The sequence below is a fragment of the Nyctereutes procyonoides genome, unplaced genomic scaffold, assembly GCF_905146905.1.
Source record: "Nyctereutes procyonoides isolate TBG_1078 unplaced genomic scaffold, NYPRO_anot_genome, whole genome shotgun sequence".
Lineage (NCBI taxonomy): Eukaryota > Metazoa > Chordata > Mammalia > Carnivora > Canidae > Nyctereutes > Nyctereutes procyonoides.
In genome coordinates this window covers 11,074,109-11,185,081 of record NW_026575044.1, presented here as the reverse complement: position 1 = coordinate 11,185,081, position 110,973 = coordinate 11,074,109, and the positions used below count along the sequence as shown (strand labels likewise).

The following is a 110,973-nucleotide window of genomic DNA, read 5'->3' as shown; positions in this document are numbered from 1 at the left end:
GTTGCTCTGAGCATCCTGTCCCCTAGCATCTGGGGTCCCCAGAATCTGTGCCTGCTCCCCCCACCCCCTCAAATCCTCCCTGGCTCCTCAGGCCCAGCTCAAGAACTGCATCCCCCGGGGGGTACCACATCCAGCAGGGTGAGACACACTGAGCCTGCTTGCTCTGCCTTCCACCTCTCTGTTCCAGGGGCCACCTGTTCCCCTCATACCACCCATGCGACACTGGGGGAGGCTGCCCATCACTCAATTCCCCCCATCACAGCCCGATCAATGGCTCGTCCCTCTCACTGAGCTAACCCGCAAAGCTTGAGGTCTTTCCTGAGCTTTATGGGATCTTTCCTTCTTGGTCCTGAGGCCAGAAGCCACCTCTGGCCAAGGTCCCTGCCTTGTAGAGACAGGAGGCCAGACAAGACACCAGCATGCAGAGGGACGCAGAGGAACAAAGCCCTCACTCCTGCCTCCCCTAGGCCTGTCATAGACTTGTCCCTCCCATCACAAGCCAGCAGGTACTCCCAGTGGCCCCTCCCTGCCTCCTGGGCTCCTTCCTTCCTGTCTGCAAACTGGTTCAAAGTCAGCTTCTCTTGCTAATAACAACAGAGTCCTAACACAGTATTTGCTTCGCAGTCTCCTCTTTCTGCTGGAGAGCCACAGCCACCTAGCACGCTGCCACAGCGTGCAGACACAGACACAGACTCGGGCTTTGCATACGGGACGCACACATTCCTCATCCCCCACATGCACGTGCCAGGCTGGGGCACACGTGCACTTGCTCTCCACCTGCAACCAGCAATGGAGTTGACACTTAGGCATTATAAGCTTTCGGCCCCAGCCCCAGTCTCCCACCTTCCCACTCCACCTGTCCCCTCCTATAATGGGGCACTTTATTTATTTATTTATTTATTTATTTATTTATTTATTTATTTATTTAAAAGGTTTTCTTTTTTGATGAGAGACCCAGAGAGAGAGAGAGAGAGAGAGAGAGAGAGAGAGGCAGAGACACAGGCAGAGGGAGAAGCAGGATCCATGCAGGGAGCCAAACGTGGGACTTGATCCTGGGACTCCAGGACCCTGGGCTGAAGGCAGGAGCTAAACTGCTGAGCCACCCAGGGATCTGGGGCACAGTATTTAAAGCAAAAATTATAGGGGCACCTGGCTGGCTCAGCTGGTGAAGCACATGGCTTTTGATCGCCATGAGTTCGAGCCCCACGTTGGGTGTAGAGACTACTCAAAAATAAATAAAACTTAAAGAATAAAGAAAAAATGTATACATGCACAGCCATGTTGAATGAAACTTTTTTCCATATAAAAAGTTTCAGAAAAGGTTAACATATGTGAACAAATGCTTTCTTTCCCATCAACCTGGCAGCAAACATGGGTAGTGCAGGTCCAGGTGGGTGCAGGACCAGGCAGGACACCTTGGGCATGCCGGGAGTTGCTATCTGGTTAAAGCATAAAAAACCAGCTTGGAAGTTCCAGGACCAAGACCAAACATCTCCTTGCTGAGGCCATGTGCAAACTGAAGCCAGGGGTTGGCGTTGAGAAGTCCTTGGGAATTCTGAGCAATCCCGGGCCCTCGGGGGTGTCCTGTAGCCCAGCCCTGCTGGACTGCCCATAAAGTAAGGCCCAAGCCTCTTCGCAGAGAAAACCGGGTTTCTGAGACACAAAACTCAGCCCCAGATAGTGGCAAGTCCTAGAATAATTTTATTCCCTCATGCCACCCTGGCCCTCTTTAGGCATGCTACTTTGTCCAGGAAAGGTGGAATTAGGAGCGGTCAATTGCTAATGAGGCACACCTGCCGCCTTCTACCTAAAATAGAAATTCTTTTCTGTAGAGAGTCCTCTCTGTACCTGCTATTGAAACAGGATTTGTTTCCATTGGCTTCCTGCCCGTCCGAAGCATTGGTTACTTAGCCATGCAAATAAGCATGCGCCAACAGGCCTATGGGCTCAAAGAACTGTAGCTCTGAGAGAAGCCAGCCAGACAGAAAGAGAGCAAACATTTGGAAGAAAAAGAACAGCCAAGCCTCAGGAAGGGTGGTGGAACTTTGGAGGCTTGACAGGGTTTCCAAAGTATCTTGCGATTTCAGTGAAATCGTTTCACCTACTAGCTTTGCTCTGGCTTCCTTATGGGACCCAAGAGGCATTGTTCAATGTAGCCACGTGGCAGCTCCGAGGCCTGGGACCCCAGGGCATTTGGGGGCAGGGCTGGAGGCCATACCTGAGCCGAACCTTGCCAAGATGGAAAACGCTGGGTGCTAGGCCTCACTGCGGCCTTGGCCTACAGGTCACCAGCCTGCAAAGATTTCCCAAGGCGTGGAGCTGAGGAACTCAGGGTGAGCCCCTGCAACCCGGAGTGTGCAGTCAGAGTCAATCTCAGATTCTCTCTCCAGCCCACAGGAGTCTGGCTTGACGCGTGGGGAAGGGGACACCCTCTCGCCCAAAACTCGCCTCCCTGGCTTGCTTTCCAGATTCACTTCTGGCCAATTATGCAGCTGGTGGCCTGCCTGGTTTTGCAGAATCCCATGCACTGGACTTGAGCTAGTAAATGTATCTTTTTTTTGCCATAGTAGCCATATATATTCATTAAAACACTTTGGAAGATAGAGAAAAGTAGTTGAAATAAAGTGTATTTGCTGACTGAAAATTACTTTCTCAGTGGATGTGGCTCTTCTGAGGAACTGTGAAGTCTCAAGGGCATGGCACCCAACCTTCTACCTTTTCTGTGAATTCGTCCACCATCTCCCAGGTAAGTGGTCAGAAATTTCCTTGTAATTCCTCCAGTGACTGGGACTCCACCTTACTCCTCCATGGGACGTGAAGACCTGTCAGAGTTGTGCTGGCTGAGCCATACCTGACTTTCCTGAGGATGTCTACTTGCGCCCCCGACCCCCGTCGTCAAGCTCTGCAGATGTCCCCAGAACCCAGGATAAGAGGAGGGTGCAGGACATCCTCTGTCTCTGCAGGACCACCAGCTCTGTCTTGCATCTACCTCCCCTTCTTTTCTGCACAGTGAACAACCTGTGGCCCCTCGGACCACTGTTCAGGTGACCTGGCTTCCAGACACACCTGATGGAGGAATCAGTTCTGATGGAGGAATCCCAGCTCACATGTTTTGGTTGTCAAGGGCTATACGTGTGTGTGTGTGTGTGTGTGTGTGTGTGTGTGTGTGTGGAGGGGTGTGGTGCGGAGGGCCAGGGCCCTAGCATGAGCAGCGGGATGGGGTAGAGCCAGGTTACCACAGCTGTGTCCTTGGATGGTCGCTGGCCGCCCTGCTGAGATCTAGACACAGGGATAGAGCACGTGGCACTGGGCACCCACCTCTGCCCCCTGTCATTGCAGCCCCCGCTCCGACCAGGCCCGGGGCCCCACACCCCCTGCACCCTGGACCGCTGCGGGCAGAGGGCAGGCAGCAGACCCTGTGTGAGGCCCCCTGAGCAGCCAGCAGGCCAGAGGCAGGGCAGGGAGTGAGTGGGGAGGAGCAGGACGGCACCCCAGCTGAAAGGCCCGCTCCTCCCTGGAGCACCCTGCTATAACAGGCGGGAAGATTTCTGGAAGCCAGATGACCAGACCATGCTCAGGATGAGTAGGGCCCCTCCACCCCGAGCTGGCTTGGCCGAAGCGTGGGAGGACAGGAAACGGGGGGGACACTAGAGTGGCCAGGACCCCATTCCTTCCACATGCGTGGATTTCTGGTTCTGAGAGCATGCCCGTGGAGAACGCTGTGAACAAGCAGAACACACTAAGGAAGGGGAAAAACAACAGCTCGCAGGTCTCCGAGGTTGCTCTGTCACTGAATGGGATCCTGTGAGTGCCACACCCCGCCTTAGGCTCCCGGGGACTTGCTCTGGAACTCTCCAGGTTACATGTCTGGCTGTCCCCGACGCCCCCATGGGGGTGTCCCCTCTAACTGGGTGGCAGGGGGAACTACGCTCCTTCTGCCACCCCTCCCTCCACCCCAGCCTCCAGCTGCTCAGACTAGGTGTCCTCAGGTGTCCCCCCGCCCCCACACAGCCACAGCTGCCGCAGAGGGGTGCCCACAAACCCTTCTCACACCTTTGCAGCCCACAGCCTGACCTCAGTGCTCCTCTGGCCCAGCCTCCTCGCTTGTGCTTCCTCTCCCCCAAGCCCCCAGACCCCAGGGGGATCCCGTCACATGCTACCTCCTTGTGCCATGGCAGGAGAACTGTTGAGGACAGCTGCACACCCCACCCCCACCTGGGTCCTACACGGAGCCCCCTCTGGCCACCTGCAGCTGCTGCAGACCTCACATCCTCTTGGTGCCTCAGTGGCTTCGCATGTGATTTCCCTCCACCCCCCAGCCCTTCTGGATAATTCTGGATAAACTGGCCTTGGGTGGCACCTCCTCTGCAAAGCCTCTGTGAAGTGGCTTTGTCCCTCTCCTGGGACAGGCACCCTGCCTGTGCCCCCGCAGACCCCCAGCACAACACTCTTCCCAGCGAGTGCACGAGCCTGCTCACCTGTCCGTCTCCATGTACGCCTGGGCTCTGATCCCGGCACTGGTCCTGCTAGCAGCGCACCTTGCTCACGTTTCCTAATTTGCACAACACAGGTAAAGACACACGGGTACACACGTCCACTGTTGTGACGCCCTTTAGGAGGTATGGTACGTGCGCTGCTCACCATCCCCCCTAGCTGTCAGAGCTTCCGACGTCATTGCTGTGGCCGCTGTGGCCCTGCAGGACAAAGGTGCAGCCAGGCTGGGGGAAGCCAGGAAACAGGGAAACTTTGCCCCAGGGCACTTTGGTGAGCAACCAGCGAGTGCCTGAGCTCCCGCCCCTCTTCCTTCTTCTGGAAGGCTGTCCTGCCCACGACCGTCCGGAAGGGGGCACTGTGCCCTGCAGCCTGCTGTGACCACCTCTGTGGGTGGCAGGCTCCACTTCACCCAGGCAGGTGTGCTCAGAAAGCATGACTTCCATTGAAGTAAAACAGGGCCACTGCTGATGGCAAGTTGTCCCAGTGTGATACCATTTGCCCATGATTTGCAGAAACTATTTTTAAAATAACCCAAATCCATGGCGCCGCATTGAAAACCACAGAACTTAGGGATGCTCTGACCCCACCGCCACCCCCCAAAACCGCTTTACTCATTCACAAGTTTGGGAGGTAGGGGATGGGAGGTGGAGCAGGGAGCAGACTGCCTGTTAGTTCGCTGCAGGGTGGGGGGCTGCCCAGTGCTCCCCCAGGCTCCCATGCTGGAGCCCCACCCCAGGGGCACCCGTGTTTGGAGCAGAGCCCGGGGGAGGGCGGAGCGGTGGGCCCTCCCTGAGCCAGACCCAGTGGAGCTCACCCTTGGCCACGTGAGGTCTATGGGAAGACAGGAAGGGGCTCTCTCCAGAAACCAACCAACCAGTCCTTGATCTTGGACGTCCAGCCTCTGGAGCCATGAGAAGATAAACTTCTTTTTATTGTTAGGATTGTATCAGACTGGTTTTCTTTCTGCTGGAAAAAAACCCAAACTGCAAGCGTTCACACACGACTGAGGTGTGAAATCTTTTTTCTCACTGAATTTTCTGCCCTGGCCTCACTCCTCAGGGCTGTCTGTGTTGGGTGCACTAAATGCCAGGGGCAGGCCACCGCCGTCGCTGTCGAGGGAGAGAGGGAGATGACCTGCACACTGTGTCCTGGCGTTTGAGAGAACACAATGCAGCCTCTGTGTTTCTGTGGAAGGCATGTGAGCCGGCCCCTGAACCGGCGGGTGAACTTGGTTCTGCCCAGGCTCCAGGGGGTGTGGGGGTGGGAGCAGGAATGACTCTGTGTGTCTGTGCGCTGGGGGTCTCTGGGGGAAGGCAGGCTGCGTGGGCTGTGCTTACGTGCAGGGTCATGGATTCTAGAGCAAACAGGGCCTCCCAGGAGCTCCTTGGAGGCTGCACCCCTCTGCCTAACTCTGGCAGGATTCCAGGTCCTGCCTGCTGGCCATGGGGGCTGGAGCCAAAGCCTGGGTCCTGCAGCTCAGCCTCACGCCTCGGAGAGGGCCATGCTTGAGGTCATCATCTCCAGGACCTCATCAGGTTTACAGTCACCACCACCAGGACTCCTGGCTTGACCACAGGCCACCCCCAAAATTCTGTGATGCAGCTCCGTGCCTGGAAAAACCCTGCCGCTTCGTCAGTAGTCAGTTGTGCGGGGTTATGGGAAAAGCTTGAGTCTCTTGGCTTATCAGCTATGTGACGTGAAATAAGTGACTCACCCTCTCTGTGCCTCTGCTTCCTCATGCCCAAAATGTGGTTAAGGAAGCTCCTCTCACAGCATTTTTGTAAAGGTTGTACTAAGGGTTGTGAGTCACCTAGTGTGGTACCAGGCTTGGAGTCATTTTTTGCCTGTGGCCGCTGTCAGTGTGAGACAAAGATTGGAGGACTGTCCCATAAAGGGACAGAGAGTGAGTATTTCAGGCCTTGTGGCCACGGAATAACTGGGACACCTATCAGTTCCAGCGTTATAGTGTGAAGGCAGCCGTAGACAGCACGTAAATACATGAGCATGGTTGTTTCCAATAGATTTATTTACAAAAATAGGTAGTTCTAAGGTGATGCCTTTCAGAAGGCTGGATTGTTCAGAGAGGGGAAGGGGGGCCCGTGGCCAGACGGCCTCCAATGGCAGAGACACCCTCGCAGCGAGGGGGGTGGTGCACCTTGCCATCCCGGGAAGGGTATTACAAACCAAAGATTCTTAAGCCGGGGCCCATCGACCACCTGGGGATTTCTCCAGAGGCTTTGGTGGGGGCAGGGGGTTGTCCAGGAGTCCCTGAATTTGTATATAAAACTGTGTATATGCTTATGGGCATTTTTCCGGGAAAAGTGTTTGTTGTTTCCTTTAAATTATCTAAAGCATCTGTGATTCCCCAAAAGGTGGGAAACCACTCTGTTAAGCCAAGTGAGTCTCCAGACTTCAGTGAGGACCCTCAGTGACCTTGGGGCCCCGGCTGATGTGAGAAGAGGAGCCAGGGTCGCCAGGCCTGCCACTGCTTAGAGACAGGCTTCCTACCAACTTCTGGTTCTCAGACTGGTTTGAGGAAGATTTCCTGCTGCTCCCCCATCTGGAGACAGCCCAGCACTCCCCCAGCCCACTGCCTACCTTCAGGAAGCTTCCTTCCTCTGTCTCTCTCTCCTCCCCAGACTTGGCCGTTTGATGGGACTCCACTTCCTGACCAACTGGGTAAGGGGGTGAGACCCTCAGTCAAAGAAATGCAAGGGACAGAATGGAGGACTGGCCAGAGGGTGGGGGCAGGATGGGCACTACCCTCTGGTGTTTACTGGAAAAGTCTGGTCCATCTCGGTGCACAGAGCACTCTAGATCGGAGCAGTCCAGCAATGGCCCACGTTGCCAACACAGTCAGGGCCCAGTCGGCTCCTGTTGCCGTCACCGCACTGACCCACATGGCAACTGAGGAGGCTAGCAGTGCCACCCGAGATGATGCCCTGTGAACGGGATGACCAGTGGGAGGCAGAGCAGGGCACGGGCATGTCCACTCCTATCCCTGACTCTCCTGGGACTGACCCGAGACTAGTTTGTGGGTCTCTTTGAAGACGTCCTGAGACGGAAGAGTGGCTCACACCTGCTGATGCTGCCCATTGGCTTGTCCCAGCCTTGCTCCACAGCCCCTCAGTGCCTGGCCCCTCAGGATAGTTCTCCCTGATAAATGCCAGGTTTACCTGGTTTCTAGGCAACCCAGGGCACGCCAGGCTGGTGCCAGAAGTGACCTGGAAAGCAATAGGTTTCCCTGGCCCCAGACCAGTCCTAGCACACCATAGGGAGGCAGAACCTTGGAGTGGGAGTTTGAACTTGGATTGCCTGCTGGTCTGAAGGCAGGGAGGCCCCATCTCTGGTGGGTGATCACCAAGCCCTGTGGGGCCACAGAGGACAGAGCTGTGAGTGGAAGGAGGATTGGCACTCATGCATTCCAGGTAGTATTTGCTGGTGCTCTGCCGGCTGGTCTCGGGCAATGACAAGGTCTAGAGTATAAAAGGAGGGACAGCTGCAGGGGGGTGCAGGTCCCAGGGGCCAGGGAGCCCACGCCAACTGTGAGTTGTCCTCCTGCTGAAGGAAGGGCATCCACACACCCAACAGCCTTAGTCACCAACGGTGCTCAGGGCGCTCACCAGCGCACACGGCTAGGCACCTGTCCCGGGCTTGGCGCTGCTAGACGCTGAACAAACACCATTCATCAGGGGCAAGACCTGGCCTTCGGGGTGACATCCCAATGGCGTGGACAGACTGGCTGCAAACCCCAAGAAGATGCAGGTAGGACCATCACTGTGGGAGACAGTGGCTGGGGCATCTTGCTTTTGCCCAGCATCCACACCTCTGCAAGGGGTAAGCGAGGTGAGAGCGAGCAGCCCCAGCAATCAGAAGTGGCGGACAAGGAGCACCGAGCCCTGTGCTTTCAGCCTGGGACCCAGGACGGGACAGGCTTTCTACCTGCAGATGCTCCCCAGGAAGGAGAAAGACAGAATCAGGTCTGCAACCAGGCAAAGTCTGAATCCGAATCTCTGCTGCCCGTTTAGTACCTGGTCACACGGTTTGGCCTGTTTCCCCATCTGCAACACGCAGACTACAGAGCCCTGTTCCTGGAGGTGATCAGGGCCCCAAGTGGGCCAGAGGAAGCCACCAGCCCTTCACCTTGCAGAGCTAGGCTACATGTGCAATGGCCTCCTGGTGACTCCCCTCCCTGGCTGATGGTGGGGGTGAGAGTGGGGGGGTGGGGGACAAGGACTTCTTTGTGGCTGTTCCACGCCCTGAATTACTGTATAAAGGTTGTGTGGACAAGGCTAGAAAGATTAAATTTGAAGACTGTCTTAAATCCTTTGCAGATAAAAATGTTACTCAATCTGGGCTCCCATTTCTGGGGGGTCCTCAGAGCCCCAGTGAAATCCTCTGGTTTCCAAAGAGTGCCACTGCCACCCACCCACCTCGAGGTGCTTCTCCGGGGTTTAGGGTCAAAAGGACTGCACAGCAGACAGCACTGCGGTCTCTTGGGCCTTTATTCGGGAAGGTACAGAGCAATGCGGTCTATTCAACAGGCACTGTATGGGGGAGGGGGGTCTGTAACAGTTGTTTTGTCCAGGTGTCTTGGCAAAAGGGGTACAGAGGGAAGGAGAACCCTCTGGGGAGTCGTCTCCTCCAGAAGAAAGGCCCTGGCAGGGGGCGAACACCCTGCCTCTTCCCAAACCAGCGGCCTGGGTTATATACACACAGAGGGTGGCCTAGATGCGGGGAAATCTCACAGCTAGATACAGCCCACAGGGGAAAGAGTCCATCTGGGGGGGGGGGCAGTGCTGTGTCCGGGCTCTTTCCACCAAGCAGGAAAGGGAGTTCAGAAAGAAGGCACAGCTTTCAAACAAACAGAATCCAGCCTCCCAGTCTTAGTGTTTTGTGCAATTAAAAAACCGGAAAAAAATAAATATAACTTAAAAACTTCTTACATGACACTAAAGGCAAGTCTGGGGATGAGCAGTAGAGAAACCTTCCTCGAATACGCTAAGCATGCTGAACACTGAGAATGCCCGTGGGGGGGGGAGGGTGGCGCTCACCTGGACACAGGTGCACGTGGCTTGTCCCGCCCTCCTGGCACCTGAGCGGCCAGGACCCAAGGCTAGGCTGGGAAGGGTTCAAGGAAACTCCACTCCAGATCCATCTAACCCTCTAGGACAAGGGGGAGGCAGGGTGGCAGGAAGTTGGAGAGAAGAGGTACGAGAGGAGAGCTGGCAAGTAAATACAAAACCCCAACCCCTAAGGAAGAGCATAATCCTAGAAGATGCCACTTCATACCACTTTCACAGCTAGAATGTGACCTAAAGCAACCTATTACCAGTGAGGGCCACCATGGACCTCCTCTAACAAACAAATCATTTGCATTTTAGCGCATTGTTGGCCAACAATTGGCGCCTGTTTAAAGTGCTTGGAAAATTTGTTCTCTTAAGTATATTGAGCTGGTCCCCTGCACTTTTTGTTCAGAGCATTAATTTGCTTCAGCAAACTTTCTTCATCAATAGAGGGAGGGTGGCTTTTGGCCAGCCCAGTGCGGTGGAATCACGAATCTCAATGTCTGAATGAGCAATGTCCCTTCCCCGCAGACCTCAGGTGTGCGGACCACCAGGCCCCTTCTGTGCCGTGGCGAGTGACTCCGGCCCCAGAGGTCCAGAGCTGGCTTTGGTGCTCCTGCCTTCACCGGGTCACATGCTGTCACGAGGCCTCTCGTGCTCAGCCGGCTGGTGGGGGGGGGGGTATGTGTGTCTTTTAGCAAACCCCACGCGGGAGCTCACCACGGTTTTGAACAAGAGCCAGTAAGCTTCAGAGCGATTTCCTTTTTTAAAATCTGTACTTACACATCCTCATGTGTCTTACCCTCCGCCCCCACCAACTGTCACTCACCCAGCAGGAAAGGGGAAATGCTGGCATGGCCTGGGGAAGTCACAGCCCCCCCCCCCCCCAGACCCTGGAGCGACAGGGGGGCAGCCCAGGAAGTCCTGCCTCTGGATTGGTCCCTCCAGGCTCACATATCCGGGTACACATGTCTCCACCATGTCCTGACACAGCTCCCTGCAGAGCAACTGGCCCCAGGGCCTGCTGACAGGTCAGAGCACAATTCTGGGCACTCCTGCGCCTCCAATGGCAAGGGGGGTGCACCTAGGAGCACATCGCCAAATGGACACAGAACTGAGGTCTTTGTTCTTCAAAAGTCATGCCAATTTTACATTCTTCTCAATAATTGGCTTGCTCAAAAATTAAAATACGGCTTAATTAGCTCCCCAGTAATCTTCAAGCAACCTAGAAGCACCAGGAGGAGATGCCTGGAGCACCCCCTCCCTGCCCCTGGCAGCCACCACCCATCCTGGGAGCTGCCCACACCACCTGTGGGAAATGTGGGTCTGAGCCTTTCAGGCCTTAGGAGTTACTTTTGTGGGGAATGAGGCCAGTAAACCAGAAACCTGGTTCTGACCTGCCCAGCACTGCCTGCAAGCCCTGCCCCCAATCTGCTGGGGATTTCAGCTCATGAAAGCCCAGCGACGCATGGGGGGAGGCGGTGGTGGTGAGGGGTTGAAGGGATATAAGGGGAGTGTGCTCTAAAGGTCCTGTTCTTTTTCCTCTGGGGGCTGGCGTGCCCTGGGCCACCCCACCCAGAGCCCCAGACCTTGCCATAGCAAGGTAGGGAGCTGGAGGCACAAGTGACTCTGAGGGTTGGGTGACATTCCTGGAAGCTCAGGTTTGCAGTGTCCTCTGAATGCAGAGGGCGATAATCAGATGGAAGAACACAGCTCCCGCCCCCGCCTAGGAATGCCTAGGTCAGAGAGCATAGCTGATCAACAGCAGCATTCTCCTGGCTCTTGGGGTCTGGCCCAAAGCTGGAGGGTTGGCACTACCAGCTGGGTGGGTCCCTGCTTGAGCAAATCACCACGCGTCTGTGGGCGACCCAGGCCACTAAGCAGCGAGTGCTTTACTCATGGCCCACATGCAGTTCCCAGTGGTTTTTGTGCCCCAACTACCAGAAGCCTGCAGCCAGGCACCTGCTGAAGCGGGGTTATTACAAGGCTCCTCACCTGGGCCCCCAGCCTCAGAGGATGGAACACACACAGGCTGAGCCTGGCAGTGGCACGAACTGCACCGGCCACCAGGGGGCAGCAGGCCCCCGTAGGACGCGAGGCCCAGGCTGGGGCCGGCTCTGGCCTTAGGGACCCACCCCACTGCACCTGAGCCTTCCTCCAGATCTAAACCCTACGGAGCCTCCCTGCAGGCGGTGGAGCCTGGGTCTGGGCATTCAGCTTCTGCTTGGCGATCCTACTTATAGAGAGCCGCTGAAGCCCCAGCTCCAAGAGCAAAGTCACCAGAAAAATCTCTCATCTCCTCTTGGAAACCTGAGTCTCCTCTCTACAATGTATCCTGTAGTGCAGATCGGGAGGGTCAGTTTTGGGGCTTGCACCCAGGTGGACATGAAGGTGAAATTGAGGAGAGAGGAAGCAGAAGGGGAGGAGGGAGGGTGCAGTGAGGCGGGCGTGGGGTAGGGGGGTGGGAGGGGGGCTCAGGCGAGCGGGGAGCCCTGGCACATTTCTGCCAGGATGTCGATGAGGTTGTTCAGGCCCGAGAGGTAGCCGTCCTCCCGGTTCCCCTCTTGCCAGGGTACGTTGTGCTGCAGGGTCTGGCCCTCGGGCAGGGGCGTGGTCTTCCCAAAGTCGATCATCCACACCTTGGCCTGCTCCTTCTGGTCATGGATGAAGAGGAGCGAGCTGCCGATGACCTGCAGGGGAGCCGGGAGCGGGAGCTGAGCAGGGCCTGCCACACTGCAGCCAGGGTGCACCTGGGACAGCTCCCCCTCCCGCCCCCACAGGGGGCAGAGGCCACCGGCTACCAGGACAGCCTCCACCTTCCGTGAGGACATATGGGATGACAGACCCCCACCCCGCAGCCCTGGCCTGCACACTCTCCACTACTGCAGGCCACGGCTAAACCTCGGGACCTCATCATGCCCTTCCTACCCATGGACTGTGTGGGTGGAAGGGAGGCGCTGAGGAGATTGCACACTCTGTACCCAAGGGCAGAGGAAAGGCTGCCCACATGGGCACATAGCCCCCCCGAAGGGGTGTCAGTGAGGCCCAGACCATCCCCATTCCAGCAGCACAACGCCAGCAAAACCTGCACAGACAGGCCTAGGACCCTTCTCTGGGGACCTGGGGCACTAATGAGCCCCCCCACCCACCCCCACATTCCAGACCAGGTCAGAGCAACTGCATGGAATAAAGTGCTTTCCCCAATACAAACACATCCCCTAAACCCTCCCCCAGGTCACTGTGTGGGGCTGGGGAAGATATGAGGTGTGGGGAGAGGGTGTGGGGTCCTGCCGGGGGCTCTGGGAAGGACAGGGAAGAGCCCGTGGAAATGCTGAGCCCAGAGGGGGCTTGCTTCTTCCCAGACGGAAAATGGCAGAAGCCTCAGCTAATCTGGCCTCTTTCTAGACCTGAAGCTTCCAAATGAGACTCCAGAGAGAGTGCAGCAAAAACAATTTTCCAGAAATCACAGCAAAGGTGCAGAAGAGAGGAGAGGAGTGGAAGATGGGGCTACCAGCGGGGGCAGTGGGGTCCTTTGGCCAGTGGGGTGGGTCCTGGGGCTCAGAGGCCCACAGCCCCTGTCCCCTGGAGCACGCAGGCAGGCTGCAGGGGGGAGGTGGGGAGGAAGGCTCCAGCAGGGAATCCAGAGGCCCTGGGAGGAGCAGAGGGCTTGGACACCTGGATCTCCATGAGGACGAGGGGAGGGAGGGGCAGCCCAAGAATGGCTAGGCCAGGAGCCGCCCCGTCTGCCCTCTGGGCACCCCAGTCCCTCCTCACGGGTAGTCCTACCCAGGCACCCTCCAAGAGCCACCACGTGGGACAGGTGCACCCTGACCACGGGGCCAGGCAGGGATAAGATCCAAGGACCAGCTGTGTCACTTGCACAAAGATGCCATGAGGCCAAGCTGGGACTGGCCCACCTCCTTCTGGGGCTTCTCCCTGTGCCCGGAGTCCTGGTATCTCCTGTCTCCTGTTTCTCTTGCTGTACCCACAGCCCTCTCTCTGGGCAGGGCTGAGGTGGAGGCTCCTTCCAAACATGACCCTGAGAGAGGTTGCTTTCTGGAAGGAGCCACAAGCCTTCAAGGAGCGTGGCTTCCCTGCTTTCACACACACCTGGGCATGGCAGCAACTGTTTCTGGGGGAGCAGCGTGCATGGGTATGTGAATGTGCATGCACGCTCTAGGGGCCGGGGGCTTTGGACTCTGACCTCAGGTCTTACAGACCCTCCAGGGGACCTGCTGACAACTTCCAAACCTCTCTTGGGTGTCTGGGTTCCCTGTCTGCTGCCTGCTGCCCCTGCAGACCAACAAGTGCAAAAGCAGGAGAAGGTGGAAAGTTCTAGCTCTGCTTCAAAAGTGGTGCCTGGGGATCCCTGGGTGGTGCAGCGGTTTGGCGCCTGCCTTTGGCCCAGGGCGCGATCCTGGAGACCCGGGATTGAATCCCACATCGGGCTCCCGGTGCATGGAGCCTGCTTCTCCCTCTTCCTGTGTCTCTGCCTCTCTCTCTCTGTGACTATCATAAATAAATAAAAATTAAAAAAAAAAAAGTGGTGCCTGAACACCGGCCAGCCCTTTCAGAAGATCTCGGGTGGTGATGGGTGGCTGCTTCAGCAGCTCTAGGAGCTCTGCCCTAAGACCCTGAGGCATGTGGGATAGAAGTCCTGCCACAGCCACCTGGAATGGGCAATGAGCCCCCCTCAGAAGCTGGGAGGGAGAGGGAGACGTGAGAGGATGGTGACCACAGCGCTCAGGCAGGATGGCCCTGCGTTCTCCGTCCAGGGAGCAGATGCATGATGATGAGGCTCCTGCAGGTAGCAAGGGGCTTGATCCCAGGTGGCCTGCCTCTGGCTGCATGGTCCTAAAAATTCCACTCCAGCTTCTAGAACAGCAGATCTATTAACGTGGGAGGCACACTCACAACTCAGGTGGGCAGGCCCGAGGGCCCTGGCTGACCACACAGAGCACAGCTCTCTACCCAGGAGGATGAAAGCCCAGTATCTACCTCGTGGCACTTGAAGAAAGGAGATACTTCGAGGGTGGCCCGGATGTCCTTCAGCCGGTCCCGGTAGGCGATCTGGGAACAGAAATGGCCAGAGTTTTGGACACCTGGGGGCTGGGTATCTTTTAAGCCCCACGTGGCCTGTTAGACTCGCTGGTGTCAGAGTGGAAGGGACTTTACACCCTGATTTCTTCCAGTCTCCCTCATCTAGAAGGGCCAGAGACTGAGGCCCAGGCGAGGTAGGCAGCCACGCTTTGTCAGTGTCAGGGAGTGCGGGGGCCTCCCGTGCTCCCTCGTGAGCGGGAGGTGTAGGAGGGACAGCCTCCATACAGCCCTGCAGCCCCCGTGAGCTTGCACACAAGGGCAAAGTTTATTCTGGAACGCCAGCAGAGTGGAGGCCGCATCCCAACAGCCTGGTTGCCATGGTGTCTTCCAGAATACAAACTTCCATGCCCCTGACCTTCCAAAGGACAGAGCAAGTGGGAGAGCCACAAATACCTCTAACAGCGGCCTCTCTGCAGAGCCCTCTGATGGGGATTGAGCTGTGCTGGCTCTGGGGGTGCCTGCCGTCCCCAGGGGCCACGGGGAAGCCCATCGCATGCAGGCTCCCACGGTACCCGGATGCCCTTCTGCAGCAGCGCTGCGGCCTGGGGCTTGGCCCCGCGAATAAGCCCTCCGCAGAGGTGTGGGGCTGTGCTCTGTGGCAGCCACTGCTGAGGAGCAGGTGACCCGGAAAAAAGAGGGTTTGGGCTGTGAAAGAGTTTGGGTGCATACCCCGTGACCAAAGCCTCCTTGCCAGGAGCTAAGGAGGGCCTCCCCTGCCTGAAAAGGAGGGAGGGAGATCCTTGGGTCTGGCCAGTGAGGAGTCTGCTCATAGGAAAGGCTGTCCTGGTCCACCCCCGTTCAGAAAGTGCCTGTCCCTAGTGTGCCTGGGTCCATCCCAGGGTGCCTTTCCCTCAGGGTGCAGAGGCTCAGCACACCCTACCTCCGTCTGGAGGGCCAAGGTCCCGACCCCAGAGGGCAGGGCCTCCATCCAGCCTGTCTACTATTGCAGCGACAAATGTGATACCACTTTGTCCCAAACCTGTGCCACTTGCACCTGGGGCTCAGGGAGAACCGGTCAGTTCTTGCTGGGGAAGACGGGGTGACCCCACCCCAGACACACTTCCCTCTTGTGGCTTCATAGGGCCTGGGGGAGGCTCAGGGCCTGGGGGAGCCCTGGCCGGCCCAGGAAGTGTTGGGGAGTGCGGGGGCCAGCAGGCTGCAGGAGGCCGACCCACATGCAAGGTCCAGCTCTGTCCTTTCCTAGCTAGCTGTGCCTTGACCTCTCAGCTCCTCACCTGTGACGTGAGGACAAGAATGTCCCCACCCCAGAGGGCCACCCTGCGGATGTGGTGAGCACACAAGCGCACAGCAGACAATCCCCATACAGGAGGGAACCAACCTTGGAGCCATGAGGTGGACGGCAGGCAGAGACCCGACCCCCTGAGGGCCCCCATCTACCCTCAAATGCTGCTGGCAACCGAGTCGCCCTCCTCTTCACCTGCCCAGCGGAAGCCTGGGGCTGGCATGTTCTGTGGTGGCCTGGCTCAGTCTAGGGCTGGCCAAGAGCCTCAGAGGGCACGGGAGTGGGGGGCCCTGACTCACCAGGATGTTGCGGTTCCCCTTAGTGAATTCTCTGAAGGCCTGGGTGACTTGTTCCCTCGTTTTGGTCTTCTTAAAGTCTCGGTTCACAGAGCCGTCTTCTTTCTGAGAAGGAGGACACCCACCCAGGGGGGTCAGCAGAGGGCCCATGGGCAGTCCAAGAACACAGAGCAGCTAGTCGGGCAGCAGTGCAGAGGGGACCAGTCCTGAGCCCCACAAGGGAGGGTGGTGGTGGCAGTGTCTCTGGCAGAGTGTGGACAGTCAGGGAAGGCCTGGGAGTGTGGACACCAGGGATGGAGGAGCGAGACAGATGGGTCTCAGATTCACCCAGGGCCTGGCCCTGGGAACCCGAGTGCCTAGGGGTCCCTGCTGTCCAGAGGTGCCCTCCCTCACCAGACAGAAGAGAGGGGCTCCCCACCCCAAAGTCAATGAGGATCCCTTTGTAATGTAATGAGATCTTTTATCGTGGGTTCCCTGGAAGCCCAGATATAATACTGCCTGCCCATCCCTGCTCCCTGGTCCACCCAGTGCCAGAGATTGCTCTGTCTTCTTAGCCTGGCACCATGTCTGTTCCAGGCTCTTCCAGGGAAGCACATGGAGCTTAGCTCTCCTGGGAGGAACTCTGTTCTTGGGGACAAAAGGTGAGTGAGGATGGCTCCATTAGGAGCCAAACCTGGGTCTGTGTGCTACCAGGCTGGAGGCTAGTTAATGCAATGTGGTTGCCTCTGAAAGATTAGGAGGGACGCTGGGACACCTGGGTGGTTCAGTGGTTGAACGTCTGCCTTTGGCTCAGGGCGTGATCCCAGGGTCCTGGGATCGAGTCCCACATCGGGCTCCCTGCATGGAGCCTGTTTCTCCCACTGCCTATGTCTCTGCCTCTCTCTGTGTGTGTCTCTCATGAATAAATAAATAAATCTTAAAAAAAAATTAGGCGAGACGCTGGGGCAGAGGGACAGCCAGGTGGCTGGCAAATCTTGGGGGAGTCTTCCCCACTGGAGCTCTTTGTGGGGCATCTCCTGGAGCAAGGGAGGTGAGAGGCAGGGGAGGGGAGGAGAGAGGCAGGCAAAGAGCTGGTGGAGACAGCTGGCTTCTCCCAGGGCTGGCCAGACAATGAATGAGGCAGGATGTCCAGCTTGTGAGGGAGAGTTTAGGGAACAGTGGATTGTTTCAAATAGGTAAGGTAAGGAAATGAGCATTATGCGGGGGCACACATAAAATCTGCAGCCAGTCCGAGGGCCAAATGCAAAAAAAGAAAGAGGACAAGAAAACAGCGAATCGCTTTCTCAGCTTGGAGCTGGCGGGAGCCTGGGTCCCCAGGGGACCATTTGCAGAGACGCCCAGCCTTCAGCCCGCTGGCTAGCTCCCAGCCGTCCTACCCTGACACTGATCCAGGCAGCGGGGCCCAAAGTGGGCCATGGACAGAAACCCAGCGAGGCTGCAGGGACTATGGCTCGCCCATCCACGGCCCTGCAGGTAGAGGTGGGCGCCTCTGTGCCCTCCTCAGCTGGGAGCCAGTGGCCCAGGCCTCCGCCAGCCTCACCTTGATGCCCTCGATCCTGAAGCCCAGAGTGGCGGTGGAGCTGATGGTCTCTCTCCATTGCATGTACCGGGGCTTGGTCACAGCGCGCTGGGCCTTCTCCTCCTCGGTTGGGGCATCAGGGTCTACCTCGATCATCTTCTGGTACATGTCCTTACGGAGGCTGGGCTTCTTGCGGGCTTTGGTGAGCTCCTCCTCCAAGTAGGTCCTGTGCAGGGAGGGGGTAAGGGGGACTGTTGACCGGACCACAGTTCCAGCCTTGCCCGAGGGGCTGCATTCAGCTTGGCCAGGGCATGCTCACTGGGAGGGATGGTCACGCACTCTGCTCAGGCTGGGGAGAGAACGGGCAGCCCTGCAGATGGGGTGTCCCTGCCAGCATCTCTGAGGGGGCCTGGCAGAGCTGAGGGGCTCTCTCTTCCAGGGCTCCCCACGGAAGCCAGCAGGGCAGGGTGCAAGGAGGCAGGGCAGCTCAGCAGCTCGTCCTGCTGGGGTGAGGTCGGGAGAGGGGCTGAGGGCAGAGTCTGCCCAGGGCCCCAGAGGACCCCGCTTGGCTCCCTGCAACCTTTCCATAAAGCAGGTATCCCCAAAGCCAGCACCTGAGCAATGGCAGAGCTAGTTCTGTCCCTCTGGCCCCACTCCCTCCCCAGTCCTCCGGGGTGGGAAGGCCTTAGATGCCACTGGCTGTCTCCAGAGGGGACATCTCCAGTACGAAGGCCAGGTTAGAAGGCGGCCCCTGAAGGGGCCACAGTGTGTGTGTGTGTGTGTGTGTGTGTGTGGGCCCAGGACTGGGAAGGGGTGCCCGGGGGCCCCAAGGCCACTGTCCTATTGTAGATGTGCCGGCTCAGCCTGCCTGGCGCAGCGGCTGCCTCCTCACACCTGAACCCCTGAGCCCCCGAAAGGCCCGAAGAAATGCAACCAATGCAGTGGCTCAGTGCCCTGCCCTCCTTACATGCTGGCTCAACTGGCAGGAGTCCCTTGGGAACCCCCCGGAGAGACAGGGGCAGCACAGGCCAAATCCCTGGCCCCGCAATGCCTCCCTCACCCCCCTCACCAAACTAAGGTGGGAAGCCACCCCTGTGCACACATCGGCTTCCTGCACGTCAGACACATCCCTGCTCCCCAATCAAACCCCCCCTCCCTGATCCTGGGCTCCACTGCTGCCCGTGACCCTCCTGAAACAAGATCACGGTACTAAGCTGCAGCCACAGTAGAGGGGTTTCCCTCCCACCTTTGCGGGTGGGAGCTGCCCACGGCGGACAGCTGTGGACTGCAGCCCAGCCCCTTCCTCCCCGCCATCCCAGGGCCTTGCTCCACCACTTTCCATCACACCTGCTCCAAGCTGCTGGTTTGGGACCCAGAACAGACTACAGGTCAACTCATGATGTCTTTGAAGAACAAGTTTCCAGAAACCACTGTATTAAATATAAAAGCCAAATCCTCCGATGTGAACGTGGGCCTGGTCATCTAGAACCTTTTGTCAGCCCTTGGCTGTACTTGTGCACACCCTCTTGCATGTGCACACACACCCCACCCCCACCTCCACCCCCACATTTGCACACCCACCACACATACCTCCACGCATGCACACACACCCACAAGCATGTGCACACACACCCACACATGCGCATACACACACCCATGCTCACACACACACATATGTGCATGCACATGCACACACCATTGTGCCTCCAAAGCCAGGTCAGTGACGACAGGAGCTTGAAGGCAGAGGCTGCAGGGCAGGACGCTTCTGCGTGGAGGCCCGTCATGCTGGTGTGTGTATGCCGTGTGGCTGGGAGCAGCTGGCCATCCTGAATGCTCCTGAGCAAACTATGGAGGCCTCTGGGGTGGGTGGGTGGTTCTACTTCTGCAAAGAGCATTTACTAGCTCCTTAAACAGGAAGCAGACCTCAGCTTCCAGTCCTTTCTGAGTGGGCTTTTCTCTAAAAAGCCCCCCGCCCCGGTCCATCTGCATTCCGTCTGGCAGAGGAAATGGTCAGCAGCCGGATGGTGGGGCCTGAGCTCCCTGACACCGGCCCCACCACCCCAGGAGGGAGGTGGCCCCTCTGTCTCACATGAGGGAGCAGGGCCTGCCATGGGGACCAGCCACTCACCATGAAGGAAAGGCAGCAGGCCCGTGGGGGGCCCACAGCTTACATGCCTATGCCTCAAAAGCTGCCGACAGTCCTGGTCTCCACCCACCGGCCCTGACTCCGATGTCAGGAAGACACTTCTGATTCTGCCTAGCAAGTCACATCTAAGAAAACCCGCCAGACCAACGTGAGCGTATGTCCGTGTGGATCCCCGTTCCCACGATGCTCCTGGTGCACTGACTGGTGCCTGTGTCCCCTCTTCCTCAGGCCTCCAAAATGGTTGAGGCTGGGTTTGCTGATCAGCCTGCCCATCAGTTCCTTTTGACTAGTCTCTACCCCTCATGCCCGGGGCTTGGTGTCGGTGGTGACTACCGGCTCCGGCCTCATCCCTCTGGCAAGCACAGGCCCCCACTGTGTATGGTCACGGGCTGCTGGTCTTAGGAGAGGCTGTGAGGCCAAGGATCCCGGATGGACACAGCTGGGAAAGCACTGCAGTCCCCGCAGGGACACAGGGTCACAGAGAGCCCCCTCAGGGCTTGGTCTGCAGGGCCTGGTACAGACATGGGCTGTGCTTCTCCCTGGCTGCGTGGACCCTGCTTGGACTGGACCATGACCCATGCCTTTGGGTGGCGGTGAGGGCGCAGCAGGGAGGAGAAGGCTTCTGGGGAGACCTACCATCCCCCTCCTGCCCCACTGCCTCCAGGCCCGGCCCACAATTGGGCCAATGCTGTCTTCCCTGGTCATCCTGGGTCTCTCCCAAGAGCACTGGGGTGCTGAGAGACAGAAGCTGCAGGACACAGGGGACAGGAGGCAGCTGTGGGTGGAGGGGGTGCCCATCCCTAGCAGCTTCCCAGAGAATAGACAGGTACACTGGACAACTGTCAGGACCTACCTGCCACACATTCATCCCCAAGGGTGTATTTTTTGGGGTCCTGGTTGGAGTGAATACTAATCAGAATATTTATGTGTCTTCCCTCAAGAGGGTTCATCCTGCTGTACCGTGGGAGGGCCTTCTGGGGACAGAAATAAGACTCTTGGGAAGAGCAGTGGCCGACTGGTAGCTGGAGGGACATTCTGCTTCCTCCCTGTGGGCTGGAGCAGTGAGGGCCTTGGATGGATGGAGGGAGGGAGATCAGGGACATGCATGAGCAAACAGTGGGATGTCTTCACCATCCCTTAGTCCCTGCCTGCAGGGCCTGACTTGATGACAGTCCTTGGAGAAGGGAGGAGGGAAAGGGAACTGGCTGTCTGGCCCTCCTCTCTCCTGTGCACACACAGACACATGGACACACACACACCCTTCTTTCTTGTTCTCCTCTTCTAAGAACTAAAACCGCTTCCACCATCCCAAGCAAACACAGGACCCCGGTTTGGAGCTGCTTCCCAGAACCCCCCCCCCCCACCCATGTCAATCTCCCCAGTGAGCCACTGGCCGGATGGAGGAGCCCAGCATCTGACTGCCCAGTCTGGGCACTTGCAGCCAAACGTCCCCCAGGTGAGCATGGCACCCTGACACCACGTGTCACTGCCCTACCTGCAAACAGAAGAGCCGCTCTGTGACTCCTGGGTCAGAATGTTCCACGTGCAAGAGGGATGAGAACACCATGCTGCTAAAATGGGGCCCACAGTGCTGGTGGCTGGGTCTGGGACCCTCTTGGCTCTGCACCACCCTTTCTCCTCCTAGCCACTCTTCCTGTCTCCTTCCCTCCTGAGGCCTCTCCTGGCTTATCTCCCTGGGCAGATGCCAGGGGTGGGGCCCGATTCCACACACAGGCCCTAGCACCCCCTTGTGGTCTGCCTTGGGGGGGTGCAGAGCACTCCACGCCCACCAAGATAGCAGGCTCCCAGGCTCCTGCTTCACAGCACTCGGATGGCAGGTGCAAGCCTTTGTCAGCAAACCAGCATATTCCACTAATTGGCTCCCCTCTTCCACGGGTGAGGGTACAGGGGTGCTGAGAAGAGCCACTAGCCCATTCTCTGTAGAGCCTCCACATTGCTACCCCAAGCAAGCCCACCTGCCCTTCCCAGGGAAGCTCAGCACCAAGCCGGGCCCCATTATCCAGCCCCATAGCCACTGGCTCTGGACAAGGGAGGAGGCTGTCAGGGGCAAAGCTAGGGTCCTGTCCCCTTCTGCTTATAATGTGATACGACTGGGGTGGGATGGGGTTCCAGTGGTCCCATCAGACCACTAGCCTGCTCTGGCGCACACCAGACTTCGGGGCAGGCTGGGAACGCCCAGCTTCCCCAGAGGCCCATCAGGTACCTCTGCGGGCAGGGCAGGGGCACGGCGGCGGCTGAAGCGTGCTCGGGGGGCCTGGCTCACCTGATGCCCATCTTGCAGTCCATCACACAGGGCGAGTCAAAGGCAGCCAGCAGGTCGTCCATCTGGTTGTAGCGCTCTCCGTCCTTCACCACGTCCCCATGGTAGGCGGGCACGAAGGGCTTCAGCACATCGGCCATCAGCCGGTCCAGGCAGCGCTGCTCGGACTCACAATGCTTCTTCAGGATCCGGCCGTTGGCCGCTGCCTTGAAACTCCCTGCAGAGCAGGTGGGGGGAGGCCCTTGGTCCCTGTCCCAGGCCCTCCCCATGGCCCCCTCGGCAGCACAGGGCTGAGGGTGCTCCCCAGCTCCCCGCCTGCGGAGCAAGCACTTTGGGAGGGTAGCGAGTCCCAGCGCCCGCCCACCCAGGCTGCACAGCTGGGCTGGGCCCCCAGCTTTCCCGAGAACCCCAGGCTCCTGGTCTGAAGATGCAAGGACACGGGCCCTCACTGCTGGAGGCTCAGCTCGGGTAGTGAGGCCCACGCACGCCTCTGTGTGCTACCATCAGGACCCCCACCCCACCCTCAGTCCTGTTGCTCAGGCAGTGAAGGGGTCCTGATAGGGCTGGGTTCAGTTCCAGGACAGGGAAAGTGGCTGAGAAGCGGGAGGTCCATGGCCCAGCCCACCCGTGCAGTGCTCCACCCGTGCATTGCTCCTTCCTAGCCACACTGTCAGGCAAGTCTTTATTCAGGAAGGGTGTTGCCCCAGTGCCTTGGGGATATAAAGGAAATGTCAGACCCTGTGCTGGTCTGCGGTCACAAAGGTCAAGTCCAGGGCAGCCACCGAAACCTCCCCACATGTAGACTAGCCAGTTCTCGGGCTCTGAGGACACACGTCCCTCCTCCCCTGTAGTTGACGGGCACCCCGGCCACCTGGACCTCAGACTCTATACACTGTCCTTTGCTTGTGGGGTGACCAGCCTGCATCTTCCACCACCTCTAAGCTCCTCTGGGGCAGATACCCTACTTCCATGGATGTCATGACCCCCAAGGCCATGGTGATGTGGGATACAGTGGGCGCTCAATGAAACACTCAACGTGGCCGCTTTATCCAGCATGACAAATGGTGGGCGAGCTGTGAGTGATGATTTCACATTTTTATTGAGCTTGGGGGGAAGAGAGGCGGAGGGGGAGAGAGAGATGGAAAGTCAGAGGGACAGAGGAAGGGGAAGACATGTGAGTGTTTGGGGAAGGGGCGGCATGGGCCCTGGGGAGGATAGCCTGAAGGCCACATGCAGCCAGCCTGGCTGAGACTGTAGACCACAAAGTCTAAGAGACAACCTGTTCTAGATGCTTCCATCTCTAGAGCATCCAGGGCCGGGTACCCCCTCCCTCATGCACTGGGTGCCTCCCCACAGAACTAATCATCAGGCAAGGAAGGCCAGAGGCCAGCAGCTACCTGCGTGTCCTGCCAGCTGGATCCAGGGGTACTTCTTCTTGAAGGACATGACAAAGGGAGACCAGTGCACCATGTTTTTTATTTTCCTCCATGATTTGCTCTAGAAACAAGCAAATTAAAAAAAAAACTCCATTAGAAAGGGAAACATAGTACTTTCTGGTTAGGGTGAAGAATTCAGAGCAAGGTGACTCGCTGCTGCCTGTGGCCCCAGGATGAGCAGGGCCATGCATCCCTGAGTTAACTTTAAGACAAAGTCAGAGACAATCGAGGGAAGACTGCGTGTCCCAAACACAGGAGCCCCAGAAAGGCATGGGAGCCCGCACTGGGCAGCACCCCGAGCTCCCAAGAAAGTGGGTCCCCAGCCTGGAAAACTACAGAGTGAACCCATGGGGGCTCCAGGGCTCTGTACTCGGAGAGGCAGAAGCTAGGAGCTCTGCGGCAGGGGGCAAGGAGGAGGGGTCCTGCCTTCCCTGGTGGGCACCCCCGAAGACACAGCTCCTTCCCTGCCCTACGGCCCCTGCAAAGGACACAGGCCACATCCCTACAGGGGCTGGTGGTGCCCAAGGTGGATTCAAGGTTAAATCAGCCACCAGGGTTTTCTCCCCCTTTGCTGAGACTCAGCTGCTCCTGTCAGCAGGCTTTCAAATTAAAATCTGTTTAAGGAGAAGAATTGCTCCCTACTGAACCTGGCAATCTCTCCTGGTGCCAGAAACCCTCACCCCACCATCAAGACCGAGTCTATTCTTACACGAGGCCATGTGACAGAAGGGCTGGGCCTCTACTGGCAAGGTTGTTTTTCTAGATCCTTCTGATGGAGATCACCAAAGAAGGCTAAGGAAGGCCAAGGCGTTACTTATCTGAGCACCCAGAAGACCCCATAAACGATGAGAAAAAAACTCATAACACAAGATGAGGTGGGCAGTGGCCTCCTAGATTCGTGAGGAAGACGTTAAGGTAGGCACAGAGGCAATGTGCACGGCCGGCCACCATGTGCCAGTCCCTTCCCTGCAGCAGAGCTCACAAAGGACAAGGGTATGACAGGTGCAGCATGGGAGCAGAAGAGCACATGTTCCCAGGCCAGGGTGGACCCCACCCCATCCACTTCCCATCAGGGAACACCAAAGCCCACACCTCCACCCTCATGTCCTTCTAGGGCCTCAGTTTCCTCCTCTGCCTAGTGAGTGGGGGGAGGGGGGAGGGTAATGACAGCTGGTCCCCCAGGTCCTGAGGATGGTTGAACCCTCCAGGGCAGTGTCACCGGCTGCAGTGTATCACCTCACATTGTATCTGTAGACTCGGGGGCAACAGAGTACCTGGAAAGGACTGGTCCCACCGCCAGGGAGGTATATGTGAAGATGGGGGAGTGCTGGGAAGGAAGGCCTTCGTGGAGGCTGTGCCCGACAGAGGCATTGTGGGGACAGACTGGGGGGAGCAGACCATGGCAGGCAGGGGCCCGTGGGACAGAGCCCCGGCCCAGGTCTGGAACCACTGGTCCAGTAGCAGCCGAGGGTGAGCAGGCCAGGCCAGCTCTGGACCCTGGGCCAGGAAGCCTGGAGCTGGGCAGCGTGGTGGTGCAGGGAGGCAGGTCAACCTGGGCCTGAGTCCTGACTCTCCATCCCCTGCTCACTGACTGCCATTGGACGGGCTTCTGACCTTCCCGGTGGCCCGACTGCCTTACCTGTAAGAGAGGGCAACACACAGGTTCCCCTAATTGCAGGTGGGAAAGCCACTCCCATGAGAATGGGGTATGTGTGGGAGAGTCTGAGCCAGAAGGGAGGGGGTGCTCGGGCGGGGACCCTCAGACAGTTCACACTGTGCTGTAAGTAAACAAACTGGCTACTCAGTTTCCCTTCCCAACATAAGGAAGCATGCCTTCAGCATGAAACAGGCCAAGGCCACGAGAGTCCTCTCCCACACTAAGGTGACCCCAGGTGGTAGAATGTTCCTATCCTGTGGGTTGGTACACTAGGGGCACCCAAGTGGTACCGAATGTGGCCACCAACGCCAACCCGAGAAAGCACCTCCAGGTCACAGCTGGCCCCAGAAAAGGAGGGTGCAGCGCTGTTGCTCGCCAGCCCCCAGGAGCAGATGCATCCTAGAATGTCCCCAGAGGTCTGTACACCTGTCGGGTCCCTGCTGGCCTCTCTGGGCTGCAGGTGCACACAGGTCAATCCGAGGAGCTGGGCTAGCCAACTGCGGCACGTTCAACTCTGACTCAGGACTTCCTCACACGCACACCTGGGGCTTGGCTCCTGTAACGCAGAAGCGGGGGTGTTCTTCCTGGGTCTGCTGAGCATCGCGGTGAGGGGGGGCGCTCCCAGCTCGCTGCAAGCTGGCAGCTCTAGCAGAGCCCTGGACATGCAGAGCCCTGTATGCCTGCCCACCAGCACTGGGCCAGGCACCCGCATTCACAGCTCACCACTCAGGGAGCTTTTGCTATATGACAGGTGTTGGACCAGGTGCCAGACAGATGCTAGACCAGGCATCTCACAGACTCATGTCTGATCTTCACAACAACCTGACAATAGACAGAAGCATTTTCTTTGTAAGCAGAAGAATCCTAGGCTCACCAAGTTGGGTTGCTTCCCCAAAGTCAATCCATTCTGTGCCCCTGCCAGCAGGGCCAGCTTACCCTGGGAACCTCAAACCAATTCAACAGTTGCTGTGCCAAACATCTGGGGAGGGCCCTGTTCTTCCAGCCCTGTGGACGCTGGACAAGGTACCAGCAGACAAGACTGAACAGGAAGGGCAACAAGGAGGTTTCTTCACGGCAGGTCCCCTAGGCATCCAGCCGCTCTGCTCTGGGGGAGTCTTCTGAGTGCTCATTTAGCATTAGAGTCCAGAGCCTTTGGGAGATGCTCTGTAGCTGGCCATCAAACCCCATGTATGTCCCACTTGGGAGGGGGGTGCTGGGCAGGTGCCACTTCCAGCTTAGCTACCAGATAACGCAAGCCTCTCCCATCAGTCAGATCTGACTGTGGCTGGAGTGGTGCACTTGGGATATATTGGGAGCGGTATGGGAGAAAGGAAAGAGCCACAAAACTGCCACCTGGCCAAGCAGGTCTGGCGCCAAAGGCCAGGCTTTCACCTTGATTCTGTGCTTCGGGGTAAGGCCAACCAAAGTGACATTGTCAGGGTAACAAACAGGTGCAGATTCGTGGACTTGAATGAGACCCAGCTACACAAATGCCTAGAGGACCACATCCCAGGGTTAAATAGTTTGGGTTTTGCTGTTTTCTATGTGAGTGTGGGGCCCCGCTCTCTGCTGACCTGCTGCATGCCTGACCTCACTCTCTGAAGGTGGGGTCTCATGCTGTACCCCAGCTACATGGGGGTGATTTAGAAGGAAAGGACCAGAAACCGACAGGACGCGGGAGGAGATCCTTTAAGATGGAGCAACCTGGAGATGCATTATGTATGGAAACTGCTCCAGGCAGCTCCATCCCCTTGCACCTGACTTGACCTGAGCTGAAACCATCAGAGAACGTGGAGAGATTTGTAGTGGGAGGAAAAAACCTGACAACAAACCCCTACCCTCTTCATGCAGGAGATGACAGGAGTCTCAGTGAATCTGGCCAACCCCAGATGAGCCTTCCCCAGTCACAGCCAGCCAGCCTGTCCCAGCAGCTCAGACTTCATCCACCCTACATAACCTGCCAGCAGGAGCCAGAGGCTCGGGGCACAGCATGTGTGACCTCACAGCAGATGAGCAGATGTGAGACCTACTCCCTGGAGACCAGCATCCACGTGGGGCAAACACCTTGCTTCAACACGTGGGACCTCAGAGCTCACAGGTTTCTATGCTGGGGAGCCTTCTGGGCCTACGGTTCTCCAGGCCACCTCTGGCCCCAGGCTCGGAGCTGCCCAGAGTGGAAACTACCCACTGGCCAGCAGGAGGCAGGGCCCAGGCTGAGCCCAAGGGAGGAAGCCTGGCTAGTGTCTGATCCTGTGTGTTTTTCTAAACCAGATTCCAAGCCTCCCTGTGATGCCCGTGGCTCCTGAGAAAACACCATCGTCCAGCTGTGCCCCTAGACATCCTACTCACACTGCAGGGAAATAGTCTCCAACAAACGGAAGGTCTAACTGGGATCACCTCGGAGTCTGGCCTTTGTCTCCCACAAAATCCACAAGGATAGAGCAGGAGGAGGAGGAGAAGGGGGAGGAGGAGGGAGGCAGGGATCCCGAGCTGGGCTGGGGGAGGAGGAGGAGCTTGCCCACCCACACAGGACCAGAGACATGACACACAGGATTCCTCCCCCAAAACTCAGTGGGATTGTCAATACGGGGACGGCAGAGCCTGAACTGAGCATGGGCTCCTTTGGGGGCACTGGGGACTCGGCAGCTGGCCCTGTCTCCTGAGGGGGAAAACTGCCCAACTGGTCAGCGGGAGCAGGTGACCCTGGGCCTGCAGGGCCGTCTGGATCCCGACCTGCTCGCCCTCCGCCGATGGGCATGGGCCCCTCATACCTCTCCCCACCCTCCCACAGACACCTGCCAGGGTGCTCATCTCTACCTTTGGGGACTCTTCCCAAGAATGCCTGCAGAACACTTAACTGACCCTATGCAGCTCTGACCCCCCTTTCCCTTGGAAGCCCATCGGGAACTGGTCTGAGCCCCGCCCTCCACCCTGAAGCAAGCTGAGGTTTCCAGGCAGCTACAGGCTTCTCAGGAGCCACGTTCCTCTCCCATGGGCCGCAGCAATGCCGGGGCTGTCTGGAGAAGCAGGCTCCTGAACATAGTTCTGCACAGCCCCTCGTTCGGCCCAGCACAGCTGGCCTTCCCTCCAGCCTCCCTTCCCACTGATGGTGCCAGGTGACCCCACATGGCTCTGCCTCCGGGGCCGGGACGGCAGGCTTCATGCAGGATTTCCTTTCTAGAAGGCATATGATGAAGCAGAGCATAGTCCAGGGTTTGGAGTTAGGATGGTGCTTTGCTTAGCCATCTCCAAGCTGCAGCACTGAGCAAGCCTTCAAACCCAGCACCCCCTGTCCCCTGCGGTGTTCTCATCTGTCAACCAGGTGCCAGGACATGGCATGTGTCCTGCCTGCCCCACAGGGCTCAGGGGAGAACCGAGGTGAGAATACCAATGCTTGTGCTCTGTATACTGTCCCGGGGCAACAGAACCTTAGGTGTTCATTTTGCTTTTATTTGTGTCTTTTTTTTTTTTAATTGAAATAGTTTTTGCCTCTAAGGCACAGCAGACTGGTGAGAATCCAGCTAGGAGCTTCCAGAACATCAAATCTCGCTAGGTGGCAAGAAGATGAGCTAATGGTGTGATTAACTGCTTGCAATGCTCCCCTCTGGGCGCTCCTGGGAGCCGGGAGCCCACGGGAGCAGTTCCCAAGGCCCCCCCACTCCACGGTGACCCAGGGACAGTTGGAGCCAGCCAGGCCCGGGTGCTGACAGCAGTTTCTGGTTCAGAAAATCAGTAAAATTGCCCAAAGCAGAAGAATCTTCCCAAATAACCCCACTAGGTGGAAGTGGGCCAGGCACCACCAGAGAACAGTATTTGCGGGGTGAACAGTGAGATGGCTGAGCACATTCCTCTTTATAATGAGTGGGGCTTTTCTTAACCTTTTCACATCTAACTTCTTCCCTCAATTTTCTGCTTGTCTTCCAGCACTTCCCTTTTTATTGAAATAGTTTGACCAGTTGGCTAACTTTTTCTTTTTTAAATTTATCTTATTATTTTTTTTAAAGATTTTATTTATTTATTCATGAGAGACACAGAGAGGCAGAGACACAGGCAGAGGGAGAAGCAGGCTCCTCAAAGGGAGCCCGATGTGGAACTCGAACCCAGGACCCAGGGATCAACCTGAGCCTAAGACAGATGCTCAACCACTGAGCCACCCAGTTGCCCCTAACTTTTCTTTTTAGATAATTATACAGAATCTGTTTGTTTTGTTTTGTTTTGTTTTTTAAGAGTAAAAGAGATGAGGAGAAATCTCTTAAGATGTCAGAAAAGGAGAATCTTTTCTGGACCCTGGGACTTTCCAAAACAATACTGCCAAGAGATTTGGCTTTGTGGCATACGTGTGTGCACATGTGTGTTAGTGAGAGCTAATGACCTGGCTTGTGGGAGAAAGAGGCCAAGATACTGCATGTTACATGTCTGATGTACTGTCAGGCATACCTGTAATTTCCCATGACCTCCTTCCTCCCCACACTGATAGAGCTATGTCTGCTCTGCAAGCAAGGACACATGTTCAGAGAGGGTAAGTAATGTGCTCCAGGTCACACAGCTTCCTGGTTTAATTTAATTCCGAGCATTTTGTTTTGTTTCAGCCAACAGGACAACCAGCCCCCACCCCCCCAATCTTCTCCACCTGTTCTGGGGCTATCAGCCACTCCCCCAAGAGTGGCTCTTCTGATGTGGGGGGGCCTCCTTGAAGGCCTGCTCTGCCCCCTTCAGAGTCTGTTCCCAGAGCCGCCTCCCTGACACACACTTAGTCAAGGCCGCATGTAACCAAGCGCTGAAAGTGGATGCGGGAGGCCCCTGCTCAGGGAAGGCCTGCCCCTGTCAGTGTCCTTTGTTCTGCTCTTGCAAAAGTCTGAGCGAAAGTCACTGAGTTGTCCATGTTTGGAAAAATGCTTTTTTCTTCCTTCTTTTGGTCTCTCTGAAACAGCAGTTAGGGTTTCCCTGGTGATCCCTCCCTCCTTCGCTGGGGGAAAGCCTGCGCTTCTCCCATGCCAAGGCCGGCCAACTTTGTTCATTGTATTCGGCCTGGCAAAGCCTCCTGAGCGGACAGCTGGGCAGCTGGGCATGCCTGGGCAGGTAGGGGTCCCTGGCCCAATGGCTCCCCTCCTGGAGCCCTGCTCAGGAACCTGGCTGGGGCCCAGAGTGAGACCTGCCCCTGCCAGCCTGAGCTGTGCACTTGGGGGCGGGCGGGGGAGGGCGAGGGCAAGGGGGAGGGAAGGCCTTTCAAAACCAGGACCCCGAGGATCGGAAAAATTAAGCCCAAGGACTTGGCAGGGCAGGTAGCTCCGGCTAAAAATAAAGAGTCTGGGCTTTAAGACTAACCGTCTTTCCCCTCTTTAACAAACAAGACAATTCTCTTAAAAACCAAATGCAAAAACACGTTTCAAAAAGGACCCAAGGAATGTTTTCTTTTATTTCTGTCTCCTCACATGATGCTCCCCAGGCTGGATGGGGGGGTTCCCGGCAGGGGGGCATAGACCACCGACCACAGAGGTCATGGCTGTGCACACCTTCTCCTACCTCCCCTTTGGAGCAGCCACTGATGGATGGGGTGGCTGACGTCCCCTGCACTGGACATGTGGCTGGGCTGGGGCAGGAGAGCAGGGGTGGGCAGCGCTCTCCAGCCCACCAGGCCTGGCTGCCTTGGCCACTACAGGCATGGGAGGCGGAAACTGGCCCAGGGCTCTCGGGGTGAGGGCTCCGTCCTCTCCACTCCCATGAGGGCTGCCATGCTCCAGCTCAGGGGTGTAGACCTGGTCAGGACCTACAGCTCCTGCCTGACAGTGGGTGCTCCCGATGCAAGCCCAGCCCCGCTGATCCTGTCTGAGGGAATCACTCTGGCCGGTCGATGCCTAGTGGCACATTCTGGCCAAAGCCAGGAAACCCCTGAACGGCTGCCCAGCTCTGCTTTCCTGGTGAGCTGCCTTCCCAGACCCAGACTGGTACCCAGGGGTCCTCAATCAGAGCTACTCCCCCTCTGCCATCACCCGGATCTCTGCCAGGGCGGCTGTCCTGGCCCAGCTGGCGAGTGCTCACTGCACCCTAGGGACACAGGCCAGTCCCAGATGCCTTTCCGCCCTCACTCCCACACACAGTCTCTCTCTCTCTCTCTCTCTCCCATCCTCTCCTATTCAGCCAGCCCCCTCCTTGCCCCACACCTGCTGCACACCTGCCGCACACCTGCTTCACCCCACGTCTCTGCTCATGCAGGTGCAGACGCTCCGCCTGCAGTGCCCTCCTTCCTCACCCCCACTGATCTGCACCCTACCTGTCCCTGCGGCCTATCCCACTGGAATCTCTGAGCTGGCCCTACTTCTCCACAGAGCTTCTTAGGTCACTCCAGCCACATGCCTGTTCTGGAACCCCCAGAAGTTCCAGAGTACATATGAGTGCCTCAGGATTCTGTGTACCATCCTGCGTCGGCCAGCAGAGGGTAAGCTTCTGGAGGACTGGGCGCTTGTCCTAGCACTTGTCCACACACAGTGGACGACAGCACCACCAGCTGTGTGAGCAATGAGGAACCTCACAGGCCCAGCACACAGCCAGGGCCCAGGCCTTGCCACATCCCACCTCCTACAAGACCAGATACACCTAAGCTGGCTCACACTTCTTTAGACTCACCTGCGGGGCCTGGATTTTTCTAGAGACAAGTGCAGGGAGCAGGAGGGGCATATGTGCAGGAACTTCTGCTCAGTCCGCCTGGGGTTCTCTGCACCCACCATGGCTCCAATAGGCAGCTGGCAGCCTGGCTGGCCCTGGGCACCAGGGGTCTCTTCACAGACATGCATGAGGGTTCAGAGGACCCCCTCTCCTTCACTCAGGTCATCAACTCAGCACGGAAAGGTCTTCTTAGTAGTGCATCCTCCAGACCTCCTGCCTCCCCAATTTCCAGCTTTTTAATTTTTTAAAAAAGATTTATTTCTTCACGAGAGACACACAGAGAGGTGAAGACACAAGCAGAGGGAGAAGCAGGCTCCCTGTGGGGTTCCCAGGGCCTGGGATCAAGTCCTGAGCTCAACCACTGAGCCACTCAGGTACCCCCAATTCCTAGCTTTACAGGAGCTGGCATCCAGGAGACCTGCAATCCTGCCAACTCAGCCTTTGTTTGGCAAGCCAGGAATGGAGGTATCCTTCACTCAAAATGGAAATGTTCCTAACACTCCCTACTAGGCGAGGCCCAGGAATGCTCCATCTCTGGTCTAGAAGGTCACTAACTTGGCTCCTCCTTCCTCCTCCCGCCTGGGCTTCATCCTCTTAAGAACTAAAAATAATAGAGAGCTAGAGGAAACAGGAGGGGTGGGGGAGGGAGGGGAGGGAGAGAGGAGGACACACAGAGGGAGGGAGGGTAAGACAGAGGGAAGCGCCCTGCATGGACAGAGGCCTAGTGTACCTCTCACACCAGGAGCCAGGGGGTCTCCAGGCTGCAAGACCAGGGGCCGGGAACCAACAATGGGAGGAAGCCGGGAGAGGCCTGGCCGGGAAGAGCCGTGGGGTGGGGAGGGCGGCCTCCAGCAGCTGACCTCCCAGCGGACAAAGCTCACAGGACAGAAGGGCTCAGCTTTTCCTCTGGGAAAGGGTACACAGGGCCCTGCCCAGCTAGGGGTGGCGGTGGTGGGGATGGGGGAGCCCACCCCTGGGACCCACACCAGGTCCCTCCCTCCCTTCCCCTGCCTCAGCTGGCCTGTCCCCAGGGAACTTATTTTCACTTTGGTAAAATGCAAAGAAACAAAGCCCAGTTACAGAGGGTGGAAATTTACCGAAGGTCCTCATTGGTCAGCAGACGCTGGCACGGAAGGGTGGGGCTACACAGCATCCCCCCCCACCCCCTGTCCCACTGGCCTGGGGTGCTGGAGGCCCGGACTCCTCCCTCCCAGCTCCCCAAGACCAAGGCCAAGGCCAAGGCCAAGCCCAGGTGGGTGGCGCGGTGGTGCAGACAGCACGTGGCTCCCACTAATGTACCAAGTAGCTGATCAGTAGTGAGTAGAAGGGCCAGATGAAGTGCTTGGTGAGCATGGTGTATGCAGGACACCAGCACCTCGACCTGCTACATGGGGACTCTTGTTCTCCAGGGTTATAGATGGGGATACAGCAAGCTTAGACAGTTTGCCCCAGGTTGGAGAGCCAGTATGGGGCCAAGGCGGGATTCAAACCCAGGCAGCTTGGCTCCAGGGTGTGAGCGCATCATCAGCCTGCTGGGCTGCTCTGTTGTCACTGGTGGCATGTGAGCCACAGCCGGAGAGTTCCAGGGTTAAATCCTGTTGCTTCCGGCCAGCTGGCAGTATTAGGCAAGTTAGCAGCCCCTCTGGGCTCCAGCTTCCAGCTTACCACCTGGCCTGCAGGACTGTTTTCAGGATTAAATTCTCTGCGTGCAGTACTGGTTGGCAGACACGAGCAACCAGGAGAGTGAGTGCCGCACACCTCCGTGGTCATGTCTCGTCCCTGAGCCCCAGAGGGGGTGCCTCGTCTGGGGATGAAACAGTGGCAGGGGCTCTGTCTATGCTGGCTCCGCAGACGTGTGGTGCACAGTCTGCTCATGTCCCCCTCTATCCCCCAGCACTGGCCTTCAGACCCTGCCACCCCGAGGGACATGCAGAGAGTGAAGGTCACAGCTGGCAGGAAGTGTGTCCCCACAGTGGTCCCATTCCTTCCACAGAATGAACCCTGGAGGAGCTAGGGGCTTGCCTTAATCATCTTTCTGGAGGTTCCAGAAGCCCCAGGAACTGCTTTATTAAGTCTGGTGCTCGAGACAGCAGGTGAGAGGAGGCCTGGCCCGTGAGCCACCAACCTGTGCCACCAGCAGCTCTTCTGCTGTCTGCAGACTGTCCCCCAGGGACCTATAGTTTGAAAGAAGTCCCTCTGCTCACTCCCAGAGGCTCCCCTGGCAGCAGGGCCAGGCTGCCTGTCTTTCTCCCACGCAGGAGTATGATATTGAGGCCACCAGGAAAATGTAAAGAAGGCATCTGCAAAATTTTGAGGAATCTAAAATATCGCTGCCCATCCCTGTAGCTCTCAGAAGCACAACACCACTACCAACACAGAACTGTCCTGGTTTAGTGGCTCTTTCACTCCTGAGTGTTTCTTTTTTTCTTTTTCTTTTCTTTTCTTTTTTTTTTTTTTAAGATTTTATTTATTTATTTGGGAGAGAGAACGTGCAAGAGAGTACAAGGCAGGGTCCCCGCCAGGCAGGGAGTCCAACTCGGGACTTGACCCTGAGATCATGACCTGAGCTGGAAGGCAGCTGCTTAACCAACTGAGCTGCCCAGGTGCCTCCAGAGAGGTCAACTTTTAGCAAGCTAGAGGTTGAAGAAGACTTCTGCTCTGTCCAGTGGTGTTCTCAGGCTTTCTGATTTACAACTCGTAATTTCAATCTCAGGGTATCTCCAAAGAAATACCCGGGAGGGGGTGCCTGGGTGGCTGAGTCAGTGAAGCACCTGCCTTGGGCTCAGGTCATGATCTCAGAGTCCTGGGATCATGCCAAGTCAGGCTCCTTGCTCAGTGGGGAGTCTGCTGCTCCCTCCACCTCTGCCCCTCCTCATGCTTGTGCTCTCTCTCGCTCCATTTCAAATAAATACATAAAATCTTTAAAGGCTGACCTCTCTGGGCCAAGAATGTTCATGGACACAATACAGCCTTCTAAGTAGCTTCTGAGAACCCAGAAAGTACTTGTAAGAGATTTTCTTAGGGGGTTACTCTGGGCTAACTCCAAAGCCAAATTTTTGGGAACTCCCACGTAAGGAATTTCTAACATGGGAACTTTTCAGGAGGAGCGTGAATGCCACACCAGAACTTACATGCAGTATCAAATATTGAACTATACTTAGGAAGTATTTCCAGGCAAGATGTGGTAGTGCAATTCATATTTCTGACAGATCACACTGATTTGCCTGTGGCTAAGTGGCGGCAAGCAAATGGATACAGACCTGCAGAGACAGTCAGAAACCCCGAGCTCATTTCCAAAGAAGCACCTGCAGCCCTGCCCAGGGGAGGCTGGTGCCTGGGGGAGGCTGGTGCCTGGGGGAGGGTAAGCCCAGGGGAGGCTGAAGCCCAGGGGAGGGTGATGCCCAGGGGAGGCTGGTGCGCCAGGGGAAGCTGGTGCCCAGTGGAGGCTGGTGCCCGGGAAGGCTGGTGCCTGGGGGAGGCTGATGCCCAGGAGAGGCTGATGCCCGGGGGAGGGTAAGCACAGGGGAGGCTGATGCCCAGGGGAAGCTGGTGCCCAGTGGAGGCTGGTGCCTGGGGAAGGCTGGTGCCTGGGGGAGGCTGGTGCCTGGGGGAGGCTGGTGCCCAGTGGAAGCTGGTACCCAGTGGAGACTGGTGCCTGAGGGAGCTGGTACTCAGGGGAGGCTGGCATATGGCTCTGGATTCTACCGTGCATCACCAGCTTTCCCTCTCCCAACCGGAGGCCGTCAGGACAGAGGCTGTCTCAGTTAAGCAGCCATGCATCTGTTCATGCGTCGACCACTGCAGGCACAGGAAACGGGTTGTCAAGAAAACACAGCAGTGAACCCCTAAGTACGAGCAAGACTCGTCAGCTCTCTGAGCACGGCTGTCCCCCGGGTCATCTTGATGTCTATGCTGGTACGTGTGATTTTCATAAACACACTGACTCATCGCCCTCCCCCGTGCATCGCTGTCAACCAGGCCCTGAGTGCTTACTTAGCACTTTCCCTAGCAGCCCGGGCCTGCTGAGAGCCAGCCAGACCACGGGCCTCCCATGCCCAGAGAAGCTGGAGGCCCTGTCAGAGCACAGACCTGGGGTTCCCGCCTGCACGGCCAGCCGTGGCAGGGGACTCCTGCCCCCCAAAAGCAGGAACACCCGGACTGCCCACTTCACTCTGGGCTTTAGGCTGCAGTGAAGTGGCATTTATCTGGAGACATCTGCCAGCAGCTCTTGGGATGACTGCAGACAGGAAGGGTTTCACAGAGCAGCAGCATGGGCTCTCTGCCGGCCTTCCTGTCTTCTCCCTGAGTCCCAGGGCAGTGGCCCATGAACACAGCACAGGATGGCCTGTGTGCCTCCAAGCCTGACCCACACCCAAGTCCCCTGTCGCCCCCATGGCCCACAGAAAGCTTCTGGACTCTCCAACTCAGCTCGCCTCCTTCCTACTGTCTTACAGGAAATAAAACACTATTCCAGAGAGGTCAGTGGGTTATCTGAAAAATGTCTTCTGGAACGCCAGAGGCGGGGGACCAGGCTTCACGAGCTCGGGAAGGCCTTCCCGCCAAGGACTTTGGCCCTGGGGCCGAGGACCTGCAGAGGCACTTGGAGGTCAGGGCTGCTCCAGGGAGATGGGGTCTCCCCAGGCTCCGGGCACCGGCAAGAGGTGGGAGCTGAGCGGGTGCAGACGGCAGCGCCCTGAGACCTGCACCTGCCTCATGCCCAGTGGTACACGTGTCCTGGAGGAAGGCAGACGGTGGCTGCCACGAGGGATGAAGTGAGAGAGAGCCATCCTCTCTGGCGACTGAGAGCCGTCAGGACTCTGTCCCGCAGAGTGAGGGACTCTGGAGTCTCACGGTGGCCACAGCCCTCTGGCAGGCTCAGCCCCCGGGGACGGCCCACATTTAGGAACTGTAACATCACTTCTGGGGAACAGAACCAGCTGGCTGACTTATTCCCCTTAACTTTCAATGCTATTATTAGAGCACATCTGCCTCTGAGTGAAGTCACCAAGGAAAAACCCAACTGAAGAAAATATTTTCAAGCCATCGTCATTTCAATTTTTGGAAAAGGAAGCAAGGCAACAAACCACCAAAGAACCCCAGGATTCAGGGTGACCCAGGAGGGAAATGGAAAGTATGTGCCCTGGGAATGCAGGCGGCTGAGCTATTTACATAGCTCTTGGCCAGCAGGACGTGAATGGACCGGACCCCGCAGCTTCCCACTCTTTCCTCCTCCTTTCCCCACACTAGCTCCTCTCCTTCCCCTTCACAGGGAAGTCTGCTCACATTCCCCCTCAACCCTAAATCAGACGCAGAGTACAGCCACTTGGTGATAAGTGACCAGATCACATGGGGCAGATTCCAGCCAGTGGGCAGCCGATTTGGTTTCTTTGGCTAAGATTTTTTTTTTTTTCCAAATTAGTTGCTGACACGTAAAATCAGGACATTTCACTCAAAAACCCAGATCTCCAACTGTCTTTGAGATGTCTGGCCCAGCCTGCTGGGTGGGGTCCATCGGCGGGCCGGCGGGCTGGAGCTGAGCAGCACACCATGGGATGCGTCTCCCCGTGCCCTGTTACCAGGCCCTGTCCCTACATGATCATCATCTGCCCAGCGCCTGACAGCATGTGAGTTGAACCCCTGGATTTTTTCTTTTTAAAAATTTTATTTATTTATTCATGAGAGACACAGAGAGGCAGACACATAGGCAGAGGGAGAAGCAGGGAGCCCGATGCAGGACTCAATCCCAGGACCCCGGGATCATGACCTGAGCTGAAGACAGACACTCATCCACTGAGCCACCCAGGAGTCCCCGAACCCCTGGATTTAAAGACAAATAGGAAGAAGAGTCCAGGATGGCCTTAGGACCTCTACTGGACCCAAGTAGTCTGCTCACTGGCCAAGTGGATGTGGACAGACTCATCACTGACTTCGCTGAGCCTCTGCTTCTTCATCTGCAGGTAAAGAGGAAAATTTACAGCACTGCCCATGCCCTAGACTGTAGGGAGGATTATGCAGAAAAACTAGGGGATGCTTTGAATACTTGACTATACCGTATGCAAGGTAAGGCCCTGGCCATTCAGGGCTAAAGGATTAAAAAAAAAAAAGCCCAAGGAGAGCTGGCCTCTCTGGTTAGAAGAGTAGCTGGGGAGAGAGGGGCAGAAACCCAAGACATGGCTCAGCAGCCACCTAAGGGAGCTGAAATAGAACCCAGGACTTCTGAACCACCCACCCGTGACGCCATGGCTGGCACTCCCTTGTCTGCTCACCCAGAGATGTGCAACAATGCTCAGTCACAGCTGAACAGCATGGGCCTTGACTGCCTCTGCCCCACATCAGTTAGAGCAGAATTTAGAACCAGGGCACCTGCCGTAAGAGACTGCCAGCCTCAGCCCAGTCTGGGACAGAGACATGATGGCATCGAGACGTGACATCCTGGCCATAAAACTCAACACTCAAGGTCAGGGGAAAACCAAAGAGTCCCATGCCTCTGAGTATTTCATAGTGTGGTGGCCAACTACACCTTGGGTGTTGACACAGAGAGGACCAGACTCCTTCAGACAATCCCTGAGGGCTCTCCCCTGCCCCCACTCAGGCACCCCCCATGCTGAAGGAAAACCGGCCTGTTTGCCGAGACATATCATGCAGCTTGGCACTTCTGAGCCATCTGTGCTGTTGGCTCTGGCAGAGATGCCTTACCTAACCTGCCCAGAGAACTCTTCTTCATCCTTCAAAACCCTGCTCAGGCATCACTGCCTCCTTGCACTTTCCTCAGACCCCGTGTCCCTTAGCCCAATGCATGAGCAAAGGGACCCTGTACCTCCCCACCCCCAAGGCCCCTCTGCTCCAGACCTGGCATGTCCATTTCCCACCCAGTACAGAGCGCATTCACATGACTTGGTTGTACCACAGGGTCACCAGCAGTGGAATGAGCCTTCCTTCAGAGCAGCAAACAGCTCATCCACCCTTAGTCCTTAGGCCCCCCCAAGCTTTCTCAGGGTCAAGAATCAACCAGTGCCTGGTAACTGAATGGCTGGGAGTCCCCCAAGACTCAGCCTAGTTGGGAAGGCAGAAGAGGAGACTGGCCTGAACCCCGAGCCCCAACCATGGAGTCTGACTTAAGACTGGGGGCCGCAGGGTGGGTCCTGAATCAGGGAAGAAAGCCGTACATGCGCCGGGAGATCAAGAACAGATGCTCGTGTGAGGTCCCAGCACCCCCAGGGGAAGAGACAAGCAGGGAGAGCTCTGAACCAGGACCCAATGGGCAGCCTTCGCCTGCCTCCCTCGGGACACCCACACCCTCTGATAGCAAGGCCATCCCTGGCCACACATGACACTTGTCATAGTGGCTTTCTCCTATAGACTTAGGGTAGGGCTGCCCGGAGGTGGGGGGACTTGGGCACATGAGGAAGACAGAGCCCCTAAAGGCACCTGGGGGGATACTCGACATCAGAGCAAGATGCAGCTGGAGTTCACACCCCCGACTACCCAGACCACAGTTCAGCAGACAAGAATGGGTCTCCTCACACCAGGCTCATGCTGGTCCCACAAACACCCCCCAGGGCTCTCCAGAAACCCAAAATCTGGGGGGCTCTGCTGCCTACTTCTCCCTCCTCTTGTACTCTGCTGGCTGGGATGATATGTACCTAAACCCAACAACATGTGCTGTACGGGGCTCACTGCTGTGTCCTGGGGAGCCCACAGCCCATTAAGAGGATAAACACGGAGCTGAATAACTATGAGAGGGTCAGAAGTATTGGTGACTTTATAGAGGCACAGACACGGGGCCACAGGGAGTTCGTTTCTTTGGGAGATGGGAAGTAAATTAAGGAAGCTTCATGGAAAAGGTGGCATTTAAGCTACAGAGTGAAAGATGAGGAAGATGATCGTGTGTGTGTGTGTGTGTGTGTGTGTGTGAAGTGGGGCAGGATCTGGGGCCTGGGAAAAAAGCATGAGGGAAAGCAGAGACACAAAAAAGGCCCATAAGAACTGCTTAGCTCAGCACCAAGCTGGGCAGTTGACCTCAGAGGCAAGCAATTAAGGAGGCAAATTGAAGGGAATTTAAAACAATAATGAGGGACTCCTGGGTGGCTCAGTGGTTGAGTGTCTGGCTTTGGCTCAGGCCGTGATCCCGAGGTTCTGGGATCGAGTCCCACATCAGGCTCCCCACAAGGACCCTGCTTCTCCCTCTGCCTAAGTCTCTGCCTCTCTCTGTCTCTCATGAATAAATAAATAAAATCTAAAAAACCCACAAAACAAACAAAACAATAATGAAATGGATTGGCTTCTGCTATCACCAGGCACTGGCACCGTGGATGAACACATGCACACTTGCCTTCATTCCAGTCCTCTGAGCCTCCTGTCTTATTCTATACACCTGCTGTGTGAACTGTTTTATTTTAATAACATATGTAAGTTTCAAATTCCCAGAGGTGTTAGCTATCCTTAATACACACTCAACCCCACACAGAAGAGCCTTCAAAAACTATCTGGAGTAAAGTCAGCATCCCCGGACCAGATGCACAAAGGGACTCCATGCTTCAGGACAAGTTCACAGGATGCAGAATCCATCCGGGCTCCACCTGGCACCAGGTTTGTGTCCCCACGTCCCGCCCTGAACCTCCAGAGCAGGCCAGAAAGAAACGATGGGAGCGCAGAAAATCGAGAGAAGCACGACCGGGCTACTCCCCCTTTCCATCCTGCTGTTCTAGGGGGCCCCTTGAAGCATTACTGAAGTTTAAAATTTCTCAGCAGCAGAGATGTTTAATAAATCCTAGAGAAATAAAGGACAGCATTACAATTTCTGGATTTACCGTGAAAGGGGAAATTTGTGAATTTCTGCCAAATTTGTCTTCATGTTTAAGATTTTTTTTCTATTTATATTTCTCCTGCTTCAGCTGGAAGAAACTATTCAAAATTAAAAATTAATAAGAAGTGCACCACAGCCAATTATAGAGGAAAACAGATGGACAAACCCGGCTCTGTCCACTGAACGTAAACTGGCAGAGGAGATCAGGTCTTACGAGGTCTGACAAATGTAAGACTCAATATAGAAACTATAGCATACTTATTTATTACCACCACAGATTCATAGAGAAGTGTGATTTCTCTCCCTTTTTCCTAAACATGCATTAACGTATTTAACAAGTATTATACTGAGTGCTATACGAAGTGTAGAATCACTATATCATACACTTGAAAATAATATAACACTGTTAGCTATACTGGAATGACATAACATTCGATTAAAAAAATAACAATGATTAAATCCGTTACCTCCCCCCCAACACAGTTTTGTTTTTGTTTTTGTTTTTACCAGTGCAATCATATATACAAAGTTCAAGAGTAGAAGATTTCACTGTCTACCATCCTTTACTGGCCATTTTCATTATTTTATTTCCTGATTATTACAGAAACTAATTTTGTTGTACAGGAAAGAAGAGTGTTAGTCCACTCTAAGTGCCAGGTATGCTGGATAATACTACTGGTTCAGCTTCCTGAAGTGGTTTTAGGTGGAGCACAAGTGAGGCTTCAAGAAAGGAAAACCCAGCCAATCCCCCCACCAGGCAACTGCCAGGCTAATGACCTGGGGCCACAGTCTCTAGGTAAATGGGCAGAAACCAGAGAGGACAGTTACCAGAGCTTTCTTGGACTATCTAAAATGTAAAACTTCTGGGATCAAAGGCAAAGAGATTCTCCTGAACCAAAGTAAAAGTCACATAAACTGGAGAAAGTATTTTACAAAATATTACTGTAGAAGGGTTAATATATTTTGTACATAAAAAACTCAAATGGGTGGAAAAAAACCCCTCAGACGCCAAGAGCTAAACTTGGCAACGCACGCATAGTGAAAATGACAATGTGCTATTTCCCTATGAAATTAGCAAGAAACCAGAAAAATAGCAACACAAGCCTCAGGGGGAGGAGGACACAGAGGAAGGCACCAAGACTGTGCTGGAAGCCCCCAAAGTGCACACTACGCTGGGAGAAGCAGCCCAGGGATCTGTGTCAAAGGTCATCAAAATGTTCAAACCTCCCATTAGTCTGGAAATCTACTTAAGGAACTATGGAAAAAGTTACAAGCACAAAGATGTTAATGATGCTATTGTTTATCTTCACAATGGCATTGAAAATAGCCTAAGGTCCAACAATAGGGGAACGATCAAGTCAGTAAGGGGCACATCCTTGGGACTTATCATTAAATCCTGAGCCTTAGAAAGACACATGGAAAATTTTGTATGATATTCAGTTGGGGGGGTAGGGAGAGGGGAGGAAGCAGGATAAACTATAAAACACGTACATACTTACATACTTTCTTTTTTAAGATCTTATTTTTAAGTCATGTTGACACCCAACGCGGCACTCGAACTCACAGCCCTGACACCAAGAGTCATGCACACTCCATCGACAGAGCCCGCCAAGTGCCCTGACACGTACATATGTTAAAAGGCTGGGAGGAAATACACCAATTTATAAGAATAGCTACATTCGTATGTGTTTCTGCATGTTATGTTTATACTGAATGTGACAAAACTATTAGGCCTCTTACTCTGACTTTTTAGCTATTGATTATCTTGTGCTATGCTGCATGTACGTTGGTAAGCACCTTCAAATCCTTCTCGAATTAAGATGATGGAATATACGATGACCGATTAATAATTGATAGAATCGCTATGTTTAGTTATGAGGATATACACCCTCCGTCACACCTTTATCTCCAAAACGTCTATAATATGGTTAGTTTGTTTTATACAATTTACAGAATGTGCAGATCACCATATAATCAGGTAACATGAATAAATTGCTGCCACCCCCACCCAGGACACCCTCCCCGCAGCATCTGATCTGAGGGCACAGCGCCTCCAGAATGTCCCTTCGTCTGAGGGAGAAGCAGGGCTTTCTTCCCCTGTGTACGGGTTTCATGAGGTCAGGCCTGGACATTGTTCCCTGAATGGGACCCCGCAGACTTGTAGGAGCCCAGAAACACCAGTGGAGGGCGGTGGGATAACAAACGGCTAGAGTCGTCCGGAGATGGCCCTCCCCCTAGACAGATGGACCAGCGATGCAGGAAGCGCCGGCTCGTGTGCAGAGACCTGCTCTTCTTCCTTCTGTTGAACAACGTGTACAGGTTCCCAGGTTCAACACAGACTCAGAGCATTCACTTGCCTCGGCTCAGTCACAGCCTGGCCAGGGGACAGTCGGAGGTTTTGTCCCGTGCGCCTCCCCCAGCTCGGCTGCCACCCCCCAAACTCAAGGGCCATTAGCTGCATGTCACAGTAAGTCTGTCCTGAAGGAATTCCATGGTTTCAGAGGCTCTGAGCGACACAGGTGGATTCAGAACTTCTGACCCAGACCAGTGATTGCACATGTTTCTAAAGTGTTAAGGTATCTTGAGGGGAGGGCACCTGGGTGGCTCAGTGGGTGGAGCATCTGCCTTGCACCCAGGCCATGATCTCAGGGTCCTGGGATGGAGTTCCACATGGCGCTCCCTGCTCAGCAGGGAGCCTGCTTCTCCCTCTCCCTCTCCCCCTGCCCCTTCTCTCCTCACTCTCTCAAATATATAAAATCTTTAAAAAAGAAAAAAGGCATTAAGGTATTTAAAAAAATATCTAAAATTAACAGCCCCTCTTTGAACTTTTTTACTACCCCCACGTTTGCTTTCCATTTCTTGAGAATCTCTATTTGCTTCCTTTTCCTCATCACCTGACCACCAAGCAGGGCTGCTCGCCTCCCTCTGCCACATCCAGGAAACTCACCACCGTGTCTCCTGCTGATCACTCCTGGTCGCCCCCATGCCTCTGGCTGCCCCATGGTCCCCCCCCCCCCGCCCCATGCTCAACGACTCTGTAGTCCAGACTCAATTGACTCCAACCCAGTGCCCCTCGCCCCCACCCTGCCCCGCGAAGATGAAGCAGGATGACAAAGCACCTCGGTGAAAACTTCATCTGATCCATGTGCAGGTTTTCTGTTTCCGGGGGCAATGCAAGTTACCCTGAAAATTCTAAACCGGAGGGAAAGGGCCAGGTCCTTCAGAATCGTGTGTGCGAGTGTGTGTGTCCGTGCACCCTTAAAGACAAGAGGAAAAAAAGGAACCCAGTGAAGCTCTCAGAAGGGAATACTCTGCTGTAAGTGGTGTTTACCACGTTCCACTGGGTGCTGAGGAGGAAGTGGTTACTATAACCCCAGGGGGGAAATGCTCGCTTGAAACAGGAAAATAGAACTCTTACAATTTTCCACTAGCAGCGTGTAAGAAGCCACCACACTTGGAAACATTTGCACAAACACTCCCCAGAGCTGAGTGGCGGAGACTCTGTGCTATTATTACCCCAAACCTTAAAGCACAGATCAGGGCCTAGATGCAGGTCTGCTCTTTTCCAGAGACATCTTGGCACTGCAAAAATTTTCAGTATTGCTTTCCTTACTCGAGCCTACGGAGGCTGGGAGCCCCTGGCAGCTCAGGGGAGGAGGAAGGAAGGGTCAGAAGACCCAGGCTGCAGTCCCAGCCGGGCCATGTACTCGCTGTGGAAATTACTCAACCTTCCTGCTTCTCAGTTTCTACTTCCTCTGTATGAACCGGTGATATTATTAACTGCTCTGCTCACATCCTCTGTTGTTGTGAGACTCATACGGAGGAATAAGGCACACAGTCAGAGGTTCCCTGGAAACCCGACGGCTCATGAGAGTGCAGGGTACTACTACCACTCAAATCCTCAGAAAGCTTTCTGGAGCTCATCCCTCAGCTGCATCTCTGAGGACCTACTGCCCCACCTCACCCTGCTGAGCCTCCCTTATAATTCTGCCCACGGTTCTGCAGAATGGCTGTCCAACATCCCATAGAGCGTGATCAGTGGAATGCAAGCACGACCAGCGAGAAGCGGGGAGAAATTAAGGAAACAGGCCCCCGCTCCCACATGCTCTCCAATCCAAAGACCAAGCCTTCACCCTCAAATGACTAATTTGCCTGCTTGGAGGGTCAGGCTGGCTCCAGTTCTGAGTCATAGTTTCCATTTATTAAAATGAACATCTGGCTGCTGCCCTGATGCCTTCTGTACACAGGCCTTTAACTCATGCTCACCTGCAAGGCAACCTGATGTCTAAGGGCAGCAGGGACAGAATAATCGTGGCCACCCCATGCCAATCCTTGCTGCTCTAGCCTGGTAGGACAGCTTTCTGGCCACCTTGGTTTCAATCCTAGAGGTAATTTCTAAGGAAGAAAAGCCACAGGCGGCAGGTCCACACACACTCACGGGAGAGTTGGCAAAGTAGCTTGATGCAAGAGTTCCAAGGTATCTTGGGTCTTGGGAGCCACGTGCTGATTTCTGCTCAGCAGGAGGCAGGACCATTAAGGAAACACAGCACCCTCTCTGTCCCTGGTCCCACATGACCTTGGGCAGGCAGCTCACCCTTCCCAGACCCTGGCTTCCTCATCTGTAAAACAGGGATAAGGACAAGTCAGGCCCTGCCCCACTCCCAACGTTGCTGTGACAACCATGTGAGGTGGCCATAACTCTGAAAATCCTTTGTGAACCCCAGGCATGGTCCAGGAGCCAGGTACCTAGCAAAAGTGCCATGAGAATCACCCCTGAACCTGCAGGTGTTTTGTATTCATCCATTAATGGGTGTAGGTCCCACCCTGACTTAAAAAGAATTTAAGTTTAGCCACCCAGAGGCATTCTTAAGTTTATCCAAGTGAGTTACAAAAACAAGTCCCTGAAGTGGTAAGAACTTATAGACTTCTATTTTATTTTGCTTTTTAAAGATTTTATTTATTTATTCATGAGAGACACAGAGAGGCAGAGCCATAGGCAGAGGAAGAAGCAGGCTCCTTGGGGGAAGCTGAATGCGGGACTCGATCCCAGGACCCCGGGATCACGACCTGAGCTAAAAGCAGATGCTCAACCGTTGAGCCACCCAGGTGTCCCAGACCTTTTCTTTTTTAAATAGGGAAACTATAATTCTTCCATTTTTCTTCTTTCACTCATTTCTGCTTTAGAACCTTGGCAAGAACAGATCTAACTGTATTGTTTTGCCTTTCAGGCAGAGCTAAATACGGTCTCACAATTCCTCCCTGTTCCCACTTCTTCCCCTGGAGCACCTCGCAGCTCCCTGGCCCAACCTGCCAGCCCTCCCTTCCCGGCTCCCCGGGCTGGTTTGGAAGCCTAGAGCTCTGTTCCCTAAGGTCTCGAGGCCAAAGGCATCCCCATCATCCTTCCAGGAGGGTGTTGCCCTCGGGGAGGAGAGCAGGAGTTTCTAGGACACACAAAGGCTTATTCTGCTCACAAAGGATATTTACCCAGTCAGCCCGGCCAGAGTTTGCCAGGATCCCCGCAAGAGAGCAGAACTGGGACGGCCTTCTGATTCATGGCCTGGCAGAGCCACCCTCATCTATTAATAGCACCCAGGCAAGATGCCACGGGGCTGGGGAGAGACCTTTATGTCAAGGTAGAGAAGGCAGGAAGAGGTGTGTGTACAAGAGAAGCAGGAGGAGCTGTTTGAGGTTTCCTCCGGAGAGGGGGGGTGGGGAGAAGGAGAAAAGAGAGAGAGAGAGAGAGAGAGAGAGAAAGGGGGGGGGTCTCAAATAGTCCTCTCCTTCCTCCTCTAAACTCATCTGAACATCACACAAGCCCAGCCCCAGGATCAGAAGCTCTGGGACTCAGACACACCCTGGCTGTGGATCGAGGTGGCCGAGCCGTGCTCCCAACATGCCTTCTGGACCTGGCTCGTCATGCAGCAGCATGCCTGCCCACCCCACTGGGCTCTGTGCTGTGCCTGAGCCTGCAAGATGGAGGAACCCAGAGAAAGGGTGGAAAGTTGGAGAACCCCCTGCCTCCACCCATGGCAAAATCTGCAGCCTTAATGCACATATGTTGCCTCCACATTACTTTTGCAGTTTACATAACACCTAATATGTGCACAACCCTCCCTCCTTCACTGAAGGGAGCAATCGCCCTCGCATTACTGATGCCAAAACAATCTTGAAGAGCTCAGCTGCCCAGGAGAATAATGCAGCTAAAGTGATTGAGAGGGATGGGGTTAAGGAGAGGATGATTAGCGTCACCTGCCTACATCTCCGAATGCATTATCTATCCCATGTGTGCACCTGCTAGACCAGGCTTGTAGAGGCATTACTTGAATACTTCCAATAACATCAAGTGAAGGGATTAAAAAAAGAAAAAAAAAAACGTGCTGCTAGTCAGGTGGTGGCGTCTATTTAAACAGATTGGTCAGGGCAGCCTGGGTGGCTCAGCGGTTTAGCGCCGCCTTCAGCCCAGGGTATGATCCTGGGGACTCGGATTGAGTCCCACATTGGGCTCTCCGCATGGGGCCTGCTCCTCCCTCTGCCTGTGTCTCTGCCTCTCTCTCTGTGTCTCTCATGAATAAATAAATGAAAATACACTTAATAAAAATAAACAGATTGGCTGAATTTCAGAATGTGCTCTCTGGCCACACCTCGACACTAGTCCAAACCCAACACAGTGCATGGAAGCTGACAAAGATTATTTAACTAACATTCTTCACATGAAGAACCAACCACCTGATCACAGTTACTAAGCATGACAAAAATGGCCTTTGGAAAACAAAACTGCATGACATAGAATGAACACCTGCCACCATGCAGACTTAGGACTGCGCATAGACACCCACCCAGTGTTGCAAGGCCTCAGACTCTCATCCAAGAGGGAAGGAGGTACAAGGCCTCGGTGGACACTTGCAGAGAGTGCCCTGCCACAAGGAAGGGGCTGAGCCCCTGTGGGAAACCAGCTTAACCTGGTCTCCTGGTTAGAAACACAGTGTCCTCAGGTGGGCTTGTCTGTGTCCCATCCATTCCCCCATCTATAAAATGAGCTTGGGGCACAGTGAGATCACATTAGATGCTCTCTAGGTGTTCCTATTTTTAAAACAGTACTTGTCTCAGAGAGAAAAAAGATGAATTACCTATTCCAAAAGGAGCCAGGCTTGGCTAAGGCTTTGGTCAGGTTTTCACATAGTCTTGACAACCAGGCTCATAGCTGCTCTCCGGGGTTTCCCCGTGTGACCAGTGAGGTCTCCCAGGAAGTGACAACAGAGGAGTCAATATTCCCAGCAAGAAACAAACGGCAGGTTCAGAGTGGATGCCAGAAAGAGGGGGCATCTCAGGGGGCAGGTCCCAGGGGAGGTGCTATTGAGAGGCAAAGGTGACTGCCCCAGAGAAGGGACATGGGCTAGCTGAGTCTCCAGGTCAACTTCTTCAGAGATCACTCCATGTGTCCCAAAGAACTGGGTGCCTCTCCAAGCCAGAGCCCTCTGCCTCTCCATCCACTTGCTGGTGTTTCTTTCCAATGGTGGGGGAAGGGGCAAAATCCAGTTTACATCTTGTAAAATGTCACTGTTTCCATTTGTAAGAAGAGATGAGGATGTACCAGAATTCCAGGGAAAACTATTCCTTTGTCATATAATTCTCTGCTTCTATGCCTTATGATAGATCTCCAGTCAAAAAGGGGTGTATTCCTCAGTGCTCCTGGAGTTTGGGGAAGAGCCTGGGTTCTTCTGCATCCGGTATCTGCAGCTGACTCTGTACCCCCTAGCAAGTCATGCCACTTCTGTCAGTCCACAAAATCGAAGGACTAATCACATAAGCTCACTAATAATGGCTGGCCTTTAAATTCTGTGGTTTGGGATAGTCTCAAAAAAAGCTGAATTGTGGGGACTGACCCACGTTCAGATCCTGCTTCCCTTCTGAAGTGGTTTTTAGGGAGAAAGTGGATCAGAAAAATGCAGATTTTCTTCCTTATCAGAATGACACAAAAGAGTAGTATACTTTGGGGGCAGCCCCAGTGGCTCAGCGGTTTAGCGCCGGCTTCAGTCCAGGGCGTGATCCTGGAGACCCGGGATCGAGTCCCACGTCGGGCTCCCTGCATGGAGCCTGCTTCTCCCTCTGCCTGTGTCTCTGCCTCTCTCTCTCTCTCTCTGTGTCTCCCATGTCTCAACTTCACTGAAACAATGCTGGAGGGAGAGAGGGGGACATGCAGGAAGACCCCAGACCTGTTGCTTCCCACTGAGATGGACACCTGCACCCCACGTCTGCGCTTGCACCTGCTGAAGGGCACCAACCACCTCCTGGCAACCCGCCCGGGGACGCACTTCAATAGTGAAGGCGGAGAGCCTGCCCCGGAGCCCGGCAGGGCGAAGCCCGAGGGGGCGTGGCCGGGGCGTGGCCGAGCGCGGGAAGGCGGGGCGAAGCGGAGAGCCGGGAACGCGGCCAGCCGGGGAGGCGTGGTGATGTGCGGTGGGCGTGGCGAAGGGCGGGGCCGCCGGCTCCCGGGGAGGCCCGCATCAGCATCCCCGACCCTGGACAGAGCGCTCCCCCCTTCTTGAAATCCGAATGGCATTTCTTCTTTCCTTTCTTTCTTTTCTTTCTTTCTTTCTTTTCTTTCTTTTCTTTCTTTCTTTCTTTTCTTTCTTTCTTTCTTTTCTTTTCTTTCTTTTCTTTCTTTCTTTCTTTCTTTTCTTTCTTTCTTTATTTTTTTATTGGGTTCGATTTGCTAACACAGAGTATAGTCAAGTGCCCCCCTCATTGCCCGTCACCCGGTCACCCCGTCACCCCATCTACTCGCCTGCCTCCCATTCTACTACCCCTTGTTCATTTCCCAGAGTTAGGAATCTCATGTTTTGTCACCCTCTCATGATATTTCCCACTCATTTTCTCTCCTTTCCCCATATGGATGAAACCATGTGTTTGTCCTTCTCCGGATTGACTTCACTCAGCATAATAACCTCCAGTTCTATGGCATTTCTTGAGATTTGAGAGGCAGCATCGATGTTCTAAATCCCTTTTGGCAGAGGTGGAAGGTGGGAAAGCTTGAGGGCAGCTGAGTCCTGGCAGCAGGCACAGACACAGTCCCAGATGAGACAAATGCTGGTGTTTGGGTCCTTGTGCAGAAACCCTGACTGCAGCCTGGACTTTACCACCACCTGCTGTGCAGTTACCCATGATACCTTGGCATTATTAAGGAAGCAATATCTCACACTTTGGGGAAGGAGAGAAAAAAGGGCCCAGGCCCTTGAGCCAGGACGTTGGCAAAGAGGCCAGCATCCAATCTAGGGACTTCTCAGGGAACAAGCTCAGCTTGCTTGAGATGCAGTCAAGCCCGAGGAAAGGCAGAGGGAGGGAACTACCGTCCAAGAGGCATTTTTAACACCTGCTCTCACCTGAGGATTCATGCTGCCCCCTTACCTTGAAACCCACTGGCCACCAGAGCTAACCTGTCTCTGGGAGAATTGGAGAATGTTGGAACTCATGCTGATGAATGCAAGACCTCACCATACCCCCAACACACACACACACACACACACACACACACACACACACACACACACACACACACACACACCTTGCGAGTAGGCTAAGTGGGCGTGTTCCTTCAGAGCCCCACAAAAGAGTCCCCAGATAGAAAGTGGTCTGCTTAGGAACGAAGTGCTTGCACCTGACAGTGTCCTCTGAAAACAGAATTCGCCCAGGATTGTAGGATGATTCATGCCACCGCTGGCAGCCTTTCAGCTGAGCACCCTGGTCAGAAAACTGACCGTCTGCCACCCCTCATCATGTCAGACCCAGTGGTCTAGTGAGAAGGTTCATCATTGGGCACTTCTCAGCCCCGTGGGCTGCTATGCCTTCCTCGGGAGAAGCCCGATGGCTTTCTTTCCACCCTGAGGATCACATTACACTTTGGCCTAGACCAGTGCTTCTGCTCTTAGGAGCGTTCCTTCATTCATCACAGGGTTGGCTAGCAAATTTACTGCTGCAGAGCATCTTTAAAATGGGGCAGAGATGGAAGGGGAAGGAATTCACATGTGTGGCATGGACACATGTGCGTGGCACCATGCCAAAGCTTGCATCCATCCTCATGTCTTCACAGCGGTGCTGGCAAGAGCATGGAGCTGAGGTGGAGAAGCTGATAAAATCTAAAGCATAGATCCAACCAAGGCCTGCCAGATGTCAGGCAGCCTCCCCTCAACTGCCTTGCAGAGGAACTCCTATATCAAGGTGAAAGATTTGATTTAAGAATTACATGGTCTTTTTTTTTTTACAAACCAATTTGCATATTTTTGCATCATTCAGATTTGGATCGGAGCTTTGTTCTTTCCCATGGGAGCAACATTTAAATGCTTTAACAGAGGCACTGAGAAAGGGAGTGCAGGGCTGTTAGCGAACCATCATTTGGCAACCCTGTAGAACACAACTCGCCTGACCATACCTCACTTCTCCCTTCAAAACAACTGTGTTCTAACATTTGTCTCCCAGGCCCTGGGCTGGGAGTTCAGATGCTGCGTGGAAGCTCCCAGGAAGAATGATGCCATTAAATAAAGAGTCATAGCAGAGCTCTCTGGAAAGTTTGTAGCCAGATAGGCAGGCCACCCAGAAGGCTGGGCTGGAGGATTTTTTGGCCCCTTAAAGGATCCCAGGCAGGTGCTATCATTTCAACCTTCATTATTCAAAGGAGCACAGGAACATCAACAGCTAAAGGCTGGCAGGTGAGTGCAGCGGTCTGTGACCCTGGCAACACATGAGTGTCACCTGCAAACTTTCTGACCACTGTTCCTGAGTCCCGCTCTCAAGAGATTCTGACTTAATTGGTGTGGACTGCAGTCTGGCACAGAGGACTGGTGAAGGCCACCACATTTCCAACCTTCCAAAGTTCCCCCATGTTTCCTAGGGGAGAACCACTGGGCTGGTGTTTCGTCACATTGGCCCCAAAAGAACTAGGAAACAGTGAGTAACAGTCAGCAAGCCACGCGGGGGTTCTTGAGAACAAAGAAATCCCAGAGGGACTTCTGTTGCTTCTCCTGTCAGGAGTGACAGGCAAGGTGGCAAGGGAGAGCCAAAGTTTTAGAGCCAAGGAAGCAGAAGTCTGAATCCAGGCTCTAGCACTTTGCCCAGCATGTGACTGATGCCAAGCCACTTACAGGTCCTGAGCCTTACTTTCCTCACCTGTAAAATAGGGGTGATAACACACCACCCGCAGGGCTGTTTTAAGAACTAACTGTACCAGGACACTGCCTGGCACATATTAGGTACTGGGTGGATGATACCAAGAGATGTGAACAACCAAATACACTGGGGCTTAGCCTGTGTTTGGTATGAAGAGAAGAGGGGCTGTGGGCTGACAGCGCCCCTCAGAAGGGGACCCCAGGAAGGAGCGAGAATCACACTTCCTTGGGGAGGAGCAGTGCCAACCACAAGAAGCTAAACGTGGCTGTGGGAGACAGGCAGGGCGGGACTCAGCCTGCTTGACGCTCCAGCATCCCCACCTCCAGGCCTCTCTTCATGTCTAAGTTCAGCCTCAGAGGAGGCATAGGTTTAGAGACAGTCAGCGCATTTGGCCACAGCTCCACCTCCCAAAGTGGGTGGCAATTAGACTGGATTGTGTCACCCCAAGCAGCTCTGCCCAAGACGGGTCTGTCCACCTGGGGAACCCACACCCACTCTCACCCTCCTACTTTACCCGGTGACGCTCTGTGGGCAGCCAGGCCCCAGAGGGGCAGCCACTGCCCAGCAACCTGTCACCTGTTCTCTACAAACATGGGCAAACCTGGTGGAAGAGCTAAACCCTGGGAATCTTGACAGGTGTCCCAAGGCAGAGAGGATCGGGGAATCCCAGCTCCAGAACAACAGTTCCCTGTTCGTGCCCAGAGCAGCCCAGCACAAAACACCCTGCTGCCAATGGGGCTGTTTCTCCTTTTCCTTTCTCTCTGTTCTCCTTTCACATCCGTCCACTCAGTGGAGGTCTCTTTTACATATATTGTTCTCATGATGCTCAAAACAGCCCAGTGAAGCAGGTGATGACTGCTAAGATGCCCTGACTCCCCAGTAAGAACACAGAGGCTCAGCAGATCCCCTGACTCGCTCGAGGTCACAGAATTCCTCAGAAGCAAACCTGGGACCTGAATCCGTGTCTGCATGCCAAGAACTCATTGCTGTCCACCATGCCATGTCCCCGTGCCCCCTGCCCATTTCCCTCTTGCTTTCTGGGTGGTACCCAATTGGGAAATGGGGCAATGGAGGGGGAGGTGGCTCCTTTGAGTCTTGATCCTAAAACTGTGCACCTCTTTTCTTTGCCTCTCATGTATCCCCATCTGAGAAAAAGCAGAGCCACCTGCCCAAGGCCAGGGTGAAAGAGGACTAAAATCCAACCACCAAGCACCTTACAGAAGTCTGTGCCCCAAGAAGCAGCTTTCATCTTAGCAACACTAATGCTGGAGGGTTTATAAGCTGTTGGTCCAAAGTGGAAACTTCAATTCCAGCTACAGAAGGCATGGGTGTACTGCTAATACCCTGGGGCATGCCCCAAACTGACAAACCATCTGGCTTTCTGGGTCTCAGGGAAGTTTCAACACAGAGAATCAATGTAGCAGTAGAAAGGTAGCCCATACGGCAGCCAGTTCTCACCCTTGGCACGAGGTTCTGACGCCAGGGCTCTTAGGAACAGAACCAAGGAAAAGGGAGTGGAACCAGTGTTAAGTGTTTCCCAGTAAGGAGATGTGGAAGGACAGCACTCCTGTCCCCCCTCTGCCCCTGACCCCAAAGAATTCATTGCAAGAGAAACTCTTGCTCATTGGTTGCCAGGTACTCTGCAGGTGGCCTGCCTGGTACAAGGCTTCCAGGAGGGGATGAGCCCAACCCAGACACCCCACTGTCCCCTCTCCAAAGTCTGCATGGACTGCCTACATTTGGATCCACAAAGCAGCCCACCCCAGCCAGGGAGCCAGGGGAGGGGGACAAAAGGGAGCTAGTTTCCTGAGAGGGGCACCCACAGATTCAGTCCATACAAACCCAAAATCATTCCTGTCCCAGAATCATCTCTAAGAGCCCACCTGGGGCGGAGAGTCCTTTCTGCCACAGAGGAAGCTGGTGAGCAAGACCTCGGGAAGGACACAAGTGAATGCAGAGGATGCCAGGCCTCATGCTCTTACAAGGACATTCTCAGAGGGCATTTCTTGGGCTCTTCACAGAGGCTCCAGAAGGCAGGCAGTCATTCATGTGGAGGCAGAAATATGAAGAGCCAGGCACAGGGGGCCTATGAGATTGCCCAGAGGCACACCAGTGGGATCAGAGTCCACAGGCACCAGGGCCACTGTGCTGCCCATCAGGGCTCCTGCCTCCCACCCTCCGCCCCCTCCCTCCATGCAGAGGTGGCATCGGTGCGACACTGCAAGGTGGGACTTGGCATCGGGTTCATCCGCTGGTTCTCCCCAGGGACGGCAGAACAGGGTCACGAGAAACTACTGATTTCTGCTTCCCTTTTAAAGCCTGGGGAGACCCCAAAGGCAAGGTGGAGGATGAAGAAGATGGTCTTCAGGCACCAGGAGGAAAGCAGTCCTTCTACGGGAACAACATGGTAAGGGAGGCACCCCAAAGTCCCTCTCTTCAGAGTTACCACCTCTCTAGATACCTAGATTTGTTGACGCCACTCTCAAAACCCAACAGGTCCTCTTGTCGCCCACAGGACATTTTAGTTGCTCAAGAGTGCGCATTCCAAAATCCAGCTGGCACGTGTTGCACATTCAGCACCCTTGGTATAGAGACCCCAGGTCCTCACCCCCAGCTCCCCTAGGTACCACTCACCATCTCCCGGTCCCGCCACATTGTCACAGGTTTGGGCTGTGGGATCTCTCAATTTGGAATCTTGTTTCCCTCTCTGTCTAGCCACAAACGTCCAAGTCAACACCCAACACCTGGCTCAACTGTCCCTGCTTCTGAGACACCTTTAAAGATGCCAGCTGGGGAGATTCCCAGCACGCCCAGGGCACAAGTCCTCCCTCCCCGGCCATGCCACACCACCCTGCCCCTGCCACTCCTGAGCCCCACAATCTGATTGCATATCTCCATGACCAGCTACACCTCCAGCTCCTCCGTGGCAGGTCCTGAGGCTCGCTCAGCTGGAATGTTTAGCACGTACAAAGTATTGAGTGCAGCATCTGTAAAATGACCTGATGAAAAATCCAAACACGCTGTGGAAGCTAAAAAAGAAAAAATAAAAAAAAAATCCCCTTCTGGTCTGGAGGCTCTAGATCTGAGGGAGTGAGGGGCTGGCTTCTGAGTGCAGGCAGCGCAGGGGGCAGAGGTTCTCCCCGGGCAGGTGAGCATGGGGTGATGGGGAGCTGAGGACTGTGTGGGCAGCAGGTAAAGGGTGGGAAGAGAGTGGAGGAGATGCCAGCTCCAGATTCACCAGGCTGCTGCCACAGGAGAGAATAACCCATTGGCACGCTAGGGGAGGCCCACGCACACGGCTGGCCGAGGGTCCCTGGCGAGTTTGTCTGCTGTGACAGGGAGGCAGTGGAGGCGGGGCCAGCTCACAGAAGCCTCTGCCCCTGAGATCAACAGCAAGTCTCTGCTGGCTGAATGTCTCCAATCCTCCAGCCACCTGGTGGGCCTCATTTCATCTCTGGGCACAACTGGTACTAACTGGAAAGGAGGTCATGGTTAGTTACCAAAGGAAGCAGAAAATTGCTTCAGGTTCACACAGGTACGGTTGCTAGATTCAGGCCCCCTACCGCATCTCCTAGGCCAGAACTGGGATCCACCTCGGGCTTTGGCGAACTGGGGACAGCTTCTAAAGGATCAGACTGTCTAAGCCTCCTTAAGCTTGGAGGGGACACAGAAAACTCTGCACTGCCCTTACTTACCCTCCAGGAAGTCCGAACCTCCTCCAGGTGCACCGTGATGGCCCCTCACCCCAGCAAAGACCCACACCGACACTGAACCTCAGTAAACTCGCAGGCCAGGGTACTCTCCAAAGCTACCAGCACTAAAAGGCTATCTCCAGGGCATGCCTGCACCTCCTATCTAACTAGCATTCCTTTTTGAAATGTAATAAGTAGCTATGCACGATGTTGGGGGGAGGATATCCCAGAGGGCCTGGGTGTGTGTCCAGTCCCTGCTAAGGCGTTGTCCTGGGTGGTAAGCGTGCACCTGCCACTGCATCCTGGGGGCTGCTGGTGGTGAGCACGGATGGTGACCAGGGCCAGGGGTGCTGGGGCAGAGTGTGGCATGCCGAGGGGCACCTAGGGTACACAGAGCTGCTGCCATGACGAGAGCCCCCCCTGGAGCAGTCAGCCTTGGGCTGGGGTGCTGGAGTCAGAACCCGCAGGGTGCAGGAAGGCTTGGACCACTCCTGCCTCACTGCTGTGGGACACAAGTCATGTCTTGAGTTTCTAGCATTGCCATCAGTGAGCAAAAAGGAATGTACTAAAAAATGAAATTCTCCATGGCGTCATTTACACGTCGGCGTGGTGCAAGACACACTCTGGTCAAGAAGGGAAGGCAGAAAAAGGGCAGAATGCTGCCATATATTTGGGCCACGGGCCACAGCACCATGAGCTACCTGTGAAGAGCGCTCATTAGGAGCCACGAGTGAATGACTCCCATCCTTGGATGAAAGCAGATGTCTCACCCACCACCCACACGGGCTGCCAAAAGTGGGCTGGTAAGAGGTGCCAGTCCGGCCTGCTGGGTCTCCGACCCCCCCCCCCCCCAGCCATGTCACACCCAGCTGCCCAGTTTCTGATCTTCAGCTTGGGGACCAGCCTAGGATGCAAGGAGACTGGCTAGTGTGCCTGGAACAGCCATCTGCATGGAAGCCATAGGTGCATGAGCGAGCTCAGAGTTCCCTGATTGCCAGCAGATCCACTCACCTGGGGGCCTAGCCTGGTGCAGAGATGGGGCCACTCAGACACCAGTGGGGCCGGATGGCATGACAGCTGTTCCTCAGCTTCAAGGGCCCCCTGTGTCCAGCCCTCTGCCCAAGGCCACCCAGACTGAAGTCGAAAGACATCATCCCCGGACCAACATGAAGAGTTCACCACAAGCCACTATTCAATCCCCCCCCCATACCCAATCCTCTCTACTTCACCGACACTCACATTCCAGGCTACCAGCTCCAGGCTGCCCAAGTTTGTGCTCTGACCTCCGGGTATTGTCCAGCGATTCGACCAAAACAGCCCTCTCCAAGAAGAGATGTCTGGCTCTACGAAAATTCCTAAAGCCATCGGGATAGGTTTTCTTGCCAAGACATCTGACAACTGACATATTTTTATAGCTTCAACCACTAATCTTTTAAAAAACACAGCCAAGGAGATAATGACCAAAAAAGTCCTGGTGCCAATATTAGGTTTCTGTTTTTCAGGCAAGCCAGAATCTACCCATCCGAATAAATTAGATTTCCCTCGAAGTGGTTCCCTTCGGAGGTCCTGTCCTCGGGCCACGGTGCTGTGTTTGCTCAAAACATTTTTGCAAAGTCCAACTGTAGAAGAGCCATTGGTTGACAAAGAGTGTTGAGCATAATGTTCCAAGTGTTCAACTAGCAGCCCTACTGTGTGTCAGATTCCTTTTAGGCCAGGGGGCTCCTGGAGGTAAATCAAACAAGGTCTTTCCCAGCAAGGTACTTGGGGTAGAGAAGGGAGGAGGAGGGAAACATGAGATTCTCTGAGCATGCACCAACTGGGATGACAGCTTTCGATGTGTTACCTTTTTTTTTAGGATTTTATCTATTTGAGACAGAGAGCAAGAGAGAGCACATGAGCAGGGGAAGGGCAGAGGGAGTAGATTCCCAGCTGAGCAGGGAGCCTGATGTGGGGCTCAACCCCAGGACCCTGAGGTCATGATCTGAGCTGAAGGCAGATGTTGAACCCACTGAGCCACTCAGGCACCCCTGATGTTTTGCCTTTGATACACACACACAAAAGTCCTCTTCAATGCAAAGGCTGAGATTGAGAGGGGCTAAGTACTTAGCCAGAGTCCCCCAACCTGGAAACGACAGAGCTGGTGCTGGCCCGGGCCACCACCTCCAGGCTGCCCTCCCACCACTGTTGCCCTGCAGGGAGCAGATCCCCCCAATGCAGGAGGCACTGGCCACTGGGTGCAGGGAAGCTTCACTGCAGCCAGGACCCAAGGCAGGAGCTTGCCGCGTGTGTGTCCAATTTGGAGTCTGGCCTCTAAGCGCTCCCTGTTTACCCTTTCGTCAAGAGCCTTTCACAAGCCAGGTGGCAGGGAGAGCTTCTCCAGATAGGAACCAGGCCTCTTCTGCCCTACTTACGTAAACTCCAGCAGACAGGCACTCAAAGATATCCGCACATATCTCACTTAGTCATACTGAGGACCATCTGCCAAAACTGGCTTCTTATAAGAGCTGAGAGGTAGGAACGGCCCGAGTGTCCACAGATGGATAAATGGACACACAAAGGTGGCAGATACACACGATGGAATATTACTCAGCCTTAAAGAGGAAGGAAGTGTAGACATCTGCTACGATGACCTGGATGAACCTTGAGGACTTTGTGCTAAAAGGAATAAGCCCGTCGTAAAAACAGACACTGTGATTCCACCCCAAGGTGGCACCTGGAGGAGCTGGTGACAGGGACAGGAAGGAGGATGGTGGTTATGGGGAGGGGAGCTGTTGCATGGGGACAGGGTTTCAATTGGGAAAGATGGCAAAGCCCTAGAGATGGATGGTGGTAAGAGTTACACTATAGTCCAAACGTCCTCACTGCCACAGAAATACAGTTTAAAATGGTTGAGATGGGGGCACCTGGGTGGCTCAGTGGTTGAGCAACTGCCTTTAGCTCAGGTCATGATCCCGGGGTCTTGGGACCGAATTGCACATCAGGCTCCCCGCAGGGAGCCTGTTTCTGTCTCTGCCTGTGTTTCTGCCTCTCTCCCTGTGTCTCTCAGGAATGAATAAATAAAATCTTTAAAAAAAATAAAATGATTGAGATGGTAAGTGTTATGTGATGTGTATTTTACTCCAATTTTTACAAACTAGCTTGTTCTCTTTGTGGGTAAGGATGCACATTGTTTCCCTTGAAATAAACGTAGACACTTTTGTAAGATTGATTTCTTCTACTCTCTTCCCAACCTCAGGCCATAAGACCCCTGATGACCATGGCAGGCAGGGCCAAGCAGGTCTGGGGAGGACTCGGCATGTGCAGCGTTCTAAAACCAGCCCCAGGAAAACCCCCGAGTGTTCCTGAGTGCCTCAGCCTGGGCAGGAAGTGGAGGACCTAGAATAACAGAACCCCCTCCCATCATCTGCAAAGCAGCATTTGCCTAGTACACTTGGCCTGATACCGAGCAGAGCCAGTAATTTTAACGGAGGAAAATGAACAGACACCTGCTAGTCCTGGGACCGTGTCTTCAGGAAAACTCTGTTCTCAAGAATGACCCATTTCAGCTTCTTCCCCAACACTAATAATGCCGTAAAGGCCAGCGCCCTATACAGACTGCCTCCCTCTCCCCCCATCATGTCATTGTACAGGATGAGTTCAGGTTTAAATGACTCCAAGCCAAAACCCAGGTATGGAGGAGTGCTGGGAGCTGCACTTACTTTCACAGGCCTTCCTTCCAAAGGCTGGCAACGGCCGGTCCAAGGAAGCCCTCCCTGGGTGTTCTGGGCTCCCAGGCACCCACTGAAGCCCAAATGGGTGACTTACCAGGAACCAGGGAAGAACAGTAACAGCCCTGGTAGGACAGGGATAAAAGGTCTGCAAGGAGACCAGCATTTATCAAAGGGCCTACTGTGTGCAGCTGTCGTGTCTTCACTTCTCACGGAGCCTTCACAACCCCTGTGGTTGTCACTTCCTTTTTTTTTTTTTTTTTTTTTAAGATTTTATTTATTTATGAGAGACACACAGAGAGAGGCAGAGACACAGGCAGAGGGAGAAGCAGACTCCTCACAGGGAGCCCAATGGAGGACTTGATCCCAGGACCCCAGGATCACGCCCTGAGCCAAAGGCAGGCACTCAACCACTGAGCGGCCCAGGTGCCCCAGTTGTCACGTTTTTAAGAAGAAACTCAGCAATATACCGAGGAGCAGAGCTAGAACCACCCGTGAGTCACCTGACCCCAAAGTTTACACTCTATTACATTGGACTGCCTCTCAGAACAAGCTGTTTGGGGTTTTTTTGTTTGTTTGTTTGTTTTGTTGTTTTGTTTTGTGTGTTTGGGGTTCTATTTTGGCGGGGGGAGGGATCCTGCTTGCCTGGCTTCCAAAGTTTTCCAAGTTCTCCGTAGGCCACGGCCCAGGCCAGTTTTCCATCTGAGTAAAAAGAACATCATCTCTGCGTTATGTCCCAAGTCACATGAAATGGTGGGAAGAGATCTCATAAACACAAGTCTGAAAGCCTCTTAAAATAAATAAGAAAGTGGAAATCACTTTTAAAGGGGTAAGCTTCGAAAAAAAGCACTCTGGCTTTGCAGCCCTGGAACCCTTCACATAAACCAGTGCTGATCCTCCCCCAACCCTAGGCAGAGTGGCTGAGGCTGGATCTGGAATCCAAGGCCCACATCCTAGTCCAGAGAGTCTGGCACTTGGCCCTACCTGTGGCACCTCTGAGACTCTGAGCCCCCGGGGTCAGGCAAATCCTCATCAAACTGCCCCCTGGATGACTGTCAGGGAAGAGAGCCAAGAGATCTATCTTGGACTGTAGAGTTATTAATGACCAAAGTATACATATAAATCTCTAGGTTTGAGGAATTTGCTAACTTCTTTAGCAGGAAGAAAGGAGGGAGGGAGATAGTCCCCACACAACAACCCTGTTTTGTGCATTTTTACCAGTGTCAACATGGTCTTTCATTTCTCCTTTTCCCCTTTTCCTACCAAGCACCAATGACCAGCAGACAGTAAAATCCCAACAGCTGGCTCCTGAGCCCACACCAGTGACCCTGGCCTGGGTTGGGGCAGGGTGGGGGGCGGGGAGGGGTGGAGAGTCACCTGCCGCAGCCAAATTCCCTGACCGGCTGCTTTGGGCTCAAGTGTCACAGCACCTGGTCCTGATTTGGGCGCTGCTTCTGTGCAGGGACCTCGGAGCTCCATCCAGGTGGCACCCCCACAACAGACTCTTCTGGGGACCTTCTGGGGGCAGATAGCACCGAACCCTGCTTGCTCGGAAGGGGATGGAATGGCCACGGGGAATGGAGGTGGGAGATGTGGAGCTGGGCCCCTCCACCACCCGTCCTGCCCCTGCCCTGCTGGCCTCAGCCGAGCACCTATCTGGCAATGCTGAGCGCCCTGCACATTCAGAGATGACACACAGCTGTGAGACATGGTGGCAGAAGTTAATTTCTAGATTTGAGAACCACTTCCTATGTGGGTCTACAGACCACTGCCTGCTCTCACCCAGCCTGGTTACCTGGGACCCATCGTAAGCAATCACAGTGATGGCATGCCAGTGAGGCCCCCCCACCCCCCCAGAACTGGTAACAGAAACCTAGCAAACCAGTATTACCACTGCTTTGTGCAATGCTCTCTGAGAGGTCTATTCCACTCCATTGCATTAAAACTAATGGGCTGTGACCACCAAATACTGACCCCCATTTGAGGATCATGGTCTGCAGTTTTAAAACTGCTGGGGTTTCTGTAACCAGTAGATATTGTGGGCTGACATCATGCGTCAGGAAGAACTTATGCATCAGTGGGGTTGGTTTCTAGCTCATTCCTCTTCTGGGGAATTCACATTTCCCTGTAGAGCCCCACACTGATGCTCTGAAGAGAATTCACACGATCCCATGGCCCTGCCCCCGTGGGTTCCCATGGCACCCCTCACATGCTTGCTTGGTCTTCAAGGACAGCCCTGAAAGACCTCAACGCTGTGCTCACAGAACTACTGCTAGCAACCTTTAAGACCGCATGGGAAACAGAGAAGGGTCAAAAGACCAAAGACCGGTGAATATTTGTCTCATATTTTTGCCAAATTGGACTCTGGAAGCTTCTGCCTGGCTGGATTATAGAATGAGTGATTTGTGAATACTTACAGGGAAAAAGCAGAAATTGCTCACAGTCTAAATGGGTTCAGCAAGAAAGTCTCAACAAACCAACCTCATTTCTTCTCCTGGCGCAGGCTATAAAACCAGAAAGAATGCCACAGAGAATGTGTTTAGGTCTCCTCGAGTTGCATGAAAAAAACAGACATAAATCTGCATCTGAGTGTGGCTGAACAATCTTGAAGAGTTCTGAACCACACTCTGGAGGCTACTGATCATGGACTGTTCATTAGGAACCTCGAGGATGGCTGCTTTGAGGATCCCAGAAGGGCCCTTCCCGAGTTACTCCTGGTCAACCTTTCTATCAACGCTCCTTGGATTTATGAATGAACAGCCACATACTGATTGGTGTGAAGTGCCTTGATCATAACTGATAAGGGCACGAGCTGGACACACACACAGCCCTTCACGGTTACACCAAGTGCATTCACATTCCTCACCCCCCAAAGCAGGGGGCCAGGTCTCATGATGCTCTTTTTTTGCAGTTGAAGAAACTCAGGATTTCTCAGCCTCAGCTACACTGACGTTTTGCACAAAGGAATTCTCTGCTCCTCGGTGCACTGTGAAAGGTTTAGCAGCATCCCTGACCTTACCTCACACACCACCAGCAGCACTCCCCTCACAGCGGTGATGAAAAATTTGTCTCTAGACATTCTCAAATCACCCCAGTTGAAACCCACCGGGTTTGGGGCATCCAGGGGGCTCAGTAGTTGAGCCGTCTGCCTTTGGCTCAGGTCGTGATCCCGGGGTCCTGGGATTGAATCCTGCATTGGGCTCCCTGCAAGGAGCCTGCTTCTCCCTCTGCCTGTGTCTCTGCCTCTCTATGTCTCTCATGAATGAATAAATAAAATATGAAAAAAAAAAAGAAAAGAAAAGAAACCCACCGTTTCAAGGTCCACAGTTAAAAAGGTATGGGGCCAGTTTCTGAAGTCAAGTCTCAATTCCTCCTATGCTCTCAAAAAGCTGGGACAGTGAATAGGACAAATCATAGAAACCAAGAATCAAAAGTATCCTGATTGAAGTGGCAAACCAAAATCAATAATAAAACAGCCCGAAGGTCCGTATTTTGATTTTAAAGATACCCATCATGCACAGTCAGGCTGGTGCTGGCGTGGCTGACTGCAGGGGAAGGGGCCCATGGGCAGCAGTCCTGGCATCTCCCACTCCCCCCTCCCCAGCCCTGCTGCCCTGGTATCATTCTGCCATGCTTTCCCCTCCTCACCTGCAGACCCCCAACCCCTGCCCCAGCCTGGCCCTGCCCTTCTGAGGAGCCCACTGTGCAGTACCACTGGCGGACAGGACAGGTGGCAGGAAGGAAGAGAGAGGACAGGGAGAGCAGAGCCTGGGAGAAGCGTCAGAGGGGAGTGGAGAAGCCTGGGCAGGGGATCCCTGGGTGGCTCAACATTTTATCGCCTGCCTTTGGCCCAGGCTGTGATCCTGGAGTCCCGGGATTGAGTCCTGCATCGGGCTCCTTGCATGGAGCCTGCTTCTCCCTCTGCCTGTGTCTCTGTCTCTCTCTCTGTGTGTCTGTCATGAATAAATAAATAAAATAAATAAAATCTTTAAAAAAAAAAAGAAGAAGCCTGGGCAGGGCCCACCACACAGGGTGAGGCCTGCAGGTACCCTGAGAGGGTGAGGGCAAAGCAGAGCAGGGGAGGGCTGGCATGTCCCTGGCTTCCTGCCCAGCCTGATACTCACTCCCACCCATACTGCTCCCCGCTGCATCTTCACCCAGGGTCCCTGCTGAGCCCACTACTCACCCACCACCCACCTCCCCACCCGGCAGTCTTTGGAATCCAACATACTTAGTGAAAATCCAGGCTCTCCCTGGTAATGAGATCTGGGGCCCATTATTTAATCTCTCAAAGCCTCAGCTTCTGTACGGAGGCAAAGAGTATAAGAATATCCACCTCCCAGTTCTGCTCATGGAATTAAATGAGGATTTGATCTGTGCGAGCCAAGTGTTCACTGGTAGCCAGCATCTGTGATGACAGGCGACCCTGGCTGGTTGACAGCAACCATGTTTTACTCCCCAAATGCCAGCCACCACCTGGACTGTCTCTTCCATTTCCCGAGGACACCATTTCCTCAGTGGGAGTATTCACTGCTACCATTTCTCAGGGTCCCTTTGTGACCCTTGACAGTGACAGATTCTCTCCAGAGAATTCAGTGCCAGCATTAGCAATGAGATAAGTCAACAATGCAAATCTTAACATCGGTGAGGGCTCTGCCGAGTTTCTAAGTGTTTGTCACACTGACTAAGGTCCTGGATTCTCAGAGCTGCGACACTGTGGGGGTGATGTGGCCCAGGCCTCTGCAGGAAGCCAGAGTATCCACCAGCTTTGGGCATGAGGGGCTGGACACCACCTGTGCCCACTCCCAGAAAAACATCCTGGGCACAGATCACAGTCTGTGGTGTCAGTCTCCTACAGGAAGGACGGAGACAATGTCCCGAATTACAGAGAAGACATATCCTGATGTTCATTCATCCAGGCCTCTTGGGAACAAACCATACCAGCAACCACTAAACCAACTGGTTCGCTGGAAGCTGGAGGTGTTATTGTCTGAGAGCAACAAAGTACGGCTCACCGAACCAGAAAACACAGGCAAGTGCAACTAGAAGCCGGTAGGTCCAAGAACAAATCCACCGATTCAGGCTACGTGCCTGTCACAACTTGCTTAACCTTTTGGAATCTGTTTCCTGGTCTGACAGATGACGGAAATCGGCGTAAGGTGTGATGCATGCAGTGTTTGGAGAACAGTCAACAAACGTGAGCTTTCTTCTCCCCACCCCTCCCCACCATTAGCAAATCTGAAAATATCTCAAAGACATAGTGCAGAAAACACCAGAAAGAGAACATCCTCCTTTCCGATAAGCGAGTGCTGCAAAGAATGGGGCTCAGGAGAGCAGCAGAAGGAACAGTTTCCTCGTCTCGCTGCCCCCCTGCCTGAAGTCAAGTCGGGGGGTGGGGTCACTCTGCACCTGATTCCCCAAACTCAGCAAATCAAGGATGCCATTAACATCCCCAGGGAGAGCCCGGCTTTCTGCAGTTGCCAGCATATGGATCGGCACCCTGGTCACTCTTTCTGGTGGCAACGTGGGGGTCACTGTTGGGGGTAGGTAGTGGCAGCTGCAGGGAAGAGGCTGGTGGCCCTGCCACTGCCCCAGGTGGCACTGCCAAAGACTGAGAGTCCTCAGGTTCCTGTGTGCGGAACCCAGACCTCTCCTCCCCAGAGCTGCCCCAGGAACAACGGGTTCTCTGACCTTGCCTGGCACTTTGGGCCCCATGCTAGGTCACCCAGTGAGGGCCAGTGGGGTCTCCTGGGCCACCTCACACAGCTCTGAGGGGTTAGGACAGAGGGACTACGGGCCCCCAACCTTCCCACCCCATGCTGAGCAAGCACCCAAGGGAGATAGTAACTGTCAAAACCAAGTCCTGGAGGGTAGTCAGAATCTGCCACTGTGGCCAGTCCCCTGCTACATGTTCCCCCCCCAAAAGTGCCTTTTCCACGCCCATGAGAGCTGAAGCATCTCCCCAGAGATCACTCCAGGGAGGTTTCTCTGACTCTCTGTCGGAGCAAGCAAGAACATTCAGCAAAACAGATGTGCCTTCACATCTGGATGTTAGGGGTCTCAGAGAGAAGCCAACACCCTCTTGGGGCACCTCTGGTCACTCCCACCAGCCCGGGAGGCAAGTCTCATGCACAACACTCCAGACAGCACAAATGTGATGCTACTGTGGGGCGGGCCAATGCCGTGGGCTGAAAATGACTTTGGGTTTGTCTGCCCAACCGGTTCAAACTGTGTTTTCTGTCCCCTAAATGTCATGGGTGTAGCTGTCAAGGAGCAGGAGGGATCACCCACAATGGACAGTTGCTTCAGGACAGAAGCTCTGAAGGATCTGTTTCCCCTGCACCCAGCACAGTGCCTGGCAGAGGGCAGATGTCTGGGAAATTTCCGTGGTTGCAAAAGCTGAGAAAGGTCACAGATTCCTTCAGGCCCCCCAAGCAGCAGTTCGAGTTCCTTTCTGAGCTGAACACAGCTGGCCTGAGGGCACAGGGCATGGGGCATGGATGCCCACAAGAAGGGGCTCGCCCTTGCAAGACCACCAGGCAGGAAGGTGTGTACCTTTCCAATCCTTCTGCCTCTCCTGGCCTCAGAGCAGGGCCCAGCTAAACCTCACCAGAAAAGACAGAGGCCTGGGGGACAGGCGTTGGTCACTCACACGTGAGTGGCTCATTACCTTACAGGTTCACCAGCAGCTGGAGAAGAATGGAAAAGACTCTTCTCCAGGAGGCCAAGCGCAAGGCAAAGGAGCTGTTGACTCCTTCAGAGGTCAGAGCAGGACAAAAGGCAGCATCCCTGAGAAGGCAACCTCTCATGGCTCAGCTCCAGACCCGGCTTCTCCTCCATCCCGCGGACTCAACACTCTCACCTGCTGGAGGTCTGCGAAGAGAGCCCTGGGGGCACCAGCTCTGCTCCTCTGTTCACAGCCCAGGCTGCTGCCATGTCCAACCTGTTGCACTTACTTGCTTCAAATTAAGAAGTCTGTGTTTGGCAGCTCAAAGAAGAGCTGGAAAGCCAGCACGAGTCTGGAGTCAGCTGCTGGGGAGGGCCCAGGGAAGAGCTGGTGGGTAAGAGCAAGGAGCACTGCCTCAAGATCTCCTCAGGCTCCATGACTTCTCCAAGGCCCTCCGGCCGCCTCTGGCTCTCACTGTCCCCACCAGGAACAGCCTCAGCCTTTTTTTTTTTTTTTTTTAAGATTTTATTTATTTGAGAAAGAGAGAAAGCATGAGCAGGGGCAGAGGAAGAGGGCAGATGCCCTGAAGAGCAGGGGGCCTGACGCAGGGCTTGATTCCAAGACCCTGATGCTTCACCGACAGAGCCACCCAGGCGCCCCCTGCCTGAGTTTTCTAACACATCGATACTAAGGACCCATCATGCCAGAAGGACAGGAAGGTCTTGGCCACGAGGCAAGTACTCAGTGGGCCATCCATTCAGCAGGAAAGCTGCAGACAGCAGCATCCTGGTCAGAGCAGCACCATGACAGAGAGAAGAGGAGGGCACAGCAGGACAACCAGAGTAGGACCTGAGGGTTCTCAGCATCGCCAGGCTCCTTGCAGGCTGCTGACAATGCCCGTTCCCCATGATGCTAATGGCCTGCCCCGAGACACAGGATAGGGCATGGCAATGAAGTGCCCAGACTCTGGCGCCAAGCTGCCTGTGTTCACATACTAGAATTTTCCCTTACACTCAAGGAGTTACTCATTCGCCACATACCTCTGTGTTTTCACCTGTAGAAGAGTTTTAGGAACAACGCTTACCAAACAGGGCTGTTGTGAGGACTGAGGAAGCCAGAATATTCAAAGCACTTAGCAGGACGTCTGGCACATATGAGCACTCGACAGTTCATCCTTCTCCTCTGCTGGCTCTCTAAGAGCAGTCCTTGCTGGGAGACTCCCCACAGCACCCAGGATGGCACAGCCTCATTAATTCAAAAATAAAACAATTGGTACCACTCACCACGTCTGCAAGGCATTTTACACATGCCACTCCGTCTCCACAGAAACCCAATGCAAGAAGGATTTTCACAGAAGAGTATCTTGCCTAAAATGGTACTAGTAATCGGCCAGGCCATGATGGAAACTCAGCCTCAGTCTGCTTCTCCTTCCCATGGGCTACCCTGCCTGACTGCTCAACACAACCTCCTCTGCATAGAACCAGAAGGTGCCTAGACAGAAATCAAGCAAGGAAGGAAGAGAATACAAAACGAGAAGCTGAAGGCCGTTAGAAGAAATGCATTGTGTTGGAAAGCTCTGTGTCTTCCTCTGGATCTAGGTCTACCATCACTTGCAGCTTTCCCTTTGCCTCTGGGTTTTTAGATCACATGGGGCATGACATGGTAGCACACAGTACCTTCGAGAAGAAACAGCCACAGGCAGTCCGAAACCAGTTCTGTGGACATAGATGGGGACAAGACTTCTCAAGAAGCCCCAGCTGATTCTTCACATGAACACACCTCCTCCAAGAACTTCACACGTTCTTGGCCCTCCAATCCAAAGCCAGCCACACAGGGTCTGCTCGGTCAGTCCCAACTCCTGCTTCTGAGGAAGTTGCATTTCTGCAGAACAGAACGGACCAACCCCACAGAATTCCCACATGAACCTGCAGGCTCTACCATCTTGCTAAGAGCTCTACTTCAAAAAGCTGACTTTCCCATTTTCTCCAAGGGCCTTGGGCCTTAAGCTTCACAGATGTAGGGAGACCTGCTCCACATATGGTTGGCATGGTGGGGATTCGGAGCAAGAGGGAGCCTGGCCAAAGCCTGCTGCTGGCTGGGCCTGAAATGAGCAAGGCGCAGGGGCCCTCACTACCCAACCTGGTTGTGATGACAGAGGTCAATGTCACATCCACTGAACCCAGCTAACTGGCCTCGTAGCACCAGCACCGAAACACTTCCTAAATCTGCTCAACAGTCAGAGCCAAATAGCCACGTCCACTCACCAACTGCTCCCTTATCAGAGATCTTCCTCTCGCCTCCTACTCTAGCCCTGCCTGCCTAGAGAGGGTCCGAAAAGGCCCCAAGTGCCTCCTTTAGACCAGGGAAAGTACAGCAAAAAGAGACAAGAACATGGCATTGGGTGTTTGTGGAGCAGAGAAACTGCCTCCCCCTAGCTCACCCCCAAGACCCCCTTCTGCTGGCTGCCCTCTCTTCTCAGGGCCATGCTGGATCCGGCTGTCAAACAGGCCGGACACCTGGTGCTGGCCACACGCGCCCTGAGAGCACAGCCTGAGGTCTACCGGGGTCTCCAGGAGACCCAGCGCTGCAGCAGGCAGCGGGCACCGGGCACTGGACAGCGGTCAGCGGACAGTGGGCACTGGGCAGCGGGCACTGAGCACTGGACAGAGGGCAGCGGGCACCGGACAGTGGGCACTGGACAGCGGGCACTGAGCACCGGACAGCGGGCACTGAGCACTGGGCAGCGGCATCGAGCACTGGACAGCGGGCAGCGGGCACCAAGCACCGGACAGCGGGCACTGGACAGAGGGCAGCGGGCACCGAGCACTGGACAGTGGGCACCGGACAGAGGGCAGCGGGCACCGGACAGCGGGCACTGGGCAGAGGGCAGCGGGCACTGAGCACTGGGCAGAGGGCACCGGACAGAGGGCAGCGGGCACCGGACAGCGGGCACTGGGCAGAGGGCAGCGGGCACTGAGCACTGGGCAGAGGGCACCGGACAGAGGGCAGCGGGCACCGGACAGCAGGCACTGGACAGAGGGCAGTGGGCAGCGGGCACCGGACAGCGGGCACTGGACAGAGGGCAGTGGGCAGCGGGCACCGAGCACCGGACAGTGGGCAGCGGGCACCGGACAGCAGGCACTGGACAGAGGGCAGCGGGCACCGAGCACCGGACAGTGGGCACCGGACAGAGGGCAGCGGGCACCGGACAGTAGGCACTGGACAGAGGGCAGTGGGCAGCGGGCACCGGACAGCGGGCACTGGACAGAGGGCAGCGGGCACTGAGCACTGGACAGTGGGCACCGGACAGAGGGCAGCGGGCACCGGACAGTAGGCACTGGACAGAGGGCAGCGGGCACCGAGCACCGGACAGTGGGCACCGGACAGAGGGCAGCGGGCACCGAGCACCGGACAGTGGGCACCGGACAGAGGGCAGCGGGCACCGGACAGTAGGCACTGGACAGAGGGCAGCGGGCACCGAGCACCGGACAGTGGGCACCGGACAGAGGGCAGCGGGCACCGGACAGTAGGCACTGGACAGAGGGCAGCGGGCACCGAGCACCGGACAGTGGGCACCGGACAGAGGGCAGCGGGCACCGGACAGTAGGCACTGGACAGAGGGCAGTGGGCAGCGGGCACCGGACAGCGGGCACTGAGCACTGGGCAGCGGCATCGAGCACTGGACAGCGGGCAGCGAGCAGGGGGCAGCAGGCGGCGGGCACGGAGGAGCCGGCACCGGGCACCGGGGAGGCGTGTGCAGGGCGGCGGGGCAGGTGCAGTCGGCGCCCGAGGGCAGGCGGCGCGCAGAGCCCCCCCCCACCGCTCTCCCCCTGGCCTGAGCCGCGCGGGGGCCCCCCTGCCCTCCGAGGGGCCGGGGTCGGGGGTCAGGGGCCCGAGGGTCTACACCCGCCCGCGCCCCAGGGGCTCCTCCCCGCCGCGCCTCCGCCCCTCCCCCCGACGCCCACGCGCGGAAGCCCCGGCCCGCGCGGCCCCCTCCCGGCATGCTCCGCGGCGGGGCGCGCGCCTGCGCGGTCACGTGACGGACGGAGGCGGCGGCGGCGGCGGCGGCGGCGGCGCGCTCACGTGACGAGCCCAGTCGCCGCCCCCTCGGGGTTCCGGGGGTCCGCGCGGCAGCCCCGGGCTGGCGCAGCTCCTCGGCCTCCGTGGAGGGGGCGCTGCATTCGTGGCTGGCAGCGGAGGGCACGCGGGGAGGGCTTTCCCGCTGGCGCTTCCCCCGCCCTGGCGCAAGCCACGTGGGCCGTGTCCCCGCTGCGGACCCCGCGTGGGCCCGACCCGGGCCCCTGGCGGTGGCACTGCCCCGCGGGGGCGTCGGCCTGCAGACCCCGAGCCCCGGGCCCGTCTCTGCCGCGGAAGACAGGTAGACGTTCGCACGCGGCCCGAGACCTCAGAGACGCGCTGGGCGCCCCACGACGCCCACGGCCGGCCGCGGACTCCTCGCACGTTGCGCCTTAGGGGCGACCAGTGTCCCCTGGGCCTGCCGCCCCCGCCGGCGCACCCTTGGCCCCGGGTGTGAGCCTGGAGAACACCCCCCGTTGGCACCCCCGCCCCCGCGGGCGTTGTGAACTCTTCCTGGGAGACTGGGGAAAGGCAACATTTTGTCACTCCGGAGAAACAAACAGAAACGCTGTGACAACGCCCTGGAGACGCACAGCAACCCGGAAAGCCTGTGCAGTGGCTTGAGCCAGAGCAGTGCATCGTTCTGGCAACTTCACCGCCAGCATTTTTTTTTTTTTTTTAAATCTCCAGAGATCTTTGGCAAGTTAATCATTCTGCGTTGGATGGTCTGCAGCAGCAACCAGGCCGGGGTGAGGGCACAGGGGACACAGTCAGCGACTTCACACAGTTTCTGGCCCATGTGAAGCCCGAGAGCTGCAATGCACTTCCTGGAAGTTCTTCAAGCTCCTTCTCCACTGTGAAAACAGACGCCTCATTAAACTTCGAGTTGGAGAGGAGAGCTACCAGCAAGATAGCTTGCAGTGCGGCAGTGCTTTTAAAAAGATTCACAGCATTGCCCCTGCTTGGTCCCAAGTGTTTAATGTTCGGAGCAAAGCAGATCCATAGGCTCCCTGCGCTCCGGTCACTTGTCCACACAGCATCATCATCCCAAGATCTCCTAGAAGATTTAAGAGCTAATTTCCTTTATCACTCGCCTCACATTTCACAGAAACATCCTGGCGGCTACAGGGAGGGAAGAGACTTCAGAACTGTAAAGTTGGGGTTCACAGCTCTGCCTCCCCTGTCCTGTCAACTTCCTGAGTCAAATCCAAACGTTCAGAAGCGCCTCTGCGTGTATGTGCACGCACCCCTTCGGCCTCCAACCAGAAAGACTTGTATCTGTGACTGCCTCCACCTCATTCCAGGAGGCTGGGCTGGCGATGCTGGAGGCTGTGTGCATCAACCCTCCAGCCACTGCCAAACTACCCTGAGACTTTTCTCTTGACCCTGAGAGCAGGTCTTTGAGCCACACCTTGCAGCTCCCTCTCAAACAGGTCATTTCAGGAATTTGAAAAGTCCCTGGAACTGAAGCAAAGCCTCTTAACCAAGCCCAGACGTTCTGGGAAAACACTCTGATCAACCAGAAGAAATTTTCTGCCCTCTCTCCCAATTCCCAAGCACCCATTTACTCACAAAACATGCCCCTACCAGCCTGTTCTCCCTTGTTCCTAGCTGTTGAGGGCTAAGGCTGAGAGCTGCTGGGAGTTGTGGTGCCACGGGGCCGGGGGGGGGGGGGGGAAGCATCTGGGCAGATATCCCCGCTCCCCCTTCTTGTGCTTCAAAGGTCAAAAAGCATTCACAAGCTGCTACCCCACAAACCTGGAGGATTTCAATAGTTTCAGTCATAGGCAGTACAGAATGTTTAGAGTCAGGTGAAGGGAAAGGATACAGTATCACAAAGTTGAACTCAACCCTGAAAAATAAATAATAGGAAACAAGTAACAAATATGTGATAGTGAAACTCTTTGGGGGCTGGACAGGTGTTGTTCCAAGTGAGTGCCAGCGGCTCCCTTTTTGCCCACTTACTAGGTTCCTTGACTGGCAACTTTCTGGAACTTGCTGAAAGAGAGATCAAGTCTTTGGGTTCTAAGTCTACAGACTGTAGCTGGAGTTGAGATGGGCTTCCAGCCACAGATGTCCTGCAAGAGCGAACAGAATGGTTTGTGAAGTATGCATTTCTCCAGCGGGGAGGGTACACCATTTTCAACCACTTTCCAAAATGACACAAGACCCTAAAGGGGTTAAAAATCACTGATCTGGTCCAGCTCTTGGGTTTCACAGAGGAGCCCCAGAAAAATTCAACTGAGTGCTCCAGGCAATGGAGCAAATTATATGTCACCTTCTAAAGCTGGCTGGGGCCCGTGGGAGGAGGAGGACACCACATGAGCTAACAGGCCTTTTCCCTTACTAATTACAAGGATTCCATGAAGTTTCCAGCCGCCACTCTGTCTGGCTTTCTGGGCCTGGGTGTGTCGGTCGCCACTCGATGCCCAGGAGACTGGAGGTGGCTGGATATGGCCACAGGCCAGCTAGCTAACACCCAGGCACCTGCTCTGAGCCCAGGGCTTCTTGGGAATTCAAAAATAGGTTTTCAAAAGACCCTTTCTTATGGTGAGACATAGTCTAGTCCTCTAAGAACCCATCCCAAAGGTTGGTTGCATAAGAAAAATTAGTAAAAACCACCTCCCTCAAAGACCAGTTTGTCCCTACTTCCAGGCCAGCACCATTAAGAATGATTTCACAAGGGGCAAAAAAAAAAAAAAAAAAAAAAAAAAAAAAAATCTATTAAAATAAGAATGAAAACACAGCCGCAAATAAAGTACGATTTTAAAAGCAAACCACAGGACAGAAAAATATTTGTAAACAGCAACTGAGAGCCCGCTATATAAAAATGCTATCAACACATGCCATCACTGCCATAGGACAGCTAGACAGTTGCTCAGTGTAGATCAGTAGGAGTTTACATAGGAGTAATTAGGGCCATTGTCACACGGAAGTATGGAGAGTCCCACTTGAAAACTGAAGAATTACAAATTAAAACTTGAAGGGACAGTCAGACAGTAGTAAATATAAAGAAAAGCCAGTGGTGGTGGAGGAACCGCAGCCCTTAGACTTTGTGGACGGCTATGTCATTGGTTTAGTCTCTGCAGATAGGAGGCACGAGGAGGCAGCTGCTCATTCTTCTCGGATACTGAGGACGACATCCCCAAAGGAACACTTCCCAAGGAAGAAGAGAAAGGTAACCTTCACAAAAATGCCCATGGCTGCACACGGTGACAGCTGTACCTAGGGAGGAGCATGAGGACGTACTCCTGCAGAAGTTCAAAGCCCTGGCTCAGGAACTAGGCAGCACCACACTTCTGGATACTTGTTTTCCTCCTCTGAAAACAATGGGTGGCTGTGAGATTTAGGATAAATAATCTATATAAAACACTCAGAGCTGTGCTTGGCATAGAAGTACTTGGTAAAAGCTGGGTGCTGGGGCGCCTGGGTCGCTCAGTCGGTTGAGCATCAGACACTTAAAAAAAAAGGTTTTATTTATTTATTCATGAAAGACACACACAGAGAGAGGCACAGACACAGGCAGAGAGAGAGAAGCAGGCTCCATTCAGGGAGCCCAATGCAGGGCTCGATCCAGGGATTCCAGGATCACACCCTGAGTCAAAGGCAGTTGCTAAATCGCTGAGCCACCCAGGGATCCCCGAGCATCAGACTCTTGATTCCAGCTCGGGTCATGATCTCAGGGTTGTGGGATCGAGCCCCGAGTCAGGCTTCACGCTGAACATGGAGCCTGCTTAAGATTCTCTCTTTCTCTCTTTGCCCTCCTCCATGTGCCCATGCTCCCTCTCTCTAAAAAATAAATAAATAAATTGCTTAAAAATAAATAAAAGTTCGGTGCTGGTATTACTATTATATGATATTCTCAACATATAAGTTGACATTAAAATGATAAAATCAAAAGATAAAATGAGTACAATCAGATTATAATTATGTACAACAGTTATGCAGCTTATCAAAAACCCACGTACACTTGGAATGAGTTAAAATCGTTCATTTTGTTGTGGTTACCATTAGATTCTTTCTCAGTAATATCTGAGTTTATGTTAAAAATTAAAAAGGACGGAGGAAAAAAAAAATCAACAGTGCCTCAAACCCTTTCTAGGACAAGGGGGCCACAGAGAGAGGAGTCTGATTTTATTTGGGTGCCTCCATCCCCCCCCACAAGGAACCTCAGCAAAATGTGTGCTCCATGGAGATATTCCAGTGATAAATGCTAATGGTCTTGAGTCACTCTTCTGCCTGAGGCTGACATGGGCACAGGCATGTGACCCGTTCTAGTCATTGAGACGGATGTCTGCTGCAGGGGGGAGGGAGGGGTCTTCTGAGAAAGACACCCGGGACACAAGGAAGGGCCGTCCCCTCTGCTTCCTCCAGGGAACGCTCTGGTGTCCACACAGGACACCTGGCCCCACAGCAGCTGTCCTGTGGCCCCAAGAGGAAAGGAGGCAGGTCAATATGCCCTGGGCTCAGGACAGCTGATGCAGAGGGACCCGGGCCCCAGAAACACTTGGTGCACCACCGAATTACCCAGCGCTGGAGCTGTCTCTGCTGGGACTTACTCATGAAGGTGGAATTACACGTTTTCTTTATTGTTCAAGACAGCAGAGTTGCAATTTTCTCTTATGTGAGCTAAGTGCTTTGTAACTAGAGAGGTGGGGGTCCTCAGCAGGTCCCAGCCAGGACCTGCTATCGTGTCCCACCCTGGGAATGAGCCAAGTGGCGGTGGAAGAAGAAAAGGCCCTGTGCCCACTGTACAGACCTAAGGATGACCCCCTGATGACATGGCAAGCCAGTGACAGCACTGGGCAGCAGGGTGCCAGATGTCTGGTCCCTTAATAGGGGACCTCCTGGCCACCAGCGCTCCCATTTCCAGAATCACACATTTCACAAAGGCTATTTCAGAACAGCCCTTTGGGGAGGGCTACCAGAGAAAGCACAGGACACCCGGGTAAGTTTGAATTGCAGATAAACAACGAGTCACTTTTTGGTACAAATGTGTCCCATGTGGGAGGCTTCTGTGCCTCTGCTCCAGGGGTCTCTCTTCTCTGCCAGGGACCTGAGTAGGGACAAGGGCCTCTCTGCCCCTCAGCATCCAGGCTGCCCTGGGTACATCCAGGCTGCCCTGGGTACATCCAGCCTCACGGGGTCTCTGATGCATGGGAAGGTCCGGTATGCATTTTACAGCAATACACAAGGCTTGGGTGACACAAAGGTGTTGGGCATCCCTGCGGTATGGCCCTAGCTGGTTTGGGAATGGTGGGGCCCCTGACATCCAAAGTCCCAAGAACGTCTTAGATGAAGCAGAAGACATGATCTTTCCCTGGCCCTACCCCATCTAAACACGCAGCCACCAAGACTGTCAATAAGCCAGGAAAAGCGGCACGGGGGGTGGGGACACATCAGCCTCACCTGTCCTGCCCACCCACTACAGACTCACCTTATCTGAGGTCACACTAGGCTGTTTTTTTCCACGGTCGCCCAGGCCCAGGATAAGGTCTGTGTGATTTGCTCACCGTGGCACTATCCACCTGCTTACAAACAGTCCCTTAATGAAACTGGCTCCTAAGTCCTGCCCATGCTCCCTGTGGGGTCCCAAGGCGGGCCAGCACGAGCACAGAGCTGGGCCTGAGCGAGTACCTGTGAAGACACAGCTCACTGACTCTGGAAGGTTCATGATCAGCTGGCCATGAGATGTGGCCAGGTCCCAGTGAAAGCCAGAGCAAGCTCCCGGCCCTGCCCCTCTCTGGCCTCTGGCCTGCTGCCCACTATAGATGGTGCCAACAGGTATGGCCAGGAAAGAAGCCTGGACTGGGGCAGCTGGCACCCCAGGCCTTCAGCAGAGCAGAAGGGACTCTCCTTGGCAGCGGAGCTCCCTGGTAGTCACTTGCCTCAGCTCTTCCCAGAGATGCAGAGAAAACCAACCAGAAAGTACAGGTAAGAAGGAGCTCCAGGCACGAAGGACAAGCAAATAGAAGCCCCTCTTCTGCAGTGTCTCCCTGGTACTGCCACTTCTCCACTCTTTGACATCTCTAGGCCAATGCAGACCCTCAGGGGAACCCTCTTTCCCGTTGGGAACCTGGATCAGGAGAGTGACCATGGGGCTAATTGTGCAGCTCTGCCAGCCTGCAGTGGGGCTGACCGGCTCACCCCATCTGGGGACACCAGCCGGGGACACCGGGCCTCCAGAGCCCTCACCCAGGTCCTGGTTGAGGCGTCAGCAGCTGCTGGGAGGGTGGGGCCTGTGCGGGGGCTTCATTTACAAAACACACACTCAAAGACAGAATTATTAAGAATTTCAAGGGGAGCCTGGGTGGCTCAGTCAGTGAAGTACCTGCCTTTCAGCTCAGGTCATGATCTCAGGGTCCTGGGATCGAGCCCCACTTTGGGCTCACTGCTCAGCAGGGAGTCTGCTTCTCCCTTTCCCTTTGCCTCTCCTCCTGCTCCTGCTCTCTCTCTCTTTCAAATAAATAAATAAATAATCCTTAAAAAAAAAAGAAAAATTATTTCAAGACAGTGATTACACAGCATTAAACCCCAAGGGTTCGACCCTGGGCACGAGAGGCCTGCACTGTGCTGGTCATACACCCAGAGGAAGCCCTGCAGTGACAGTACTTTAAGACAGAAGAAGGAAAGAAAGGAAAGAAATGGGCACAAAATATTCTTCAGTTTACTGGTGGTTCCCAGTACTCATAAGAGGACAAAAAACGTAACTTCATCACTTAAAAAACTTTGGCCAACACCCTGTCCCAGGTGACAAGATACTGCTTGGTCTGACATTCCCCCAATCCTCCTCCCCAATCCCTTAACTGCCTGAAATCCTCTTGAGATTATGCCAAAATAGGTAATTCCCCGCAGTGATTGCCAACCAGAAACCACCTGCCCAGGCCCGAGAGGGGTCTGGATGTGCAGGGAGGGGTGCACGGTGGCTGAGGGGGGGTCTTCTGGGGAACAGTACCCCAAGGCTGGAGACGCTAAGTGGCCTGCAGGGGCTGGGCAGTCCCAAATAAAGAGTGCTCCCCATTAATGCCCCAGTTGGAAAAGCTGCACAGGGAAGTTCCAAGTCACCAGAGCCCATGTGGACCTCCTCTCTTATCAAAGAGGCAACAAGTACCAAGAGAATCCCTCAGGACCACTGTTCATGGACCACTGTCCATGGTCTGAGCTGCACCTGCCAGGGTGTCTGCCACACAGCCAGTCCTCCTGCACGCCCCCTCCTGCTACAGTCTGGGACTGTGCTGTACTTCCAGATCCTGCCCACCATGGGTGCACCCCGTGTGCGGGTGGTGTTTTTCTAGAAACCGTTAGCTCCCCTCCCTCTTCCTAAGCAAGCCCTGCAGCAAGCCTTCCTGGGCGGGGGGGGGGGGTGGTGGTTATTCAGTGTCTCACAGCAAGTGCCCCAGCCTGGCCCCCAGAGCCCCGGGAGAAGGGCTTCAGGAAACTTCTGTGGTGGTGTACAGTAAGCCGCCAGGGTGGAAACGTAGCAAGAGAGAGATAGTCGTCGTGGTTTTATATATAGTACCTGTGTCTTCCGGAGACCTCGAAGCCCAGGGCAAGTGCCTGGTGAACCACCTTCCGACCATCCCAAGGGGCCGGGGTCTCCCTTCTCAGAGCCTGGGCCCCTGGCTGGACACCGTCAGGCCCTGGTGAGGTCCACAGCAGCCCAGGTCCCTGCCCTCCTCATCACCCCACGCTAAGTGGACAGTGCAGACAGAAGGTGAAGAGAGCCAAGCCACAAATGCCACCACTGGGGCCCCTTTACTGAAACAAATTCCCAGAGCAGGCACATCTGCAAGCACTTCCTGCTCAGCTGAATGAAGCATACCCATTTTGCAGCTGAGAAAGTCAAGGTGTTGAAAGGATGGTGGTCTGGGTGGAGGAAGCACTGGCCTGGGCGGAAGGGCAGCTGTCCTGGCCCTGGCTGCCTTGGCCCTGCATTCAGCCGCCACCTGTCTGCTCAGGCTCCTTCTAATCTTATATTACCTGGTCCTGCACAGCCTGCCAAAGCTTCTAGAAGGCCAACAGCGCTTTGCTGCCCTCAGAGACGGTACAGGCTGTGGGTGTGAAAAATGCTGGGGAGCCACCGTGTCATGGATGCCCTGGATTACCAGATGGGGGACAGGGAGCAAACCACAGGCTGGTCCTCTGCACACCCTTCCAGGGCAGCCCTCCTCTGAGGGGGGTGCGTGCATGAACACTTCCACCCATGCCACACACACGTGCAGCTCTTACACGTATACTCCTGTACACACACACAGACATGTGCCTGCTCCAGCAAGCCCCCGCTGGGGAGAAGACTCTGGACCAGCTGGCTGCTCCAGCCTCTCCCCGTCTCTGGAATGCCCCTACCTCCCCAGTTCCCAGTCGGCTGCTACTAATCTTGTCTCCCTGGAGTCAATGCCTGTGGCCCCCTCCCCCCATTCTGTCCACCTGCCTTCCCCGGCCCACTGCACACCATGGTGAAAACCAGTTCAGAAATAGAGTGGGAACCAGGTCTGGAGAGAGCACATCACTGGCCAACAGCCACTATTTTTAGCTCTATGTGTCTAAGTCTTCTGTGCCCCCTGTCGAGGGGTGACAAGGACTGTGTCCTCCCCACAGGTTTCCGGTTTTATCCCATTTTAGGTCCACCGCAGCCAGGCTCTGTCTCTATCTCCCCGCTCCAGGGCCTGGGACAGAGTCGTGGTCTGAATGAGTTTCTAACAAGGAACACACTCCCAGTTTTATAAGGAATTTGTCCGGCCTTCTGAAAGCATCCCAAAGAGCCTCAGTCACATTTGCTCACACCTGGCGCAGTTCTACTATCTCCAAACAACCCCGTAAATCCATGGTTCACAAAGAATACCATCTTGCTCGACACTTGGCTCGGGCTTCAAAATTGTTCTGTTTCCTACAGTAATAGCCAGAGAAAGCGTCCTGGGGTCCTGATCAACTACTCCCACCTCGCAGACATAGTCCACCGTGTCCCAGCCATGTTTACTAGAACACCTTCTCCCACCCCAACATCATAACTCCAAAATGAGGGCCTGTGATCGGTCCCAAACCACAAGGACCTCCCCCGCTGACTTGTTCAGAGAATTAGTTTTTTGAAATCCTGATGGTCTAATTTTCTCTTTTCACTCAGCAGTTTCTCACTGAACTTGCCAACAGGCCATTCTTTGAGGCCAAGCTAGGAGGCCCTCAAAGCCATGACAAGTTGCCCACCCTCACACGGCTCAGGTACAGGGCCCGACACATTGTGCTGTCCCCAGATATTTCCAGTTCTTCTCCTAGACACATGGTAGGACTCAATGCCCCTGCCAATGAAATATGCACCTGGCCAATGAAATATGAGCTGAAGAGGGGTGGCTCAATCAGTTAAGCATCTCTCTTTGGCTCAGGTTATGATCCTGGGGTCCTGGGATCGAGTCCCATGTCGGGCTCCCTGCTCAGCAAGGAGTCTGCTCCTCCCTCTACCTCTTCTCTGTTCCCTACCCCCAGTTCATGTTCTCTTTCTCTCTGCCTCTCAAATAATGAATAAAATATTTTGAAAAAAAATAAAAGAAAGAAAGAAATACGAACAGAAGAGAAACGTGCTATTTCTTGGAGTTGAAGCTCTCTGAACCAGTATGCGATTCACCATATCTCGTTCTCTTTGCCATGGTGACCAGCAATGCTCAAGAGTGGCTGCCCCATCAGCCTGGGTGGCAGCGTGAAGACAACACATGGCAGAGTGCACAGCTGACACAGCCCAGTTCTGCAGTATGGGCAAGAAGTAAACCTTTGCTGTCTGAAACCACGGATTGTGGGGCTGTTCGTTACTGCAACCCGTCCTGACCAATGTAAACCTGTGATTGAAAAAATCCTCTGGTGGATGTGAACCAGCTTGCTGCTTGAAAGGAGGCAGCAAGACAACAGCAAGAGGGAGGGAAGAGGAGGCTCTGCAGCAAAAAACTACCTTGTCTCACTTTCGTGCTTGTGTGTGTGTCCTTCTACTCTGGATATAGTTCCCTTTCCTCTGCCTAGGTGAACTCCATCAAAACTCCATACAAATAGCACTATCTGCAATTTCTCTTCCTGACAGCCCCAGAGAGAGTGGCCTTGATCCTCTGCTTCCAGCAGGACTCTGGATGGGCCTATCCCCTGCCCACCTTCCCACACACACAAGCGTGGACACAGTACTGCAGCACCACCACTGGGAAGGCCGCATGGAGTGTCCATGGTTACCAGGACAAGTTCTAGAGCACCAGCTTTCCACCAGCAGCAATTTGCCTCTTGGGGCACATCTGTCAAGTGTGTGGAGACAGTTTGGGTTGCCACAATCAGGGGAGGTGCTGCTGGTCAGGGATGCTGTTAAATATCCTAGGGTGCACAGAATAGCTTCCCCAAAACACAAAATTATCTGGTCCCAAATGTCAACAGTGCCAAATTTGAGAAACCCTCTTCTACAGTTTGAAAGCCTGGGTTCATGTCCTGATTCTTGCATTACTGTGATTTTAAGCATGTCACTTAACCCCTCATTCAATGCCCACCCATGATAGATGCCTAATAGGTGTGAGCTCTTGTGATCTGCCTCCTACCCTGAACTATGATTCCAAGAAGGTAGGAACTATGCTTTACTTACACACACATCTCCACCTGCTAGCATAACTTGGATCCGGCCAACACCCAATACGTGTCTGTGGACCATGTAAGGAAAGAGCTGACCCCAATTGCAAGGAGTGGTTAAAACCTTCCTCCAGGTCCCCAAAAGACAGTCTGTGCATTTGGTAAAACCTCTATTGGTTTGAGTGTTGAGTATCTTATGACTTCCAGTTCACTGCAAAGTACGAATGCAATTCATAGTAACTCTCAGTTAACTAGAATATCTAAGAAATGAGACTAACACACACCATCCTGGAAGAATGCAGGTTCACAGGAAATAAGTTTTATAACTGTCATGCTATCTGGAGAAGGGACTTGAATCAAAATGAACTACTCACCAAGAGCCATAGCACATTTTATTTCTTCAACCTCAAAACAAGCATAAATATCAAATTTTAATTTGAACCAGGAACGTAACAAGGGTTTGTGTTTTTTTTCCCCTCCTTCATCCCTTAAGAGCATCGAATAAGGGATGCTTGGTGATGACTTCAAACCAGAGTCAAACCTAGGCTTTCAGAAAGTACCAAACCAGAAAAAGATTCTGAACCAAACTGTCATGTGATTCAGCTCCTTTTTTTTTTTATCTTGGGCCCCATCAAATGACTGCTAAGATGTGCTGGAAAATTCTAGTAGGCCATAGGGACTGAGTGGAAAGCCTGTGCTCATGTCCCTGCACGAGACCATCTCCACCACCCGGACTCTCCACACCCCTCATGTAAAAATCCTCCACTTGTTCTCCAAAAATCCTCTAAGCCCACGTAGAAAACAATTCCTTCTTTGTGACAGATTGTTGGTACCAATTTACCAAAGGAGATTTTGCAAATATTATACTTCATTAGACGGAGGAACAAACAGCCCCACCTTTTTTTTATGAGTCACTCAAGTGAAGATGCGCATTTCACACGCTGTGAAGTCACAGGCCTGTCACCAGGCAGAGAAGCAAAGGTGAATGCATCCTTAAGCAGATGGCATCCCCACCCTGCTTCCCGGTGGAGACCAGACCCTCCAGCAGACCCTCAAGCTGGCAGCCACCCCATTAACACTCAAGGCCACTTCCTGCAGCCTCTCCCAAGACAGGAGGCAAAAGGCAGAAAACCAACCCCGCTGCCCACCCGCCCACGGTGAAGGGGGTGATTCAGTGCTGGTTCTAAGCAGAAAACGTACTTGGGTCACCACGGTTTGGAGCAGTTTTAAATGATACATATACTTTTTCTTCTCTGTTTTGTGAACACAAAAGGGGAAGCATTTCTGGGACCTTCAGCAGGACAGTGTTGCAAAACTAAATGCAAAGTGCAGGCGGGCTGAACAGACCCAAGGGGAAGCTCCAAGGGGAGGCTGCTCCTCGGCCACTGTCCTTGGGGAGGCCCAACAGGAGGCCCAGCCAGGTGCCAAGGAGACACTCCATGCTCCTGCCTGTTCTTCTTTTTATTCCAGGCCCAATGATTAACAGACAGCTTCTCTTAAATACCGGCCCTGTGAGTCAGCCTTGGTGGGATCCTGCAGCCACAGGGGCAGGCAGGTGATGGTGTGGGTGGGTGGGGTCCATGGCAGAGGGGAAGCACCTCCCTAGGGCATAGAGAGGGCAGCACCCTCAATGGGGTGATGTGTGTGTGTGTGTGTGTGTGTGTGTGTGTGTGTGTATGACAAATGCACAAGGCTTTTGACCCTGCCCGTGTTTTACAGCACCTCTGGGGATTTTTTTTTTTTTTAAAGCCAGATCATTTCACCGAAGAGGACATACAGATGATAAGCACATGAGCCGTTAGCCATAGGGAGAAACAAATTAAAACCACGATGAGAGACCCATGCAACTCTGGAGCTGCTAGAATAAAGTTCAGTAACCATCCCCCCACCCCAACCCTCTCCCCCACTCCGTGCTGGCGAGGATCTGGGAAACCTTGACTGCTCACACGCTGCCGGTCACACGCTGCCGGTGGGAACACACAGGAGTGCAGTCACTCCGGATGCACTGGCTTATTCTTTTTTTTTTAAGATTTTATTTATTTATTCATGAGAGACAGACAGACACACACACACACACACAGAGGCAGAGACACAGGCAGAGGGAGAAGCAGGCTCCATGCAGGGAGCCCGATATGGGACTCGATCCCAGATCCCGGGATCACGCCCTGAGCTGAAGGCAGATGCTCAACCGCTGAGCCACCCAGGCATCCCATTCTGGCTGATTCTTAAAAAGCTAAGTATGTGACTACCATATGACCCAGCAATTGCACTCTTGGGCATTCGTCATCACCAAGAAGTGAAAGCTTTTACAGTTCGCACAAAAACCTGCATGTGCGTGTTCCTGGCAGCTTTGTTTGTGGAGGCTAGACATTACACACAACACAGAGTGACGGCTTCATCAGAGTCTCAAGATGAGTGAAAAGCAAGGGTGAGCAATCCCACTTCCAACTAAGGTCCCCTGGAAGGCATGGTGCTCACCCCACAGGGGCTCGCCTGGTCTGCGGTATCTGCTCACCACCCCTCGGGCACCTCCTCCATGCTCATAGGGGCCACCTTCCCATGGTGGCACTATGGTGCCCCCGTGCAAGGAATCACCACAGCATCTTGCAGTTCCCAACCCCCTACTCAGCTCTGCCCACCAAAGCCATGCCAAGCCAGTCTCTTCCTGTAGGGAAGGAACTTCAGTACAACCAGGTAGTGCAAGCCTGGGCCTCCTGTCTGCCAGTCCCATTGGAATAAACCTTCTTCTCTTGATGGTACCACGTCTCCTAATTTAACTGAGGTTCGCAGGCAGGTACTGCCGCACGATGCCCTCAATTCCAGTATAGGTGTCACTGGTATGTCTGACACACAGCTCGTGTCACTCAGAAGGATCTGGAATGCCTGGGGGCCCTCCTCTTCTCCACAGTCAGGGGCTCACTGCCCAGCTCCGTGGGCAGCAGCGAGGAGCTCTAACTTCTCTGCTTCCCTCCCCACCAGGCCTGGGAGCTCCGAGGCACCTCCAGAAGCTCCCTTTTGTTGCAGTTCTATCAATGGAGTGTTTTTGTACAAAGGCCCATTCACTGAAAAGGAAAAGAATCCTCTCTTGGTTTCACCTCTGAGAATAGAAAATTGATCTTGAACCAGACTGAAGCACGACTCCAGGGCAACTGTGTGAAGCCAACTCTCTTGCCCCCCAGATGGATTGTGTCCGAGGCACAAGCAACCCAAATGCTCTCAACCATCCATCGCTAAGGCTTCTGCAATGACCCTCCGTCTCCTCTGCACACAAGACAGCCAGTCCCTAATCCCCATGAAGCCCATGGCCCAGAACTGAACAAAGCCCTCCCTACACCCAGAGCAGCATCTCCTCTGTCCTCCCAGTGACCGACCAACTGACCCACGGGTGGCAGGGAGGAAGGGCTGGGGTCCCAGGCCTGCCATTTACTGGCTGTGCTGTGCAGATAGCAGCCTTGTGTCCATCTGATTGGCAGTCTGCTTGCTTGCAAAAATTAAATGAAATGATTTATAGACAGTGCCTTGCACATAATACTCTTATTTTATGACTATTGTGCACCCCAAGACAGCTCAGCCCTTTTAACAGCTGTACCACACAGTTAATTTATGAATCTTTAATTTTTTCTAAAGATTTTTTATTTATTTATAGAGACAGAGAGAGAGGCAGAGACACATGCAGAGGGAGAAGCAGGCATCATACAGAGAGCCTGACGTGGGACTTGATCCAGGGTCTCCAGGATCACGCCCTGGGCTACAGGCGGCACTAAACTGCTGTGCCACCAGGGCTGCCCAATTTATGAATCTTTAATAACATCATTACTCCCAGTGACTTTCACAAGAAGTACTGACAAGCCGAGTTACTTCCATCCTGTCCTTCATGTAGTTGATTTTTTATGTTTTTGATTTTTATTTTTTGATTGATTTTTTTTTTTAAAGTAGACTCCATGTCTAGCGCAGAGCCCAACATGGGGCTCGAACTCACGACCTGATCAGATATCAAGGGTCAGATGCTCCACAGACTGAGCCACCCTCATGACCCCGTGGAGGGGCACCTCCATTCAGGACTTGCATTCTCCTCTAGAATACCTGGTTGTGAGGTCATGGTGAACTATTTCTTGAGGTTCTTGAATCCTCTTTCCAAAGTCAGTGTCATGTGTCCCCAAAGGGCAGCGCGAAGCCAGACTGGGATGCTTGGGGCACTTCCCTCCGGGCTGACCCACACGGACCCGGGGCTCCCTCCAACTGCAGCTTCTGGGTGAGCCTCTCCTGCCTCCCCCGCCAGCTATGTGGCATCTGGGGTCAGCGGCAGCATCGAGGCTAGGCCAAAAGGGACACCATGAAGGGCCTCCAGGCCTGTAGGACTGTGTTCAGCCTCTGGGTTTGTGAATCAGCAGCCTGCAGCGAGGCGGAAGGCAGCCCTCCGGAGGGAGCAGGATCGTTTTTAATGTATAGTGTGATACCGCAAGGCAAACAGGGTCCCAGACACTGCTCCCTACGGCTTCATCCTGCGATGGAAATTAATTAGGGCACTGTGTATTTTTCCAGGTTGGGGCAATAAGAGAGCCTCTGTCCAGCGCCCTGCCACTCATACCACCTCTGAGGTCAAGGCTGCCACATACTAACAAGCTCTGTTAGTGGTTTCGTTCCTCCCAGACGCCAGCCTCTAGATCCCAGCAAAGGGCAGGAGTCTGGGGCTGGGGGAAGATGTAAGCAGAGGCCAGGCCAGAGACACATCTCTCCGGAAGGGGGTATGGTCCCAAAACGCCACAGGAAGAAGCCGACCCTTCAGGGCCTGGACACTGCCCAGAGGCTCGTGGGGACCAGCGGCAGGCAGGAAAGATAGGGACCCCAAGGGTTAACACGGCAGGCAGGCTGCCAGCTCCACATCACAGCCATGGAAGAAAGAAGGATTTGCACATTCTGTATTCCATGTGTAGTGAAGCAGAAGCCCGTGTCTGGCAGGCAGGGTGCCCCAGGCTGTGGCCACATCTGGCCCAGGCCCGTGCTGCTCTGGTGAGACCTGTCACCACACAGCCCCGGTCCTGCCAGAGCCTGCCACACCACCCCGGCCCTAAGGAGCATCAGTGTAACCCAGGGGATACTGGGCAGGCTCTCCTCTGCTCCCCTTGAGGAGGAGGTGCAGGCGGCGCAAAGCCGCCTGCAGACACCTGCCAGCTGGGTCCTCAGGGGCCTCGGTTGGGTGCGTGCCGTGAAAGAAAGCATCTCCTTAATCTGAGAAAGAGCCTGCTCTAGTGGGCATGCACCCAGCCTGCCAGAAGTTATGGCATGGGGAAGCCCAGTTAAATCACTTGTTCAGAGACCCCCAGGCCCTGAGAGCCTCAACTATGCAAAGTAGTGGCATCTCATATATGCATATATATTCCCTTCTCTCTCTTAGGAGCTGTGATGGGTGAACAGAGGAGCAAGGGGAGGGAGAGAAGGGATGGGGCTTTCCACACTCTGGAATGAATGCTGGGCCCTCTCCCTGCCTGGATGACCTCGGCCAGTTTCCACCTCAAAAACAGAAGGAAAAGAGACTGGTCCCAGGGGAGTAACCTGACACCCCTTGCCAGCAGTGGAATAGAGTTGGATTGTTTTTTTAGACTCCAAGTTCTGAGCCCTGGTAACAAAGTCTGACCTCTCCTGCAATGGAGAAACCTCTTTGGGGAGTAAATCCTGCCTTCAGTTTTGTCATCCTGCACGAGCTGTACTTTGAGATAGGACTGGAGGCCCCCCCACTCAGGGACGCTGACTCCGACTCACGCCCTTCCCCGGCCAGGTATGCAGGGTTCACGGGCTGCGCAGCTCACTTCATCTTCTCAACAAGCCAGGAGAGACAGACAGGGATACTGAGGTGGAGAGAAGTGAAGTCCCCCCAAGGACAAACTCAGGGAAAGAATGAGGCTGTGAATTCGGGTCTGCAGGCCGAGCCCCTGCTTCCTGCACCTGTCCTACTCCTGTACCTATCAGAGCAGCCCTCCCTATATCCCGAAGGTGGTACCATCAGCCCCATCCTACAAATGTTGAAATGAGGGCCAGAAAGGAAGGCATTTCTCTAGAGTCCCACAGCTTGCACTCAACCCACTGAGGCCACACCAGTCAACTGGGGTGGGGACAGGCGGCCTTCCATCCTTCCACATCACATTTACATGCACTGTGTACACACTGCATCTTTTAGCAGCTGCCTGTCAATCTGCATGGAGTTCAGTGCAGGACATTAAGGCTTGCGGAGGGGGTGCAGGGAGAAACTTGTCTCTTCCTTTCTAACCTCCTAAAGTCTTTGGATCCACAAGAGTCCTTTTGCTTGGCCACTTCTAACAGAGGTGGCAGCGTCCTCAAGGTCTCATCAGACTCCCTTTCCAGGGGGCCAGTGCTCAAATTCCGTCTCCCTTCCCCTGGCTGCACAACATGCACAGGAGCTGCCTGCCTGTGTCACCTGCCAACATCAACTCATTATTTATTAGCTCCTCTTTCATCTACGAGCTTGTATTTATGGCCAAAAGACTTGCTCTTGAGTTTCACAAATCTCAAGTCCATCTGCTGGCATCAGCTTTGCCTCTGAGGGCAGATCCCTAAGGACAGAGAGAGCATGCATCAGGCCATTCTCTCTCCAGCACAGGCGTCTGCAGACAGACACAGACATGGCACATAAGTGCCTGATGTCTGGGCAGCCACCGGGGCACAACATTTGCTCGTCAGCCCAGGTAGCCAGTTGTATACAGAAGTTTCTGGATCTAGCCCAGGGCCCAGCCATACTTAGGGAATGTCCAGTCTATCTATACCTGCCGAATGTAACACCTGCTCTAAAAACTGGAGGCTTCGCTGGATTCCTCCCTTTAGCTTTCTAGGACGCAGAAGAGAAAAACACTGCGTGATATTAGAGAAAACCAACGCCCCCATTAAGTATCCTCAAACTCTAGATGAGCATGGTCTCCTCTCCATTATTCAGGAACTCACAGCCCGGTGCCAGGAACATTGACCCCTACCTTGGGGCCCCCTTGGCACCTGCTCTGGCTTCTTGAACTTCCATCACTTTTGCTCCCCACCTATGTGCGAGACCGCAAAGCCCAGGCAGGATGCTTCATCTGCAGTCCACTCTGGCCGAGATGGTGGTGCAGGCAGGAGGCAGCTGTACTGATGGCTCATGTAAAGTAGGACATGGATCCCAGAATGCCTACTCACTGCTGCTCCCTGCCCTCACGGCGACATCCCCATCAGGACTGGCCCAGTTGGGCAAGAGGGGACTGCTTCCGACACAGCCCTTGGCAACTTTTGGTTTGGCGACACAGACGTGGGACCATCTTGCACGAGTGCAGCCTGCCTTTGTCCATCCTCTTTCAGGAAAGCTTTCAAAGCAGCGTCCTGGTGCTCATAATTAAAACTAGTTTAGTCAAGAAAGACTCACACTCTGAAAATGACAGACGAGACCTCACTAGAGCCTTGCAAAGGCCACGGGAGCTAGAAAGGCTTTATCCATATACCCATTTCACAGATGAGGAGCCAGAGCCCAAAGAGGCCAGGTGCGGATCTGAGCAGCACAGGTCCTTCCAACACACTGCATTCCAGGAATGCACCCAGCAGAGTTCCCAGAGGAGGCCCTGCACCTGCCACCTGCCCAATGACTTGGAATGAATAAGATACTCAATGCTAATGAGCCGTGCCACTGTGACGGTGGCAGGGAAGGGTGGAAGAGGCATTCAAAACATCTTAGACTAAAATGCCAACTATGAACCTGGGTGGCTCAGTCAGTGAAGCGTCTGACTTCAGCTTGGGTCATGATCTCTGGGTCCTGGGATCAAGTCCTGCATCAGGCTCCCTGCTCAGTGGAGGGTCTGTTTAAGATTGTCTCTCTCCCTCTCCCTCTGCCCCTCCCCCTGCTCTCGTGCTTTCTCTCAAATAAATAAGTAAAACCTTAAAATAGAACAAATAAAATAAAATACCAACTACGAGGCATTCAAAATGTCCCCCACAGCAGCCATCTCTGCATCCTGAGATACTACTATCTTCCAGTAGTTTCCCAAACCTCAACAGTGTTTTCCAGCCTCCCAGCTCCACCACGCAGCAAGCACATTTCCTACCCTCGGCTCAGCAACCCGAGTGTCAGGATTTGCCGTCCCCACAAAACGTCCTAGCCATTTCTTAAGCTACCGGCTGCGGTTGGATTTTCCACTTGACATTGTTAAGAGATCAAACTGTCTATGTCATTGTCGTACACGGGCCTTTTCAGTTTCCTGCTACCAGATTCAGGTTAGATAAGCATTACAGAAGTGATACTTCCAAGTTCCTCTCTCTAACCCAGCTGGAGCCGTCTCCCCATAGCTAAGAGGTACACTTTCTTAAATCCACGCTTCGGGTAGCTAACTTGTAAAAACACTACACAACAGTACACACCCACACAGAGCAGAGGATCAGACAAGCATCAGCTCCCGGACAGCTATGGAGGAAGCCCTTCTCAGGAGATCCTGCAGAATCACACACTTTACGACCCAGCCATCAATTGCCATAGAGAAGGCGAAAACAAATTGAGCTGAGCCTGGAAAGAATGTCAGTGAAATTGGAAAAACACTTGCTGGAAACTGCCTGGGGGGTGCAGTGACCTCCCCTGGACCTGCCCAGGCTCTACCAGCTGGCACTATACCAACAGAGATTGCAGATGGCCCTGGGGGATGGCCAGGCAGCAGATACCTCCTTCCCCATCCCTGTGGCAGGCCAGACCCTCCCTGCAGAGTATGAAAGCCATGAGTGCTGGTCGGATAAAAAGTTTCTCCTTGGAAAACACCAGTTTATTCATTTTGGTGAAAGTGTTGAGGGGGGCAGCATGCTGAGGACCCTTTACAACTAAATAGCTGTGGGTGCCCCCAAAACCAAAGGCACAAGTCCCCTAACCCCTGCCCTCTGATGCACTGAGAACAACTTTACAAACGTGAGCAAGGGGAGAGCCCCCTGTGGGAGGAGCTCCTCGGGGCCTCACCCCACACCAGTAATATACCTTATCACCTCTAAATTGTGCCACCCCTAATCTTAGTCACCAGATCAATGGAAATAATCTCCAGGCCTCTGTTTGAGATGCTGTATCAGTTCATTTTCCCTTTCCACCTGAACTTTACCACACACACACACACACACACACCACACACATACACACACACAAAGCTAGATTAACAGTCTAACAGCAAACTCAGAGAGGGAGGCTCTTTTTCACCCCCCACCCCCACCCTGGGCCGGGTGAGAAGTCTCCCAACTTATTCCAGGGTGGGTGTAAAAACGTAGCCCCCCTTCCTCATTAAATTATACACAGAGATTACTTGCAGAGGCTGGTTCTGCTTGCTTACTGGCTGTAGCTCCTAGTTTCTGGTTCCTTGTAAAACTTAGCTGGTTTAATACAAAAGAGAAGTAAACATTTCAGGAAATAAAAAATGTCGTATTGACTAGAGGCCTGCAGAAGACACTTCCACTAAATGGGCTTCCATGAAGTGATAACAAGCCAATAAAATGCCCAAGTAAAGCTCAACGGAGGGGAAAGATCTGATTTCTAACAGCTAATTCTCAATGGAATGGTCGAGAAACACACCAGTTAGTCAAAAGTCTGTGTGTTGACTTCTTACAAGTCACGCTTCATCAGAGGCCCGCCAGGTGTGGCCTTCAAGGGAGAGCCTCAGAGAGGTCTCCCCTGTGAACACAGGGTGAAAGGTGCCAGCGCAGACCCGCAGCATGTACTCCTACAGGCGACCTATTTCACCGTGTGTCCCCCAGATTCTCAGCCCTAACGGACTCCCATCTCTGAGACTGGACGCGAGGAAACCAGTCCAGGAACTAGAGACAGAAGAGGTGGCCGGCCTGGTTCCCGGTGTCCCACCTGGTCCACGGCCTGAGGATTCACAGCTGGCCTGGAAATACCGGCCTTTGAGAAATTCATTGCCTTGCAGCCTTTTGGGCTGGGGCAGAGTCACTTCCCAGGATTGCACTGGGATGAAAATGGAAGCACAACAAAATCTGAGCATTGCTACAGAGTGTTTCTGGCAAGGGGCCCAGCGGATTTCCCAAGCAGACACTGGGAAGGTCTCCCAAGCCCACCTCAACTAGCACCTGCTGCTGCGGACAACTGGTGCCTCCCTTGACACTCAGAGGCCCGCAACATCACACAGGGAAGGTTCTCTCCACCTTCCCTGGGGGCTAGCAGGCCAGGTGCAGACAGGGATGTCACCGAGTCTCCCCAACCCCGGTCGGGCACCCTTAACTCTATGGCAGTGAGGTCACAGGAGGAAGCAATGAGTTCACCTCCATCCTCTTTCTTCTCCTTTGTTCTCCACCTTCTAGATGGTTCGACTTTTTCCTTCATGGGTAGACAATGCTGCAAGGGTACCATAGCTCATCCATCCATCCCTCCTCCCTCCCTTTAACAAATCTTTTGAAAACATGCACTACATTTAAAGCCCAGGTTGATCTCCCAACAGAAGCAAGGAGCTTATATACTAACTGAGGGGTTTTTTTTAAAGATTTTATTTATTTATTCATAAGAATACACAGAGAGGAGAGAGAGAGAGAGGCAGAGACACAGGCAGAGGGAGAAGCAGGTTCCATGCAGGGAACCTGACGTGGGACTCGATCGTGTCTCCAGGATCACGCCCTGGACTGAAGGCGGCGCTAAACTGCTGAGCCACCCGGGCTGCTCCTAAATCAAGTTTTTTAAGTGAAAAGGAGAGTAAATGTGGCCTTGTCACTGCATTGAATATTCTCTGGCCTTGCCTTCCTCATCTGTAAAATGTGAGTATTGGTGGAAATGAGCTTCAGAGCCTCTCCCGGATCCAGCTCTGCCTTATGAGAACTACATACACTATGGAAAAAGCTCTTGTTTTTTTAATACCCAGAACTGAGGTTCAACTTCCTAATGGGATCATATATACACGCCTGGTGTCTTTCAGCCAAGGAGACCTGAACTGTCTTTCAAATAATAGTTCACTCCTGGGAAAATGAATGACCAAGGGTTTGGGAGCAGCACAGTGGGACTCAAGGTTGGTGGCAGAATGATAGCAAGTCGAGTGTGAGACCAGGACAGCAGGTTTTTCCCAACCCCCGGGGTGGCCTGGAACCATGTGTCTGAGGGACTGCTACAATGCTGGTGCTCCTGCTCTGTGTGTCAGGACCACCAACAGGGCCAATAACCTCGATCCATGAAGTCAACAGTATGCCGTTCCATGAGGTGCATGGTCTCAGGAGGGCCGGACATACAAAATCCCATATATCCAGCTGTTGAAATGGCAGGCAGGTGGTGCTCTGAATGGTTTTTTGTATTATGAAAGAATTCACATTTGGGTTTGGTTTGATTTCCTAAACAGTATGCTCCCCAATTCGTGAAAAATACATCTTTCCCCAGGCTGATTCTATGTGGCCAGGGAAAAATCCCTGCAGGGCCCACTGTGCACAACCTGCAATGCCCAGACCTTCCATAGAACCTTCCACCCCAAAGGCATGACCACAACATGGTCTAGGAGTTCAGAGTTAATTCTGAATCACCTGCTAATGACCTGAAGTCTATACAAGTTTTTTCTACCAAAATATAAAATTCTTCCCATTAAATACCTCAAAACTCCTCCTTTAGCTAACTAAGTTGAAACCTGCCAAAATAAAACAAGCTTCAACAATCTTATCGATACCCCTAGGAGTATAAATAAACGACACAGAACTAATCTAATCTGTGACTACATTCGACGGTACATGCCAACAAAATCGGAGAAGTGACTTCAGCGCTTTAAGAACAAAAGCCCTGAAAGTGAATTTATGTGACACCTGAAATGCAGCTCTCTAAAAGCAGCACCTGGTTAGTTTAATAACTTGTGAAACCCAAAGGCCAGGTAAACCCTAAGCTGTGCTTCTGTGATGCCTCCACATCAATCTCTCTTTTTCTCTATAGCTCCCCTTTGATAAAACAGTCATCTGAAGTGTTGGCTCTGTGCAGGACCACCTGTCTGCAAACTCAAATATCGAAGGGGGTCAAAGCCCTCAGGTGATGGAGTGCATCTTTTACTTTTCAGGTTAACATTTTGGTATCCAACCACTACGTTTGTGAGAATCTTGGGTATGAGATTATTTACGAGAATCTCAGGTATGGAGGGACCTGGGTGGTTCAGTGGTTGAGCATCTGCCTTTGGCTCAGGTCGTGATCCCAGGGTCCTGGGATGGAGTCCCGCATTGGGCTCCCACAGGAAGCCTGCTTCTCCCTCTGCCCATGTCTCTGCCTCTCTCTCTGTGTTTCTCATGAATAATAAATAAAATCTTTAAAAAAAAAGAGAGAGAGAGAGAGAGAGAATCTCAGGTATGGCATCGAGAATTGATGATGCTTTTTCCATGTGATAGGACAAAGAGGCACTCTTCAGGTAAAGAGAGGCAGATGGATTAACGGGTCTTAAGTAAAAGCACAAAGTTAAACATGCCCAGTTTCAGCCTCACTGTTTGAGAGCCACACTTTCAGACACCTTGACGCATACTTCACACATGCTGAGTTTTACTTCAAAAGTCTAGAATTAAACAGCCCCAGACAGCCCCAGGTCTGCCTATACAGAACTAGACAGACCTCCAGGGGATCATCTTCATGCAACACACACATTTTAAAAGGAGGAAACTGCACCACAGAGGTCGTCCTGGGGCCTCTTTCCTTCTCTGAGTCTTGGTTTCCTTCTCCCTAAACAGAGCAGAGTAACACCTGAACCTCACATGGATGACTCGGAGTCATCCCAGATCGCAAGGGTCAAAGGAGCTGAGGCCATGTCAGAAAGATCCTCCCCACGGACACGGGAGAAAAGTGTGCCCCATCTAAGGCAAACACATGTGCCACCCGAACTCCAAACCACACAAATCTGAGCCTTCTGTATTCTCATCTAGAAAAGGATTTTCTATTTAAAAGTTCTCACCATTACATTCTTTTTTTGGTAAGTACCCCTCTAACACTTTTAAATTTTAACTCGGTTTACCCAAAATAAAAGTTTTATTCTTCTCAAAACCACATAAAACCATTTTAACCTTTTTTTTAACATTCTTTTTAAGTAGGCTCCACACCCAACGTCGGGCTCAAATTCATGACCCTGAGATCGAGAGTCACATGCTCCACCGACTGAGCCAGCTAAGCACCCCCACATAAAACCACTTTAAATTGTTTGAATTTCTTACTCTGTGTATTAGTTTCTCTCTCTCTCTCTCTCTCTCTCTCTCTCTCTCTCTCTCTCTCTCTCCCTCTTTCTCTCTGTCTCTCACAAAACCAAAACAAAAAAACACAGAACTACTCAATATTTTTTAGAAAGGAAAGGAAACAAAATTCCAAGGGCCCTTAAAAAATAGTAAGCACTGGTGTGCTTGAGAGGCTCAGTTGGTGAAGTCTCTCTCTGCCTTTGGCTCAGGTCATGATCCCAGGGTCCTGGGATCCAGGCTCGCACTGGGGTCCCTGCTCTGCAGAGTCTGCTTCTCCCTCTCCCTCTGCTGCTGCTCATGCTTGCTCTCTCGAAAATAAATAAATAAAACCTCAAAAAACAGCAAGCATTAAGAAGGGCAAGGATTTTGTATGATACTTCTCTATGGATCCCCTAGGCAATTAGGCCAGGGTTTTGTTTTGCTTTCCGTATACATAATTGATAAGACAATTTTGGAAGAAATCAATAAAAGCTACTTTTTAGAGTAAGATGCCTGCATATCTTAACTCATGGCATTAAGCCTGGGGTTTCCGCAGCCGCATACTCCTAATGGAATGACAGAGGGAAGGCAAGAAGTGCTGATGGGGTTTTTAGTTGTCTTAAAGAATAAAAAGCAAGAACACCACCCTTGCTCAGTGCAATTCGCTTCTGTTCAGATGGCAGAGATCAGTTAGTGTGAGCGTGGCTAAGTTAAGCCCTGGGACACAAGGCATATAATACAATCACTTCTGAGCCAATTTCGAGCATCTGATCCTTTATGAACAGACAGGTATGAAGCCTGGGAGCCCTCTCCTTCAGGGACAGGCCTCTGTGTCAGGCTGTCAGAAGCAAAAAGCCTGCACTGTGGGTGTTTCTGAGGCTGTCTGCACAGCTCCTGCTGGTGGAAGCAAGGGAGGAGACCAGCCTTCCCAGCACATTTCCACCAGTGAAAAGGCTGCTGCTGATGTGCATAATCTAAATGGCTAAAGAATCTGCAGAGTGCACTCCCAAACTACCTGCTTTTCACTTTGTCTGCAACCACAGGGAGGGCTTTGGGATTCCGGTCCGCAGGCCACTGGGGCTTCCACCCATGATGAGTGGGAGAGACCCAGCTTCAGGCTTCCCTGGACTGTGGCCACGGCCCGCACAGCTCCCCACAGTCACTCCTCCGCATAAAGAGAGGAGGCACCACACAAGGCACGAGACAGGGTTAACTCTGAGGAAAGGTGGGTTCTCAGTGTGGGGCTGGGGCAGGGGCACTTGGTGACTGGCAGGCTGAACGTGTCATTTCAAATCTGTGAGCCAGAGTGGGTGTTAGTGTGTGTGTGAGAATATGTGAGGGTGTGTGTGAGGGGAATGTGCAGGAGTCAGTGTGAATGTATGTGCAAGCATGTGTGAGGGTGAATGTATATGAGGGGGAACGTGTGTGAGTGTGTGGGGGGAACATGCATGAGGGGGAGTGTGTATGAGGGTATCTGTGAGCACTGAGGGTGCATGTGGGAGTGTGAGGTCGTGAGAAATGAGTGTGAGCACTTGAGTGCACTATGAGAGCAAACACATAAGAGTGAATGAGTGAGTGTGATCATGTGTGAACATGAACATGAGGGTGTGTGAGCATGTGAACGTGAGAAGGTAAGGCTTGTGAGCACTTAAAAGTGAACATGAACATGTGAGTGTGTGAATATGTGAGTGTGAGCACATGTGAGGGTGACCAGGTGGGGGTGTGTGAGTATGTGAGTGTGAGTGTATGTCAGTGTATGAGTGGGTGAGTGTGAGCATGTATGAGTGTGTGAGTATGTGGATGTGAGCGTGTGTGAGGATGACGGGTGTGTGTACGTGTGTGTGCAGGTAAGTGTGGACGGAGCGTGCGTGAGTCTGAAGGGCTGAGAATTGTGCACCCGCAGTGCACTGCAGCCCTCCAGGCAGAAGCAACAGGGTCCCCAGAAGAGAAGGGGTTCCTCAGACAGCACCCGCTCGGGTTTATCTATAAAGCACTGAGAGCACAGCCAAAAGGCCCAGTTGATCAAGATGTCTGGCCTTCTGTAGACAAAATAGCAATATCAGGTAATCACAGATAAGGTTCCACCATAACAATCTATACAAGAAAAAGAAAACCCACCTTACCGTGCAAGCATTCACCCAAAAGCTGAAAAGTCCCTAAGATCCCATAATTTCCAGTTGGCTGCCCACCCTTCCCCCACACACTCCCTCCCCACTGGCCCCTCCCCACCGGCCTCACGTGACTCAGAGTGAAGCTGGAGGGGATTTTTCCCTGGCTCTCCTCTGTGGGTGTCTGAAAACCTTTGGCAAGGTGGGAAGGAGGCTGGATACCAGGCAGGCCTCCTTTTTAAATTTTCATTTTAATTAATTTATTTTTAAATGTGGGGCTTGAACTCAGGACCCTGGGATCAAGACCTGAGCTGAGCTCAGGAGTAGGAGGATTAACTGTCAGACCCTGCCCACCACCGCCACCCCCCACCCCTTGCCTCACCTCTACCTGGGGACCTGTCTGCTAACAGAACACCACTCAACCATCTGACCTCTCAGTTGGCATCCCTCTGACAAATGAAAAAAAAATTAGCACCCGTCATTATTGATCTCCCCTTTAGCTGACTTCCTGACAACAGTCCTTTTCACACACCGGGACACAGAAGTTGTTTTGAGAAACAGCTAATAGGTGCTGCTAATCCACCACTAGAAAGGCCCAGTGGAAAGCTGGAGAACAAGTTAAAGCAACTTTGGCCGTGCCAGTGGCACTTCTGGGTTTTAAAAGCCAAGGGGAAGAGTGGAACGGAGGACCATCCCCTCCACTAGGCCTGTAATTGCTGGCACCAAGGTAGAGAGATGGGAGTCCCACCTGCCAGGAGCAGCACTTTACAGCTTGTCCACCTCTTTCCAGGTGTACCATCCCTCCCCCAAAGTTGGAGTCCCCGTGCCCGCAAGCCCTGGCCTGCCACAAAACGCCAGGGTGATGGGGCCCGATTTTGCATACACATTTGCCTCCCCTATCGTTGGCAGCAAGCAGAGTCTCAGGAAAAGCAATGCCCGGTCTTCAAAAATTCAGACTGTGATGAGTTAAGTGGGAGTCAAGAAGAGGGGCGTGCTTTGAGGTCCAAAATACCTTCGAGAAGGATGCAGAGTAGAAGCTTAAAGTTCTGAGTGGCCATGGTCAGAGATACTGGGGGACGATGAGCAGTATTTGATCTTCGAGATGAAGTCAGAAGGCTACCTACTACGATAAAATGCAGACTTTCCCCCAGGGTAGCACAAGAACCGCCCCCTCCCCCAACCCCCTTGCGCACTGAACTAGGAAATTCCCCATACTCTGGAAAAGTCAGAGAAAGTCCGGACCTTTTCAGAAGTGCTAGCTTCAACTTCAGCGTCTTCTGTAAAACACTGATCCTCCTCAGAGTGAAAACAGCCTGCGACTGAGATTCACTACGTAATAGAAATAAACCCCTGTCTACTGCCATGACCAGAATGTCAGTATGATCAATCAGAACAAATGCACTTGAAGGGCGCCTGGTGGCTCAGTCAGTTGAGCATCTGCCTTCAGTTCAGGTCATGATCTCGGGGTCCTGGGATCAATTTCCGCATCAGGCTCCCTGCTCATCGGGGAGTCTGAGTCTCCCTCTCCCTCTGCCCCTACCCTCACTTGTTCTCTCTCACTCTCTCTCTCTCAGATAAATAAAAAAAATCTTAAAACAAACAAAATGCATTTGAAAACATACCTGAGAAGTACCAATACCGGCCAATAAGCATAAGCATATGCATTAGGAGCTATCTAGCCTGGACGGATCACCCAGTGCCTCGCTCAGGCAATACAACCCAGTATAACATTCTGTTATTTAAAAAAAAAAAATTGTCTGCGTAGCTCAAAGCATGAGTTTTGTTTTTAATTCATACATCAAACTGTACCTTGGTTACACAGATCCCACAAATACTGCCATGTTCTGACTTAACCACCTGAGGCTGGGTGGTTCTTCACCCAGTCCACGGGCCACAAGCATATCTACAGGTTTCGGAGCCCTGTCACAGAATCACATGGCTCATTTTCCTGGTCTATTAGTAGAAGCAGAGGTAACTGGATGACCTTGTCAGTTTTCCTCCGCCCAAACGTATCACACAATTAAGTGTTTCACTTGATCAGACAAAAGCTATGCTCAGCAGCTCTGTTCATGATCTTCGGGGAATTATCGGGAAGCTTCTGGTAACACTCATGTATACTATCTCCCCGAGAAGTGAGTGGTGACCTGACAGGGAGGTCCCGTAAAATACTGTTTTTTTATGACGTACATGGAAGTAGCCGTCGAAGTGACTCAATTCACCATCCAAGCTACAGAGTGCATGGCCAGTGTGTAGGTACCTCCCCAGCAAACACCCCAGGAGAGGATCCTTGGTAAGTGGAGACTGCCCCAGGGCCCCGATCAGAGTCCTCTGGACTCAGTAGAGAGGACAAACAAGAGGGGCATGCAAATGAGTTGAGGGAAAATCTCAGAATGAGACTTACCACTCTGGGCTTCTGCTGGTCCAGGGTATGCAGGAAGGCAGAGTTGGGATCCAGGCAGCGCTCAGGGTCACTGGAGATGTCCTCCTCCGAGTCTTCATAGGAGGAGGAGAAGCCAGTGGAGGAGGCAGAGGAAGAGGACAGCTTCCTCAGCGGCAGGCTACCCCGAGGGCTTCCCTGTGGGTCCTCTAAGGTCCCGTCCTCCTGGGCACCCATGTCGGTAATGATGACAGCAGGTATACTGCTGGGGCTGCAAGCCTCTTTCAGGGAAGGCTGGTCCTTCTGATCTGGGGAGAGCAGCTCAGGGCTGGGCTGGGCGGCTCTGTCCTGCTGGGGGCTTCCCCAAGGGCCTTCCGAGGGTACCCCTGTGCCACACGTCCAGGCCAGATGGGCTGCCTCCACCGGCACGGCCACCCTGTCCCCTGAAAGGCACGGAGGTTCTTTCGGATCTTTTGCGGTTTCCCAGGAAGGCAAAGGCTCCAGCATTCCACCAGAGGCAATTCCAGCCTCCAACTCCCGGGTGGAGGCCCCTGAGCAGAGGCCCCCGAGCAAGCCCAGGGTGGTCGTGGGCGTCAGAGATCCTTCATCCGCCCCCCTGGAGCGCTGCGGGGGCTCCCCAACCACCGGGGCCCCACCCCGGGTCACCTCGGGGCCTCCGGAGGAGCCCGGGTCTGGAAGTGGCCTGACCCGGCTCTCAGAAAGCTGGGAGGGTGCGTTCACAGTCCCGTCCTCGGGCCTTCTGGCTTCAGGCGCCCCGGAGCCCCGCACGCCACCGCCACCGCCACCGCCACCGCCACCGCCACCAGGCGGATCTTTCTTCCCCATCTTCCCGGGGGGCTCTCCGCTGAGGGGCCCGCCCCTCTCCGGGGCCAGGCTTGTTGCACTGCCCAGAGGCTGCCACTGACTCTGCACCAGGGGCTCCCTCGGCCGCTCGGGGAGGCCAGGGTCGTGTGCATGGTGTGGCCCACTGGCTGTGGCTCTCGCTGCCACCTCTGCGGCCATCGCTAAGTTGACGCCGGGCAGCCCCAACGGGGGAGCCGGGCAGCTGCGTGTCCCCGAGGGCGGAGAGACCCTCTCGTCAGTTTCCATAAGTCGGGGTGCGCCACAGTGGGGTCTGGCGGGGCTCCCCTTCTCCATTCTTGCAGAAGCTGCGGCACCCCGCGCCCCTGGTTCCGACACGGCGGCCGGGCCGGGGAGAGGGGCCGCCCCCTCGCCGCCCTCGGAGAGGCACAGGCCCGGCGCCCTTCCTCTCCGGCCAGGGCCAGCCTCCGGAGTCTCCGGACATTGGTCCCCCCACGACTTTGTCCTGCGTTCCTCGCTCTGGGCCAGGGCCCTCCCTGGGGGCTGGCTGCTGCTGCGGAGGGGGCACGGGGAGGGCGAGCGAGCCCTGCCCAAACGCGGGCTGCGGGGCGCCAGGGCGGCGGAGCTCTGCGCCTGGATGTGCGCCTCGAACAGGCCCACTTTCTGGTTCACCTGCACGTTCTGCAGCTCGCGCTGCAGGATTCGCAGCTTCCTCTGGGCCTCCTCGGGCCCCGGGGGCGACAGGGACGCGGCGGTCACCGCCTGCTGCCCGTCCCCCGGCGGGCGGCCCGCCCAACTCGGGCTGCTCGGGCTGCCCACGCCGCCGCCGCCGCCGCCGCCGCTCAGCCTGCGCCGGCCGCTCCGCCAGCCCCCGGGGCTCCCGGGCTGCTCGGGCGACGACGACTCGGCTGGGGGGAAGAGGAAAGAGGCGCCTCTCCCGGGGCTGAAAACGCTGCCGGGGCTCAGCACGGCGCTCGCCGGCGTTGGGGGCGTCTCGCTGCCGCTGGGCCGGGGGCCGCCGCTCTTCACCTGCTCGGCGCTATTCATGATCACCAGGCTGTTGAGCGCATAGCAGTACACAGCCATAGTACTGGGTCCGCCGCGCTGCCCGCCGCCGCGGCTCCCGCGCGGGCTCCGCCGCCGGCGCCTCCTCCTCGCGCGGCTCCCGGCTCAGCCCCGGAGGCCCGGCGGCCGCGGCTGGGCGCGCCGAGGCGGTGGCATGGCCGGGGCTGCGGGCGGGGGGCAGCGCCGAGGGCCCAGCCCCCGCCCAGAGCTCCATACACTACAGCGCCGCTGTGGAGACAGACACAAGGACGACAGTCAGGACCGGGAGGGGTGAGGGCAGGGGCGAGGGGCGGCGGGCGGCGGGCGCTGCGCTGTCGGGGGGCGCCGCCGCTGGACGTCTCGGCCCCGGGGGTGTGCGGCTGCGTGTCCCGAGCGCTCCCCCCGCCCCCAGGCTGTGATGCGCTTGGGGGGAGGGTCCCCACAACGTCCTGATTGTAACAGTTCTCCCCGAGCCACACGGGCCGGCGGGCGGGCTGGCGGGGGCCCGCGGAGGCTGCTCGGTTCCTCCGCACGCTGCGCGCGGGCGCGGCGGACCCGGATGCCTCCGAGGGCGCGGACGGCCGGTCCGCCGTGTGCGGGTCTCCTCGGCCCGAGCAAACCGGGCTACGGACGGGAGAAAGGGCAACGCTCCCCGGGGCCGCAGCATCCGCCGCTCCACCCTCCCGGGCCGCAGGGACTCTCTCGGGGGGAACCCGAGCGGGACCAGCCTCCCCAGCTACCTGCGCCGGGCTGCAGGGGGACGCCTGCGCGCCGGCCGTTAACCCCCCTGGCCCCGGGCTCGGGGCTGGGCCCCTCGGCCTACGAAGGCCTGGGTGCACCGCAGGGCCGCCGCCAAGGCAGTTTCCAGCACTGGCCTCGTCGCCTGTCCCCAAACAAGTGTGTTTTGGGAGTGTGGGCGCGCCTGCGCGCGCCCGGAGCCGAGGCGCTGCACGTCCCCGGTACCGGAACCAACACTCGCAGCCCCTCGCCGCCCCTCGCCGCCCCTGCCGGCGCCCCCCGTGGAGGGGTGTGTGTGTGGACGCGCACGGGGAGGCGGCCCTCCGCACGCCCTGTCCGAGGACGCGGCTGGGACCCGCGCGCCCGCAGCCCGGAGGGAGCCCCGGCTCCGCGCCCCTCCCGCCGCCGCGCTCCAGGGCCCGGCCCGTCCGCATCCCGGAGCGCGCGGGGAAGGCGGAGGCCGGGGGTGGCGGCCGCCCGGGAGGGCCAGCCCGGGGGGGGGGGACGCCCCGAGCCCCTGCCCCCTCCCGTCCCGCGCCCCGGCGCCCGCCGCCCTCCCAGCTCACACCCGCTCCGCGTCCCCGCAGCCCACCGCTCCGCGCCTTCCAGACCCCGGAACGCCCGGGCTGGCTCCGGGCACGGCCGCGCAGGGGAAGAGAGGGCGCGCGGGCAGGAGCCGCGAGAAAGCCGCCACACTTACCTGCAAGGTCTCGCTGCCCGGGCCCGTGCAGACTCCACGGCCCAGGGACGCAGACCTCGGAGGAACAAGATGGCTTGAAAAGTGAAAAAGCTCACGATCGACCTCCCCAGCGAGCTACGGAAGACAAGAAAGGGGGGGGCGCGATGGCCGGGAGACTGCTCCCGGGCAGGGGCCGCCCCGCACGCCCGGCTCGGCCGCGCAGATCCCCCCTGTCACTGTCCGCTCCGGCTACTTCAGTGTTTGTTCAATGTGCGATTAAAAAAAAAGGTGGGGGGGGTGGGGAGGGAGGAGGGAGAGAGGCGGGGGCTTGGGGGAGGAAAGCAGGAAGGAAGTTGTGAGCCCGTCTGGGGTTGAACTCAGCGGAACAAGTTTTTCTTTTCTTCTTTTTTTTTTTTTTCTATTGCTTGGCAAGACCGAGGGAGGGAAACACTTAAAAAAAAAAAAAGTTTCCATTGTTAGCTAACAACAAAAAAAAAAAGTCTTTTAACTTCTGCGGGTTAAAGATACACGATTCATTTTCCACCCCTCCACGGAGCCTTGCCGATGTCTTGCTTATTTTTGAAAAATGTTTTTAATAAAGTTTTGAGTGTGCGTTTAAGCAAAGCAAATCTTGGGGACCTGTTTAGCCTTTAAAACCGGCTGAGATCATGTATCCACCGTGTGGTGTGTGTTCTCATATACAAATATGCAAATTCGAAATAGGTACTTTGTGGGCGCCTCCTTGCAAAGCTGCAGATTTTAAATGCATCGTGTAGTATTTTGGAAGATTGTTGGGCTGTGAGCTGTGGATGGTTTTGCAGAGCGATTGCTAGTTGTATAAACATGCCTGGACCTTGCATACTTATCTCTTACTAAATGCACACAGCAAGTGTGACATTGGCATATTTTAGTACTTCGTGTTCAGTTATTTTAAGAAAAGGGGGATTCCTGAAACTAAGAAAGCCTGAGACCCTTCAGTCTCTTGTAGCTGGATCATTTTAGAGAGCCTCCCCGCCCCCCCCCCCCCCACACACACACACCATCAACAGTAAAAAGGGGTTGAGGACAGGGGAGCAAACCCCCTTTGAGCTCTGGTGCTGCAAGTGTGTTTTTCATAATGCTCTAAATCCTAAACTACAGCATTTAGTAGAAAGAGTGAAAACACAGCTGCCAGGCTCCTGAGATTTAAAAATCTAAAGCCTGAATCAGTCCTTACATTCCTCTTAGGTAAAATTTAGATGGAAATTTTGACCTTGTTTGTAGCAAATGCATCTCTTGCTTGTTTATGGAACAATATTGTTCAAGTGAGCAAAGCAGCCTGCTGCTCAGTCAGGAAAAGACTCATGTCAAATCTGAAACCAAGAGCACTTTCAGCTAAGAATTTCTGGGAATCAGACATTTTGAGTCCTTTCTAATTTTTTTTCTCCAAATATGCCATGAAAGGATGGAGCCTAGTTACTCTCCCACCCACGATGGGGCTAACTAAAAGGAGCCCAGGCTTTATTCAGGTGTTGAGTGGGGATCTGGGCAGTTGCTAAGGCAGGGACCTCAGGCCTATCCTTGACCCTAATTCCCTAGTGGCAAGAAAGAGGAGCTGCCAGTTCCCAGGAGACCCATTCTATGGACTTCATTTCTGACTGTTCCAGAAGATGCAAACCCCCCATATCAGGTGTCATTGCTAGGGAAGACCTAGAAATGCATACAGTGAGCATGGAAATTTAGCTTCGCAGCCCCTGGGAAAACTCACTGTCACCTCACAGCTAGAGACGTCAGCAACCTTTCCCAGAACTGAGAAATGCAGGCTTCTGGAATGTATAATTAGCCTGAAGAATTTTTGCTCAGAAAGGAGCCAGAACCCGGTCAGAGGTGGCACACAGAAAGAATTGGGCTGGAGGTAGAGCCAGATGACAATTCTGGCAGTCTAAAGTTCTACCTGCATTACCAAGAGCACGATGAATGGCGAAAAGATGGAGCAAACCCGTACCTGGAAATCAGCACGGTCAACTTGCCTCCTGAAGCAGAATCTAGCTGTCTTCCATGATGTTGAATGAGCATAGGGGGTTGGGGCGCTGGGTGGCTCAGGCAGTTAAATGCCTGCCTTCTGCTCACATCATGATCCCGGGGTAGTAGGATCGGTAGTAGGATCGAGCCCCACATCTGGCTCCCTGCTCTGCAGGGAGTCTGCTTCTCCCTCTCCCTCTGCCTCTGCCTGCCAGTCCACATGCTTGAGCTCTCGCTCTCTCTCTCTCTGTTAAATGAATAAATAAAATCTTAAAAAAAAAAAAAGGATGGGGGATCCCTGGGTGGCTCAGCGATTTAGCACCTGCCTTCAGCCCAGGGTGTGATCTGGAGTCCCGAGATCAAGTTCCGCATCAGGCTTCCTACATGGGGCCTGCTTCTCCCTTTGCCTGTGTCTCTACCTCTCTCTTTCTCTGTGTCTCTCATGAACAAATAATAAAATAAAATCTTAAAACAAAAGAATGAACATAGGGGGAAAATATTATATAGCACTTCTTATCAGTCAGGCACTGATTATACATTTTAATCTTCAGAACCCTATGAACTAGCTACTCTGATTATCCCCATTTTGCAGATGAAAAAAATAAGGCACAGTAATCTACCCCCAAAGCCCATAGCTGGCAAGTCGCAGGGCTTGAATTTGAACCTGCACAGTCTGGATCTAACATCAGTGCTTGTGACTATTTCTCCATATCCTTTACTAGATACCTACAACGATAGGGAAAGTTTGCCTAGCTTTCCCAGGGTTTCCATCTTCCCACTTTTGAGATGGAATTTTAAAAATCATAGCTATGAAACTAAGAACAGAAAGGGAATTTCCTCAACTTGACAAAGGGCATCTCTGAAGAAACCTACAGCTAACATCATACTTAGTGGTGAAAGGCTGCACTGGCCCCATAGGGTCAGGAGCAGTTAAGATGTCTGTTCTTACCACTCCCATTCAATATGGTACTGGAAGTCCTACTCAGTTAGATGAGAAACAGAAATAAAAGGCATCCAGATTGAAAAGCAAAAAGCAAAACTCTATCTACAGTTGTTACGATTATTTATGTGGAAAATCCGACGGAGTCCACAATAGAGCTCTAGGACTAGTAGGTAAGTGAGTTTAGCGAGTATATTAATTTGCTAGGACTGTGGCAACAAAGTGCCATGGACTGAGTGGCATAAACAAAAGAAACCTTTTTGCTCACAATTCTGGAGGCAAGGAGTCTGAGATCAGGATGATGGCAGGTCTGGCTTCTTCTGAGGCCTCTCTTCTTGGCCATCTCCTCCCTGTGTCTTCACATGGTCTTCTCTGTGTCTGTATACCACTCTCCTCTTCTGATGAGACATCGGTCATATTGGATTAGGGCCCACCCAATTTTACCTAAATTACCTCTTTAAAGACCCTACTTCCAAATATAGCTACATTCTGAGGTACTAGGAATTAGAAGTTCAACACACAGGGGCAGTCCCGGTGGCTCAGTGGTTTAGCGCCGCCTTCAGCCCAAGGCATGATCCTGGAGGCCTGGGATCAAGTCCCACGTCGGGCTCCCTGCTTGAAGCCTGCTTCTCCCTCTGCCCGTGTCTCTGCCTCTCTCTCTCTCTCTCTCTCTCATGAATAAATAAATAAAATCTTTAAAGAAAAAAAGAGAAGTTCAACACATACATTTTGAGGGCACCTAATTCAGCCCATAACAGCCGTAACAGATCAAGACTTCACAATCATGTGTCCCTAGATTAGCCATGAAAAATCAGAAATCAAAATTTGAAAGAATAATACTTATACTAACAACAGGAACTATGAAATACGCAGGAATGACCATGGTAGAAGAAGTGTGATACCGCAGAATTAAATCTGCAGAACACTACCGATGAAATTCCAAGGCCTTAAAAGAACAGAGAGATACTCCACGTGCATGAGCTGGAGGACTCAGGATTGTGACAATGTCAGTTCTCCCCAAATTAATCTACAGATTCAGTGCAATCCTGATCGATATCTTCCCAGAGGTTTTTTATTTTTGTAGAAACTGACAATCTGATTTATAGCTTCCAAGGGAGATACAAAGGATCTGGATTCAACGAAACAGCTGTATAAAAGAACAATGTGGAATGACTACCACTCTCTGGTTTCAGGACTTATTATAAAGCTGTCTTCCCAAGACAGCATGATGTTGGCATAAAGTTAGACAAATAGACAAATGTGACAGAATGTGTAGTCCAGAAATAGGTACACAAAAGTGGAGAAAAGAGTCTTTTGACAAATAACAGTGTAACAACTGGATATCCTTATGAAATTCCACAATGGTACAAGTCCAGATTTTGTACCATATACAAAAATTAACTCAAAATGACTCATAGATCTAAGTATAAAACCTAGAACCATAAAACTTTTATAAGAAAATATAAGAGAAAATCTTTGGGATCTTCGGTTGAGCAAATATTTCTTAGGAAACCGAAGCATGATCCACAAAAAAAAAAAAAAAAAAAAAAAAAGTTGGCAAATTGGATTACATTAAAATTAAACCCTCTTCTTGAAACAAGTGAAAAGACAAGCTACAGACTGGAAGACAATATATGCAAAGTGTAAATTTGAAGATTGATTTATTTATTTTAGAGAGAGAGAGAGCAAGCAGGGAAGGGGCAAGAGGGAGAGGGAATCCCTAAGCAGACTCCCCACTGAGCAAGGAGCTGGATCAGGGGCTTGATCCCAGGACCCTGAGATCACAACCTGAGCTGAAATCAACAGTCAGCTGCTCAACTGACTGCGCCACTCAGATGCTCTGCTAAGTGTATATTTGATTAAAGGCATACTATCTAGAATATATATAGAACTCTTAAAACTCAATAATCAGGGATCCCTGGGTGGCACAGCGGTTTGGTGCCTGCCTTTGGCCCAGGGCGCGATCCTGGAGACCCGGGATCGAATCCCACGTTGGGCTCCCGGTGCATGGAGGCTGCTTCTCCCTCTGCCTGTGTCTCTGCCTCTCTCTCTCTCTGTATGACTATCGTAAATAAAAAAAATTAAAAAAACCTCAATAATCAGAGAATGTAAAAAATGGGCAGAAATCTGGGCTGACCCTTCATCCAAGGAGGTATGGAAGTGGCAAATGTGCATTGAAAATATATTCAACATTAGTAGTCAATAGGGAAATGTGATTTAAACCACAATGAAACACCCTTACATGCCTATTTTAAAAACAAACCTGGTGAGGATGTAGAGGAAGTGAGTTCTCATATGCTGCTGGTGGGAATATCAGTGACATTGCCACTTTGGAAAACAGTTGGAGAGTTTCTTCAGGGGCTAAACATACAGGGGTGCCTGGGTGGCTCAGTTGGTTAAACATCCCGCTCTTGATTTTAGTTCAGATCATAATCTCGGGGTCGTGAGATCAAGCTCTGCATGGGATTCTGTGCTTAGAGAGGAGTCAGCTTGAGACTCTCTCTCTCTCCCTCTGTCTCTGCCCCTCCACCCGCCTCCTCACCTCACTCTCTCTCTTAATAAATGAGAGAAATGAAAGCATATGCCCATATAACGGTTTGTACACAAGTATTCATAGCAGCTTTCTTTGGATTGGCCAAACACTGAGAAATAGCCCAAATATCTGTCAACATGTGAAAGGATAAGCAGGTTGTGGCCAGTCTAGGCACTGGACTGTCCTACTCGTGGACAAAACGAAATAAACTATTGATACACACATGGCATGGGTGAGTCTCAACATGATCACGCTGAGTGAAAGGAGCTGGGCAAAACAGAGTACCCATTGTTTGATTCCATCTGTGGAAAATTCTGGAAAACACCAACAAATCTATGATAACAGAAAGCAGATTGTTGGCTGCCCGAAAATGGAGGGCTATGGGAGCCGCAGGAGACAGGGAAGACAGAGGGCACAAGAAAAGTTTTGGAGGTGATGGCTATGTTCACCATCTTGGTTGCCTGGATGATTTCACAAGTGAAAACTTTTCCAATAATAAAGTGACAAATATGTGCACTTGAATCGTGTATGAACATAACTCAATCAGTATGATTTTTAAAAAACATAGCTGTGAGTAGGTACAGCCTTTGATGAGGATGTTATGAGCCTCATTCTAGTGCCAAGCACAGTGCCAGAGACAGAATATCTCCCATGGGTAAAACATTAAATCCTCCATTCAGTGATGCTCTCATAAAATTTCACGGAACAACTCTGTGTTCCCCATCCCCATCATCTATGACTCTGTAAAATTATTTGATGCTCTGTGTAATCATCTTCAATATCCCCATCTACCAGATGGTGAGCTCTTCCAGGAAAGAGCCTTGATCTATATATCTCTAGCCTTAGGGCTTAGCCACACAAAGAGTAACTATACACGTTAATTAAATCAAAGCAATAGATGAATCAAGCAGCCAATCAAATCACTATGCAAAAAAAAAAAAAAAAGGAATCAGCACCACTAAGAAAGGTGCCCTTTCCCCTTCTCAGACAGTGGAGCTTGGCTGGGGGTGGAAAAGCAGGGGAAGGGTCTTCCCTTTACCAGGACTTAGTGGAATTAAGAATGTGCCCCATGGGGATCCCTGGGTGGCGCAGCGGTTTGGCGCCTGCCTTTGGCCCAGGGCGCGATCCTGGAGATCCGGGATCGAATCCCACGTCGGGCTCCCGGTGCATGGAGCCTGCTTCTCCCTCTGCCTATGTCTCTGCCTCTCTCTCTCTCTCTCTCTCTCTCTTTCTCTGTGACTATCATAAATAAATAAAAATTAAAAAAAAAGAATGTGCCCCATGCATGCAGAGATTAGATAAAGCATTGTTCTACAATGAGCTTCCTTTGCACCCAGAGATCCTCCTTTCTGTGCCAACAGTGCTCTGATCCCCTGACACCAATAGTGATGGAGGGCTCTGGGGCCTCTGAGCATTTTCTCTGTTCTAGCCAGAAACTCTGAACTCTAATGATATCCAGTTGGCTATGCCCATACTCAGGCATGTGAAACGACATGAGAGATGCCTGTTCGAAGTTCACATGCCCTTCCAAGTGAGTCTGCCTGCCTCGCTCCTTGTTAGAAATGCTGGTGTTAAAAGATCACTCTGGGGATCCCTGGGTGGCTCAGTGGTTTGGCACCTGCCTTCAGCCCAAGGCGTGATCCTGAACACCCGGGATTGAGTCCCACGTCGGGCTCCTTGCTGGAGCCTACTTCTCCCTCTGCCTGTGTCTCTGCCTCTCTCTTTCTCTGTGTCTTTCATGAATAAATAAATAAAATCTTAAAAAAAAAAACCACTCTGGGCTCCTAGCTAATTAGACTAAGGGGCATAAGAGTCCCACACACAGTGAACCACAGGCTGGCTGATGACCAGGCGTGAAAATGCAAGGCCTTTCATGAAATCTTGGAATCCTTACTCCAAGAGCTCGGCAGAAAGACCAAGAGGTGAACCTGGTAAAGCAGGGGCTGAGAGGGAGGGATCAGAAATGAGCAAAGGGTGTCTGGGTGAGCAGAGGGATGGACGGAATGGTCACGTCCCCATCAGAGAACACAGCGCCTGGAACAGCAGTGGGCAGAGAGAGGCAGAGTGTTGCCTCACTTGTTGGGGACCTCCCAGATCCCATTCCCACAAAGCTGGCAGGTTCTGTGTCGGCCCCATATTATGTGAGCAGGCATAGTGTTTCCATGAACAACCCCATCTTCTCCTGGCTGCCTAATACTTTGCCTTACACATCAATGTTTATTCATGATTAATTCCTTAGTCTTCACAAAATACAATTAAAAATTTTTTTAAGATTTTTTTTTAATTTATTTGAGAGAGAGAGAGAGAGAGAGTAAGCACAAGCAGGGGGAGAGGCAGAGGGAGGAGCAGACTCCTCCTTGAGCAGGGAGCCTCCATCCCAGGACCCAGGGATCATGACCTGAGCCGACAGCAGATGCTTAACAGACTGAGCCACCCAGTGGCCCCTAAAAAATAGTGTTTTTGAAAAGAAAGCTTTATTTATTTTAAATGCATACACACAGAGTCTTGTGCCCTCTGCCACTACCAATCCATGTCAGCATCTGGAAGGGCAAAATGCAAATAGCAATTACTATGATTCTAGGTTGATATGAAGAAGAAAGATTTTATTTCTATTTATTTATTTTGAGAAAGAGAGAGAGCAAGCAAGCACGTGAGCATTGGCGGACTGCAGAGGAAGAGGAAGAGACTCTCAAGTGGCCTCCCCACTGAACGTAGAGCCGGACATGGGCTCGATCTCATGACCCTGAGATCACGCCCTGATATCAAGAGTCAGATGCTTAACCAACTGAGCCACCCAGGTGACCCCAGGAAAGATTTTACTGTAATACCCTGCGGTCCTAGCTAGGTGTCTTCCCAAACACACTCCATAGCATCGGGGGTTCCCGGTGTTAAAAACTTCTTCATTCATTCCTTCCTGAAACATTTACTAACCCCCCAGTTCTCACTACACACTGGTGGAATCTGCTAACTTTTGTCTCCCTCCCTTGGAGGGAGGGAATAATGAAGCCTCGTTCCAATTTGCATCTGCAGTGCCCGATGTTAAGAAGGCTGATAAATATTTCTTGAATGTTTGATGTCTGCTACTCAGGCAAGGGGAACAAACAGGATTTTCTAAGTTTCCTAAGTCCAAATATTCGGAGTGGGGCTGGGAAGAGGAGACCATGCTGACTGGAAATGTCCCTTCAGCAAAGCACAGAAGGGCACAGGTACCCTCCATCTCCATGGGACACTGAAAAAATGATCTCGTTTCAAACTGACTTCCCAACCCCTCAAGTAACAGATTTCTGGGCAGTTGGACTGGCTGTGACCCAAGCCCGGAGACCCAAAACCATGGATCAACCATTATCTGAGCCAGTGGTTTATTCATATGTATATATATTTTTTCCAGTCTGGAATCAACCATGAACTGATAAGAGATAGACTGAAAAGATGTACTCCTGCTTTTCACATCTAAATGCGAACCTAGCCAACGCTCATGTTGAAATGTGGTGTCAACACCTCATTTAAATTTAAACCGAGTAATTTGGTATTGGTTTTAGATATTGGCTGTATGGTAGTCACTACATACGCTCCTTCTCCAAGGATCCCCTCCCACATGCGGGGCCTGACTGTGACTTAAAGGCTGCTCTTAGGGCTCCTGCTTAGACAGGGAAGCAGTGAGGAACAGTGTCTCCACCTTTTCCCTGCCTCTTTCTCTGGATAACTAGATTTGTGTGGCATCTGTGCTCCCCTCCCCGCCTGGGACAAAAAAAGTGGTGAGAAAAAAATTTTTTTAAGATTTTATTAATTTTAATTTTTTAGAAGATTTCATTTATTCATGAGAGACACAGACAGAGGGAGAAGCAGGATCCCTGCAGGGACCCAGATGCAGAGCTCGATCCCAGGACCCCAGGATTACAACCAGAGCCGAAGGCAAATGCTTAACTGACTGAGCCTCCCAGGTGCCCTAAAGGTTTTCTTTTTAATTCATCTCTACACT

At 53.7% G+C, this 110,973-nt stretch overlaps 1 protein-coding gene across 1 annotated transcript; it reads right to left on the bottom strand.

The window, feature by feature from the left end:
* Positions 1-8,981: 8,981 nt before the first annotated feature.
* Positions 8,982-101,802, bottom strand: ITPKB (inositol-trisphosphate 3-kinase B). The gene is made up of 8 exons (XM_055323829.1): positions 101,542-101,802; positions 98,262-100,352; positions 23,543-23,642; positions 22,149-22,362; positions 17,740-17,944; positions 16,203-16,304; positions 14,559-14,630; positions 8,982-12,250 (listed from the first exon to the last, which is right to left on the bottom strand). Exons 2-8 carry the CDS (start codon positions 100,143-100,145, stop codon positions 12,035-12,037), a joined length of 2,793 nt encoding a protein of 930 aa, XP_055179804.1. The 5' UTR covers positions 100,146-100,352; positions 101,542-101,802; the 3' UTR covers positions 8,982-12,034.
* Positions 101,803-110,973: the final 9,171 nt, after the last annotated feature.

Bases quoted from the DNA above. Each gene is read 5' to 3' on its own strand.
- ITPKB (XM_055323829.1), bottom strand. From the start codon at position 100,145: ATGGCTGTGTACTGCTATGCGCTCAACAGCCTGGTGATCATGAATAGC. The intron at 23,643-98,261 runs GTAAGTCTCATT...GCTTGTTTCTAG, and splicing joins ACCAGCAGAAGCCCAGAGTG to AGCAAATCATGGAGGAAAAT. The intron at 17,945-22,148 runs GTGAGCCAGGCC...CTCCCTGCACAG, and splicing joins GACTGCAAGATGGGCATCAG to GACCTACTTGGAGGAGGAGC.